At 32.8% G+C, this 121,445-nt stretch overlaps 9 protein-coding genes and 2 long non-coding RNA genes across 17 annotated transcripts in view; 4 read left to right on the forward strand and 7 right to left on the reverse strand.

Moving 5' to 3' along the window:
• The window catches only part of LOC142636783 (uncharacterized), a 4,282-nt gene extending 4,046 nt beyond the window's left edge, over positions 1–236 (reverse strand). Inside the window, exon 1 of the mRNA XM_075811080.1 lies at positions 1–236. This exon is cut by the window's left edge and continues 142 nt beyond it. Within this exon, the coding sequence (XP_075667195.1) occupies positions 1–97 (97 nt within the window). The 5' untranslated portion in view covers positions 98–236.
• A 7,446-nt stretch (positions 237–7,682) lies between these two features.
• On the reverse strand, positions 7,683–12,469 carry LOC142636607 (sm-like protein LSM1B). Its single transcript, XM_075810879.1, has 5 exons — positions 11,861–12,469; positions 10,838–10,906; positions 10,635–10,750; positions 10,487–10,549; positions 7,683–8,056 (listed from the first exon to the last, which is right to left on the reverse strand). Exons 1-5 carry the CDS (start codon positions 11,919–11,921, stop codon positions 7,979–7,981), a joined length of 387 nt encoding a protein of 128 aa, XP_075666994.1. The 5' UTR covers positions 11,922–12,469; the 3' UTR covers positions 7,683–7,978.
• A 4,242-nt stretch (positions 12,470–16,711) lies between these two features.
• Positions 16,712–19,657, reverse strand: LOC142634545 (protein DEEPER ROOTING 1-like). Its single transcript, XM_075808848.1, has 5 exons — positions 19,652–19,657; positions 19,375–19,447; positions 17,331–17,842; positions 16,872–17,037; positions 16,712–16,731 (listed from the first exon to the last, which is right to left on the reverse strand). Exons 1-5 carry the CDS (start codon positions 19,655–19,657, stop codon positions 16,712–16,714), a joined length of 777 nt encoding a protein of 258 aa, XP_075664963.1.
• A 13,838-nt stretch (positions 19,658–33,495) lies between these two features.
• On the reverse strand, positions 33,496–38,555 carry LOC142633326 (uncharacterized). The gene is made up of 3 exons (XR_012843883.1): positions 37,083–38,555; positions 36,228–36,330; positions 33,496–34,456 (listed from the first exon to the last, which is right to left on the reverse strand). It is a non-coding gene; the product is annotated as an uncharacterized LOC142633326 (long non-coding RNA).
• A 186-nt stretch (positions 38,556–38,741) lies between these two features.
• LOC142633325 (UDP-glycosyltransferase 79B7-like) lies at positions 38,742–40,568 on the reverse strand. Its single transcript, XM_075807553.1, has one exon. The coding sequence runs from the start codon at positions 40,351–40,353 to the stop codon at positions 38,971–38,973; it is 1,383 nt and encodes a 460-aa protein (XP_075663668.1). The 5' UTR covers positions 40,354–40,568; the 3' UTR covers positions 38,742–38,970.
• Positions 40,569–44,299: 3,731 nt separating this feature from the next.
• LOC142633881 (uncharacterized) lies at positions 44,300–45,700 on the forward strand. Its single transcript, XR_012843984.1, has 2 exons — positions 44,300–44,595; positions 45,413–45,700. It is a non-coding gene; the product is annotated as an uncharacterized LOC142633881 (long non-coding RNA).
• A 5,278-nt stretch (positions 45,701–50,978) lies between these two features.
• On the reverse strand, positions 50,979–56,602 carry LOC142634179 (putative nucleoside diphosphate kinase 5). Of its 5 annotated transcripts, none has more exons than XM_075808468.1 (7): positions 56,484–56,602; positions 56,077–56,166; positions 54,453–54,677; positions 53,597–53,704; positions 53,285–53,384; positions 51,757–51,788; positions 50,979–51,335 (listed from the first exon to the last, which is right to left on the reverse strand). In XM_075808468.1, exons 1-7 carry the CDS (start codon positions 56,534–56,536, stop codon positions 51,299–51,301), a joined length of 645 nt encoding a protein of 214 aa, XP_075664583.1. In that variant the 5' UTR covers positions 56,537–56,602; the 3' UTR covers positions 50,979–51,298. The 5 variants fall into 5 exon arrangements, with proteins under 5 accessions (XP_075664583.1, XP_075664586.1, XP_075664584.1 ...); XM_075808471.1 differs by having other exon boundaries at positions 50,985–51,335; positions 53,275–53,384; XM_075808469.1 differs by lacking the exon at positions 50,979–51,335 and having other exon boundaries at positions 51,536–51,788.
• Positions 56,603–65,245: 8,643 nt separating this feature from the next.
• On the reverse strand, positions 65,246–73,955 carry LOC142636692 (uncharacterized). 2 transcript variants are annotated; one of them, XM_075810975.1, is made up of 13 exons: positions 73,306–73,955; positions 71,665–71,817; positions 71,375–71,587; positions 71,212–71,301; positions 70,910–71,026; positions 69,974–70,243; positions 69,130–69,286; positions 68,491–68,568; positions 68,072–68,172; positions 67,689–67,859; positions 66,932–67,006; positions 66,323–66,430; positions 65,246–65,690 (listed from the first exon to the last, which is right to left on the reverse strand). In XM_075810975.1, exons 1-13 carry the CDS (start codon positions 73,732–73,734, stop codon positions 65,352–65,354), a joined length of 2,301 nt encoding a protein of 766 aa, XP_075667090.1. In that variant the 5' UTR covers positions 73,735–73,955; the 3' UTR covers positions 65,246–65,351. The 2 variants fall into 2 exon arrangements, with proteins under 2 accessions (XP_075667090.1, XP_075667091.1); XM_075810976.1 differs by lacking the exon at positions 73,306–73,955 and adding an exon at positions 72,119–72,143 and having other exon boundaries at positions 71,665–71,804.
• Positions 73,956–83,912: 9,957 nt separating this feature from the next.
• Positions 83,913–90,785, forward strand: LOC142633280 (proteasome subunit alpha type-6). Its single transcript, XM_075807496.1, has 9 exons — positions 83,913–84,112; positions 85,026–85,120; positions 85,210–85,291; positions 85,874–85,970; positions 88,220–88,278; positions 88,459–88,541; positions 89,749–89,844; positions 90,371–90,430; positions 90,533–90,785. Exons 1-9 carry the CDS (start codon positions 84,037–84,039, stop codon positions 90,623–90,625), a joined length of 741 nt encoding a protein of 246 aa, XP_075663611.1. The 5' UTR covers positions 83,913–84,036; the 3' UTR covers positions 90,626–90,785.
• A 5,549-nt stretch (positions 90,786–96,334) lies between these two features.
• LOC142637123 (uncharacterized) lies at positions 96,335–102,501 on the forward strand. Of its 2 annotated transcripts, none has more exons than XM_075811399.1 (8): positions 96,335–96,517; positions 97,370–97,688; positions 98,198–98,398; positions 98,673–98,945; positions 99,497–99,599; positions 99,772–99,890; positions 100,448–100,624; positions 101,324–102,501. In XM_075811399.1, exons 2-8 carry the CDS (start codon positions 97,383–97,385, stop codon positions 102,155–102,157), a joined length of 2,013 nt encoding a protein of 670 aa, XP_075667514.1. In that variant the 5' UTR covers positions 96,335–96,517; positions 97,370–97,382; the 3' UTR covers positions 102,158–102,501. The 2 variants fall into 2 exon arrangements, with proteins under 2 accessions (XP_075667514.1, XP_075667512.1); XM_075811397.1 differs by lacking the exon at positions 96,335–96,517 and adding an exon at positions 96,522–96,616.
• Positions 102,502–114,243: 11,742 nt separating this feature from the next.
• LOC142637216 (uncharacterized) lies at positions 114,244–115,512 on the forward strand. The gene is made up of 2 exons (XM_075811498.1): positions 114,244–114,385; positions 114,804–115,512. The coding sequence occupies exon 2, from the start codon at positions 114,815–114,817 to the stop codon at positions 115,295–115,297; it is 483 nt and encodes a 160-aa protein (XP_075667613.1). The 5' UTR covers positions 114,244–114,385; positions 114,804–114,814; the 3' UTR covers positions 115,298–115,512.
• Positions 115,513–121,445: the final 5,933 nt, after the last annotated feature.

The raw sequence follows: 121,445 nt of genomic DNA on the forward strand, positions 1-121,445 counted from the left end.
ACGCTTGAACCGTCACGTACTCACTGCACGCAAAGTACAACAGCAACAACAGCAGCGAGGTCAGAACCGTACGGGAGGAACCGGACGGCCACGTCATTTTTTCGATTCAAAAGATTTTGGACACAGAGAAGGTTCTGGATCTGAGATTCTGAAATCTGAATTGAGGTAAGAAGAGTCGGCCTTTTGTTTTTTATGTGTCTGAAAGTGTGAAGTAAGAGACTTTTTGAGTTTTAAGTGAGTGAGTCACAGTGTTTAGAAATTTTATTGTACTTTGGATTTTGCTTTGCTTTCCTTTGCTGTGCTGGCTTACTTTGATTTTTTTGGAGCTTAATAATTAAGGTTTAATTCAAATAAAAAAAAAAAATTAAGGTTTAACTCAGTGAGGTTAGTCCCTAAAAAAAAGAAAAAAAAAAAAAAGAACTCAGTGAGGCTAGTGGTTGCATTAAATGATTGGGAGAGATACTCTATGCTAAAGTGTATAACTAGTTGCATTAAATCAATGTTAAGATCATACTCCTATATTGGATTTTATCACATTCTTATTTAAATAAATGTATTGCTAATGGTGTCATCAGGACAATTGTTAATGAATCTAAATTTTTTGTCTTACTTTTTCTGTTTCACAGTATATTCCACAATGCATTCTATTATTTCAATTGCTTAAATATGATAGGGTATTTATTTATTTATTTATTTTAAGAAATTGAAATAATAGGAGGCATAAATTTAGCATTTAATAAAATAGATGAACATGAGACATGTTTTTATTTGTGGAGTATATAATAGAGTACGAAGAGTTGAACAGAAGATTTGAACTTATTGTTAATAGGATTCAAATTAGGTCCAATACTTCCAGTGCATTGAACCCAGTCAGATGGTGACATATGTTCAAAAATAGACATGTGTCATAATATCAACAGATCCAGTGCCATTGGACACTGGACCTAAACCTCCTCCATGTTAATAAACTATTTTAAGAAAGTTTTGATATAATTTTTATGGGAAATATAAAAAGTTGTCAAAAAAATTAATTACTTTTTTCTTTTCTCATAAAAAGTTTCCAAAAATATTTCTTAAAATAATGCCCTTAGAGTATCCCGTTAACTTTTCCTTCTAAATAAAAAGAAAAAGTTAACTGATGACCTAAAGGCTAAAGCTGTAAAGCATTTGCTTTGAAATATTTTTAGCAAATTTTTGTGAGAAAAGAAAAAAGTAGTTGATTTTTTTTTATAGCTTTTTATATTTCTCGTAAAAGTTGAATAAATTTTTTTTAAAAATAATTTATTAACAAATGTCTTAAGAACACCCTAAAAGAATCCTTAAATAAATATTTACTATCATTATTTTAGTATCTATTTAAATAAATATTAACTAACATTGTTTGATTATCTATTTAAAATTTTGATGACATGACAAAATCTAACTCACTCAATAGAATTTTACAATGTAGTTACCAACGTTTGGTTCGCATAATATTATATTGCATTGTAATGTCAGATTATTGGAACCTTTGATTCGTGTAATCACGTTATAACGGTAAAAGATTATAACAATTAGTTTATTAGTCACATTGCCCTCATAATGCCATGTGTAGTTTGGTCACTTTTGTGGTTAAATGTTCCCATATTGAATTTAACCAAATAAATGCTATTTGTTGGGAATTTTAGTTGGCTTAAATTTATTTTACTTGGATTTGCTCAAAAAATTTATTTATTTTTACTTGGATTGCCATGTCACTTGTGTTTTTTTTTTTTAATTAATTTTATCTTAGATAGAATTCTAGTATAACATCATCTAAGTATATGTGTTTGAAACTCTCCCTCGAAGACTTGAAACTTAACTCTTATGATTTTTTTGATACAAGATAGAATTTCTACTTTAGCCTAATCTAAGTGTATTTGTATGTAAAGTTCTTTCCTGGAGACTTGAACCCTGACTCTTGCTTCTCACACCCCCACAAACACTTATACTCGTAAAGTGACCATCATACCAAAAATGTGCGGTAGGTTGACCCTTATGATTTTATAATTGTTCATCTCTTGTTTTGCCACTTATTCCATTTAAAATTATTATTTAAACCTCAGGAATCATTTTCTTCTCCTCTCCCTTTATTAATTACAAGATACACCTCCCATTACATTGAGAGGGAAGAAGAAGAAGAAGAATGGATACACCTTGCACAAACAATAATCCAAATACTAAGGCTGAGTTTGGATACGGATGAAAAAAGGGGCGTCTGCGTTCAGCGTTTTTTTTTTTTTTTTTTTTTGCCCTTCTGCTTCACGCGTTTCATAGGAGAAGTGGCTACTGTTCATGCTACTGTGCATGAACAGTAGCCGATTTTGTTGACTTTCAGCAAATTTGTGGGTCCCGTGTACTGTTCACGGGACCCACAAACTTCACTTTTCAGATTTTTTAAAATTAAAAATGGGACCCACGGTACTATTCACACATTTAAAAATTATTTTGGTACAGTGTTTTCAGTTTTCAGTTTTCAGTTTTCAGCAATAAGCTGTATCCAAACGGACCCAAGTATAGATTTTGGATCATCCAAAGGAAGTAAGACTAAGATGTTCAAGAAGCACAGTGAAGAGTGTAAAGTTCTTGATAGCATAGTCATAATATATTGGATTACATAGATTTTCTATTGAAATTGATGCGATTCAAATCCAATTTTGTTGGGTTTGCTACAGGTGGGGGCTGGATCTAACTATAATTTTTGGATAATTTAGTTGTAATTGGAGAAGGTGGATGCAAAAGTACTAGATAGTTGATTAGTTCATTTCCCTTTTGCAAATGGGTACTTTGATGGTCTTCTGATTGAAATGTGGTGGATAACAAAGGAATATATAGGAAATATTTATAGTTTTACAACCAGATTTTTTAAAGGATATCTTATATTTCTATAAATAAATAAAAAAAGATTTGAAAATTTTAAAAGTGACACGTGGAATTTATCATTGGACAAAACACCCAATCACTCCTTCAGTTTCAGGGGTTAAAAATGATGCGGGTTCTTGTTCTGGTTCTAGTATTAGCTTAAATTTACCAAATATATTGCAAAGTTATTTAAAACCAGCTCCATTCCTTACTTTGATATTCGAGAAAGAGATGACCCTGCATAAGATTTGGTAACTTTTTTGGAAAGGGCATTCCAAAAAGATGCATAATTATACTTGAACTCTCCCCATTTGAAAGTCTAGAGGCTGATTAGGTCATTTTAGTTTTGAGTGAGTTCATTAATATTTATAATGTTAGATGGATTCTTCAATTTATGACTAATTCCTGGAAATTGAGGGGTGTTAAGGACAAAGAAATTGTTAGAGTTATCATTTTTATGAAGTACTTGATGTAAGAAAAGATATTTTACAAGAAGGTTGGCTAGAAATTTCTTGTAAAAACAAAGAGCTCTCACTGAATGAGCAATTCAATAAGAGGCGCCTGTTGGCATTTCAGACTTCCTTTTCCTTTCAGGGCCTATCCAAAAGAGAATCCAAAACAAACAGGCGAAACTAAGCAGTTTGATCCAAATGAAATTTTGTTTTCACATTCAAATATTGAGGTGTACTTGTTTCATCAATTGATTTTAACCTCAATTTGAAGGTGCTTTAGTTCCACAAAATCATCTAACAACAATTTTTGGGATGACAAAATCAACTAAAACACCATTACATCAATCCCAATCTTCAAAGCTTTCTCAAAAATTTGAAGGTATAATTCAGATCAACAGAAAAAAATATTACTGTAGTTCTTAATCTGACTAATGGGAGTACTTTAAATACTAGTAGGTATTCATCCACTATTAGATATGTGATCCCTAAAAGTATTCAACTGTTAAGTTTAAATTACTCCACTATTGATCTTGACAACTCATATCAATATCAGTTAGTTTAAATTTAAAATTTAAACTTACTTATTAGATAACCATATGGACGATCCATGGGCCATGGTTTATGGGTTGGGTCAAAACCAACCCAATTTCTAACAACAACAAATGTTCAAACATCGTTCTGTGATTAACTTGTTCATTGTTGACAACCACAAACCTATTGCGATTTAAGCTTTTGATTAACAACTTTGTTCTTTAATTTTCTCCAATATCTCAATGCATGTTCTAAATTTATCCATGAATCATCTAACCTGTACCAATAAATTTTTCCATCTAAAATAATTTGTTTGAGCAATTCCACCAACATATTTAAGAGACTTATCATGTTACCGAGAGCCTTATAACTCAACTAGTCGGCATTTTATGGTATTTCCAACAAAGACATTCAAGATTCAAATCCCTCATCTCCTTGTAACTATTGAATTATTTAAATTAAAAAAAGAAAAAGAAAAAGACTCATCATGTTGGTATTATTTGATTGGCATCTAAGCAGTGTGATCCCTTTTAACATGCAAATTGTGTTTTTTTTTTTTTTTCTTGTAATTTAAAGAATGTATTTATTTATGGACAAATTTTGACAATAAACTTGGATGTAGCTTATGGCTTCAACTCCACTCAATATATTTTTATTAGATGTAAAGTTTAACAAATCCACCATTGAATTACATTTTCTTTTTATGTTCTCTATGTTTACAAAATTTTCAAAAAATCAAAGATTAATAGTTATGTCACCAATTTTGTAATCTAAAATTATGCATAAAAAATTAGTTTATAAATCGAATAATAAATAACTTATGATTTACACAAAATTTGATATGTGTGTTAATCATAAACAACATGCAATCTAAGAATTAAATTTTTAAAATATGTAGTCATGTTAATTATTTTAATAGAAATTGTAGTTTTAGACTACAACCAAGTTTGTAGTCAAATTTTGTCATTTATTTATTCTTCAAATCTATAATCATAGCCAAGCATGTTGTTCTTGAGCTACAGGCATTCTAATCAATCTTTCAGCTTAGGTTTGGGACAATATAATGACCAACCCAATATTTCTCTCCAAACTAACAACAACAATAATAATAATAACTCAAAATACATGTTGTACAATGCCCGGGGGCTATCTTTTTGTATTTATGTGTTTTTTTTTTTTAACAAAAGAAAATTTCTTTCAAGTAATAAGCTAAACAATCATAGCTTAATAAAGTAAGAAAAAAGAAACTTTAAATTCTTGACGTGCATATAAAGATAACAAAATACTAGAAATTGCTATTAAGAAATATAAAGAATTACACTTGTTGGCAAATCTAAAGAATGCATAAATACGAATTTCTCAAATTGTATTTAAAATTGGTGGAAGATTTAAATTTTATAAACTTAAAGATGTACGTAAGTGTTACGTAATTTAAAGCATCAAGTATTATAATACTATCAGTTTTAGCTATTATTTAGTGAAATTATATTTTAAATGATATGAAACCCCATACATTTTTCAATACGTTCAAGTTACATACTTACTAAGAAATGAAATAACATCAATCAATTTTTAAATATATAAAAAGAGATATCTATTATGTCGCAGCATTTAATATCTTTTCTTATACCACCAAATTTTAAATGACCATGAACTATGTATAGGTTCTTTATTTTTTTTATTTTTTTAAGAGGTATTATTTATCACTTTAAAAAATTGAATATATCCCTTAAAGAAATTTCGAAAATATCTTTTTATTTTTTATAATCCTTTTGACCCTTAGATATATGAGAACAAAATATTTTCTACACTAAAAAATAGTTTTGACAAAAATGAAAAAAAAAAAAACGGAGACTATTATCATGGCAAAATTTGCCAAATAACATGTTCCTAAAAAAATATTTAGGAAAGTAATACATAGACGAAGTTAATTAGTTAAGTAGACTATTTTTGAAATTCGAGTTTGTCAAACTTAAATTTGAGCAGGAACTTGAGTTTGACAAACTCAAGTTCCAATCAGTATTGATGCATACGACTTGGAACTTGAGTTTATCAAACTTGAATTCTAAAAACAGTTTACTTAACTAATTAACTTCAACAGTATGCTATTCACCAAATTTTTTTCTAAAATGATACTATTCAGCAAATTTTGGCCTATCATCATTCTAGTGAAGTTGGATTATTTGATCAGTCGGATTGGATAGCTTTTGTGTCACGGATGGAGAAATACAAAGGGTCAAAAGTGTAGTCGGGAGCTTCTGAACATTTCTAGTTCTTTATAATTGCTGATTGGCGAAAGTCACTGTCGGTGATTGGCTTGCATTTCCTTTGGTATCTTTTTTTTGAGCAAATCCCTTCTGTATCTTGGAATCTAATTTGTTTTTTCCTACCCTCAATGTCTTGTCATTAGTGTATATATATATATATATATATAAAATAGATTTTACTAGCGAATGCCCTAAAGATTATGGTATATGTTAGTAAACCATTTAAAGAAACTTTTTATCAAGAATTCAAAAAGTTGTCAAATTTTTGTGACAGCTTTTTCAATTCTCCATACACGTATATCAACTAATTCATAATAATTATCTTTTCTCATCAAAGCCAAAACGCTAATTAATTTTTGATATAGATGAATATTGAATACCATATTTTTTATTCGATGATTTACTAATTGAGTTATTTCATGATAATTTCTTTGTATCAAAAGCCAAGACACTAATTGATTTTTAGTGTAAATAAAAGTTGAATACTAAATTTTTTATTCGACAATAAGAGACTTACCGACATAATTGTCTTTAAAACAAAGAAAGAAGAAAGAACTGATACATATTTTTCAACGGATTGGGTATTTGTCTTTGTAATACAACACATTCAAGCCATCATCAACCATTTAAATCACCTAATTTCCCTGTATCGTTGCCTTGAGAAATGCAAAGATAACCAGTTGGCTAATAATTTTGAACCAAATCGTCAATAATTTATTTGCGTGAAACCGTCCATATAATAGTAAAATTAGAAAAAGTCCACAGTTTGGTGAGAAATTATTCAATTATCTTGTATTATATAAATCAAAAGCTGCATTCCAAGACAGAGACCCCATTGATTGACGGGTGGGGAAGTATTCTCATTCAATTATTAAAAGCTTTCATTTACAAAACAATAGAATAAATATTTATACAACAATGATATATAACTAACAGACAAATTTCTAAGCACATCTATGCTACAGCTATGAATAGTTAACATGTAGTACTCAATTGATTTAGACATGTACAATGAATGTTGTACTAACATAGCTTGTGATTATTTTATTTTTATTATATATATTAAACCCATGACCTCACATCCCACCTAAGGCCCATAATGAAAGATGTTGATTGAGCTTAAGCTCATTGGCAAGTACATGGCTAAAATAATTGAACACATTTTATAACTTAAAAAGACTACTTGACTTAGAGGAAGCACTTGTCCTCAAGCTTGCTTGAAATGAAAATGTTTTGCTTAAAGCCTATTGCACCATCCTATTAGACCATACTAACCATTGTAGATTTCAATGACTATGTGAACTCCTTGAAATTAAAGATGGATAAGAAGTAGCCTCTTTTTATTTGTTGGCATGACCACATGGCCAACCTCTTGTTGTTTTGAATAATTTCTCATAATTGAGAGCATTTGTTAACTACACATAAGGATTGCCACCAATTAACAGGAAATTACAAAGCCATCATATTCATAAACATGGAAAATGCTTTCCACTCTTTTTTTTTTTTGGGTTAGACTGTTAGACTTTACAAATTACAAGTGCAAGCATAGCAATGGTCCATAAATTTCAAATCCGAACTAAAGCCATCAATCTTCTAAAGCAAACAAATACTTGTATGGTGTAATCACTGAAACAAATATTACACAGAAGGAATTTGGACAATTCAAACTTCAAATTCTAAATTTCTAATCCCCAAAGATTTGACCATCTAAGATCTAACATAACCCAACCAGCCAAAAGATGGGGAAAAAGAAAGAAAGAACAAATTAAAAAAAGAAATGAAAAGAAAAAAGCCGCTATAATATTTGCGGACCGACATGTGAAGAGCTTCATGAAGTAGCAAACCTCGTTAATCCAAATCAAGGAATTCCATTCTTTTCCTCATGGTACCTTTAAGATCTGAAGCCTCCCTTTCTGCTTTCTGTGCCTGCACAATTATGATGCATGTCAAAAATTTTGAGGAGATCCAGCCAAAAAAGCAGCCTAGTAGTTTATTAGCTATTAGTATTTTAATATTTGGAAGCAAGATTATTTTTTGTAACAATTAGAACTAGGGTTTAGTTTTCCCTATATAAGCAAGCTATTGTGCTCTTTTTGGAGATAATTGATATTTTGATGAATGAAAAGAATAGCTAACTCTTTGTGGTTTTTCCACTTGGTGACACCTAGGTCATATCCATTTATTTTTATGTCTTTCAATTTTACTGTTTGATTGTTCTGGTTGTCCTGCATCATTTTATCTCGACAACAGAGATGCAACTTACAATATGGACATTACAATGTTATTTACTAAAGATGGGAGATATACCATCAATGTATAAGTTGACTTGCCAAATATAAACAGAACCACACTTCAGAACCGCACTATCCACCTAAAACTCTCACTTTGCAACTTTTATTCCTCTAATTTTCTAAGGGTTTACATTTCTTTCTTCGTAAAATAAAAAACATGTTTCTTCCCTTTTCTTGGGAAAGGAGATAGTAGGAAGAGGAAAGAGGGGTTCGAACCATAGACATGGAACACCACAAAAGATGCCATTACATCTGGGCTATCATACGAAACCCTTATTTATTTTTAGATACGTAGATAGTGAGGGAGAGGAGGGGGGTGGGGGTTCGGACCACATTTTTTGAAATCATGCTAAAACAGATTGGCAAGATTCCAAATTTACTACTGTACAGCTTAGAACAGAATGTTGTATCACAGCGATATCCTCTCCCCAATTACACATACCTATTTCTTACTTTGTTCACATTCCTCTTCTTTAAGCAGTTCTCTATCAGGTCTTAATTGTATCCTGCTTTCCTCAATTTCAAAAGTCCCACATGTGGCTTCCATTCATCACTTCTCACCTCACATTTGCACTGGTAACTAAATATGACACACAAGATCACCCATTGAGCACAAAATTTTCAGATGCCATCATCTAGACAATGCCCCGACATATTAGTAGAAACTATTGCGTAAGCTTCTATGGTCTAGCTATACAACCAAGGGCTTTTTGCCACGCATTGATATTGAAGAACTATAGCTTCCACAGATGATTCCACATCTCTTTTGAATAAACTAACTATCAGCGCTCTACATTAATTCTGCATCTCCCTCCCAAACTACCTTCAAGTGCTAGAGTAGAACTCCGCAGTATTGCACTCATATTCTTTTAACATGGAACCTCACCAAGACAGGGCCCTTTGGATCAACCCCTAGGAAGTAAACCACAGATACACAACCCTACCCACCAAAATTGTGTATCAGGTAATCTAGGGAAACTCCTAGGGGGATTGAACCTAGGATGATTGGGTCTACAGCTCATACCAAGCCTCCAACCACTAGGCTGCACCTTGTCTGGGAATTGTACTCATATTTGAACCTTGTAATCTGTATATCCCATCAAATTTCATGGTAGAGAATATGTAAAAAAGAAGCATCGCATAGGTTGTGGCAACTCAGCCAATCAGAAGAGTTTGTTTTGAAGGTAGACCTTCAAAATAACAGAAGCAAGGTTTTTGAAGTTTCATTTAACCTATGTTTGGTGGAAGCAGCTAGTAACAGTTGACTCAAATATGTCATGTGATCCTTTAAGTGACAGGAATGTGAGCATCTGCTAATACTATTGGGCTTTCAGTCTTCACTACTCAATAAAACCTTCTACATTTGTTACTGCATCTATAATTGAAGAAACCTACTCAAATATAAGTACATAGTCTCATATAAATAAAAATTCATTATAGTCCCAAACAGATAAAAGTCATTCTCAAATTGTTCATAAAAAATGAAAAATCTATCCACAGCTCAACCAACTCCCAAGTCCCATCTATACCAACTCAGTAACTTGACATACTTGATGTACCAAGCAGATGCACACCATAAGATTTCCTGCTCAAAAAAATCCCACCGCTGGATGCATGACAAATTTCATGCCAATTGGATATTATTTACTATTCAATCCATAAACTCAAGTTATAAGTATAATTTTAAAATACCAAAATTTAAACATTTATAGATGAGATAATAATTAATCTTAGATTATCTTGAAGTTTTACAAGCAGGGTGGATATAAGAAGAAAAATGTAATCCAATTGTTCATTTGTCAAAATTTGTATCTAATAAAAAAATATCAAGTGGTGTAACAATACTTAAAGTTATACTTGGCTTAACTTGAATCCAACCTTATATATTTAAAGGGGCAAAACTAATATATGAAAGGAAACTATGTAAACAAGGTGAATTGAAAACCCACTACTAGAGCCATGGTTATGTATATCAAAGTATACTTTATTATCTACAATAATTTTTTCTTTTAAACATTAATTCAAGTACTAAAAGAATATCAAGATTCAAGATAATTGAGCTTACCCTTTTAATTTCTGCTGCAGAAACACGAGTCATATGTGGGGGAAGTTCCTCTTTCTCCAAGTCCTAAAAAACAAGAACAATCTTAAGAAAACACAAGGGTGTGTATTACAAAGGAACAGGCATGAAAGGAAATAACAACCCATCATACCAGCTCGCCAATTAGAACAACATTCTCCCCACGAATTATATATAGGCCCAAAGGGATGTCACAATAAAGTTCACCAACAATAACTCTCTCACATGCCTCCTCAAGAACAGCATTGGCTGCAATATGAGGAATATTAATTTTTCAGTCACTAAAGAAATTATAGCTAATGAAACCCTACACAATAAGAGTAGCAAAATTCATACCAAATTGATCAAAAGAACGGAGTATCCCCAAGAGCTTTCGACCATCTCGCAGAAGTACAAGAAGTTTCTCTGCAGCATCATAAGCATAAGACCACAGAAAATAATAACAAGAAGAGACAACTGCTCCAAACAATTTATAAGCCAATTTGAATATACGTCATTTTGATTGTAGTTCCATTGAAAATGCATTGCAGGTGGAAGATGGTGTAAACATAGGAAAAGCAAAGGTCTAAATATGAAAACAAACATGCTAAAATAGAACCATGCAATCAATATCTCACTAGAATATAAAAAATTTCTTTAGTATGAAATTTCCACATTTCCTAACAGAAGAAGTCTGCAAATAACCCAAGCTAGAAACTAAATCTAAACAGAGGGCCCAGAAGGTTGAACCTTGAAATTCAGAGCAACAAGTAAGCATACTACTTGAATTTTCCTGGTTGCTAATAAAACCATATAAAGGGATAAAAAAACAAAATTAGCAAAAACCCAGATGACCCTTTGCATACTAGACCAAAATTCCAACAACCCATTAGCATAGACATGTCAATAAAACTAGCAGTCCATCTCTTTTTCTTGCTTATATCCATGAAAATCTACATCATAGAATCATGCATCATTTAAAAAATCAACACAGGAAAAAAGAAGAAGAAAAAAAAAGATCCAATCTTTAAACTAGTAACATCCAAAACCAACCATATCAAGCAGTTCAAAGGCTTATATATGCATAGGTAAATCACACACTAATAACCCAGATTACACAAAATAAATAAATAAATAAATAAATCTTTAAACCAGTAGCATCCAAAATCAACCATATAGAGGAATTCAAAGGTCAATATATGCATAACCCAGAAAACAAAAATTCAATCTTTAAACTAGTAGCATCCAGAAATAAACCATATAAAGCAATTCAAAGGTCAATACATGCATAACCCAGAAATCAAAATCCAATCTTTGAACCATTAATATCCATAATCAACCATATCAAGCAAGAGAGAGAGAGAAGCAGAGAGAGCATACTGTCAAGATAGCTAGCAAGAGAGGTAGAGAGGTAGATATCTTCAGGGCCTGCCCAAGACATTGATGAGCTCAAAATGAGGCCCTTTCGGTCTCAAAAAAACCACCGAAAAATAATCCTTTCTAAACCAAACCAATAATGGCATTGGCAGCCCCAGATTTCTCTCTGATTTTCCCACCTTACCAAACCCTTCAAAAACCCTAAATTTCTCAGATCCAAAAAAAAAAAAAAAACAAACAAACAAACCCACCCCAGAAATTGAATCACCAAACAACCTGAGGTAATTGGGATTTTTTTTTTCTCTTCCGGATTGATGGGTCTGTAAAAACCCTCAGATCCAATCTCACCGGAAGAGATTCACTATGGAATATTGAGACAGAACTCAAAAAATATATATTGTTTTGAATGGAAAGAGAGAGAAAGTGTGGGAAAACTTTTTAAAGGTGTGATTTTTTTTTTTAATTTTAATTTTTGGGTTTTTTTAATGTTTTGTTTTGTGGATTAATAATGGGTTTGGGTTTGATTAGGGTTTGAAAGAGTAGAACATGGCTGCAGACTTGCAGTGTGGTGGTTTAAGTTGGGTTGTACTATAGGAGTAGTTGGTCGAAGTTAAAAGCTAGTTTTCCATTTGGGTTTAGATTTTATGTGTTTGATTGATAGATGGAAAATTTAGGAGGGTAAAATTTGTGTGTGTGAGTGTGACAATGACATGTGTGATTTGGGTTGATAAAATGGTATGGTAAAAAGTTGGTAATTATATGTTGAAAGTTGGTCAAACGACTTGTAGCACAATTATGGACATTAGAAAACTTTCCTCTTTTTTCTTCTCATGTTGATGTGTTCTCTTCTTTCTTTCTTTCTTTTTCTTTTTCTTTTTTTTTTCTTTCTTTCTTTTCTGGTCTTCTATTTTATTAGGATGTTGCATACCATGATCACTTTCAAAAGAGTAATAGAAAGATCAGAAATATATATTTCTAAGTTTTTATTAATTTATTTATTTTTATAATTTGATATTTGATGATGAGGCATTTGAACCCTATAAATGTATTTGTTAGAAATATAATGAGATACCAGTCGAGTTACAAGGCTCTTGACTTCTAACTTATCTTTTACTTTATTTAAATTGTGAAAATTTTTCTTTTATTAATTTTATCTATACTACTATTTAAGGGGCTTCTCCTGATTAGGATCCTCATTTTTTTTTGTTCAAAAAAACTTCTACACCTTTATGTTTAAGTCAAGATAAAACTAAAGGATAATCTAGTAAAAGTACAATTATAACTCCCACTAAAACATTGCCTAAAAAATGAGTCACTCTCCTGTTAATTTTCAAATTACTTTATCCACTTATAAATTAGATTCTCAAAATAAAAATTATATATATAAAATAAAAATACAGTTTTTTTTTTCTACAAAAAAAGCCTAGTCGCATGCACGAAGCGCGTATGATAAGGCTAGTATATATAGCTGAAATTTTTTTAAAAAAAAATAGAAACTTATACCATTTTATGTAAGAACAAATGGGGAATCAAAAGTGAGTTTCCAATCACTATAGGTTTGCATCACGGATCAACATTAAGTTCATATCTCTTTACACTAGTAATGGGTGAGCTACTAAATCGATCAAAGAAAAAATTCCTTGATGTATGTTTTTTTGTGTGTAGATGATATAGTTTCAAGGGATGAAACTAGAAGTTGATTAATCCCAAGTTAGAAATTTGGTAAGACACTCTAGAATCAAAAGATTTTCTATTAAGTAGACTAAAACAGAGTACATGGAACGTAAGTTCAGTAAAATAATAAAAATAAATGGTGGTAAGACTTGATAGATAAAAGATACCAAAGAGTGACAACTTTCAATATCTTGGATCAACAATTTCTAAAGATTGAGAGATTGAAGATGATGTGAATTACAAGATAAGAGCAAGTTGGATGAAATGGAGAAGCTTATCAAAAGTCATGTGTAATCGTAGAATACCTATAAAAAGTTGAAGGAAAAGTTTTACAAGACTACTATAATATTAGTTATGCTCCATGGTATTGAATGTTGGGTTGTTAAGAAACAATATATTTATAAAATGAGTGTAATTGAAATGAGACTGTTAGGACGAATAAGTAAAAATACATGAAAAGATAAGATTTGAAATGAGAAAATTCGATTAAAGATAGGATTAGCTTCTATTAATGAAAAGATGAGGAAAAGTCAATTGAGATGATTTGATCATGTTCAGAGAAGAGCGACTAATATGCCAATAAGAAATAATGAATTGATCTATGTTAAGGGAACAAAAAGAAAGATAGAGGAGGTTAAAAAATCACATTAGTAGAAGTAATAAAAAGTTTATGTTAATTAAGGAATTAATGGAGAGTATGGTTTTAGATAAAATAAATGGACAAAAAATAATGTATGTGGCCGACCTTAGCTAAATTGTTTGAAAATCTATAGCTGATCCCAAAAACTTTGAGACTAAGTTTTGGTTGTTGGTTGTGTTATATACCCTTAAATTTAAGATTATATTGTATTAAATATTGTTCTTTTAGAAAAAAAAAAAATTGGAAATTTTAAACATGACCAACGTAAAGAGACAATCGTAGGAAAATTTATAGCACACTTTTATGACTAAAAGACTTTTATAGCACAATTTTAATGATTTGTGGTTTTGTGCTAAGCTACATGAATTTCTGGTATTGGTCTTGGGGGTTTATTCAAAAAAAAAATTGCACAGTTAAATTTATCATTTGTTGTCAAAAGTCTTGTGATCCATGGCTTGATGGTTGTATACTATTTTATTTGAGAGATAATATATTATATATTAAATATTAAATATTATTCTTTTAATCTTTTTTTAAATGGCCATCAAAAAGAGACCAGGGTAGTTGCACTTGTATTTGTTTGGTTGGAAAATTTATAGTTCACTTTTATGACTAAAGGACTTTATATGATGAACCTCACTTGCTCAATGATTTGTAGTTTTATGCTAAACCACATGGCATTATGGCAATGGTCTTGGGGTTATTAAAAAAAATTTACAATAAAATTTATTTTTATAGCTGTCAAGAGTCTTATAATCCAGCCAGATATTTTTTAATTATCTCTACTATAAAAAATTTGGATTCAAAGTTCTTTCCCCACCTGTTGGAATCGAAAAAAAGAAGGAAAAAAAGAATGAAAAAGGTTGATCCTCCACGTTGATATGTTTGGTATGCAGACAAAAATCCATCCTTTTTCAACGTACGTACTAATTATAAAAGACTTTCCTTCACAGATGCAACCTTTTCAATAATAATAATAACTGTATATTCATATTATATACTAAAAGACACCTAAAGAAATATTCTTCAAACATGAGAACCTATAGTAATATTCTTCAACCAATTTTTCTTATTAGTACTCGAGAGTAAGCTATAGAGGTGCATCTTCTTTTTTTCTTTAACCTTTTTTTTCTGGACCAATGTGTGAATGTGATTTAGATAAAGGAGATGCTTCCTCTCTTTGCCAAATGCCAATTGCCTTACAGCAATGAAAATTGTAGTTACATTCTGTGGAAGCATGTTAATTCTACATTTTGTGTTTGGCACTTTCAAAACTTTTTATAGACTTCCCTCAGCATTCATTTTGTATAATGGGGATGATGAAGATGATGTGTTGGTTGCACAAATGTGATTTAATAAATTAAGAACTCATAATAATCAATAAGCTCTACTCTGCTCAAAGCCTGCTCTACATTGTTGGGAGTTGGTACTTACATCATCTATTACTATTTTTTTTTCTTTCTAAATGACAGTAATTTGCAGTCAACAGAACTTTATGCTATACACATCAGCTTATTTTGGCGAGGTTACCGCCTTTATAACTTATAAACTGCTTCTTCTTCTTTTTTTTATAATTCAATAATTGAAGGAGGGGATTCTCTCCATTGAAAATATCATCAAATATCACTTAATATACTATTATTGTAACGAAAACTCTCAAATGCATCACAAAAATATATTATCAGACGGCCTTTTCATCTTAAGAAACCCCAAATAATGTTGCCTTTACCACTTCTTTTTGAAATATTAGATTTATTTTTTAAGGTTAAAGAGTCTTTTCTCCATTGAATTTTTTGTTATTTTCAAGTTAAGTGTGATTTATTTTGATAAGCCTAATATCAAACGGCCAAGTTAATTTGATCATTTGGAACATGTTATAATTTTTTCTTTTCCTATTTTCTTTTTCAGTTTAGCTGTAAATAAAAGGTATAGGCAATTTTGCAGCATGTCACCAAATTAAATTGCTCATCTATGGCATCCTGAACTAACCGGAATATAAAACCTGCTTAGCTACAAGAAGCATAAACGCTTCCATGGAAATTAACTTGTCTGAATTAGCTAAGAGTATCTCCATGATTCCATGTCAATCTAATATTATTTCACCTTAAAATATCTTACAAAAGGTGTAGTAAAATAGATTGAAAAATGTAAAATAAATGCTAGCTTTGGCAGTACAGCTACATAAACCATTTTGACGATATTTCATAACATGCATTGTACTGTGTCTATCCACAGAAACAACCATGAAAAAAAGGGGAAGCACCGTCAACTAAAGAAAGAAAACTACATATATGGATCATCCAATTTGCAGTCCTCTCATGAGCCACTACTAAAATGTTTCTTGATGATTTGTAATCCCAACTATCTGAGATCCTTAGAACCCAATGCATAAACATTTGAATCCTGCAAAATTATATTATTATTAGAAAGCATATTCAAAATTATACTCTTAAGAAAGATGAAATTGTTATCTTTGGTGAAGCTCAAAGAGGGGATTCCCTTACCTAGTAAGTGAAGTGATAGTGTAGATCAAAGCAGATTTATATCTCTAGAACAATATCTGCAATCAAAGAACATATCTAATTAATGCCAGATTTTGTGCAATATTCTTTTATTGTTTTTTGAAATCTATGTCTTAATCTATTTGTGTTTGTTATGTATGTGAATTTCATTCCAATTGCAAACCAAGAGTAACGTTACATTCAGAATCTGTCTTGACCCATTTGCATCCATCATTATTTTTGTTCCGCAGTTCATCATCTTTTTCCTTCTTTGGCTTCTGTTTGTCCTCTAGATATCTCTTTGCAGATGATGGCCGAGCATTATTTTGATGGTTCATCTTCTTGTGAAGCATTACCATCAAAAGCTGTAGGCCAATATGACAAAAAACTCTTTTTTAGTACTAAAACAATATGTACAAGTTTTATAAATCTAGCCTGGAAATAGGATGGTAATGTTATAAAAGTTTAGCATATGCACAAAATGATGTTAAAATGTTAGATCCATGTTTGGTGGGCTTTGCCTCAAAATGGAATGCATTTCAATGCCAAGCCAGAGCAGCATAGGCAAGCTCGTGGTGAATTCACACCTTTGCCAACTTGCACACATTTGATATATGTATGTGTGAGCCTGTAGGCTAATACATATTTGTGTGTATACCTTCTCCATTCTTGACTCTTGAAGTGTATCTCTCAAACTGGGTGCTGGTGCAAAGCCACTGCTACAAACAAACATCTTCTTGAGAAGGAAAGAAATTGATTTCTTCCCAATCACTTTCTTGTTTTTGTCTGCACAAATGTCTCTACATTTATCAAGTATGACACTAATTGTCCGGTCGATATCTTCATCTCTTTGGTCCGAATCACTACAAAGAGCATTACTAATTCTTCGATCAACCTCCAAGCTTGATGGGCAATTAAGGAATCTATCCAATGGAAGATCAGCAATTTGCTTCTCCACATTTGGTTTACGTAAGAGCTTTGTCAACTCCTGTTGTAACTTTCCTACTTCTTCTGGAGTAAAATCTACTATTTCTTCAGATGAAGAGGGACCCTCTTGAGTATTTTGGCTTTCAGGATTTTCTTTTAAATCATTGTTTCCAAAGGTTCCAATTGCTAGCAATCCATGGGGCCAATCATTGAATTCTTCACGGGGCTCTTGTTTCACATGATCTACATAATAAAAGGACAGAAATTTTACTCATCTAATAGTTATAATAATATGTGCTCAAGGCTCATTTTAATGAGATAAAATCACTAGATAAATAAAAATAAAACATGGAAAATCTAGCAGATAGAGGTTACATAAGTACCAAATGTTAAGAATTAGAAATATGTAGTTAGCTTTCGCTATAGTTGATATATCCTTTTGTGCTTGGAGCAACATTACCTTCACTTTGGTATGTCACAACTACTTTTATTATGCACTAATCGCAAAAGGTTATATTAGCAATTATGAAAAAAAAAGGTGAAAAATGTTGATCCTATTGAAACTACAAATCCTACAAATTTCTTTTCTTTTCTCTTCTTTTCTTTTTTCGAGGAAAAAAAATTTGTGAAAAATATTATTTGTTACCAACAGGCAACAATACTCGTTCCAATAAGAAATCTGAACAGACAAACGGTCCAAATTGATGAATGCATATGCCAAGCAATTTTTTGGATAGTAGACACAGGTTTTCATTAACTTTTCCACACCTTTGTTATGGGAAAGTGGACTAATAAATAAAAATCAAAGCACTTTGGGATCTGATTTATGACTCACTAGAATTGCAATAAATTATGGTATGGTAAAGAACTCAAAATATTTTCCTAGGAAATGTCATAGATAACCAACAAAAGTATAATATATGTGCACTGTAAATCTAGTGACATTTTTATTTTCCCCATAAACAATGAGCCAAATAAATATTTTTTTTTAATACTAACCTAAACACACTCTAAGTTTGAGGGGAAGTGACAAATAAAATCAAATGTACACTTTACGTCAACATGTTTTGAACTTGTACGGTTATTGAACTTAATCAAAACATTAATTTGACTGGGATTAGGATCCATCCTATTGACTTACATATATCTCTTTTCTAGAATCTTCATCCGACCCATTAACTAAAATCTTTTTATAAGATCCGACCTGTTGACTTAAATTTCTTTGTAAGATCCAATCCGTTGACTAAAATCTTTTTTTTTATAGGATCATGATCTGACTTACTAAATATCATAACTATCTTTTTGTTTTATGATTAAATTAATCTTAACTAGCTTGTACATCCATCTTTTTTTTTTTTTGATACGGTACATCGATCTTTTGACCTAATGATAAAGTAATCAGAGAACGAATATTACTTGTCTAAACCTTAACTATTATAATATAAATAAATAAATAAAATATTTAATCTTAATAAATATAGATATAAATTAAATTCTAATTCTAAAATCGGATCTAGATCCGACCTGTCAAACACACACTTCAATTCCTTCAATGTTGAATTGAACATGAATGTTGATCGTATCAAATTAAAATAAGTACTTCAATTTAACCTCTCTCTCTCTCTCTCTCTCCAACACAATTACTTGAATGTTTATAATCCATCAATATGGATGGCTTGTTGAGAGAGAATTTTGCACGAGGAAGTAATTAAAGAGAGTGAAAACACACCATTGACAACGAAAAAAGCTAATACAGAAGTTAATGGAATACTTACTAGTAGTTGAAGTTGTGTGTGGTTTTTTGTTCCATTGTTTCCCATTAAGCTTATTTTGCATCCAACTAAGAAGCTGCAATCAAAAAATTGGCAACCATCATTTGAGAACCATAAACTTCAATCCATTTTACGTGAGAGTGAATCTCTCTATCTCTCTCACTCACTCACAGAGAGAGAGAGAGAGAGAGAGAGAGAGAGAGAGAGAAAAGCAAGCACAAATAATGTAAACTCTCTACCTCTCTCTCTTTCATACACACACACACACACACATACTAACCTTCATTTTCTCAATAGAATTGAGAGCTCTTTGAAAGGTAGTGGAAGTGGCGGGTTGTGACTGAAATGAGGTGCTTGGAAAACTGAGGTGTACAAAGCAGATCTTAAAAGCCAATGAAAATTGAGCTTTGGGAGTTTAAAATTCAAGATGGGATTTTGCTGAATTTGATGGCCAAGCAAATTGTGAGAGTGATTTTATATTGGTTCAAGTTCCCAAAGACGGCCTTATGGCCCTTCATCCCTCTTTCCCACCTTTATATCTTTGTATTCAAACCTTTCTTCTCTCTAATCTCTCAAACTCATATAAACTAATTATATAAAAATTCATAACCCACTAGCATAAAAGACATTCTCTTCCAATTTATAGTGCATGTGCATGTCTATATAATATATAACTCATGGGCGAGTACACGGGGGTTGATTCTGGAACATAAGCTGCTTATACCTAGGAGACCTCGTGTCACCATTTACATCCACTAGATCATAAATTTACAGATCTTAAGACAACTTTTTCAAGTTAGAAACTTGGAATCAATCTCAATACATTTGTTATCGAATGGTATTTGGGGTGACACGATGGGATCCCAAAGATGTTACAAAAGTGGTTCAATGACCACAAGTTTTTATAAATTTTTTGTACGTTTTCACCTTTTTGCTTTCATGACTCTTCTACAGCCCTTTATAGCATAATTGGCCGTACCATTAGTCACACTATGTTCTTCTACGATGCTACAATTGCGCTTGCAAATTGATCATATGTTGATCACTTGTCAATTTTCATAAATTAGATAGGGAACCATTCAATGAGGGATTGAAGGTTGTTTTGAGGTCGATGGTTTTTACTATATTACCGTGGATGCTAATGATTTAGATCAATTTTTCATTGCATAGTTGGGCAACTTGTCTACATAATGTAGTGATCGAGTAACAACATAAACGATTGATATAAAGCTTGGGTTCAAGTCATACAAAACACGGTAGTTCTGAAGTTGGTAGGGTCATTTAGCACAGGAGTTTAACTTGTCATGATGAAAAGTAACTTACTCTCAAGATTACACGTCATCATTCAAACCAAAAAAAAAGCAAAATTTTACATTGTACGTTATGAGCTTCATAATGAAGCAATCATATTGGCAGATTTGACCTAATCCCTAAACTCTACACAAATACGACACATAGATCATATTCTAATCTTAAAAGATTCAAGCGAATTCATCGAACCGAATAGGCATGATTTCCGATTGGGGTTGACTCACAATAGTTTGCCTAACCCCAATTTTTAAAGACCATTTTTACCATATTACTCATTTTTAAACCCTAGCTATATAACCATTTTTTTTCTCCCTCTCTCATTCATTATTAATATTTAACCTCTTTTGCTTGTTTAGTTAGGAGGAAAAAATGCTTTTGGCAGACAAATGACCTGAGCTATTTGATAATGGGGTAATGGGCAGCATGGGGCAACATCTCAGAAGTAAGAATAAACTAAAGTCCCCCAAAACAAATTAACAAAGTACAAATAAATATAATGAAATAAAGTCAAGGAAGATATGGGTCATATAATAGGAGGAGTACCTAATTAAAGAAACCTAATTTTGGCATGGGAATGTCCCTCACTCACCAGACCAGCTACTGAATCCCACCTGGCCTTTGTTGTGGTGCCCTTTAAATCCTTCTGGACCCTGACTTTGATGTCATGAACTTTGGTCACTAGGGTCAAAAGGAATCTGATGATAACAATGGGTTTAAAAAAAAAAATTTATTTTGGGGGTTTTCCCATCATGTCAATTAAAATATTTAACAATGTCATTTGGAATATTATGAATGGATTTTCTGGTTCAAATGCATCCGAAAAAAAAAAAAAAAAAAAAGGTAAATTGCAAATTACATCCCTAAATTTAGAGGTATTTGGATTTTACATCTTGAAGATTTAGAATTTGGATTTTACCTTCTAAAGTTTGGAGGTATTTGGATTTTACACTCACAAATTCTAAAACTTCAGGTGTAAAATTCAAACACTCCCAAATTTTGGGCAGTAAAATCCAAACACTCTAAATTTTAAGGGATAAAATCCAAATTTTGAAACGTTAAAATGTAAAATCCAAATACTCCCAAATTTCAGGGGGTAAAATTCAAATTCTGAAATTTTAGGATGTAAAATCCAAACACTCTCAAACTTTAAAAGTAATTTGCAATTTACCACCCAAAAAAAAAAAAAAAAAGCAATTTTACTCTTGAAGTAGCCAGATGATCACTTGTCATCTTCACTCATGTCTTGAAATGTCAATTGAGAATTAGGGGAGAGCTGATAATTATGTTTTGGAAGGGAGAGTTTGATGAAGAATTTTTTTTCTTTAGGAAAGAGGACTAATCACTGGAAACTATGTTAACACATGTTGGTTTGATATTGGTTTCTTAATAAATAAAATACGGTCTCGTCCCGAGAGATTGTTCCATGCATAATAATATATATGACCAACGCCATAGAAATCCTAGAAACCCAAAGCTTCTTCGAGCAACAGTGAAAAGATCTCTCTTGACAAGAGAAACGTGATGAACTAACTACGAATCCCCCATGACAAGGGACACACATGTAAGAATTAATAGTTATGGATGAGAAATTGAATTGCTAATTCAGGCTATCTCAGTGTAAATACATATAAGTTGGCATGTTAAACTACAAAAGGTGGCTAGACATATCAAAATTCAAACCCAAAAATAAAGTAAATAAGAATGAAGATATAATAATCCTTTATTCCCACATTAATGAATATGAAGATTAAATTTCACCACATTAATGAATATGCAAGTGCAAGATGCAATCACCATGAAAAATTCCTTATTATATATATATATATATAATTATTTTAACATTTTGAAAATTTAGCCTACAAAAATAGGAGTTGGCCTCCAAATATTTGAGTTAGTTCAATGATGGTCATAAAAAAATAATTGTTCTAGTAGTTATAGTGACAATACTTAATTTTTGTCAATTTTATTTTTTATTATAAAATGTGCTCTTATATCTATTAAATTTTTGATAAAATTTAGCATTAAACATATTTGCATCTATCTTTTTCAACTCATTATGTAGTGATTATATAAGTCATTAACTCATTTTAAAAAAATATTGTAACTAAAATTACATATGAAATGTCTTTTTAGTTGCCACATAATGAGTTAGAATAAGATATATTTGAGTGTCACAATTGAAATATTTTGGATCATTCATGTTTTTTAAATTTTAATTAGTTCAATTGAAATATTTTTTACTCAGTTTGGTATACAATTTGAAACAAACATAATTTTGATGGAAAATACTATACTTTTTTGTATTGACTAATATATTAGTGTTACAATTTAGTTTTTAAACAAAAATTTCTAGCTGTCTTAACGAAATGGTTTCTGATCGTCATGCATGACGCTCGAAGAAATTTCGGTTCCTCGATACTCCCCATCATATTTTTTTAAATTTCCAATAACAAATACTTCAATTTGCCCTTTTGACGGTTTCTTTTACTTGATCGGCTTTATTTTCATTGAGTTAGCAAAGATATTACCATGGGGTAAAAAAAGTGTACCATACTTGGATGGCACGAGCAACCATGCCATGCCATGTGACAGAACTAAAATTCACAGCAGTAAACCGAGTGATGTACTTTCCAATTTGCCATTTACTGATTTACCAGTACCATGTAATATTAAAGTACTCGAACTTTTCAGAAATTCACAAACAGAGATGTACAACTACCACTAAATTTGGCAAGAAAACCAGATAAAATCGTCCTTCACCAATGTAACTCAATCTATGCTAGATATTGTCCTCTTTTCAGCTATCGTCCTTCATGTTTTTTAAAATTTAATTAGTTCAATTAAAATATTTTTTACTCGGTTTTGTATACAATTTGAAACAAACATAATTTTAATGAAAAATACTAAGCTTTTATTGTTTCGACTAATATATTTGTGTCACAACTTGGCCCTTAAATAAAAATTCCTAACTATCTTAGCGGATCGTCATTGATGACGCCTGAAGAAATTTTGGTTCCTCGAATACTCCCCACCATTTTTTTAATTTCCAATAACAATTACTTCAATTGTTCCTTTTGACTGTTAACTGTTTCTTTTATTTGATCGGGTTTATGTTCATTGAGTTTACAAGTACTATGTAATATTAAAGTACTCGAGCTTTTCAGAAACTCACAAACAGAGATGTACAACCACCGCTAAATTTGGCAAGAAAAAAAGATAAAGTCGTCCTTCATTAGTGTAACTCAATGTATGCTAGATATTGTCCTCTTTTTCAATGGTTAATAGTAAGTTTAGTACCATTTGCCACTAAAAACAAGAACATCTCTCAACAATGGAAATATGTACAGTAACATTCCAGCTAATGCAGTAACTTTGATCACTGCTAAACACACAGGTGGGTTAATGCAAAGAAGTCCTTTATGGTATAGACCATTATCAATCACACCCTCTTACTACAAAATTGACCTTTCAAACCTTTTTGATAATTGAAATAACACAATTGGTCCTTCTGTTAGACTTATGTTACATTTGTTGGATGAAAAATGACCGCATAACGTTACATGAACCACAAAACATGTACTCAGTAATCAATTATTGCCTAATACATATGTTAATATGGTCATTTTTCGCCTAATAAAAGTGACAAAAGCCTAACAAAATGATCAATTTATGATTTTGAATAGTACAAAGGTTTAAAAAGTCAATTTTATTACACTAGAAATATATTTGATAATGACCCATATTAGAGGAGGTGTGTTCCACACTACTCTTAAAGTACCATGTTGAGTATGAGAAAATATCTCATATATATATTATGAGGTAAATTATTGGTTAAGCATCAATCCAATCAAATTATGAGATAAATTATTGGTTAAGCCCCAATCCAAAGGGTTTAGTGACAGCAAGAAAGCAAATTCATGTTATACCCTCCCAAGAACTTAATAATACATGGTACTTTCCGAGAAGGAACCTCCAAATTGTCTAGTTGTTGCCTTCAATGTTCATACTTCTTCATAAGATACTAGAAGATATTGCGGGCCCGTTGGGCACCACCCAATCACATGACTGGTTGATCAAGTGGGACCGTGCTATAGCCTATCAGTTTTTTTTATATATGGACACACATTTGTCCACACATTTTAACACAGTTTACACATTTATTAACATATAATTGAATAATATCACTTCCATACAGGTCCATCACTTGAACTTAGTAAAAAAAATTCAATTACCGCTAATCTCGCGTCTAAGTTGTGTTAAAGTGTGTATAAGAGTGTGTTACCCTAAACTTTTTGATAGTCCATATAGCTTACTACATAAATTACCACAATTTTTGCCACAATTATTTTACTGGTAAGATTGTAATTGACTGTCTATCTATTTCACGTAAACTTATCATTTTTTATTCACCACTCACAATTTACCACATAAAACACAAATAGTAAAATTTTATATACTCTTAGAATTTTTCTTGAATGAGGCAACAAAAATGGCAATTGGCTACGTGTCACGACAAAGTAAATCCCATCATCTTAGGTCGTACCTACACGTGTACCAAAGGGGTCGGGTTGACTTCATACATGATCTAAAGTCTCTTTTTCATTAGCCTTAGTGCCACACTTTTTACCCAAGTGCTTATTTCAAGATCTTCGCTTAAACATGATTGGACTTGGCTATTCTAAACAGTATCTAAGGCAAACCATGATAATTAAAATGGGCATAAGCACAATTTACTTGGCTAAATGTTCTGCTTCGTCACTCACTCACATTTCATAATATCATAAATAAAAAGGTCATGTTAACATTTTCCATCTGATTGGTAGACATATAAGTAACTCACTCTCTCTCAATGGACCACACTCTTAAACAACCTACATGCCAAAATGTGCCAGCCTCCAAACAAGGTGCACCACAAAAATATGCTAAACTCTTATGATTTTACATGTAGTTTAGGATTTAAGGACGTTTAAGAATTCCAATGAGCTACGTGTAAAGAATTTCATACAAAGGAACGCCATTAAAACAAGTAGCATTGCTCAAGAACCCTTAAGACCAAATTTAATCAATGAATGAATGAAAATATCTTAAGCATATATCGTCATTCAACCCGTCACTACAATGCATAAAAGTTTCACAAAAAAAAATTTCCTGAATTGAAAACTCCTCGAGATTGCAGGTAAGTGAAAAGAGTTGGTATGAATCACTCCCACCAAGAAACAACTTTTTAACAAAAAAAAATAGAAACCATGTGGTTATCGCATCTACTAGATGTCTAGGGTTTAGGAATCAAAGCTGAATAGAGCATCAATGGAGTAACCTTACCATTTGTGGAATGTTATACACTTACCTCAAAGTAAACTAAGACCTTGTATTATGTGGACCTCTATCCTCCATAAAGGTGGTGGCCATCATTGTTTGACTAGCTCAATTTTCATTGTACTTTGGTAAAATTATTAAATAAAAGTGTCTTGCATTAAGATTAAGCAAATGTTTCATCTTGCAAGAAGATCCCTTCAGACCTCACTAATCAGTATATATTATCTTACTAACATGAAAATAATAAATTATGGCCTCTGTCCCTCAAAACACAAATTGAAAGCCACTATTCTTGGCCACTAATTAGGACCTTGTTGGTATCCTTTCTTTCAGATGGAGGGCAAATCCTGTAGTCAGTAATCTAGCTGTATTTTTAGAAATCTCGGACCTGTGATCATTGTTAGTAGTAACCGGTAGCTTTTGAATAATCACTATACAACTTAAGATTATAAAACAAGCAGCATTAAACTCGTGTCATAGTTTCAATTCTTTGGGCTCTGAAAGAAAATAAAGAAAAAGGTAGTAATCATAGCACCATTTAAGCCCTACATGGTTTTGAGCTTGCAAGTTTACTTTTCTTAAAGAAAAAGGCAGTAACCATAGCACCATTTAAGCCCTCAATTCTAGCCCTAGGTGAAGGATGAGGTCGTGAGTTCAAGACCCACTAGATGCGTGTTTAACTTACCAATCAAAAAAATATTTACAACAACAAAACAGAGCACCATACCATGCCTTACATGCTATACAGACATGACACATCATAGGTCTCTAATTCTAACAAGGTTCTAGTCCCTATTTATTTACTTCAAGCATTCTGACAGTTAAAACTTAAAAAGTGATTTCCAGAAAGCAAGTGGTGCTTGCAACCTGTTAAGAGGTCTTTTTTTAATTAAAAAAAAATGGAAACTGAATATATATATATATATATATATATATGAACTCTATATATATATATATCTCTCTCTCTCTCACGGCCCTTGAACCAAGGAACTTGCCTGAACACATCTGATTTGGACATCTCTCTTTCCCACAAGAATGACTTCAATCACAGGATATCTCATAATACTATTGATGAACAAAGTAGTTCTTATCAGCAACTGTTTACCTTACTCTTCAGACAGTCGTTTAATGCTGTAAGAATGGACCATCCATACAATAAACATCTAGTTCAAGGTGGAAAGACTGAGCTATAAAAAGACCCAAGGTATTGGACATGCCAGAAAGAAGACTATAATGTAGACTGATAAATGGAACAATCTACATAGTAAAATGTACCAAACAAGATGATAATTGGGGTTCCAACCTAAAAATGAAGCTATGAACGGCCATTGAATAAACAGATTGAGATATTAACATCCATGCTAAATTAATGTTTTCTTCCTTCTTCCTCTTTCACATATTTAAGACTATAAATATTTTACTACATTGATGCCTTTTGAGACGTAGACACAATACTTCAACAAAATTTTATTTATCTCTATCATATCAAAAGACATAGAAAAAAAAAAAAAAAAAACAGCTAGATGCATAATAGGAGAAATTGAAAAATTTGTCTATGTATGCTTGTGCCTCAGGTTTAGGAGGATTTATGAATTTATGGTTTAGAACCTTTAGAAGGAAAGGGTTAGGATTCAAGAATGACTAGGGTTTTTATAGGGAAGAGAAAAGAATTGATTTAGGAATGCAAACAAGTAAGAAGAAACAGAAACTGAATCTGCCCACAATCTGCCTCAAAACTAAACCCTCAATGAATTGAACCAAAACCCACACATAAACACCCATAAACTAAATAAAACTTATTAATAAAATACTAGCCTCATCACACGCGCAAAGCGCGTGCGATGAGGCTTTTTTTTTTTAGCGGTTCTATTTTGTAGAAAAAAAAATTGTGTTTTTTTTATTTTATAAATATAATTTTTATTTTGAAAATCGAATTTATAAGTAGATAAAGTAATTTGAAAATTAACAGGAAAGTTATCCAATTTTTTAGGCAATGTTTTAGTGGGAGTTAGAGTTGCACTTTTACCAAATTGTTCTTTAGTTTTGTCTCTACTTAAACATAAGGTTATAAGGGTAATTTTAAACTAAAATAAAAAAAGAGAAATCCAAACAGGGAAAGCCCCTTAAATAATAGTATAGAAAACCCAACGCCCACAGCTATGGAGTCTTTTGGGTAAATATTGGTAAAAATCAAGTTTTTTGGGGTTATAGTCACTGTTCAAAGTTATTTGGGGAAATGAGGAGAGAGAGTGAATTTCGGCAACAGTGTTGCCGAAATTCGAAGAAAAGTATGAGAGAGAAAATGCAATTTGAGGAGAGAGAAATTTTGAGAATTTCGGCAACAGTGTTGCCGAAATTCCTTCTGCCTAGCCTGCCCGCGTGAGTGCTCAAAAGGAAAAAATAAAAACGGTTTGCGGCAATCCCATTGCCGAAAATGGAGGGAAAAGGAAAAAAAAAAAAATGTGGCAATGGTAGTGCCGAAATAGTGGGGGAGAAAAAAAAAAAAAAAAAGAGAAATGTGGCAATGGTAGTGCCGAAATAGTGGGGGAAAAAAAAATGTGGCAATGGTAGTGCCGAAATAGTGGGGAAAAAAAAATGAAATGTGGCAATGGTAGTGCCGAAATAGGGGGAGAGAAAAAAAAAAAAAAAAAAAAAAGGGAAATGTGGCAATGGTATTGCCGAAATAGTGGGGGAGAAAAAAAAAAAAAAAAAAAAGAGAAATGTGGCAATGGTAGTGCCAAAATAGTGGGGGAGAAAAAAAAAAAAAAAAAAAAAAGAGAAATGTGGCAATGGTAGTGCCGAAATAGTGGGGGAGAAAAAAAAATGTGGCAATGGTAGTGCCGAAATAGTGGGAGAGAAAAAAAAAAAAAAAGAAGGAATTGTGGCAATGGTATTGCCAAAATAGGGGGAAAGAGGAGAAAAAAAAAAAGAATTATGGCAATTGGATTGCCGAAATAGGGGAAAGAAAAAAAAAATTGTGGCAATGGTATTGCCGGAAAGGGGGAAAAAAATTGTGGGTATTGTGGCAATGCTATTGCCGAAAATGTGAAAAAAATTATTAAAAAAAAGAGGAAAATCAATTGTGGCAATGACATTGCCGAAATAGAAGGATTCTTATCTACATCTTCAATTTCAAGTACATATATTCTAACACGTGAAAGTTATATAAAAAAAATATTTTGATGTGACAAGACTTGAATAAAACATTGCTGAGATTCTTTGCTAAGAATCAAACAAGACTTGAAGAATAATTTCTGCAAGAGAAATATGATTGATGTAACAAAAAGCCTGGAACTCAGTTAGTCTCCGTGACAAATGAATTTTTTTTGTCTTTTATTTCACATCTTTGTAATAAAAGGCAAGCCTTCCTTTTCACAAAACACTTCTACATCTCTGCTTGAAGTTTTCTCACAAAAGACTTCTATCCCATTGTTCAGTTTTTCTTCAGTTTTGCTTCAGCATACACAATTGTAAGTTTTGGGTTAATGTAAGTTTTTTTTACTTTTTGCTTCAGCGATTATGATTGTTGTTGTTGTTGTTGTCGTTGTTGTTTTTATTCAAATTTTAGATTAATAAATTTTTTATGGTTAGTACTACAAATATTTTTAGTATTGTTGTTATTTTGTGTTTATTTATTATTATCTAATTGTGTTTTTCTTTTTCTTTTTTGCAAGTATCACTCTATAATTCTCACTCTTTCAGTTGGTATCACAATTATCGTAAGTATCTGAACTCTCTATCTAATTAAATTTACGTATATGTTTTGTTAATTTTGAAATTATTTAATATTATTTATTGTTATTATTATTAGTAGTATATGACCACAAAAATTGTAATAAATTGTATTATTGTGATCTTTTTATAGTCAATTTTACTTTGTTATTATCAGTTATTACATCATTACTTGGAAAAAACTATATTGCATAATATGTTTGTTGATTTATAATAAAGATATGTATGTGTATTTTTTTTTTATTTAGTACAATAAATCCTACATTTGTGTTTCGTGGAAAAATTATATGCTTTATGTATGGTTATATTAATGTTATTATATTTTATTGTTGTTCTTTTGTTCTTAGAAGATATTTATGATTATCTGATTATGTTTTTTTTTCTTTCTTTCTTTCTTTTCTTGCAAGCATCACTCTATAATTCTTACATTCCTTCACTTCGTATCACAATTGTAGTAAGCTTCTCAACCCCTAATTTAATTGAAAATTATTTGCTTAGTTTGTAATTTTTTATATAGATGATTTGTAGAAAATGTACTTTCAGATATTGTAATTTTTTAATCTCAGTAGTACAATATATTAAAGATACTGTGAAAACGCATCTTCAGATATGGTTTAACTCATTGTAGCATTTAATGTAGGATATATTTGAAATGGAGCCTGGGTCATTCGATCATTCTCTGCCAACCCAACAACAATATCACATCTCTAATGATGCAATGGAAGGCAATGTACGTTGCAAGAACCAAATTTATTAATATCCTAATAATATCTACAATTATTCAATTTACATGAAAATAATTTCAACATTAGCAATATAACATTGTACATTTTTAAAAAAAATTCAGGTTTCCACGTTACGAGTGCGACCCCAACGGTTTGCACCCCCCGGCAGTTAGGCGAGCGTATCACCCCATATTTGCATCAATGTAGACTATACCGTGTTACCCGCCTACCACATATAGATATTGACTGGAGTCTTATCACTTCTTTGGTGGAGCGGTGGCAATCTGAAACTCATACATTTCACCTACCAAATTGTGAAATGTTGATTTAGGGGCATATACTAACCTTATTTTTTTGGGGGTTTTCTTATAGCATACATGTATATTTTAGGCTAATAAAGTAAGAATTTTTTTAAGAAAAATTTATGTCAATTTTAAAATTTATTTTTGCTATATGAAATTTTAGGCAAGACCCATAATTTAAAACATATCATACAAATCAGTTCTTGTTGCAAAACACATAATACAAAAACAAGATTTCATGAACAAATAATTTAACAAAAACAAAATTTTCATGCTTAGCTATGCCCCTAAAACATATCAACATGAATATTATAAAAAGAAAAGTAACTACTTAAAGAGATGTAACTCACCTTGTAAAATGATAACCACGGATAGGTATTTGCAAGTGTTGTTCCTTATAATTGTTTATAGAATGTATGGCACGCATGAATTGAAAATGGTTGATAGAATTATGAGGGGAATAAGAGTGAAGAAGAAGGCTGATATAATTTTTAGGGGGAAAAGAGTGGAAAATAAGAAACGTGAAAACTAAAGTAATATTGGTCTTTGTTTAAATAAGATGCAAATTTCGTATAAGTTAAATTCTTAGATTTTAAACTGTACTAATAGAAATTGACCAAATACAGCAAGGACCATCTCTGCAAAAAATCTCAAAGTGTCTCTGTTTTTTTGTTGTTTGCACCGTGCACATCAATCATTCTTTCTTCCATAAATTTCTCCCATGCATGGATAAGAATCTGAATAAGAATATCTATGTACTTTAAATTGTACTAATAAAAATTTACCAAATACAACACAGTTCATAAAAAAACAAAAAGTCAAAAAGATGAGGAGACTTGTCACAACACAGTTCATAAAAAAACAAAAAACCAAAAAGATGAGGAGACTTGTTACAGTGAGGAGGAATAAAAAGTAAAAAGAATCTCTGAAACCAAATTTTAGGCGTGATATGGTTTTATTGGGAATGATGAATGGAATCATTTCAGGCAGAAAATAAGAATGAGAGGAAGAGGTGAATATTTTCACAACAAATTATAAGTGTCAGGTTGTTACTAGTTGTTATTGTTAGCGCAAAAAAGTATCTTAGCGTTGGGTTCAAATTTGAACCAACAACAACTAACTACCTATGATTTATTGTAAAAATATTGTAAAAATAAAAATGTTGTGTACGATTTTTTTTCCTTTTATTTTGGCAATGCCACTGCAAAGAATCTACTTGCAAAATTCTCGGCTTTTTTTTTTTTTTGTTGTTTACATCGTGCACATCAATCATTTTTCTTCTATAAATTTCTCTCATGCATGGATTAGAATCTGAATAAGAATATTTATGTACTTTAAATTGTACTAATAAAAATTTACCAAATAAAACACCTTTCATAAAAAAAAAAAAAGCAAAAAATATGATAAGACTTGTCACAAAACCGTTCATAAAAAAACAAAAAGCCAAAAAGATGAAGAGACTTGTTAAAACATAGTTCATAAAAAAACAAAAGCCAAAAAGATGAGGAGACTTGTTACACGGGGAGGAGGGATAAAAAGTAAAAAGAATCTCTCGAAACCAAATTTTAGGCGTGATCTGGTTTTATTGGGAAGGATGAATGGAATCATTTCAAGCAGAAAATAAGACTGAGAGGAAGAGGTGAATATTTTAACAACAAATTAAAATTGTCAAGTTATTACTAGTTGTTATTGTTAAGTGAAAAAATATCTTAGCGTTAGGTTCAAATTTGAACCAACAACAACTAACCACCTATAATTTATTGCAAAAATAAAAATGTTGTTTACGTTTTTTTTTTCCTTTTATTTCGGCAATGTCACTACAAAGAATCTCTACAAAAATCTCAGTTTTTATTTTATTTTTTATTTATAGTACACATCAATCATTTTTTCTCTTCTATAACTTTCTTTCATGTACGTTTTAGAATTTAAGTACTTTGAATAATAATCAAACGGTACTTAAATTTGTTTCAAACAGACGGACAAGACAAGAATCAAACACTCAGCGTACTTGAGTTTGTCGTTTTCCCCTCCGGCAATTCTTTTTTTTTTTTTCTCTTCCACTATTTCGGCACTACCATTGCCACATTTCTCTTTTTTTTTCTTTTTTTTTCCCACTATTTCGGCACTACCATTGCCACATTTCTCTTTTTTTTTTCTTTTTTTCTCCCCCACTATTTCGGCAATACCATTGCCACATTTCTCTTTTTTTTTTTTTTTTTTTTTCTCCCCCACTATTTCGGCACTACCATTGCCACATTTTTTTTTTCCCCACTATTTCGGCACTACCATTGCCACATTTCTCTTCTTTTTTTTTTTTTTTTTTTCTCCCCTACTATTTCGGCACTACCATTGCCACATTTCTCTTTTTTTTTTTTTTCTTCTTTTTTTTTCCTCCCCCACTATTTCGGCACTACCATTGCCACATTTTTTTTTCTTTTCCCTCCATTTTCGGCAATGGGATTGCCGCAAACCTTTTTTATTTTTTCCTTTTGAGCACTCACGCGGGCAGTGGGCGAAGGAATTTCGCAACTCTTGTTGCCGAAATTCTCAAAATTTCTCTCTCCTCAGATTGCATTTTCTCTCTCATACTTTTCTTCGAATTTCGGCAACACTGTTGCCGAAATTCACTCTCTCTCCTCATTTCCCCAAATAACTTTGAACAGTGACTATAACCCCAAAAAACTTGATTTTTACCAATATTTACCCAAAAGACTCCACAGCTATGGCCCCATACCCAAGAATTATAGAATTTACTAAAATACCCTGGACTAGAGAAAAACTAAATAAAATTCTAATAACCTAATTATCTATCATGAACATTTATTCTTGGATTTTGACTTAATCTTAGGTTTCCAAGGAGATTATCGTTTCCTCTAACAACGTTATGGTTGCACCATCACCACATGCATGTGCAATCACATAGATAAATATGATTGATTTTTCCTGGCTTCTAAGATCCTGCATTACTTAAGGCACAAAATAAACCATTGTAAATTTCAATTGAACAAGTTCCAAAATGCAGATTCATTGACTTTACATGTCCATGACCAATCTTACAAAAAATTCATCTGTACGTACCACATTTTCAGTTTATGTTCTAAATAAAAACTGTCAGCATCATATTCCCTGTAGAGAACTAAGCATCGCATCCTCTAATAGAAATAAGATCACTTTTTTCTCAAAATTCACCCTCCTTGATTCAGATTAACTATGGTGTGTACATAAGTAACTAACAATCTCCTCTGTACTTCATGTTGCTTTTCAGTGACCTCACCATAGCCACACTGGATAATAACTTGCAAAAACTAACTCTTATGTAAAAGGGACATCCTACCAGAAAAAAGCAGTAGCAAATAAACAGTTAGGCAATCTCCATTGGCTTGCGCTGACTGAATTTTGATTTTTGAACTGCTTCCCTAAATATAAGTAGAATCTTGCTGACAATTTTGCATGAATCACTAGAATAATATAAGTTTTGTATTATCTGACAAACTATGCCATTGTTTATATATCACAAGAACCTATTTAATTGCACAGGACTTGAAAGGTTTACAGGACAACTTTTAGCAACAAATGGCCTAACCAACATAAAGGAATTGCCAGAGCAGTTATCCAATTTGGAAAATTGTATGAGTAGAAGTGTAAAGGCTAAAGAGACTTGTACCCGTTACAGTTCGTCGTGTTCAGTAACCACTCCTCCTGTCAAAAAAGAAATAAAGCAACCAAAATATATTTCAAGTGTTTCCTTTCAAGCAAGATGTAATTTAGAAGTATAAAGTATTAGATATTTATTCACGTACAAAATGGTTCTTTTTTTCTTGTACAAATCAAGTGCTATATGTCTTGTTTCAGTTCATCTCATTTAACGAGTTGATCCCATTGTATCTTTCCAATGTAAATAAAAGAACACCAAAGCCACAAATCGATGTTTACACCAACACAGTGTACCTTCCTCCCTCTGCTGGTACAAGCAGATCCTCATAATCCTTTTCATTTTTTAGATTGCAGATTAGACTTTGAGATTTGGATTCTTGCAACTATTTGGGTTTGAATGTTAGTTACAAAATTTTAAAATTTTAATTTGCTCTCCTTAATCTTGAACCAACAGAGCTTCAGAAGTAGGCAAAGAAATAAGCTACCAGAGGAAAAAGGAGAGTAACAGACTATTATCATGATTACAATTAATAATTTCAAATACTTGGGTTCATAGTTGGACAAAATATCAGCGTATATACTGCATGAACAAGTTTGAAATACAAACTTGTCACAATCTGATCTCCCATGCTATATCACTTGAGATTTGGATTCTCACATCTATTTGGGTTGGAATGTTAGTTTCAAATTTTTTTATATTTTCAAATTTTAATTTGCTCTCCTTAATCTTCAACAAATAGAGATTCAGAAGTAGGCAAAGAAATGAGCTACCAGAGAAAAAAGGAGAGTAACATATTATTATCATGATTACAATTCATAATTTCAAATATTTTGGTATCACAGTTGGACAAAAGATCAGCGTATATCATTTTGAAACACAAACTTGTCACAATCTGATCTCCCATGCTATATCATTTTTTAAGGCTACTGATGTTACAGAAGCTACTATAGAACAACAGATAATTGTCATTCCCCAATAAAGATTGAACAACAAAGAAGGAAAAAAATTACAAAGAAGAACAAATGTATCCTACAGCAACCCATACCCCAATGAAAAAAGCTCTCTCTCTCTCTCTCTCTCTCTTCCTGTGGAGATATTTATAACTACTTGTTGATGCATATTGCATATATTTAGTGAACATATATCAAGATAAATAAAGATCTCGTGGTATGGTGTTTAATTTTATCACTATGGATGGGAAAGTGAAACTTCCCAAATTATACGATGGCAGATAGCAAATGAGCCAAAAATCAAGAGGTAAAGTATAAATTTTAACCAGCACAGTATCATTTTATCCTTTTTTTGAAAACAAAAAAAAAAAAAAAAAAATTGGTAAGTTACACATGTAGCCAGTGGGTAATGAACCCACGACCTCAACCTGAAGCTCCATCTTGCTCTTACAAGGGGAGGATGTGTCATTTGAGCTAAAGCTCATTATACCCAAGAAAAGCATAAGCTTTAGCATAAAAGAACAAGTCTTTCCATAAAGACTGAAAAAAGACACCTCTTTAAAGAAAAATGAGATCTCTCTTCCTGCTGATTGAGTAGAATCCGAACCATGAACACAATTTTTTCTGAATCTAACCCACACAGTGCTCTTATACTGAAAATAAAACCAAAACTAATAATTATGAAATCCTACAAAGAACTATTTGAGAGATACAATCATGAGATTTTTACTAATTGAATACAAGGATCTAACATTAAAAGACAAAGTGAAAAGGGAGAAGGTAACATATACTTATAAGACAAACGAAAGACAGACAGAAAAAGAGATACAAGCACAAAGAGGATTAAAATGAGAACATAAATCACCTGTGGGGATGACTAATCCTTGTGAGCATCAGTTGGCCCAATTAGAGTGCGCCAATCGGCAACAGCATTTTCCTTCTCCAAAACCAAAACCAACACTGAACCACTGGTAGCACCAGAGTCATACAGAGAGAGAAAACATTTCCAAAGTAATTACTATAGACTATTCAATACCATCATAGAAGTAACCTTAGTACCTTACTATGCAAAGTAATTTCAAGATCATTCAAATTCAATATGATGAGAACTACAACGAAAACCAGTTGACAAGGCCATCAGTTTATGTAATTTATCACTCATTTGTAAAAATAGATAGCCAGAAATTCCAATACAAAGGGTGTGGAAAAGTTTGGGCAGGGCTCATGAGTCACAACAGAGACTTCTACCGGATGACTTCTTCAAAAGAACTCAACACCTCGAACAACAAGGCTCTAATAAGCTCCAAAGAATCATAGTACAGAAATTAATGGTTTCATGCGTTGAGTAAATAAAGCCATCAGTCAACAAATTAGTCAAGGAAATACTTAAAGCATGACTATGCTTTTCATAATTTTAGCATCTCAACCATTTCCATGGGTATTAGATATATATCTTTATAGCATATATCAGCACGATAGTGGTTGCTTGGTAAATTATTTTATGAGCTAGGAAAGATGTGACTTTCTTCAATCCAGCAATTTATCAAAAGGATGCAGACAACTAACATGGAGCTTGCCAAAGAATAAATGCCAACACTAGAACCGCAGGCAATCCACTCAAGAACCAATTTTCATGACCTTAATTTCTCATATTATTATTATTATTATTTTAAAGTAATTAAAAGTAGCATGTGACAAATCACAAAAACATAATAGATACCTCGTCATGTATTTGACAAGGCTAGAAAAGAAGCTCCTCGTACAGTGCTCAGCATAAAAGCTTGCAGCACTGTCCTCATCAAGTTGAACAATCCTCCCCTTGAAAATGATGAAACCAGATTCCAGAATGACATTCTTTATCCTATCAGTGTTCCCAAACAATCCATCTGGTTTTATCATAGCCAATGTTTTCTCATTCCGTATGCTCCCATTGCTTGAAGACCTGTATTCCCCAACCATTAACATAGCAGGCCAATAAGATTTAAAAATAATAATAATAAAATTTTGACAAGACGTCCACATAGAAGTCCCATGACAAAGTTTTCCTCCAAATGGAGACATCTCCTCTAAACTATTACATGGCATTTCAAACAACTGTCAATATGTATTTTAATCACATGACTCATTAAGGCATTAAAACAAACCACATGACCATTAAATAAGTCATGTAATTAAAAGCACACACAGATAGTCATTTGAATTACCATATAGTAGGTTGAAAGAAATTCATGTAAACTAGTTTAGAGGAAATTTTGTTGAAGATTCCACACCAAAAAAAAGTTGAAACGAGAAAAATACATGTCATTCACAAATTTCTTGTCAAAAAAAGGTTCAGATGAAGTTAGAAACAGAATTAGTGGCATCATTAAAACTGGGAGATGACTCCTAAATTTTGTTTCTTTCACCATCTCCTTTTTTAATAAAAAATTTCCTTTTCAAGTAATGCATAGGCATGTAAGCTCACAAAAGGATTTGGACCTCTTTAAATAAAATAAAATAAGACCCTAAATCCCATATAGAATCTCTTTCATGCTTTTTTTTCATTCTACGGATTTCTTAGTGAGTAAAGAAAACAGAAATGCACTTCAATTTCTGTATATTTTCCAACCTTTTTTGGACTCCCTAATATGATAAATGACACCATCTGAGTGCTTATTCTAAAGCTCATGAGCTACAATTCTTCTAGCAACCAAACTGAATACAAAAAATTCAAACAGAGTATTTGTACTCTTCAATGCTCTAAAATTTCCAGAAATTTTCTCAGAAACCAAACAAAGCAATTCAATACAACACTATCTGAGTACCTATTCTTAAGTTTGTGAGCTAAAATTTTCTTAACAAAGCATTTTCAAATACAGAAAATTCAAAACCAGAGAATCCATGCACTATAATACTTTGAATTTCCAAATGTTACTTCTCTTTTCTTTTCCCGAATTTTCTCAGCAGCCAAACAAAGTAATTCAATACGACACTATCTGAGTTCTTATTCTAAAGCTCATGAGTTACAATTCTTTAAGCATCCAAACTGAGCATAAAAGTTCAAACAGAGTATTGGTACACTTCAATGCTCTAAAATTTCCAGAATTTTTCTCAGGAACCAAACAATGCAATTCAATACAACACCATCTGAGTACTTATTCTAAAGCTTGTGAACTAAAATTTTCATAACAAAGCATTTTCAAGTAGAGCAAATTCAAAGCTTTTTTTTTTTTTTTTTTGCTGAATAAAAAAAAATTAATATTATGATGAATACGACTTGCACACTCCAAATCCTTTTTCTTTTTCTTTTTTTTTGATACCATCCAAATCCTATTATTAATTTGGCAACAAACTTTAAATATATTTACAACTTGACATACTTCTATTTGCAAAGCTCAAGTAGTAAAAATTGTATTTTCCTTAGCATTACTGTTATTTTTTTGCTAAAAGAGAAACAAAACACAAGGACAACCCAGAAAAGAAATACAACTGGATATCCAAATAGAACAACATTGACAAAGAAGTAGCATCCCCAAACTATAACACGAGTGAATCCTTCCTCAATTGAAACTGCTACTGCTCTTTTTAGTGCAAAGGATTACGTAATCGGGTTCATATGTAGCACTTAGTCAATCCATAAGACCTTGCAGGTTTTGAATGAAAGTGTCTAAATATCTCTCTTGCATGCCTTCACTAGTAAGTTCCTCCTTCAACTTGGCATGATTATATTTCACCAGCCCAGATATTTCACTGTCCTCGTCCATCACAGAGATAATGGCCTTACTTATGCTTTCCTTGGAAATCCACCCATTATCTTCTCTCTCCACCTCCACCGCAACTTTGAGTTGTTCCACCATTAACCTGGCACCCACAGTTTGATCACCAAGGAATGGAACGCATACTATTTGGCAATCACTCAAGAGAGACTCCCACATGGACCCATATCCACAATGTGTCACAGAACAGCCAATAGATGGGTGCTCCAATATCAATGTTTGTGGCACCCATCCCCCATACACCCATCCTCTCCCTTCAACCCTCTCTTCAAACCCATCTGGAAAAGCTTCTTCAATTGTTGCGCAACCATCTGGAGCACTCAGAGCCACCAAAAATGGTTGCCCACATAACTCAAACCCCAAAAGTAGCTCCTGAAACTGGTCCTTTTGCAGTTTATTTTGACTCCCAAATGCACAATACACCACAGTACCTCGCTTGAAACTGCATAACCAATTAGTCCATTTCTCGTCTAGCTTTGTGGCCGGAGCTTCAGGCAAGACAGGTCCTGTTAGCAGCACAGGTTTAGCATAATGCTGCCTTAAGTAGTCACAGTATGGCCCTTCAAACTCATGATATGTCCTAAGCGCCACGGCATCACTCCGAATCAAGCCATAGGTAATTCGAACATAAAGAGACATCTCTGTTCCATGAGGCTTGGCAAATACTTTTAGTTGCGCAATCTCATAGTCCTTGCACTTCATTCGCACGCACGAAGGAGGATAGCCAGGTGGCAGTTGCATGAAGTCTTGTACAGTCATGTCCTCTGGTTTGTCCTTGGTAGGAACCGTAACTGCTGGCGCTGCTGGGGTTACAATGGTGTAACATATGGCCTTGGAGCCAATTTGGTGAGCTAAGTCTGGCATCCAAGGGCTGAAGTTAAAGAAAACGAAATCAGGGTTGAGACTGGTGAGAATGGTTTGAACTTGGGGTTGGGTTTGGTCAAAGGCAAGAAGAAGATGACCAAGAAGTGGAGGAGGAATATCTGAGGTAGTGTTGGCAGCAGGGGGTAGTGTATGTAGAGTGGGAACAAGAAGGGGATAGAAGGTGATGAGGTTTGGATAGAGGACGAGATGTTGTACCTTTGGTTGTGCTCCTTTGGGGAGTAAGAAAGATACCCTATGGCCTCTCTCTGAAAGCTTGTTTGAGAGGTGCAGGTAGGGAGTGATATGGCCAAAGGCAAACCAAGGAAACATGGCTACATGAAGAAGTTTTGTTGTGCTTCTTGAATTGCTCATCCTTTTGTGGTTTTCAACTTTTGATTTCTCCTCCGGCTTTGGCTTTGGGTTTTTGATCTATGGTTGTAGTGTGTGTGGGTTTCGATCTGTCACTGTGGAAGCCGGAGAACCGATCTCTAGTGATGATGAACGGAGGTGGGGGAGAGGTAATCCATCCCTACGGTGCTGTGGCAAATTTGACAAAAAAAAAAAGTAAGGACTAGAAGTACATGCCAAAATAAAATTATAAATATGCTAATCTTGCATCAACTGTTGCATGTATGCTTGGTAAAATGATTGATGCTTGAATAATCAAGCACAAGTATGGTCCACAAGTTTAATAATGGATGCTTGAAGGTGCCATTATTGTTTTGATAAGATTCGTTGCATTTACACACTCTTGTTCTGATTAGCAAATAATCGAAGCCCTCAATGACCTCTAATTATAAAATGAGTTAATGACACTTCATTAATTATAAAAAAAAAATTAAAACTGACACTTCATTTAAATGGAAGAGAGATTATTTAATTGACTTAGATGAATAATTTTAGAACCATAAATTATTTCATAATTTTTTTACCACAATTCTGATATGACAAATTGTGAGTAGTTAACTATCACTTACACATAAACCTACTATTTTTTATTCACTAATCACACTCTGTCACATCACAATTATGACAAAATTGTGAAAAATTATGTGATCTTAAACTTTTCCTGCTTAGATAATTTGAGAATGAAATGAAACCTCTTTTTTTTCCTACTTTTATTATTATTTTTTTTTCAATATTTGTGAAAATTACTACTTTTGCTTTAAACATAATCTTGTCATATATTTAAACAAATTTAATAAAAAATAAAAGTATGGATTATATTTCAAATAGAGTACTAAGTTCAGTGTGCCAGTGCATTAGATCCCATACAACGCAAACACATCACATATTGGCATCAATTTTTAATTTGTTTTTTGGGAGAATCATGTTGGCATCATTTTGAGTCCTGTGTACTAGAGCATTATTAAGCCCCAGCCTTGTAGTGGTTTACAAGTCCGATGAATCAAAAAAAAAAAAAGGTGGGAAAAAAGGCTTTTAGGAATTAAGGGTCAACAGGCACCTGATGATAACCATCATTGGCTGTGGTGGAAGCGGAAGAGCAAATCCTATAGAAAAGCTATTTTTCGAGTCCAAATCTTCTGTCCCACTTTTCCTGCTCCACTTTATACTCTACCAATAAAAAATTGTCACGTGTTCATCTAATTAATTAAATACTACTATTAATTAATATCGTAGCATTAATAAGTCAATAATGGTAGTATTTATTTAATTAGGTGAATACGTGGCAAGTTTTTATTGGTGGAGTATAGAGTGGAGCAGGAAAAGTGGGACAGAAAATTTAAACTCCTATTTTCCTGGAAGTTGTGCCGAGACAGAACACATGGGTGTGGGGATTTGGTAGCAGTTTCTCTCTCACTCAAATTAAAATAGAGAAAGACAGCACACATGAATGTACGTTTTACACTATATATTACTATATTCTGCATTTAATTTTTTTTTTTTAATAAAGAAAGAGAATGAATAATGATTATGTATTTGAAAAAAAGAAATAATTAACAATATTAATATTTTAAGACAGCATAATGTAAATTAAATAATCTAATGTGATGTGTTTTAAAAATAAATACATAAAAAAAGATTCTTTTATTAAAATAATCATAAATTTTTCAATCTTCTAACCTTTTTTTTTTTTTTTTTTGAAAACAGCCTTACGGGCTAGTGAAAACATTCCAAGAAAATCTATCAATTTTTGTTCCTGTGAATGCATGTATTAAATACTTGATAGATTTTCTCCTCCTTTTGCATGCATTGTCAACAAAAATTGGATCTTGCATAACCCTATGTAGACAATGTGGGTTGAAATATCAAGCCTAGCAATTTAATGCATGCATCACCCTCAATTTGCTTAGAAGGGGTTTTATTTTTTATTTTTTATTTTTTATTTTTTATTTTTAAAGTATTGTTGCCCGAAGATGATCTTGCTTACTGATTTCATTTTCAGGACATAAGGCTCGGACCACGCTTGTTGGGAACAGAACTTTGCTGCAGCAGATGCAAGCATCTGTGAGCATCCCCCTCATCAGCAATTCTGATGATCCTGCATTTGCTAATTTCAACCAGGTAATTTCTGAATCTGCATTATATTTGGGTGAACTGCACTTGCTTAAAATAATGGAGTCCTTGATGGTAGAAATCAGCTACAAACCTGGAAATGAGCTGAACTTAATTGAAAGAGATCGAAACTTATATGCTGGAGCATTTGACCTTTGACTGGAAAAATATAGCCTGGTACCTTTTGGTTGTCACATAAAAATTGAATGGCCCCATTGTATTTAACATTACATTTGGATTGCTATTTTTTATTTATTAGCAATTTAACTCATTGAGGGAAAAGACTATCTCCTGTTTATAATAGTTAGACAAATTGCATTAAGACTTACGTAAAAAGATTTACAAGCAAACGAAAGAGACTCAATGAATACTATAATGGAAGCACTTTTACCAAGTCAATGCAATAAACCACTCAAAGTATTGATCTAATGAAAGATTGGCTTCCACATCTTCAAAAGTGCTATAATTCATTTTCCCCTGGCCTCCACAATGTTCATATTAGGCATAAGGGGGAAAATTTTAGACAATAGGTCAAGTAGCCACTTCAACATCACCCATTGAACCCCCACAATACACAAAAAACAAAGCTCTACAAAGCATGTGCAAGATCACAATGAAACAACAAATGATCTACAATTGCCCCATTGCACTTACACATAGAACACTGATCTACTAGCGTGATTCCTTTCTTCATGATATTATCATCAGTCAAAATCTTCACCCAAGCTGCTGTCCACACAAAGAATGCATTTATGCAACTCGCTTTAAAGCCTTGGCACATCAAATGCTTTTCCATGGAAAATGATTTCAGTTGGGGCTTACAAAATAGCATAGTATGAACAAGCATCAAACTTTCCACTACCAATAATTGGTGCATTGGAGGAAAATGGTTTGAGCCTAGAATCAACCGACTACAATTCCCTGTATTAAAATGTCCCTAATATTTATGACACTATTCATTTTAGGAAATTAATGAAATAAATGAGGCTTTTAGGGACTTTCAAACTTATAAGATTCATGGAATTCTTTGAAGAAGGCCATAATATTAGCTTTAACCACCTGCCAGCAATGTTGAAACTTGAAAGAGGACCATAGTGAAACACTGAAACCATCTGGTCCTAAAGCTTCATCACCTCTCAACTCCTTTAGTGCTTGAATGAGCTTCCGATCAAACTCCCTTTCCAACAACTTTTCATTCTCATCAATTGTAGAAAAATCCAACCCATCCACCATTGTTTGTAGAACCTAACAGCCTGATCTCATGTCCTTGAATCCTCCCTCACAAGACATTCCATCCACCTCCAAAAATCCAATGTGATTAGTATGTCTGAGAATTAGCCAGCTTGTGACAAACTTCTACTATGCAAATTCACCAAATGCCATTATTGTCCAATATGGAAAATTAAAAAACTTCTAGTATTTTTTAATGTTCTGCCACATCCATCATTTGAAATTTAAGTACATTTTACAAAGTAGGGAAATTTGATGTCTATGCAATCTCCAAATATATCTCTTTTTTGTCCTCTTTACTCTAATCCTATGTTGATGCTCTTTTTTGTGTTACAGACTCATCAATAAACTTAAATGCAATTACAAAATTTTTGCTCAATTAAATTACCAACTTGAAAGAAAATCAATGAAAATTCAGTCTCCCTATCTTCACTGCAACCTAATGTTGAATCTTTCTTTTCAACATTAAAGTTGTTAAAGTGTTGACTGTAAGGTTGCACTTATGAACCTCCACCTCCCCCCCCACCCCCCCAAAAAAAAAAAAAACAAAATACCAATCATTTGGATGGTTGTGTATTTTCCATGTGGTGTCTGGAGTGTTTGCACCACTTGCCAGCAAGCAACCAAGGTTGAACACACGGCAAGGCTTTTTATAAGTAGACACCCATGCGAGGATGTTTGGGTAGCTTTCATCATGCTGATAAAGCCTATAGAAATGAGATGAGCCTTGTTACACTCAGCCACTTCTCTTCATTGATACTCAGCTCATCCTTGCACAAAGTGTTGGAATGCAATCTCATCACTCTTTTGATCTTTGTCTTTGGCAGATTGTTGACGAGTGGGCAGTTCAAGTCAGATCAAAGACAGGTAAGGCTTTATAAAACTGCACTTAATTTTAGAATTTCTACAATTTATACTGACGGGAGCTTATGGCTATTTTTTTTAGTGTTGAACTTCATGCTCCGTCATTTGTGATGAAAAGGGTATATTTTTGAGAGAAAAAAGTGCTATTGCATGTGAAAAGTCAAGTATTTAGATGTAAATTTCAGGAAAATAAAAGTATGTTGGGAAGTTTCTTCTTAGCTCTACAAATTACTATTTTGGTGGACTCAAGTAATGAACCGGAAATGTGTCAAATGTCAATAATGGATTGTGCAGGATCTGGGAGTCAAAAGTGATTTGGCTATTCTTTTAATTATATATTTTATCATGCTTGGGTCCTCATTCCTGTCATTTACCTTTTATTCGAGCCAATTTACCTCTAAAATTGAGGCATAAACACGAGCATGGGAAAAAGATGGAGCAGATAGTTTAACCACGAGGGAAGTGGGTGGTTAATGGGTAGGTAGAACTTGTTAATGACCTCTTAAGTTACAAACATATTTGTCTAGAGGCCAGAATTTTACGTTGTGTTTAACATCGTAATCGGATGCTTTTAAATTAGCATGCATTTGAGAGCTAGGGACTGTCAGTCGAGGGTTAAATCTTGCTATTGTGAGCTATTGTTGTGAGAGTTGGATGTAAAAGGCAATGTCTCTGTTAGGAAGATGTGCCTTTTCATTTGGTGCAAAAGCTAATGTCATTTGGTTCAATGAGTTGCTCTTGCTGACGGCACTGCATAACTATCTAGCAAATAAGTGTTTTTAGAGTATATATTGAGAGCGATTTATTGTTATTGATGCAGGTGATGAGAAGCTTGGATCGGATTCTCAGGATATTAATGAATTACTTTTCTCAGCTATAGTTTAAAGCAACGAAACATCCTGAAATAGTTTGGGTGTCAAGCATGGTAGTTCAAACTCCAGATTCCTGAAGATTATAAAATTAGGACACAATAAGTTAGATGTTATGGTGTTCTCAGAACTTTTGTGCACATTAGGTGTTTGGTTTTGTTCAACCGAGTTGTTTTAATGTAAATATTGGATTATTGTATGATAATGTATTGTACTTAAAATATAACTTGTGCTAAAAATATAACATGTCAAGAACCAACTGTTTGAGCGCTGTGGGTTACTGTACATTGCTATTTTCTGAGCAACGCCCGGCCATAACGTCAACTTAATCCAGGCCTTGTTGAAAAAAAAGAATATTCAGGTTATTTATTTATTTTGTCAGCTTAATAAATAAATAAAAAAGACCCACTTTTTCTAGGTGCACTGTATTTTTGTTAACTTACAATAAATAATCAAATAAAAGTTTCAGAAAAAATGATTAAAATGGACATGAAACCTTTTAAAAGACACCACTGATGCGAAGTCTTGGTCTAGGAGCACGAGATACGATCTGACAAATTAAGTTAATGTGAATGTAACTTTGTTGATTGTTGAATGCAGACTATTTTATAAACAAACAAATGTGGAATTAAGAGGTAAAGTGGAAAATGAAAAAATGTTGGTTATGGTTGGAAACTGGGAATAGCTTTAAGCTACGCGCTTTGCGTTTTATAACAGTATATAAGTAGGATATATGGTGGAGGTGTATTTCCTTACAAAACCTCGTCAGTCTTATTGTCATAGAAAATCAGAAAAGGAAAAAACAATCGAGTTGAGACGTTTTTGGTGGTGGTCGGTGGTGCTAGTTTTTGTTCAATTAGGTATGATTGGGTGCTTTGGATGCTGGTAGCAAGAGAGAATTGCTCTCTTGCAATTCAAAGCTTCCACCGTCGATTATGCTAATGAATATTATTTTACATCTTGGGACTCCGGTATCAAAGAGAGTAATTGCTATGAGTGGGAAGGTGTTAAGTGCAACATCACTACTGGCCGTGTAATCCAACTTACTCTTAATTCGATGATGTCCTTGGTTGGTACTTTAACGCCTCTCTGCTTCTTCCCTTTGAAGAGCTCCAATACCTCTACTTGAATTATAATTACATTGCTAGATGGATACCAAATGAAGGTACCAAGTTTATATCCTAAGAAAAGTAGGTAGTATTTGTCGATATTCTAATTTTTTTTCTGTTACTTCTTTTTTTTAATGGTCGGGAAAAAATATATAGTTGCAGACATGCAAATTGAAGCATCTAAATCTAAATCACATGTTTTGAAAGATTCTCTGCGTTGAGCAAGCTGGAGTTGCTTCACTTGGTTGAAAATAATTTCAATAATAGCATTTTGTCATCCCTTAGTGGTATTGCTTCGCTCAAGGAACTAGATTTGAGTTACAACAATTTGAATGGATCAATCCATATAAAAGGTAAAACTCTCATTAATTTGCAAAGGAATATTATTGGAAGAGCGTTTCATGCACGCTTACTGAGCATGTAACACTTTGGTTTTTCTTTTTTTTAGGTGATCACATGGTTTTATGGTTGAACAAACAAGACAAGGGTACCCTAAATTGGGGTCTAGGCTCTCTCTAGTGTGGCTCAAGCTTCTAAGGCTAAAGGGTTAAGTGCAAAAGGCCACTCACAACTAGGTTTGCCATGATTACTATCAAAGGCCAAGTGGGCCCATGGAAGATAGGTAGCAAACCGTTAACATACTCAAAAGCCCATTATAGGCTATTGGCACATATTGTGAGTTAGAGGTATGAACTTCATAGAACATTAGCTCGAGTGGAGCCTCTAGTCTCCCACTCATACACACCAAGTGTTAAGGGGTAAAAGAACCAAGTGCACATGTGTGCAAACAAATTTCAAACAAATCTATTTAAATTAAAATACGAGACACATAAGAGTCAAACTAGTCCCCAGTGGAGTCACCACTGTGGCCGCAACGGAGGGTCGTTGAAGGAGTCGTCAGCTAGTTTTTGCAATGACCTAAAGGCATTCATGTATATTCCATTACTTGAGAAATACAATACATTCATTCAGTATTTCTAATATGGTATCAGAGCCACTGCTCTAACCTTTTCTTATGTCTTGCAGTCTTGTCTTTGTTGGCATTCTCCGCTATCTCAACTTCTCTAGTTAGTAAGCCTTTTGCATCCTCTCCTGGTTGCTCTGCCGCCGTCAGAGGTCCTCAAGGCTGAATCTCCACTGCCAGAAGTACATTTTTAGCCACCAAAGACCATTGCCTTCTCGAATTTGTCCGTTGTGATCTTCGATTACGACACTAGACATATCATCCTATAGACCTTTAAACGATCTACTCATCACCGCCGAAAACATCCGATTCCGACCATTCACACGCCACCATGCGCCGATCAAAGTTTCGGCAAATTACTCCACGTGCCACTAGTTTTGCTCCTATATTGTCGCCGCCGCCACCATCAGAAGCGTCTTTCTCCGATCTACATCATCGGAAAAGAATCGGCCTCATCAAACTCCTCATGCTTGAAGTTTTTGCCCATTCACTTCACGCGGTTCATGCAACGCTGGGTTTACTGTTGACGTCATTTGCTGACGTCATCTGCCACGTCAGCCGATTAAGTCATTTGCCACGTCTTCCGATTCCGTCAACCGCTTATATCATCAAGCCTACGTCAGTCGCCAGTAGTCCGTTGACTTTAACTAGTCGTTGACTTGACTGTTGACTAAGGTTGACTTTGACCAGCTGTTGACTTGACCGTTGACTTTGACCATTGACTTTTTTGCCATAGTTGACTTTTTGCAATTCAAGTGCTCCTTACCCAGTTTCGCGTAGATTTCATTTTTGCATATTTTGCTTCTAAATGAAGAATAAGGATAGGTCTTCTTCTTATTGCAACAATCGTTGCCACCAATCCATCAAACGTTTTTGCAATTTTTGTAAATGTTTTGGCCATAATATTGAAACTTACTATCATCACAAAAAATCAGTTGTTTCTATTTCTACTGCTACTGTTGCTGACATTGAAAGCATCCAACCAATGGCTCCCATCTACACAAAATCCACGTCTTCTGGATCCACTATCACCATTTCCAAAGTATATATGGTATGTCTCCTTCCTCTTGGCTTATGGATTCTGCTTGTTGCAATCACATGACACCTCACTCATCCTTATTTTATAAACTTAAACTTGCACCACACCCTCTTAATATTCGCATAGCAAATAGTTTCACAATGTCTGGTCATAATATAGGTTTCGTCTCGACCTCCAAACTCTCAGTTCCTGGGGTTTTTAATGTTCCTGACCTTTCTTACAATTTATTTTCTGTGGAACAATTAGCTAAATTGAGTTATCGCATTACCTTTGATTATTCTGGGTGTATTGTGCAGGATCCGGGAACGGGACAAGAGCTTGAGACCGGTCCCAGAGTTGGGAGTATGTTTCTTGTGAACAACTTTCGTCTTCCACCTGTTGCTCCTGTTTCTGTTGCTACTGCAACTACTGCAGTTTCTTCTATTCCTTCCCTTGCACTTTGGCATGCTCGACTTGATCACACATCTTCCTCTCGAATACAACAATTAGCTTCTAGAGGTTTGTTAAGTTCAGTGTCCATTGAAAATTTTGATTGTGTTTCATGTCAATTAGTGAATCAATACTATTGAATCAATGTCCACTGATATCTTTGACCTAATTCATTATGATGTCTAAGGGCCTTCTTCTGTCTCTAATTTTGGTGGATCTTGATATTTTGTTGTTTTTGTTGATAATTATTCTCACTATAGCTGAATTTTTCATATGAAACATCGTTTTGAATTATTGCAAGGATATTGCAATTTTGCAAAAATGTTTGAAACTCAGTTTTCCAAATGCATCAAAAATTTTCGATTGATAATGCTCTTGAATACACTCAATATGCTTTCCAAGCTATTTTGCATTCTTATGACACTGTTCATCAACTAACTTGCCCAGGTATCTCAGCAAAATGATAGAGCCGAACGAAAACTCCAAATTGTCTAGGTGTTGCCTTCAATGTTCAAACTTCTTCATAAGATACTAGAAGATATTGCGGGCCCGTTGGGCACCACCCAATCACATGACTGGTTGATCAAGTGGGACCGTGCTATAGCCTATTAGTTTTTTTATTTATGGACACACATTTTAACACAATTTACACATTTGGTAACATATGATTGAATAATATCACTTACATACAGGTCCATCCCTTGAACTTTGTTAAAAAAATCCAATTACCGCTAATCTCATGTCTAAATTGTGTTAAAGTGTGTATAAGAGTGTCGCCCTTAACTTTTTGATAGTCCATATAGCTTACTACAAAAATTACCACAATTTTTGCTACAATTATTTTTGTGCTAAGATTGTAACTGACTGTATGTCTATTTCACTTGAATCTATCACTTTTTCTTCACCACTCATAGTTTACCACGTGGACAATTGTGGCACAAGTCATAACATTTTATATAGTCTTAGAATTTTTCTTGAATAAGGCAACAAAAATGGCAGTTGGCTACATGTCACGACAAAGTAAATCCCATCATTTTATGTCGGACCTACACGCGTGCCAAAGGGGTCGGGTTGACTTCAAACGTGATAAAACTTTTATGAGTTCCACCAAGTCCCTAATAAACACCCAATTTGTAGAACAACCATCTCTCTTAGATTTCAGCATTTAACTTTTTCATTAGCCAGATCTTCGCTTAAAGATGATTGGACTTGGCTATTATAAACAGTATCTAAGGCAAACCATGATAATTAAAATGGGCATAAGCACAATTTACTTGGCTAAATGTTCAGCTTCGTCACTCGCTCACATTTCATAATATCATAAATAAAAAGGTAGCGTTAAAATTTTCCATCTGATTGGTGGACATATAAGTAACTCACTCTCTCTCAATCACTCTTAAACAACCTACATGCCAAAATGTGCCAGCCTCCAAGCAAGGTGCACCACAAAAATATGCTAAACCCTTATGATTTAGGATTTAAGGATGTTTAAAAAACCCCAATGAGCTACGTGTAAAGAATTTCATACAAAGCAACACAATTAAAACAAGCAGCATTGCTCAAAACCCCTTATGATCAATTTTAATCAATGAATGAATGAAAATATCTTAAGCATATATCGTCATTCAACCCGTCACTACAATGCATAAAAGTTTTTTTTTTTTTTTCCTGAATTGGAAACTCCTCGAGATTGCAGGTAAGTGAAAAGAGTTAGAATGAATCACTCCCACAAAGAAACAACTTTTTAACAAAAAGAATAGAAGCCATTTGGTTATCGCATCTACTAGATGTCTAGGGTTTAGGAATCAAAGCTGAATAAAGCATCAAGGGAGTAAACTTACTATTTGTGGAATGTTATACACTTACCCCAAAGTAAACTAAGACCTTGTATGATGTGGACCTCTATCCTCCATAAAGGTGGTGGCCATCATTGTTTGACTAGCTCAATTTTCATTGGACTTTGGTAAAATTATTAAATAAAAGTGTCTTGCATTAAGATTAAGCAAATGTTTCATCTTGCAAGAAAACCCCTTCAGACCTCACTAATCAGCTATTATCTTACTAACATGAAAATAATAAATTATGGCCTCTGTCCCTCAAAACACAAATTGAAAGCCACCACTCTTGGCCACTAATTAGGACCTTGTTGGTATCCTTTCTTTCAGATGGAGGGGCAAATCCTGTAGTCAGTAACCTAGCTGTATCTTTAGAAATCTCGGACCTGTGATCATTGCCAGTAGTAACCGGTAGCTTTTGAATAATCACTATACAACTTAAGATTATAAAACAAGCAGCCTTAAACTCGTGGCATAGTTTCAATTCTTTGGGCTCTGAAAGAAAAGAAAGAATAAGGTAGTAATCATAGCACCATTTAAGCCCTACATGGTTTTGAGCTTGCAAGTTTACTTTTCTTAAAGAAAGAAGCAGTAATCATAGCACCATTTAAGCCCTAAATTCTAGCCCTAGGTGAAGGATGAGGTCGTGAGTTCAAGACCCACTAGATGCGTGTTTAACATCTTGCTGACAATTTTGCTTGAATCACTAGAATAATAGAAGTTTTGTATTATCTGACAGACAAACTGAGCCAGTGTTTATATATCACAAGAACCTATTTAATTGCACAGGACTTGAAAGGTTTACAGGACAACTTTTAGCAACAAATGGCCTAATTAACATAAAGGAATTGCCAGAGCATTTATCCAATTTGGAAAATTGTATGAGTAGAAGTGTAAAGGCTAAAGAGACTTGTACCCATTATAGTTCGTCGTGTTCAGTAACCACTCCTCCTGTCAAAAAAGAAATAAAGCAACCAAAATATATTTCAAGTGTATCCTTTCAAGCAAGATGCAATTTACAAGTATAAAGTATTAGATACTTATTCAGGTACAAAATGGTTCTTTTTTTCTTGTGCAAATCAAGTGCTATATGTCTTGTTTCAGTTCATCTCATTTAATGAGTTGATCCCATTGTATCTTTCCAACGTAAATAAAAGAACACCAAAGCCACAAATTGATGTTAACACCAATACAGTGTACCTTCCTCCCTCTGCTGGTACAAGCAGATCCTCATAATCCTTTACATTTTTTAGATTGCAGATTAGACTTTGAGATTTGGATTCTTGCATCTATTTGGGTTCAAATGTTAGTTACAAAATTTTAAAATTTTAATTTGCTCTCCTTAATCTTGAACAAACAGAGCTTCAGAAGTAGGCAAAGAAATAAGCTACCAGAGGAAAAAGGAGAGTAACAGACTATTATCATGATTACAATTAATAATTTCAAATATTTGGGTTCATAGTTGGACAAAATATCAGTGTATATACTGCATGTACAAGTTTGAAACACAAACTTGTCACAATCTGATCTCCCATGCTATATCACTTGAGATTTGGATTCTCACATCTATTTGGGTTGGAATGTTAGTTACCAAATTTTTTATATTTTCAAATTTTAATTTGCTCTCCTCAATCTTCAACAAATAGAGATTGAGAAGTAGGCAAAGAAATGAGCTACCAGAGGAAAAAGGAGAGTAACATATTGTTATCATGATTACAATTCATAATTTCAAATATTTTGGTTTCACAGTTGGACAAAATATCAGCATATATACTGCATACTCAAGTTTGAAACACAAACTTGTCACGATCTGATCTCCCATGCCATATCATTTTTTAAGGCTACTGATGTTACAGAAGCTACTATAGAACAACAGATAATTGTCATTCCCCAACAAAGATTGAACAACAAAGAAGGAAAAAAAAATTACAAAGAAGAACAAAGGTATCCCACAGCAACCCATACCCCAATGAAAAAAGCTCTCTCTCTCTCTCTCTCTCTCTCTCTCTCTTCCTGTGGAGATATTTATAACTACTTGTTGATGCATATTGCATAAATTTAGTGAACATATATCAAGATAAATAAAGATCCCGTGGTATGGTGTTTAATTTTATCATTGTGGATGGGAAAGTGAAACTTTCCAAATTATACAATGGCAGATAGCAAATGAGCCAAACATCAAGAGGTAAAGTATAAATTTTAACCAGCACAGTATCATTTTATCCTTTTTTTTAAAACAAAAAAAAAAATTTTGGTAAGTTACACGTGTAGCCAGTGGGTAATGAACCCACGACCTCAACCTGAAGCTCCATCTTGCTCTTACAAGGGGAGGATGTGTCATTTGAGCTAGAGCTCATTATACCCAAGAAAAGCATAAGCTTTAGCATAAAAGAACACGTCTTTCCATAATGACTGAAAAAAGAGGATGGGAATTGACCTGTAGACACCTCTTTAAAGAAAAATGAGATCTCTCTTTCTGCTGATTGAGTAGAATCCGAACCATGAACACAATTCTTTTCTGAATCTAACCCACACAGTGCTCTTATACTGAAAATAAAACCAGAACTAATAATTATGAAATCCTACAAAGAACTATTTGACAGATACAATCATGAGATTTTTACTAATTGAATTCAAGGATCTAACATTAAAAGACAAAGTGAAAAGGAAGAACGTACCATATACTTATAAGACAAACGAAAGACAGACAGAAAAAGAGATACAAGCACAAAGAGGATTAAAATGAGAACATAAATCACCTGTGGGGATGACTAATCTTAGCCTTGCAAGCATCAGTTGGCCCAATTAGAGTGCGCCAATCGGCAACAGCATTTTCCTTCTCCAAAACCATAACCAACACTGGACCACTGGTAGCACCAGAGTCATACAGAGAGAGAAAACATTTCCAAAGTAATTACTATAGACTATTCAATACCATCATAGAAGCAACCTTAATACCTTACTATGCAAAGCAATTTCAAGATCATTCAAATTCAATATGATGAGAACTACAACGAAAGCCAGTTGACAAGGCCATCAGTTTATGAAATTTATCACTCGTTTGTAAAAATAGATAGCCAGAAATTCCAATACAAAGGGTATGGAAAAGTTTTGGCAGGGCTCATGAGTCACAACAGAGACTTCTACCGGATGACTTCTCCAAAAGAACTCAACACCTCCAGCAAGAAGGCTCTAATAAGCTCCAAAGAATCATAGTACAGAAATTAATGGTTTCATGCGTTGAGTAAATAAGCCATCAGTCAACAAATTAGTCAAGGAAATACTTAAAGCATGACTATGCTTTTCATAATTTTAGCATCTCAACCATTTCCATGGGTATTAGATATATATCTTTATAGCATATATAAGCACAATAGTGGTTGCTTGGTAAATTATTTTATGAGCTAGGAAAGATGTGACTTTCTTCAATCCAGCAATTAATCAAAAGGATGCAGACAACTAATATGGAGCTTGCCAAAGAATAAATGCCAACACTAGAACAGCAGGCAATCCACTCAAGAACCAATTTTCATGACCTTAATTTCTCATATGATTATTATTATTTTAAAGTAATTGAAAGTAGCATGTGACAAATCACAAAAACATAATAGATACCTCATCATGTATTTGACAAGGCTAGAAAAGAAGCTCCTCGTAGAGTGCTCAGCATAAAAGCTTGCAGCACTGTCCTCATCAAGTTGAACAACGTTCTCCTTGAAAATGATGAAACCAGATTCCAGAATGACATTCTTTATCCTATCAGTGTAGTTCCCAAACAATCCATCTGGTTTTATCATAGCTAATGTTTTCTCATTCCGTATACTCCCATTGCTTGAAGACCTGTATTCCCCAACCATTAACATAGCAGGCCAATAAGATTTAAAAATAATAATAATAAAATTTTGACAAGACATCGACATAGAAGTCCCATGACAAAGTTTTCCTCCAAATGGAGACATTTCCTCTAAACAATTACATGGCATTTCAAACAACTGTCGACATGTATTTTAATCACATGACTCATTAAGGCATTTAAACAAACCACATGACCATTAAATAAGTCATGTAATTAACAGCACACACAGATAGTCATTTGAATTACCATGTAGTAGGTTGAAAGAAATTCACGCAAACTAGTTTAGAGGAAATTTTGTTGAAGCCCCCACACCAAAAAAAAAGTTGAAACGAGAAAAATACAAGTCATTCACAAATTTCTTGTCAAAAAAAAGGTTCAGATGAAGTTAGAAACAGAATTAGTGGCATCATTAAAACTGGGAGATGACTCCTAAATTTTGTTTCTTTCATCATCTCCTTTTTTAATAAAAAATTTCCTTGTCAAGTAATGCATAGGCATGTAAGCTCACAAAAAGATTTGGACCTCTTTAAATAAAATAAAATAAGACCCTAAATCCCATATAGAATCTCTTTCATGCTTTTATTTTATTCTACGGATTTCCTTAGTGAGTAAAGAAAACAGAAATGCACTTCAATTTCTGTATATTTTCCAACCTTTTTTGGACTCCCTAATATGATAAATGACACCATCTGAATACTTATTCTAAAGCTCATGAGCTACAATTCTTCTAGCAACCAAACTGAATATAAAAAATTCAAACAGAGTATTTGTACTCTTCAATGCTCTAAAATTTCCAGAAATTTTCTCAGAAACCACACAAAGCAATTCAATACAACACTATCTGAGTACCTATTCTTAAGCTTGTGAGCTAAAATTTTCGTAACAAAGCATTTTCAAATACCGCAAATTCAAAACCAGAGAATCCATGCACTATAATACTTTGGATTTCCAAATGTTACTTCTCTTATCTTTTCCCAAATTTTCTCAGCAGCCAAACAAAGCAATTCAATACGACACTATCTGAGTACTTATTCTAAAGCTCATGAGCTACAATTCTTTAAGCATCCAAACTGAGCATAAAAGTTCAAACAGAGTATTGGTACACTTCAATGCTCTAAAATTTCCAGAATTTTTCTCAGGAACCAAACAAAGCAATTCAATACAACACCATCTGAGTACTTATTCTAAAGCTTGTGAACTAAAATTTTCATAACAAAGCATTTTCAAGTAGAGCAAATTCAAAACCAGAGTAGATACAGTATAACAGCTTGAATTTCAAAACGTTACTTCTCTTTTCTTTTCCCCACTTTTCTCAGCAGCCAAACAAAGCAATTACTAATTATCAAAAATTCATATGTATAATGAAACCCTAACTTTGTTTACCAGCAAGGGAAAGGCACAGAGACCAGAAGGAAGAAGAATAGAAATTTCGCGAGGAACGGAATGATTCGAAGCGTCATGTGAAGATGAACACTGCAAAAAAATAATAATAATAAATTCCTCAAATTCAATTAAAACACAAAACAACGATAATAACAATTCGGGAAAAATACAAAGAAGAAATGGAAAGTACGCAATGGATCTTTTTTTTTTTTGAGTTTCCTGATTTCAAAGCTGTGTTTGGTTGCTAAGAAAATGGAGGAAAAGAAAAGAAAAGAAAAGAAAGAAGAAATTATGAAATGGCGTTACTAAGTCTAAGACAATAGATTAGGCAGAGGTGTTTAGTTTGTAAAAGAAAATTGATAATAATAATATAAGAAGCTTAGAGTTTTGTTGTGTGATTAAAGTACCTGTAATTGTGAGGAAGAATAACCACAAGGAAGAGAATGAAAGATCTTGCCATTGAATATGAGAGAGAGAGAGAGAGAGAGAGAGAGAGAGAAGTGGGCGGGAAAATGGAAAGAGGAAAAGATTTTTGGTGAGAGAGATTGGATTTATCAATTGAGTAAAGAGTGGCTACTTAGAGCATCCACAGCAGTGGAGTTAAAAATTTAGCAATTTAGTTTCACCAAAAGTTAATTTATCTATTTTACCTACACACATGCTGCAGCAGTGGATCTATTTTAGCTTTCAACACAATAAAATAATATAAACATCACAATAAAATAATATATCCACCACAATAAAATAATACATCTCACTACAATAAAAACACCATAATAAAAAGGTAATGTGAACACAAATAAAAAATTAATTTTTTTTAGCTCTCATGAACAGTGCACATCTATCTATAGCAATGAGCTAAAAAAATGTAGCAATGAGCTAAAAAAATATAGATTTAGCTATACTGCTGCATGCTTCTTTTTGGTGTTTTGGTAGAGTTAAAATAGCTATATAGCTATTTAGCTCCACTGCTACAAGTGCTCTTACAGCATTCTTATAAGAGTGCTATAAATGCTAAAATGTTATTTTTAGCATTTATAACCATAAAAATCTACTGCATCAAATATGTTATATGCTAAAAAATTTGACATCTTACTATTATGAGAGCTTTCATTTTTTAGAGCACACTGTACTAAAATGTTATAATTTTTAAATTTTTTTAATTCTCTCTCTTTCCTTAGACTTAGACTCACTCTCTCCTCTTTCTCACTCTCACTCTCTATCTTTCTCTCTGCCTCCCGTCTCCCTCTTTCTCACTGAGTTAGTATCTGACTTTGGTCTCTCTCCATTTCCCTATTTCTCATTGAGCTATAGTTTGACTTCAACAACCAGTGTGGATAGTGGTTCGGGGAAACCAGTGAAGAAGATGAGGTCGAGTTTGTGGTTTGTGGGTCACTGTTGTTAATCGAGGTAGCTAGGTTGCGGTGGTTCGATGAGCGTGGTTGGGTTTCGACAGGTTTGGGTGGGTTTTGTGATTTGATTTTGGGTGAGAAATTTCAAAAACATGCTCTTTCTAATTTTGGGTCTGTGATTTCTAACATGAGTTTGTGATTTGTGGTGGTACTGGGTTTGATTGGTGGTTTTGATGTTGGTTTGTTGAGTTTTTGATTTGGTTTTGGGTGGTGGGAATCCCGATTTGTAGATGTTGTGGCCACCGGTGATGGTGGCTATGGCTGTGCTGTGGTGGTTTGTGTGGTGGGTTTGTGGGTGATGGGTTTGTGGTGATTGTTTGTAGTTTTTGAGTTTTGGGCATGGAAGCTATTGGTAGTGTAATGGTTGTTGGCTGTTGGATGAGGTGGCTATTGGCTGTTGGGTGTGGTGGCTGTTGGGTTTTGTTATACCAGTGGTGGTGGCTAGCAAGATTGTTGGGTTGAGAGAGAGAGAGAGAATAAAAAAAAATAAAGAAGAAATATAAATAATGTGGTAAAAAAAATAGAAGTTTTGATATTAGGTATATTATAATGTGAAATGTTAAAAGAGATAAAGTAAGTTTTTGAGATGTTAAATGCTAAAATTTTTAAGACTCTTGATAAGAATGCTCTTAATTCTACCACATAAATTGCTACAGTTATTTTACCGTACTGTGACTGGCTACTTATCACTATAATATGGACTCACCACTTTTTATTGACTATTCACAATCTGTTACCTAGACAGTTATGACACAAGCTGTACTATTTTATGTGGTTTTTGATACTTTTCTTGCGTAAAGTACAATCAAACATAAAGTTTAGCTAATGCCAACATTTCAAAACAGACTAATTTGACCCCTAATTGTCATGACAAAAAGTAAAAAGATGACAACGATTTAGGGACCAAATTAGTTAGTTTTGAATATATTCGATTTGACTAACTGTTATTAGCCCAAGCCTCAAAAGTGTTAACTGTATTTTATCCATTATCACAAAGGCAAATAGACAAACAAGGGTAAAACGTGTCAACTAGGATGATCTTATAAATAAATAAATAAATATATTTTTTTTTTCAGTTCTTTGATGGTTTCGATTTTAAAACCATGATCATTTGTGGGAGTTTTTTTTTTTTTTTTCTTTAAATCTAAGGCAAAGTAAAATTGTCAAACATTGTCACACTACCCTTGTTTTAACTTTTGATTTGTTGTGGGTCTAAGCACAATTTTTATTTTACTCTTTTTATATATTATTTTAGAAAATTTATTTTATTTTTCACATATAGTGGGTTGACAACTTAACTTATTGTGAGGTTTAGAATTTTCAATATGTCTGTAAAAGAACATTTTTTAAAATAGAGTTATTTGAAAAAATTGTAGCTAAAAAACTAAAACAATAAATAAAGTACACTTTTAGTCTTAATAATTCGGGGCTGTATTTATTTTAGCACTTTATGTTTTAAATTTTTGACAAAAATGCAAAACTGACCTCTAACTTTTAGCAGTTTTCATTTCAGTCCTTTAACTTGTCATTTCAGTCCTCTAACTTTCAATTTCTGTCAATTCGGTATTTCATTAGACGTCAGTTATCCACTGCCGTTAAGTGAGCCAAAATGACATCGTTTTGACTTTTTTTTTTTAATTAAAAAAATTAAGAAAACTGTTATTAAAAAAAACTTCATTTTTTTCCTCATTTTCTCTCCCATCGAGCTCTCTCTCGCTTTCTCATTCTCCATCTCTCTGTCTCACAGTGTCATGGTGCAAGGCCTCACCACTGTCGCTGGCCTCCACCCACAACCTTCTTGCCACCACCGGCCTCCACCTCTCCATCTCTCTCTTCGTCACTCACTCCACCAAAATCTGAAACCCAAAGTCTCACACCCCCTCTCCACCAAAATCTAAAAGCAAAGAAAATAATCTCACACCCTTTCCCCCATAATCTCAAACCCAAACTTCATACCCAAAATCCCATGATCATCTCCTTCACAATCTAGGTAGTACTAACCACAGCCCTAAACTGCAAATTTTGGGGGAAGAAGGGAGAGTCCGTCTGGTCGGCAGCGGCAAGAAGAGTGAGAAGAAAGAGAGAGAAAATAAATCAAGAAGAGATGGCATGGCACAATAGGCGATGGGTTTAGGCGTTTTCTTGACCTCGACGAGGCATATGCAGCAGTTTTCGGCGATGGAGAGGCGACTGTGGTAGCAAAATCGAGGGATATCGACGCTAGCGATTTCGCAGGCTTGAAGGACCGTCATGCCCTTTGGGGCTTTCATGGAGTATCCATCGACAAACACTTCAATCGCGTCTTTCGGGTTGAAGAAATGGACTCGGGCTCCGGCCATAGGGGACCGGGGCAACGGAGGAGGGGGATCTGGAGTCAAGGGACCGGGGCAACAGATTTAGAGGACCGAGGCGACGGATTTAGAGGGTCGATTTTAGAGGGTCTTTCTATGTTTTTTTTAGAGGCCGGCCTGGAGGTTGTGGGTGGAGGCCGGCGGCGGCGGTGAGGCCTTGCACCACGGCACTGTGAGACAGAGAGATAGAGAATGAGAAAGCGAAAGAGAAAATGAGAAGAAAAAAAAATTAAATGTTTTTTTTTAATAACAGGTCTCTTAATTTTTTTTAATTAAAAAAAATATTCAAAATGACGTTGTTTTGGCTCACTTAACGGCTGTAGATAACTGAGGTCTAATGGAGTACCGAATTGACAACAATTGAAAGTTAGAAGACTGAAATGACAAAACTGAAAATTATAGGACTGAAATGAAAAATGCTGAAAGTAAAATGGTTAGTTTTGCATTTTTGCCTTTATTTTGACCTTCAAATTCGATTTTGTTTTCATTTGCATATCAAAATTGATCATTTGCTTTGGACCTATATGAAAATAGGAAGAAAAAAAATTTGGAAGTGTAAAAGGCCAAACAAAAAATTAAATTAAACATGGCCCAAAATGAATATTTTGAAACAAAAATAGCCAAAATGAAAAGAACCTCAATCTTTAAAGGCCAAAAAGTATACTTTATTAATAAAAAGATTAAAAAGTTAAGTTTTAAAAAAATTGTACTCTTAATAAGTACTAGCCTCTGAACACGAGCTCACGCGCATACTCAGAGACATTTCTATTTTTTTTGGAAACTGTTAATAATTTGCATCTATTATAATTTGAGATAACTACACTTTCCAATCACAAAAATACCTAAGGGTATGAAGAATGTTATGCGTTTTGGATTAAATAGATTTTTCATCACGCCCCGAGGTATTTTTGTGATTGAAAAATGTGGTAATCTTCTATTATATAGATGCAAATTATTAACATTTATCAAAAAAATTGAAGAGCCTTAGAGGTTAGTGTGAGGATACTTCCCCAATTAATCGGATTTATCCGCTTTGGGGAGCCAGTCCCTCACGGTTTATTGGCTCAAGCGACATAGGAGCGTACGGATTTTCACCCTCTGGGGGCTTTACACCGCAGTCCCACATCGGCAAGAGTTCCCTCCCACACATGTGTAGTAGTGGTACACACATGGTCGCTCTAGAAGCTTATAAACCATGTGTGGGAGGGAACTCTTGCCGATGTGGGACTGCGGTGTAAAGCCCCCAGAGGGTGAAGATCCGTACACTCCTATGTCGCTTGAGCCGATAAACCGTGAAGGACTGGCTCCCCAAAGCAGATAAATCCGATTAATTGGGGAAGTATCCTCATATTAAAAGGGCCTGGGGGTTTTACACCGCAGTCCCACATCGGCAAGAGTTCCCTCCCACTCATGGTTTATAAGCTTCTAGAGCGACCATGAGTGTACCACTACTACACATGTATTGTAGTGGTACACTCATGGTCGCTCCAGAAGCTTATAAACCATGAGTGGGAGGGAACTCTTGCCGATGTGGGACTGCGGTGTAAAGCCCCCAGAGGGTGAAGATCCGTACGCTCCTATGTCGCTTGAGCCGATAAACCGTGAGGGACTGGCTCCCCAAAGCGGATAAATCCGATTAATTGGGGAAGTATCCTCACACCATACAAAAGGGAAAAAAAAGAAGAAGATAATCTCAAGTGGGTAATGTGTCAAATTTCAAATGGTAGGCAAATTAAATTTCAACCAAACCATAGATGGGTAAATTGTAATTCACCCTATTTTAAATTTGAATTTATTAAAAAATATATAAATCTCAATCTCGTATCAAATTATATTAAATTTTAGCAATTTACTCTCAAATTTGTTTCACATATATTTATTAACGAATCCAAACTCATTTCAAACTCAACTTTTTTATATATTTTATTTTTCTTAAAAAGAGATAACTTATCGAATTGTTAAGTTGTAAAATACTATTATATCACATTCAAATCTTAGAGTGACTATGTTTAAGAGTAATATGTATTAATCTATAAATATTTGTTGAAGATTCTATAATTATGTAGGCTAAATACTAATTATTAACTTAAATATTTATAATCCAATTAATAATATTAAATTTACAAAAGAAAAAAAATACCTAGTATTTTATTTTCTTAAAGTAAAGTACAATACAAAAAAAAAAAAAAGATAGAAATAACCACAGGCGGGTAAAGTGTCAAATTTCAAATCACAAGTAAGTAATTTTAGGTAATTTTTATCTTATCTTAAATTTCTAGGAATTATTGTAGTTTCCCTGGACTTATTGTTGCATTATGAAGAGCAAAAGGTTCTCCATTTTTGTTGAAATAATAGTAGTTTTTCAGTACATTATACATATCATATGTAATGAATGCCCGCCGGTGCTCATATAATATGCTATTCTGTGGCCTTTTAACATTAGCACTGGTGAATTGTTAGGGGGATTGGGAAGTGATGCAGAGGCTAAGGTAAGAATCAATAAATCTAATGGCACAATTTTTTTCACATTTGTTGAAGTAGCATTGTGTTGGAGTGATTAGTGGTATTAAAAGTAGTGTCAATAAAAAGCTCTTGTGAATGTGATGCTACTCTAATCATAACTTGGCAAGTCAATAATTGTGGAAAAACTTGTTAGTTTATTTGTGTCCTTAGCATTAGTCGGTAAGAATATATAGGCTTCTACTGCTCAAACGCTTTTTTTTTTTTTTCCTAAATTGAGTGTACAAAAACCAATTATAGCTGAATTTTTTTATATATAAATACTAATTTTATTTCAACTCCATATATAGTGAATTGTTCTAAATGGAACAAAGTGGACAGAATATAACCGAATAGGAACAAGGTGGACGAATAGGACCTAATAAGAACGAATGGACCAAAGTGGATAGAATGGATCAAATGGAACTAAATATGATCAAATAGGACCAAAGTGGATCAAATAGGACTAATATGGACTGAAAATGAACAAAGTGGACAGAATAGACTTTTTTTTTGTTTTGTTGAGAATGGACAGAATAGAACCAAAGTGGACAAAAAGGACTGAATAGGACCAAAGTGGACTGAATGGCCCGAATTGCATTGAAGTGGATCAAAGTGGACATAATAGACTGAATAAGACCAAATAGAACCAAAGTAGACATAATGGACTAAATAGGACCTAATAGGGCCTAATTGGACCGAAGAATACTGAAGTGTACTGAAGTGGACTGAATGGACTAAATAGGACCGAATAGTATGCATGGACCAAATTGGACCGATTAGGACAGAGTGAACCAAATAGAACCAATGTGGACCAAATAAGACTTGAATATTTATCATTTTTATTGCATTTTTAGGGCTCATATTTCTAATTTCTAATGTCTATTTTAATATTTTCTTTGTATATTTTAACTCAAAACTAAAGAGTTTAGCCTAAGTATAATAAAATTTCATACTTTTCAACCCAAAAATTAAGAAAAAAAAAGAAATTTTGAGTTAAACTTGAAAAGAAATCTTACAAAAAGAATCACTTTAAGGTGCAATTAGTCTAAAATTGACTAAAGGGGGACTGAAATTGATCGAGTGGACCAAATTGGAGCAAGTAGACCAAATTGGACAGAAGTAGACTTAATTGGACTGTATAGAAATTATTTAGTTTTTATGGAGAGTAAAATATCTTTAAAAAAATTTAGAGAAAAAATTGTACATTATATTACAATACAAAATAATTATTTATTTCCACACATCTCTTGGGTCTGCAACTAGTTAGAGATAAAAATAGGAAGTAAGGCTTTTCAGGAATATTCTTTTCATTTTGTTGCTAAGAATTTCATATTAGCAGCTCATGTTTTAGCTGTTGATGCTCAATCTATAACTGCAACGACAATATGGCTTAAGGAGTTCCCTTTCATATTTTATTACCCTATGCACAAACTGTATAGTTTTTCTATTTGAATGAGCCGTCAAATATTTTTATTCTTTAATTAATATAAGACTCACACCATAATTATTATTGGTTGATGTTTGAAACGTCCTAAGCATTTCTTTTTCTTTCTTAGATTATCGCATCCACTTACGAGTAATGGCAGAAAGTTTTATAATTTTGATTGCAATTAATCAAATGCTATAATGGATACCAATGACTCACTCTAATGGTCCGTTTGGTTTGGGAGGAGTAGAGTAGAATTTATCCAAAATTAGTATATTTTTAGCCAACTTTACTTTACTCTCTTTTCCTTCCTCCTTAATTTAAACGGACCCTAAGTCAGTACGATAGTAAAGACACTTCAAAGAATTCCTGAAGTTCTTTTAAATAGTAAAACATATGAAAATTATCAGGCACATAACATAAGTTGATTGCTTTTTTTAAAAAATAAAATAAAATAAAAGGCAAAACCTTGATAATTACCAGCAGTAAACAAATGCACGCACATTTATTAACTTATATTAACTTGTTTTCTTTTGCTAATTTATCAAAAAGAAAGGAAAAAAAATTGACTTGAAAGTGTAAGTTAAGAGACTTGTAGCTCAATTGACACTAACTCATATTTCCAATAAAGACTTTTAGGACCATATAAATATAGTTGTTTATTTTCTTTTGGTAATTTATCACAAAGGGGATAAAAAAAAAAATTAGACTTAAAAGTGTACATTTATTATCCTTTCTATCAAGACATCAAATATTCAAATCTTCATCCTCTGTTGTGTAACTATCAATTTATCAACAACAAAAAAAAGTTTGATTCTCATAATATATATATATATATTTTGTGATGAAATGAGCCCAAATTCTGAGCCATGGATTTCTTTCGCTCTTCTCAAGGAAAGTTGGATTTCTTTCGCTCTTCTCAAGAAAAGTTACGAACGATGGCCACTGGGCTAGGCCTTGGCATACAGAAACAACATTTCACACAAATGATGCTATACTTCCACACTGGTGGAATTGTTAAATGACCGATTACCTCAAAATGTTAAATTATTAGGGTATGATAAGTTTAATCATTTAACTATATACTTCTAACACTCCCCTTCACGTGTAAGTTCAGAATTCCTTTTAATAAGCCAAACCCAATACGTGATTTTAAATGAGAGATAAAATGGAGAAGACAAAGATCAAACTTAGAACCTCCTGCTCTAATACTATGTTAAATTACATATTGTCCCAAAAGTTTAAATTATTGAAATATAATAAATTTAATCATTACACCAAATACTTCTAACAAGAACAACATTCATCGATCATTGTTAGTCGTCATAGGTCCTGAAATCAAGGGCACAAAATTTCCCTAAAATTTTTGGGTAGATGAAATATGAGTCCAGTCAGAAACACAGTGACAACAAAAAATGGAAAACAAATAAAAAAATCAATTGACCATTCAATGACAATGCTGCTGCTAGCTTGGTATATTTTCACACACAAAGCCTATGTACATATTTTTATATTTTTTGTAATGGAGCAATACACAGGAACTTGTTCTTGTACATTTTTCTTTGACTACCTTTACATTGTTTATTAGAAACATGAACAGAGCTCAAAACAGCAATTGATACACCCAACACAGGAAAGGGCAGCGCAGAGTTGGGTTAAAGTAACTGCACATTGGTTATTCACATATGAACAAGCCTGGATGCAACACAAGCAACAAAAACGATCAGCTAGTTGGCTACAACAGTTGGAAGCAGCCTTAGCCAACAGGTCTGCAGGATCAGATGACTTTGCTTTTTCGACTCCTGGTGGAAGATTCTTTGCTGTTGCAGTCAAGTTACCAAAACCAACGCCTAATTTTCCCAAAAATATGTTCTTAAGGCCCTCCGACTCCACCATCTTTTGCAGTTTTAGTTTCTTGTATACCTGTTTTAGTGGAATTTAAGGAAATCAGTAATTGTGCATGCTTACCATAATATAAATAAATTTCTTGTGGAGTAATGTCTTCGTATAAAATAGGCAAAGCCGCAAAAGAACATTAGTGTACATATAAATTCTCATTTAATACTAATTATTCCACAGAAACTTTCATCAATTTGGATTTACTTTCTGAAGTGATTCATCTGAATTGTTTTTCTATTTTCATAAAACATGATTGACATCCTCAACTTCTCCAAATTCATACCTTCATGTTCTTATGGTTTGTTCTATCAGATATGTGACATTCCAAATAGGACAATCCACATAAAATTACAACAGAAAACTTCAAGAGCATAAAAAACTAATGCACGTAAACAAATCAAACTGTGTTTTTATTTAATGGATCGTATAGGAAAAATAATAATATATAGGCAATTTACAGTTATGCGAGCTCGATAGTAAAGTCGGATGAAATTGGGAAATAACTTGAATAATCATTTATGTATGCTTCTATTATACATCATTTCCCCATATAAGAAGAATGACAGAATCAAGACAAGCAACTCAGGGCATGTTAAAATTTGGCTAGAAACTTACATGCAGGAGCAACTAGTGATATAAACCAGGCAAACACATACCTCTTGCAACAAAACAGGATCGGGTGCTTTCGTCCCTTTATCAGTTTGAACCAAAATCATGCGGGTATACTCACATGGTACCCCAGTTTGTATGCTTATTTTGGCAACCTAAAACAAACAGCTAGGAATTATTGACTTTAAAACAAATATGTAAATTAGGATTACATAAAGAGAAAGAACAAATATCCCTTTTTATATTATTGGCACTTGTATATACCAAGACTGCCATAACATCCAGTAGTCAGGAAGGTATGGCAGATCTTAGGTAAGTTTTTTGTATGGTTGAAATGATCAAACCAAGCTGATGCAACTTCTTAGGTGGGACTTTGAACTTCAGCAAGTCTATAATCATCACACCTTGCCACTGGAAGTTTGTCTTAATTCTTAAACATTCTCCTCTCTCAAACATTTCCCTGCCTCCCTAACATTGCTAATATCTTTTCTTTTTCCGAACTCTTTGTAGATTACTGTCATATTTAGAGCTGAATGTTCATTCATAAATAGAGTGTTCATATTTGATTGCTCTAAATGTTCATTCATAAATATAAAGTAACTTTGTTATTTTATTATGATTAATCCAATATGTAACAAATTCCATGGACAACAAACCTTCTCTTCCAGTTCTTTAGTTCCTAACAACCATGCTTTAGCTGTGAGCATATCAATATGTCTCCTCGCAAGTACCTGCTGACATTAACAATACTTAGAGAAGAAAATGCAGTTGTAGCCGGAAATACAAATAGGTACATTATGGTGGTAATGCACCTCAACAACTTTACATTACTCTTCATTCAGAGGATGTGTGTTATAGAAGCAATGACAAATTAATAACAAGTCCATAATTTAGAACTACTTTAGAAACTAGGTGAATGACGTGATTTTTTATTGGATGTCTAAGCTGCTCTAAGCCTAATAGTGAAATCTAGCTTGAGGAATGTTAGAAACACCTTGTGTGGAGGGAAGCAAACATCATAGGGAATTAAATATCTGATTTTAGGGCAGATCATCACAATAAAATAGTTTGAAGATGCAACTTTATTTCTGGAAAACATATATAAATTTCTTCCCAACGCAAAACTCAACTAAGGAATAAGAATAGAATCAGAGAATAAAGACTCCACAACATTGCTTCAATACGGAACCTAAAATTTGGAAAGTGGATATATCTTCTTGAGAAGGTCAAATTTCACCTTGCTTCAAGTAACAAATTTATAAGAAAATATTTTACTTCTTTATTTTTCTTTTCTAGTTATCATCGGCTATTAACTATTATTGAGCGAACTTAACTATGAATTAAAATTAACTTGTCTCTCATAAAAGGGACAATGTCAATAATTATAATGCATGCAAAAGGTTAAAACATTACTCTTTCAAGTGGAACATCCTTAGCTCTTTGCACCTTCAGTTCTATTTCAAAATTGCTCATATCTGCCAAGGTACCACTAATTTTAACTTTGTCCGGAAAACCTCCATCATATCTTCCTGATACAATCATTGGACTTTGAGAAGAAAGGTCTGGAATATGAGACGGAAATAACTGCAATGAGATATAGGAAGGATTATTGTTGGTCACTTTGCAGTCAAAGATCTCCAAGTAGACAATTATAGGAAGATTCCCTCCTAGTAACAATAATATACATGATCTATAAGTAAAATAGACACATGATATTTTGAATCCTCAAAAAGACAAGCTGAATAGTTCAACCCAGGATGAGCATAAACAAAGATTTCCAGTTAGGACAAGTGTACCTCAAGTGAATCAAGATCTACCATTGTGTCCATCTTTATGTCGGCAAGAATGACAGATGAAGCACTAGCAAATAATCTTTGCATTCGAAAGTTAATTGTATCTAGAAAAAGAAAAAAGTAACATAAGATTGTAAAATATATCCATACAATTATTAAATTACAAAAACTGATATATTCAGGAGAAGGGGGGGAATTTGTGTCTTCCCTAAGATGCCAGCTACATCATTGATAAATGACCAGGTAGTTTTAGGTTTTTTTAACAATAGTTGCTAGTGTATTGCAGGAGTAGAGAATCACACTTCTAGGGAAAAGTATAGCAAATAATATTCTTTAAAAAAAAAAATTGCAATGCTGCTAAAACTCTTTTTATTATTATTAAATTTTTTTTTATCATACTACTGATAAAGAAGAAAACCTACCTGCATCATATGCAGCATCATAGTGACCCCTTCCAATGTGTGCTAACTTTTGCAAGAAGTAATGGTTACAATATGAACCTGGAAAGTTATTCCATTCAATACCTTAATTGACAATATTCAAAAAAAAAAAAAAAAAAACGCATGGTGCATCACATAAATAAACTTGGATTAGTAAACATCAAAAGGAATTCATGGAATGCTATTATACAAATTAATAAATATGTGGCAGCATCATAGGGAACTGGATGAGAGATCAGCTAAATTGGTTTTATTATGCACAGTGAAGAAAAACAATGCATTGCACTAATGCAGAAAGATCAAGTTAAAGGTGTTGCAGAGACTGAAGGACCAGTAGCATATTGTCAGAGAGTTCAAACATATCACCTAAGATTTAGTGTAGACAGGGCAATTCCAAACAGCTGGGAATGGAAATTAGTTGAGTAGATTACATAGAACAACAGGAAATTCATAGCAAGCAGAAATGGATTTGCAGACAGATGATGTGGTTTTGGACTGGGTGATTTGCAGTTGAAATGATTTATACTGCTGGCATGGCAAAGATAGATCATTGAACCAAAAACATCAAGATTAGAAAGAGTAAGTTGACAATAAGTGAGACTCCAAAATCAAAAAGCTCACCTATGCCAAAAGTACTAATGCGAGGACAAATTGATTGATCGCTTTTGAGATAGTCTATCATATTATTACAAATCTGCTTTTCATCTTCAACAGCCCCATCAGTGACGAGGAAAATGAGAGGAATTGAATCAATCGTCTTGGCCAACAACTTCATTGCCTAAATAAAGCAGATCACAGTGAAAATTTTGTATTAAATTTCCATCTACAAAGAAAGGCAAGAGTGGTTAATTAAAAAATTTATGTGAAGTATGCCATAAATAAGTAGTAATAAAATTGCAGAGGTATTCATATCATCAAAGCCATCAAACTTCTGGAGAACTTCTTGCTTTAAAGACAAATGTTTCTTGATAGTTGTTATTATACAATCTATTTACAACATAGCTGTTCCATACATGTATGAGATGTACAAAGTGTTAACCACTAAAAGATGACAAGAGGCTAGGTATGATGTTGTCGCAAAACACCTTTTACAGATTCTTCTAGACATATATGCAGCTAGGTGGACCAAAATAGTAAATAAGAGCTGCACTAGTCATCTACTTGTTTTGTAACATATGATTTTTCATATAGGATGGATCATGAAGTAAGCAAGGTTTAAACAGAAGTCAATTGGCAGATTGTTTGACTTTCCTCTCTCTCTCTCTCTCTCTCTCTCTCTCTCTCTCTCTATATATATATATATATATATATATGTATGTATGTATGTATGTATGTATTTCAAGCAACAAGTTATGTAGTTCAAAACTGGATGAAATCTCAATTAATGAAAAAATGTGAACTTGATGAGCTTAATAATTAGAGTACATTTGAATGTAACTTGGAACATGTTCCAAACTAGGTTTACCTCATTTAATGGAAGCAAAATGTTTGTACTACCATTCCCAATCAAAGTAGGTCCAACCCACTCTATAGCATTGGAAATAGCATCCTTCGTTGCCAGCTTCATTGTTGACGAGAATAAGTGTACCTCTTGATTAAAACCTATTATGTTAAAATTATCTTCAGGATTGAGCTTGGAGAGTGATGCCACCAATGCATTCTTTGTAAATTCAAGAGGATCTCCCTTCATGCTTTCACTTATATCAATAAGAAACACAACCTCCTTTTTGAAAACCTATCAAATTCACTAAATAGAGTAAAAAGTATTGCAATGCATTTAAAAAAAAAAGTCTGTACGGTACAATAAGGTGTGGGACTCTCAGTCCTTGAGGACCCTAACAGAAAAAAAAAAAGCAAGGATGGCTAGAGTTCCATTAGCAGAAAATCTGTCCTCTGAACTAATATATACATTAATTCTTTTCTAGTTGACTAATTTCCCTCAAATTTAGCCTTTAAAGGAAATCTTGTCCTTCTCTCAGGCTTTAATGTTGTAACCATTACTATCTATAAAAAAATTATTTAAAAAAAAAAAAAAAAAAACCCAAGCATTTTTACGATCATTCTTCAAACACCAAAAAGAACAATCACATTAGAATTTATTTGACTGTGAAAAGTCAAGAAAATATATTTCTTTAAAGGATATCTTGTTCTTCTCTCTATTCTTTTTATTGTGATCATAATTATCTATTGATTTAAGAAGTTAAACTATGACCAAAAACAAAACAAATCTAGCATTTTTGCCATCCCCCTTTAAACACAATAGAACCCTTACATTAGAATTTATCAGGAAGTGAGAAGTCAAAAAGAAAATAAACTCCCAGAAATGGAGACATCTTTAAAATTAATAAAAAATAAAATAAAAAAGTGAAAAGAAGAAAGTAGTAGGTCAATGCTAACAAACCTTCCTACTCTGAATATTTCCAGGGAAAAGATAGAAGCAAAACATCTCTCTTTGATCAAAATCACGCAGAAATGGAGATTGCAGGAGCACACCACCAAAGAAGTCAATTGAGGTAAACTGTGAAAACAATAGCCCATATGAGAAAAATCATTCTAGCACATGGTATGTTACCAATTTGTGACCATTAACAATCTAAACTCAACCCTCTCATAGTGATGCATCTATTCACTCACAAAACAACCAATTCATGTAATGCACATTAGGAAATATTCATTCACAAGACAAATAGTTAAGAGTCTTACAGTGTATGAGAAAGTGAAGTCCGAACTTGACCATGTTGGTACTTGAGCTTCATATAAGAAGCTTAATTTACCATCTTGACACTTTAGCTCCTAAGAAGTCATAAAAATCAAGTTACTTGAAGTGTATTTAGAGGCTTGAACAAAATTTATGACAAAAACTTACCTTAAGAGGATGGCTGGCATTTGTCCATAAAACTTCTCTACCAGTACCAGGGTTCACTTTCAATGAAATCTTCTCTCTTTTAGAAATTTTCTTCCCAACAGGATTGACATATGCTGGAAAACTAAATGGTACATTGAGGCAAAACTGGCCATCATTGTATGCTAATTTCTGAGACCAATTGATCTTAACTGAGAGTGTGGAGCCTCCTTCAACCTAAGATATTAACATAATAAAATTTTAAATCATTGATTCCAAACTTCAATTAAGCATTGCGTGCACTAAATAGTAACCTTTGGAACTTTTAGAGTGTATATCTGGCCTTTGAGAAAGCGTCCATCTTCAACTTTAGGCACTTTTTCCATGTCTTCCATATCTTCCATTGTAACCAACTGGGCTTGATAAGATCTTCCATCAACTTCTACCTCGACACCTAGAAGTGAACCCTGTTAGCCACATCATGTTATTTTTATGAGAATTTAAAATAAAGTATTAAGGAGAAAGACTAGTCTGCAGGTATGTCAAACAAGTTAATAACATGTCATCAACATATGATCACACAAAATATACAAGTTCAGATCAACAACAACAACAACTAAGTCAGTGTCCCAAAATTATAATGTCAGCTATGAATCTCAATAGACTAATCCAGATAATTCATATTTATTTTTCTCCATCAATCTATCTAACTTATTTGAAAACCATATTCTCTATTGCCTTCTTAATTACCTCCACTTGTGTCATTACCTAGTATCATTTTTTGTTCACAGCCAATGCAAGTTCAAGACAAGGAAGGTTATTGTATGTTTACAACCAACATTAAACTCTAGTGGACAAGGTTTGGCTCCAAACACCAATAGGAAGATGGCATGTGTTCTATTATATGCAATACATATAACTCACTTTGTTGGGTTAATTATATTATGACTTATATGCATTACACATAACAAAGACTAATGTCATCTTTCTATTGGTGGTTGGAATCGAACCTTATCCAAATTTAGTCTTTTCTTGTGAATAAAATTTAGGGTAAACTACGTAATTGATCAATTTAGTCCCTATTATTATCTCTTGGATGGAAATTATTGAGATGATAAACGGCCAAAATAAAAAATTAGTTTCCGTTGATGTGGTAATAAACTAATTTTTTATTTTGATCATTTGTCACGTCAGCAATTTTCATCCAAAAGATAATAAAATGAACTAAATTGACATGGCAATGAAAGATTAAAGACCTAATACATAATTTACCCTAAAATTTAATAATAATATTAAAAAAATATCAACTAGTTTAATGTTTAAAGTCAGGCATTCCATTATTTCTAACAAAATGTAATGATAGGGTCAAGCATTCCATAATTTCTCTCCCTAGGCCTCTAGATTATGATAAAAAGCAATATATACATTGGATAGAAAAAAGTAAAACAGTTACTGCCGTCCCCAGTTGCCACCTATCTCAAAATGACTAAAGTCAATAAACAGCTAGACTCATGTCATGCAAACACTTTACAAAAGAATTCGCATTGTTTGGTGTCAGATCATTCGTACACTAGCGTATATCCTGAGACTATACAAAAAACGCCATTTAATTACCACTGTATAAAAAGTTCAGAGAAGAAAACCAAATTTCAACGACAAAATGTAATCTTTCCGCAATAACAACAACATAAATTCAATCACCATGCTAAATTTTATTTGGACGAAAATCAATAAGATTTTATTGAAACAGCAGAAACCGTATAAATTACACTAAAAACTTGAGGAGCAGAGGCTAAAACAAAAGAACTAGCCAGCTTATTCAATAAAGACCAAGTTGCTACCAACCAAACGTATTTTTACACACTTTTTTATTTGGACGCGTCATTTTGAAATGTTTATTTTTTAAGAAAAACCAAAAAAGAAAAAGTGGTGACTTTTTTTGTTTTTTGCTTTACCTGCTCTCCCATGGGGACAGCAATGCGACAATCGCAGCGCTGGCCAGCCATCACGCAATGCACGCGCCACGTGCCGCTCACGGCGACGAACGCCGTGTCCAGTACGCTCTCGATCTCCATCGCCACGCCGTGCATGTGCAGCGGTATCAGCGCCGGCGGCACGCACCGGCCGTACACGTAAGGCTGGTAGCTCGGTACGTCCGGATTGTCCACCACCTCCGGATCCGGCACCACCGCGTACACCATCGGCGCAGTCGGCAAATACGTCGCCGTATCCACCACCACCACCTCCTCCTTCTCCGAAACTGACGAAGCCGACCTCGTCATCGACGGCACCTCCACCGGCGGAGCCGGCATATCCTTGCCGTAGTATATCCGCTTCGAGAGCTTCAGCCCGTAGCTCACGCTGTTAGAGAACTCCAAAGCCATTTTGCTCTCTTTCTTTCTCCGGTGAAGTTCGTTACTTTTACCGTTATTTTCCGTACAGATAACAAAACGGTTTTTTTTTTTTAAATATATATAAATATTATGTGAAGAGGGAAAAAAAAATGAAAGACTTTTTGAGTTTTGAGAAAGAGAGATGAAAGTCACGGAATTGGTTTTTTGTTTTGAAATGCAGTTGAAGAGAGTGAAGAGTGAAGAAGAAGAGGATGATGGTGTTTGGTACTTTGTGGAGGGAAATTAATTATTTTAATTGATGACAACTTTTGATTGTGCTCTTTTTTTGTTTTTGTTTCCTAAATGGAAAATTCTAAAACTACACGTCTATTTTACACATTTTTGTTATAAAATAATGCAGTGAATAATTATTGTCTTATTGATAAATAATATGAGATGATAGTGATATGTCCAGATAAAAAATCAGTGAAAATTTGTTATATAAAAAATTTGCAAAAGTATTATAAAATGATTGTGTATATAGTGTTATATTTTTTTTTAAAAAAATTTTGGGTTATTCTAAAGGTAATCTTTGAGTTCGTTTTTCATGATTAATTTTGCCAATTTATTTTACTATTTAACTTATTTTTACTACTATTTATGAGTTCCACGGCACTTTTTAGTATTATTTATGGATTTCACTATACTATTTTAGTTAATTTTTTTACTTTAATTTACAATATTTTTAGCAAATTTTTTTTAATTTCAGCAAAATAAGCAGATCCCAAAAAAACTCTTAGTAAAATTGTTATTAAAAAAAATTTGACATCATTTTTATAAAAAATATAAAAACTCTTAATAAAATTAATTACTTTATCATTTTTTTATAAATTATTTTTAAAAATAGTTTTTAAACCAATGTTTTAAGGCATTTTTTAACATTTTCGATTTTTTTTTAAGAAATAATTACAACATGCTACTAACCCTACAGCTCGAACCCTTTTCCTTAGACTCTCAAGTATTTTGTATATGAGGTGGTGCCAATTCGATTATAAGGCCATTGGCTTAACCTTTCCGAATTAAACCAGGGGTATCCAATGTTTTTTTTTTTTTTTTTTTTAATTATGGGTAACCAATAAGAATTGGTCATGTGGTTGTTGGATCATGGATGTGATGGTGGACTGTATTGGTATTCTATAGAGCTGGGGTTTTCATTAGAACGTTAGGCGAATAGCTAGTAGACAAGTATTGTACTTTTTTTTTTTTGTGGCAGTGCTCTTCTGTGTTGTACCAGTCAATAATGCTAAGCCATAAATTTACTTACATTTATTAAGTTTTTTTTTTGTTGGGTGTGAACATGCGTGAGAGTGGAAAAAACTTAGGTGTTTCGAAGCAATATTTTCTCCTCTTATATGAAGAGTAGACTTTATAGTGAGACTCACATGTGGAGCGTTACTTTCAAAGTATGTAAGAATTACCCGCGTGAGAAGATGTGTGGCCATAGAAAAACTGATAAAATGGTATATTAAGGAAAAAATGAGTAGTACTATAATGAATTTTGTAAAAATCAATAATAATTTGCCATAATTATGAAAACAGTTGTAAAACTATTAATCTATAGCATTAGCATTACTCATACGTCAATATACAGTTGAAATTGATGGTATAAAGTAAAAATAAGTCAAGTCATCTTATCAACAAAAAAATAAAAGTCATGTCAAGTAAACATCATAATCACACCTAAGAATTAGTCCCAGAATTTTAGAATTATCCATGTACTAAATTGTTTTACTCCCTCTCAAGTTTATGCTAATAATTAATAATTAAATTGTAGTAAAAAATTATGATATTTGAGTTAATTAGATAGAATTATTTTTCATTTATAAACTTATAAAAATTAGACTCATCAACCTTATATTGTTAATATTATAAAATGGAATATTAGATTGAAATATTTTTAAAGTTTCATATTTCATGCATCATATGTGTATGTAACGCTTTCAACAACAGACAAGGAAGAATACAAAATTAATGCATTTTTAAAAAATTCTTAGCCAAAATCAGTCTAATAGCAATAAACAATAAAATCTAAGGACATATACTTTGTACAACTTTATTTCATAGCTCGTTTGAGTGTCAATTTGTAATTATATTAGTTTTAGCTAAATACCCATGGTTGGCGCATTTACAAGTGATATGAGAGCATTTGTATTAATTCATGTAAAAACTTTTATTTATTTTAGTATAAGAACCTACCTTTTTTTATTTTATATACTCATTTTTCAAAATATCTGATATCAGATTATCTATTTTACACTACATTTCATTAAAATATCAATTTTCTTGTTTTTTTTAATTGTTTCTCTTTCTTTATATACAACAGCTACCATCTTGTATCTTCCCTCATCTTTGAGATATGTAAAAAATGAATAAATAACTAAATGTAAAATGAACAGTGTCAATGTAAATTTACATAATTATTGTAACAAATTTGTAAATTTATATAATTATATATAGACTAATATGGTCTTATTGGGTCATTATATTTTTAGGCAAAACTATATAAATTTTATATATTTTTCTATTATATATGGACCGTTATGAATGCTCTCATTCATATCATAAGTTAACATCTAAGCAATATATTGGCAAAAATTATGATATTGTTCATAATAAACTTTATAACAAAATAAACTTAAATCAGATCTTAGTAAGTAAAGTATATTTCAGTTAAACATTTTTGTTATACTTCACCATGAGAAAGCAAATAAAAAAATGGCATGGGAAAAGGAATCTGATTATTTTAAGGCAACCTAATTATCTATCCCTTTCTTCATCCTTTTTCTCAATGAGGTTCACGTGATAATATTGTTTATGGCCTGGATAAAGCATCTAATCTTGATTATTACACTTTAATAAATTAAGTTAAAGTAATCAAGTGACAGTCCCACCAATCATTTTTTTTTTTTTTTACTGCTTTAATTTACTTACCTGCTTTTTTTCTTTTTTTAACATAAGAAAAAATTGAAATGATCCTAATGAAACACTTGTATCTAAAGTGGAGGTATGATTAAGGTTCCCTTGTGGGGGATTTATGTTTAGTCACTTTTTGCTTTGCGTTGGACGGACGGAATATTTGGACTTTGGAGAAAAGTTTCTTTCAATTTAATATGTGACAATATAAATATTTCCATGTTACCCAACAGGACGGCTCCACGATGAAAGCAGGATGGTCGCATGATTACCTTGACTTAGAAAAAACAAAATATTACATATAAATTTAAAAATGTTTATGAATTGTCTACTTTAAATAATAAAAAAATTGTCACCACCCTAAATATTTTTAGGCCCAACAAAATTAAAATTTGGATTCCTCTTTTTTTTTTTTTTTTTTATAATATCAAATTGGTTTTCCTTTTAATAATATATTAGATCATTTCAAACATAAAACAAAAAAGCCTAAGAAAAATTTTAATGAACTAAAATTGAAAGAAATGTAACTTGCACAATTAATAATAAGACTACTATGCAACGATTTTAAAATATAAAAGTAGACTGTAAAACTTTATGTATTTGTGAGTGTATTTTTTATTATTACATTTTTTATAATTTAATTTTCTTAATGACCACTTCGGGAAAAAAATTCTTGGAGCTACCACTGTTGTCAAGAACATTGTAACTCAAATGACATTTCTTAGTGTTTTAAATGGAAACATCTGCATGATTCAAAATTTAAATCTCTCACTCTCAACTACTAATGCATCAAATAAAATTAATGCATTCATAATGTATGTTTGGCATCAGTTTAAGCTTTTAGTTTTTACATAGAATTTTTTAAAATATCACTTTTTCAATGTACAAATATATTTTAATACACTTTTAGCAAAAAGTTAAATAAGCTAATGTCAAATGCATATTTTGTAAAATTGTCAAATTTTACGTGAGCATTTTTTTTTTTTTTTGAAGAGAGCTTATTGAACAAATATGATCTGTTTTTGTTCAGTTAATGGGTATAATTATTTTTTAAAAAATTTAATATCATTTTCATAAAAAAATATAAAAAATTGTCAAAACAATTAATTACTTTTTTATTTCTCTTAAAATATTTCTATAAATATTTTCGAAACCAATGTTTTTAGAGCCTCTATTAACTTTTTCATTTATTTAAAAAAAAAACACTAAGGAAACTTATAATTTTCAAACTATTTTTCAATTCCTTTATAGATTATTTTTCATTTACTAAACTAATATCACTTTCATAACTAAAAACTATTGTGAAAAAAAAAATTGTGAATTTCGTATCCCCTTAATTCATGACAATCAAGTGTGAACTTGTGGTGGGAACAAGAACAACCGGAAGCAAGTACAGTCTTAGAAAGAAGAAAGAAAGATACTGTCTAGTGACAACGCAGATCATATTGGTCAGTGATGTTCTTCTTACTAGCAATCAATTCGAGGGACTAAAATGACTGTCTCTTCAGTCTTACCCTACTGCCCTTTATTAATTTTCCTTGTGAAATGAAAGGAGAAATAAATGCCCCCCATTGTTTATCTGGTACACTGATTCTGGACCGCATTCATCTTTCTTTGTGGTCCTGTTTATTGGTTGGTGGTTGATTGATGTATGATGTATCACAATTTTGTGGAAACATGCACGTACTTTTTATATGGCCAACATATACCTTTTTAAATTTGGATAAAACCTTTTTTTTTTCTTAAAGAAATTAGGGTAAAACTTATGAACACTGTTTTGGACAAATTATACCTTATTTTTCTTGTAATTTGACAAATTTTAAATTGTCTACTTATAGTTTGATATTTAATATTTTACCTACATGCGGTTAGTTTAGTTAAAGTTTCGTAACATACTTTTGTTAAAAACGTAGCTAAATATGTAATTTTACTTTACTTTTATGTCTTTTTCTTAAAAAACACAAAAACATAAAAATACAAAATCAAATAAGATAAAAAAAATATAGATTCTAGCAAAATACTTTTATTATGAGATTTTAAATTTTAAATTTCAAACCATATATAGACAACTTAAATTTCAGTCAAATCACAAATAGGTAAGTTGTAATTTGCCCTTAATTTTTTATTTAAAATTAATATATTTTATTAGTTAATATTATTATGGGCAAGGATTGTTACAACCTTGTTTCCAGCAATTACTACATAAATCATTGTATTTATTTTGTTTTAAAGAAAATCAATCGTAGAGATCAGATCTAATAAAGTAAAAGTGAAACCTACATAAATAATTTGTTACTTATTTATACTTGTTGCTTATTTTACCTGAGATAAAGCCCAAACAACGGAGCACTTTGTAATTGGACACTATAATAACAAATTTAGTATTTACTCAATTTATCTCTATCGCATTGATCCATCCCATGAATTTGGAATGCCTAGTACACAATATCCAAACTTAAAGTATTGAAACATGTAATACAACTTTAAAGGAATGGGTACGTAGTTTTTGAGGTCTCGTGATATTCATGAGATTCTAAGTATGAAACTTCTTACTAATAACTTGAGGTTACTCTTGAAATTTTCTTATATAATAATTTGGTGTGTGTTAGCGTGTAAGACGGAAGAACTACATACATCGGACAAAAAAAAGAAAAAAGTGAAATACTCAAACACAATAATTCAAGAGAATCTTTCCAAGCATATAATCAACTTATATCTTCTGTGAGTTATGAAAACACTTAATAAATTATTAAAGTCAACCAATCAAATCGTATGTAGGTCCTGCCATTCTACATTTGTTCATTTCTTTATTTTTAATTAAGTTGGTTTTATTGCTGTAAGCAAAGGATATGTCATGAATAGTTTAAATACTACTTTCCCCCAAAGGAATGATAAGTATCCTTTGTTGATTTTTCTTGTTGAGTAGGCTATTTGTGAATCAATTAAACAAAATGATTAAAAAAAACAATACGAATGAGTGTGGATTGTGAGGTTGTAGATGAAAACTTTATTGGGTACGTATGTAAGTTCCCAAAAATAGGAAAAAAGAAAATCAAAACAAAGCTCCAAGCCTCCCCAAATGGTTTATCTATTATGCTGTTGAATGTTGTTCACTTTATAGCCAATAAACACAATTAGTTAACAACATTCTTAATATCAGTTTCTTTGTTTGAAAATCAATGTCCCTTTACCCCTTTACTTTCTAGGGCTTTAAGTTAGAAAAAAGAAGCTTTGAAAACTTGTAAGATGTGACTTGTGAGTTATATATAGCCTTTCATTTTAAATATAACACATTAATAATTAATTGCAGAACAAAATCCTAAACCAAATGCTAGTATGCACTACAACAAAAGTAGGCTATGATGATGAAACTTTTCGTCACAATATGTCCTTATTTCGTTACTGAAGACATATGGTAACGAAACCACACTCGTCACTTAAGCCCTATTAATGAATGTTCTGATGACGAAAATTTTTCATCACCAATAAAAAAATAATAGGTGATGAAACCCTTAAAAAGAACGCTATCATTTTAAAGATGGAAAAGTTTAGAACCTTGACGCACATTATCACACTTACATCTTAGAGTGAGTTTAATTTAGTTTTTTGAAGTTGTGTTTTTTTAAAAACATAAATATTTTATTGTTGCAACCCACTTAGTTTAATGCAAAAAAGGCAGAAAAAAGTCACCTTATAAATTTTACTAAACGTGTTAAATTACTTTTTAAAATAGCAAACATATATTTATTTTTTGTCCACAACAGGATAACCAATCTGTCATTTAGGGAACAAAACTAGTTTGATTATCACAATAAATAAGATGCTACCCATTGACAGGAAAAGTTAAAGGCAATCTTTATCTTTTTTCATATTTTCTATGATAGAAAGAAAAAAAGATTAGAAAGTTAAGTCCTTAACGGCACGATTAGATATAAGTGGGGAAGGTAATATCTGTCATCCAAAGCTTTGATTAAACGACGAAATTTCTATCAACACCCTAAGATCTAGGGTGGACCCGAATCATTGTCCTATGGTGGTCCTGGCTCTACAATTCGGCTTGTGGTTCCAACAATTTCCACCGTCAGATTCTCTTTGAAATTGACTAGGATGACTAAGTGTTCGATGATGATACCCAATTAAACATAAGGAACCCGTAGACCACATGTTTCATGTTTCAAGGGTCACATCATATCTTTCAAAAGACTTTTTTCTGTTTGGTGTAGATTCATACAAGAATTTTAGCACCGTGTAAAAGGAAAAAAAAAAAAAAAACCCACAAATTTTTTTCCTAATATCTTATGTAACAATTATAGACCGTGAGTTACGGTCTATATATATATATATATATATATATAAAGAATTTTAATTTTTAACGTTCGCATATGATAATAATTATTTATCATTAGATCAAGATACTAATCGATTATTAAAAGTCTTATAGTTGAATTGACACTTCCTCATGCATAAAGTGTCTGGGGGTTTAGAGAAAATTGGTTTGAGCTGCGGGGTTAGCAGCATGCTGTAATTATTTCTCAAAAAAAAAAAGACACTAATCGATTTTTTAGTGTAGGCAATGATTGAATCTTAAATCTCTTATTCAACCGTAAGAGACTTTACCGGTTGAACTAACTAGAACCCACAATCAGAGTCTATTTCGTACAATAATTATGATAAAAATTGTGACTTTTTATGTGGTACTAAAAATATAATTACTCAATTTATGTAATTGTTTTTAATAATTAAAATAAAATAGAATAAACCTTCAATTTTATCACTTGAATATAAAAATTTTAAAAATAAAAAGGTGAAAAGTAAAAAAAAGAAAAATAAAAGAAGTCAAATATTGTCGGGGAAAGGAATAGAATAATCGCACATGGTATTGCATATGATGTGAATCCACTTGGAGGTATACATGATTGATTAACTCTTTTTGTTTCTATTTAATTGGTGGTCCTTATAATTATATCCATGCGTAGTAGCTAGCTGTCTTTGCTACCGAAATTTGACCATTTATGTTCGTCACAAAAAAAAGGTTCACACTTCACAAAAAATGTGTGAAACGAGACTAATTATAAAAAGGAGTAGAAGACAAAAAGTATCCACAATTCAACTATTTGATTGGTACCAAAATTGACAATTGGTGTGATGTGAATGGCAATTAGTGTAAGGTTAATTATAAATGTCTTGCTATTCAGCAAAAAAAAAAAAAAAAAATTATAAATGTCTTGCTCAATTGGTAGGCCATGATGGAATCTTGCTCAAGTAGTCCTTTTTGAACCTAGTTTTTGGGTCTTTTGATGTTGGTTTCGGCCCTCCTTGTTTTGAGAGTATTATTATGGATGAAGCTCTTGTTTCCTCTTTGTAGTTCTTTTTTGTTTTGTGAATAAAATTTCTGGTTCATCAAAAAAATGATGGAATCTTGAACTGTACCTAACGCTACTTCATGTACTTGAATTTTTTAGCAAAATTGTTATATTTGCAAAAGCTTGGATTAGAAATGATTTTGGAGATGGAGTAGGAAGGAAATGAAATTGAATTGAAGTTTTTCATTGTTTGGGGATAAATAAGGTTTCCATTCTTATCCGTTGATTTTAATCCTCTAAAATGTGAGGAGCAAAGTAGGATAAGATAGAATAAATGATACCAAATACACTAATATAGACAATATAGTACTAATAATGAAAAAACGTGTGATGTAACAAATTTGCCAATATTTTCCAATTAAAATATAAAATAATTTTATATAACAAAAATAACAACAAAACCTTAATTCCGAAACTTAAACATCAACCATAAATTCTCAAGAGACTAATCATAATCTACTAAATATATTTTTATCTCTTATTTTTTCATATTCAAAATTTCATGCAATCTTGAGTCCTTTAGCTAATAAATCTCTTTTGGGGCATATATATGAAGACATTCGTAGCTATTTTGATGGGCTGCACTCGGCTTCCATTAGCTAGGTTAGAAGGGGGAGAAATATGGTAGCACATTCATTAGCTCAATATCTTAGGAATATCTTTGATGAAATGTATTGGTTGGAGGAGTTACCACCACCTGCTGTGGTTGCATTGTACCAAGATTCTTTACATTTTAATGAATGAATGGATTATTCACTTAAAAAAAAAAACATTTTCTCACTTTTTTTAATAATAAGATTTTTTTATTTATACTAATATTATTTTAGATTTTTCTCTACATTTTATTGTTGTCTTATACTTTTCTTTTCTTTTCTTTTGAGAATCAATCAAAACACTCATCCTCATATTATGATGTTAATATTTTAGTTTGCACAACTTTCTGAACCAAATGACCAAATGGAGGGTTGCCTACGGCCTACAAGGTTCTAATCCAATTCCACAATAGAGGTCCTCTCTAATTCTTCTGATTCCGGCCCAGTTTGGAGCTTTGGGCTGACTGCTTCTCATGAAATGAAGACCCCATTAAGCCACATTGGCGTTTGTACCTGGCACCAACTATTTGTGTTCTAAACATCAACTCTTACCCATGTATGTTCTCTGGCCCAATGTTGGTTCCCTTTCATGGATTTAATCAAAGCCCAATTTTGGTTTCCTAAAAAAAAGATCCACAAAAATGTTAATCTAAAGCTACTTAAAGGGAAGTTGCATGACACATCTAACTAGACAAAACAGAGGGTATAGCTGAAGAAAGCCTATGTGATAACAAAAAGAAGCATCAAGGCTTAAAAAAATTAAAAAGAGGTGTTATTTAAAAATTACAAAGTTTTCCTATCGAGCACATCTTTATTTGGCTAAAACATCTGCACATTTATTCACTTCACGATAAATATGGTCGACTCTAATTTGGTGAAACCTGTTGAGCAAAGACCTATTAGTATCAGATCTAGAGTTAACCAAATCAATGACAACTTTCGCATCAAGTAACAGACCATCGTGAAGGGCCCAAAATTCAGCTATCACACTTGTAAAGACCTCAATGGCTCTAGAAAAACCCTTCACCCAATTCCGAAAAAGAGTCTCTAATTAAACCCCCATCCACCCGCTTTGCTCGGATTACCAAAAGAGAATAATTTACAAACAATACCATGCGCCCGACGCATATAAGATTTTTTTCTTAGCCTACTGCCTACCTTAGAAAAAAACAAAATTGTTATGTAATTTGGGCTTTTTTTTTTCACCATTTAAACTTGGGCTTTTTCACCATTGAGCTTGGGCTTTCTACGCCAAGACCCGTCCAATTTTATATTCTCACACAATCAGAGCCTTCGTGTGTAGAAAGAAACCTCTTTGCCTTATATCTTTCACTTTTCTCTTTTACTCTCTCTGATCTCTCACACTCACAGTTCCAAAAAAAAAAAACCCACAAAACCCTCTAAATTCGAAGCTAATCGAAACGATGAGTCGTGGAAGTGGAGGTGGCTATGACCGTCACATCACGATTTTCTCACCCGAAGGTCGTCTCTTTCAAGTGGGTATGTGTTTCTAATTCAAATCTCCTTTCTGGGTATTGTCAAAGATTCAATATTTTTAGTAAAAATTGGATTTTTAGGATCGTTTATGAGAAACCCAGATTGAATTTTTTGATGGGTTTTGTTTGATTCTATGTTTGGTTTGATCTGTGTTTAGTTAAATTTGCTTTGGTTAATGTTTTGTTTTTGGGGGGCAAGAATTAATGCCAGCTAAATGTCTTTACTAGGTATGACTTTGATGCTAAATGTTTTGAGTAGAGTATTGAATATAGGCATACATTGTTAAAGATTCAATGCTGTAAATATTGGAATCGTCTATGACAAACCCAGATAGACTTTTTCGAGGGTTTTGTTTGGTTCTATGTTTGGTTTGATCTGTGTTGAGTTTAACACCAATTTTTTAAGGTTTAGTTAAATTGCGGTTACTGTTTTTTTTTTTTGGGCTAGAATTAATGCCAGCTAAATGTTTATACTCGGTATGACTTTGATGCTAATTGTAAATTGCTATAATTTTCAAGATCCTATGCTTGGTACAGCTTGTTAATGCTAGTTTTGAGTTGAGTAATTGAATATAGGCATACATTGTAGCTATTCAGTCCAGGCTTTGTATTGAAAAAATTAAGGACACGATTATTGTAGCTCAAACAAAGTCATTGAACATAAAAATTGACCCCTTGAAAAAGGAAAAGATCTTTAGTCTCATTTGGTTACACACACATGAGAAGTTGGATTCCAGTAATTCAAAATAGTAGCATTAGTCTTTAGAGGTATGAATGTATGTGTTGTCTTGGTTCCAAAAGTTTCATCTAAATTTTTGTACTTTGGAGCTGCAGGTCTTGTAAGAGTAAATTGAATGCGCCTGTTTGTTGTTTTGGTTGCTAATATTCTAATAATTTGCTTGGGTTTGAATGAGTAGAGTATGCTTTCAAGGCTGTCAAGGCTGCTGGAATCACCTCGATTGGTGTACGAGGAAAGGATTCAGTCTGTGTTGTAACTCAAAAGAAGGTCCCGGTGAGTATCAGTTTTTCATCATACTGAAAATTCGTTTTAGTTAGAGTTTGAATTGAAGTGGGTATTATAAATTATGAAAATTGATACAGGACAAGCTTTTGGATCAAACAAGTGTCACACATCTTTTTCCCATCACCAAGTATCTTGGGTTGTTGGCAACTGGCATGACAGGTGGGGCAGCAAGTTTCTATCTAAGCCGTTTTAGTTATATGAAACCCAAAACATGTCTTTATTGAAAATGCAAATTTCGTTACTGAGAAATTCAATGTGTTGACATGTCTGGTTAGATATTTTGCTGTTATCAAGTATATGTCACACACTACTCTCTGATTGTGCATTTTATGAATTTAATTTGTTATTATTAAAAATGAAAAATGTGAATGATTAGTGAGATTCGAAGGCATTCCATTTATGTCTTTTGATGCCAGGGTACTTTGTGCCTTATAAAATGAATAATGTGTTGTCACATGGCAAAGTAATGGAATTTTTTTGTTATCTTACATTCTCTTTTTCAAATGAAGAAGATCCATATGTAGATTTGGCAAGAGCATCTGAACTATATTTTAATATGATAACATCTTTTACACAAATGCATTGCTGATTGTCATTGTCAAGGGGGTATAATCCATATTGTTGTTGGCCCAAAGTTCACATATGCTTTTTCCTCCTTTGTTACAGAATGAGGATGTGAGTTCTATTTATTGCTCTTTTGAATGAGTTGAACTTTAATATTTTTGTCATGCCATTTTCCAGCTGACGCAAGAACTTTGGTTCAACAAGCAAGAAATGAAGCAGCTGAGTTTCGCTTTAGATATGGATATGAGATGCCTGTAGATGTGTTGTCTAAATGGTATTCATACTATCTATCTGCTATTCTTTAATTGTTTGACTTGTGATATATGTGTAGTATATCAACTACTTGACTACATCTGCAATTTGTTTTGAGTTAGAAACTTTAATAGAAACTCTAATTTAACCCATTTCCACAATAGACTGCATTTCTTGAGTGAAGCAATTCAAATAGTTGCTTTTCCTTCAGATAGATTTGTTTTTTGATAAGTCTTTTCCTTCAAATAGATAAGTAGTACTCAAAATGAACTAAAAAATGGTGCATCTCACTCAAAAAGAGGAGCATGACTCTCTCTCTCATATATATATATATATATATATATTAAATGAATAAGAGATTGTTACAAAGATGAAGTATTTCTATTGATTGGTCAGTCTTATAGGCTCGAGTTGGACATCTAATTGCCTTGATTTGAATCCAAATAGATGAATAGGGTCCCAAATAATGAGAGAAATGTTAAAAGTAGGTCAGATCATCAATAATCAAAAGAGAGGACAAGTTACAATACAAGCAGCAATGCTGCAAACTCCTACACGCACAAATCATCAGCTTAACCAAGATACAAACATCAAAAACTTTAGCTATCTATTATACAACAAGATCAAATGTCCTACTATACATCAAAATATGGATGCTGGTAACCTCTTGAGACCACACAAAACTCTCTTTCTAGCCAACAATCTGCATCTGACATCATGCGTAATAGACTTCAAAGTATCAACTTCACTCTTGGCATCAGTGTCCATCCATAAGTGGTGAAGTGTTCCAGACCAAGCTAGCCTGTATATTAGACTCCTGAAACCCCTTACTTTTAGCTTGGTCGTAGCCCGATTTTACTTGTCATCACAGCTGCCAATATGCCTCACAATCAAGCATCTCCGTAGCACTTCCTTCCATATCCTTTTAGTAAAGGAGCAATATAAGAAAATGGTCTTCCATGCAACCCCATTTTACTAGCCTTTCTGTTACTGTAGTTCTGTCCTTCGTGACCAGCTAGCATATAAATGCATGCTTGGGAATATGACCTGTGAACCAAATTAGCTTGCACAAAAACTAATAGCTTGTTGGTTGGTTCTTTTTGTTTTGTTTTGTTTTGTTTTTTTGATAAGAGCTTTTTTTTCGTTTTAACCTTGTCCCAAGTGGCCGTACAACTGAATCTACCATTTCCAGAAGGAATCCATATGATCATATCTTCTTCCCCACTAATTTGCACCCGTGATAACTTGCTCTGGATAAGTACCAAGTACCAACTCATTGTATCTAGCAGGAGGCCAAACCATTCTCCATCGTGAATTACACTTGATAACTTTGCTTATGAATCCTTTCTTATCACTTCTTATGTGCAGTTCTGTAAAAAATTGTTTTTATTGCTTCCTCCTCTTCTCTCTCTCTCTCTCTCTCTCTCTCATATTATGGGATGTGCAGTTTATTAGTGGGTTGAAATAAATATGCAATATATTATCTTGCTCAGCAGATATCTCCAACTAAGAAAAAAGAAAAAAGAAATCTGGATTGTGCAATAATGTTGTGTTTGATTTTCAGGTTGAATTTGATATGTAGGTTGTTGTCTTACCTAGAAGATGTAGTCTTGTTATGTAGGTCTAAATTAATGTGGACCACCTTGATGCACACAGTTGGGTCAAATAAGATATAAGAAGTAAAAGACAGTGATGATGTGTTAAGGATTACAATGGGCATGACACATAATGCTCTGTTTTATGACTCATTGCTGAATTCATGAATCTTGATGTTGGGGAACGTTAGCATTTCAGTAGTCATGAATTTTTTTTCTCTCTGATTGTCTAATAAACAAGAAAGCATTCTTAATTATTGTATGAATACAATACACTTGAAGTTGCTTATTTTTTGGAGTCAATAAGTGTCATCTCCTTCACTTAAGAAAATGCTAGTTTGCTAGAATGTTAGACTGGGAGTTTATTACTTGAGAATTTGAGGAAGATATACTCAAGAGTAATCATAGCAAATCTAGCAGTAGTTCATGGTTAGTTTTTCCTACTTGACTCCTAATTCTTCATTTATGACAAGCTGCCAGATGATAAATAGTTCTGTTTGTTAAATATGTCAATACTTATGCTTCTTCAAATTGTTATATGTAAACTCTTGTGTTCTTGCAAATTTTCTCTTAGTGAATATTGCTTATGTTCATAAAATTACAATCAAAAGATTGTGTCATTACATGTTAGTTCAAAATGATATATTAACTAATGATTGTAATTGTTGTTTGTCAGGATTGCTGACAAATCACAAGTCTATACTCAACATGCATATATGAGACCTCTTGGAGTAGGTTTGTTTCTGGCCTTCTCTATAGTTGTCAACAATGCTCCTCTTGTGCTGTTACGTGTTAAACTTAGTATTCCTTTTTATTTTATTTTTTTAATACTCCCTTATTGATTTGTTAAATGTACATGGCTTTATTACTGATATATTTTCCCTTCCATGATTTCCTGTCTTTGCTTTTTCAAAGTTGCTATGGTTTTGGGTATTGATGATGAATATGGTCCTAGACTCTACAAATGTGATCCAGCAGGCCATTTCTTTGGTCACAAGGTATTGCCAAGTCTTATCCTAGAATCTCTCTCTCTCTCTCTCTCTCTCTCTCTGCAGATGGTTTGTTTCTGTTTGCTTAACATGAGAACAAATAATGCCAAAGATTAATTGAACACTAGTGTAACTTTCTGGCAGTTTGTCTATGTTTTACACCAGCTATCACCTTGAGTACTTGTTTACAACTTCCTTTATTAGGCTAAATCTAACAGACATTATTAACTTCGGCATAACATTCTTTGCATACTAATACAATTTTTACGGCGCAAGAACTATCTCTAAGCTGACAACTGTAACATATACCTCTCTTATTTACCTATCTAAATAAGATAATGGGAAGGATCAAAATTTGTATGCAGTTTACAGCTGTATGCTAATTATGGACTATTTTATTGGGGATTGATATTCTGTCATTTTTTTTCTGCTGCTTTCATCAAATCCATTCATCTTTGTTATATTTATATTTATTGAAGTTGCATTATACACTAATAACGTAATGTTTCATTGACTGTGATGACTTATATGATGGTTATGGTCATAAAAAGCATTATTAGAGTTTAGTAAGTAGAGAACTTGCTAAATTGCATAATCTTTTCAATCGTAATTCCAATTTATTGTAATTTTTTTTTTTTTAAATCCAAGCCAATGCCCTCTAGCACAAATGGAACCTCCTACCTGTGTAAGTATTAGGCTAAGGGTGAGGTCATGGGTTCAAGACTCATTGGGTACATGTGTAATTTACCAATAAAAAAAAAATCTTGTGTACACAGGATTTTTTTGTAATTCTTTAGCTTATCTTATGTACACAGGACCACATCCTGTGTACATGAGGTGGTCCGGTTCATCAAATAAAATTTTTTACTCATAAAAAAAATCGTATCCTTTTATCTGGTGTTGAAATATATAGATCAACTTATACTTATATCTTAGATTATTTTATAATTAAGCTGACTGTGAAAGATTGAAGAGTGTTGATCTTGCAATGTTCACTTGTATTTATTGTGAACTTTTATGAATGTTCTGTTTTCAAAGGGCTGAAAATATGAATAACTTTTCTTGCTTTTCTGCACATTGTTATATGCGACTTTGTGGGGTCAAATTATATTGCTAGATTATAGTGTTTCAGTGGGATTAACAAGTCATTTCTTCCATGTTCATTACTATTTTATGAGTTCATTCCTGTGAGTTCCTCATGATATACGTTATTTAGGCCACAAGTGCTGGATTGAAAGAGCAGGAGGCAATTAATTTCTTGGAGAAGAAAATGAAGAATGATCCTGCATTTACTTACGAGGAAACAGTGCAGGTAGATGTTACATCTTTTTAATGATAGAACTTCTGAATCATAAGATGGCAAACAATATTCACATGTTTATATCTCCTTTCCTCCTATTTCGAGAGTCAAACTGGGTATAAGAAATCTTTCTGTTCATGGATCTATAATAGAATCCATTTACTGTTAATAGTCACTGGGTTTTGATATCAAGTCAGTAATGACATGAATTACCCATTGGTGCAATTTATCTGATTAGTAGCTGCACTATCACAAGTTGATTGGGGAGTCCACAGTTTAGTTCTTCATAAGAAACTTTCCTCTATACAGATTTGATTGTTAACCTTTAGATGAGTAAATGTTCTCTCTTTATGATGTAACAGTTTTGTGAAAAATGTTCTCCCATGATGATTCAGACAATTCTTTCCTAGATATTTTCATGGGCTGTCAAAGCTAATATATTAAGATTTTATGATCCTTTGGTGAAAAGGGGCATGTTAATGTGTAAATGAACGATTCTTTTTCTGTGTCTAATGTCTTCAATTGTTTTCATTTATAGACTGCGATTTCTGCCCTGCAATCAGTTCTACAAGAGGATTTCAAACCCAATGAGATTGAGGTACTGAATATCCCCACTACTGTTGTATTCCCGTTTGTAGTTAGATACAACTTTCTAGAGAGAATGACAATGATTTTGAATTAACCCTCTTATTTCTTGCAGGTTGGAGTAGTGAGGACAGACAACCCAGTCTTTAGAGTGTTGTCCACAGAGGAGATTGACGAGCACTTGACTGCCATAAGTGAACGCGACTGAGATTTGATGCAATGTTGAATGCTTTTTAGTATTTATCCCTCATTCAGTGTTATTTGAATCATCAAACATTTGCTTAAAGAATTCTTCCTGATCTTGTAACTTGTATAACTAATGTTGGATATGTCATTATGCATTTCTAAACTGAAAATGCTTTCTTTAATTGTACTTGTATCAAGTAGTCTATCAAATTTGTCCTCTAAGAGAGCGTTTGGAATGGAACGATGGCGATGGCGATGGCACGTTAACCTGTCAGGTCTAGTTAGGTGCTGACAGTACGTGTGAGAAAGATTGGCATCTGATAGATTGGGGTTGCGTTTGGTTTAGTTTATCAGTTTGAGGTCAAAGGCCTAATTCTTATGGTTAACTTAATATTCTTTCTTTTCCTTTTTCTGATGCTGATAATAGCTAAAGGAAGGTAAATGAGAGAGATGGCCTCTAATAATAGGTTGTGGTTGCTTTTGGTGCAACTCTTGTGGGTGTAGAGTTTTAGGGGCCGTTTGATATAGTTGTTTGAGCAACGCTTTTCAATTTTTAAACAACATTATATTTATTTCTTAAACAATATTATATTTATTTTTATCGCTTTTTTATTTATACATATTTTAAAAAATACAAATAATGTTACTAGAACAAAGTTAGTTAGCCAAGGGCTACTTAATTTTGAAAAAACAGAATGACTAAAAAACAAAAAGACTATGAAAGATATGTGACCTTACGTTGCCACTCAAAAATATAAGAAGCTGATTAGATGTCTGATAAGTTTAGCGGAAAAATGGTCCTGTCTTATTATAGGAGAGAGCCACGTAGAAAAGAAAAGAAAAAATCAAAACAATTTAGACCTTGAGCCTTGAGGTGTCAAATTATAATTAGTGAACCCGTGAATTTACTTTTTTTTTATTTAATTTAATTTTTATGAACATGAATTTAATGTTACTATACCAACAATTATAGATTTAATGTTTTTTTGGTTATCTTAAAAAGTTGTGAAAAAATGTGTAAAATGTGAAATATGTTGAGTACAACAGTATATTAAGAAAAAAAAAAGTGTACTTTCATCCTATGAAAAATAAAGTACATAGCAAAATCTTAAGAGGGGAGGCTAAAGAACAGCATCTAAATACTTTACCTTGATTGATAAAAATGGACTGCTTTTCTTCAAATCAATCACTTAAAATTTATCTACTTCTCTTTATCTAAAACTTGCTTATTAATCTTAATTAAATAATAACAATAATTGCTTAAAAGTATCAACTTTTCTTTAGATTTCTTTCCAAAGCAAGTTTGCTAAATTAGTGGGTGTGAGAAGAAGCAAAGTCCATATAAAATTGGGCTACGTTAAACGGACGCAAACTCATTGTTCCTACATCTTATGGCTTCAACCTAACTATTAAAGGAGAAATTAAATAAGTACAATAAAATTAAGGCTTGTGTGGGTTTTTTTGCAAGTGTTGGGTTGGGCCGCCTGCTGCTACACTAGGCCTAAAATTTTCTTCTGGATTGAGGAGTTGGGACTGGTCCGAGAGCAAACCTTTCAGGTCCGGCTTGTGCGCAAATAATGCACTTTGGCAATCAGATCTTCACTGCAGGCAGAACTATCACGTTAACTACAGCAGACAAATATAATAAAAATAATAAGAATTTAAGCAAAATAGTCAGTGGGCCTTGATGAATGGTGGCCATTTTACACTTTGGTATCAAAATAATAAGTGTTAGATAGAGAGTAATGAACGTATTAAAGAAAACAAATGTCAGCCTGCCGCTACAAGTTATTCCGTGGAGTTTGCGTCAGGAAGGGGAACCACTCCTTCAACGCGACTAATTTCTCTAATGAGGAAATTAGCTGCTTTGAAGGCACGGGCCTAAGTGACTTGGGTTGAATGAAGTTTTCTCCCTTTTGTTACCAGAGAGCTTGGGTTGGAAGGGGAGAGGAGGATTAACCCATTTGGTGCATGCCGATAACTCTATTAGCTTCGTTTCCTATTTCTCTCTCCCTCTGTTTCTTTTTAATCTTTTTCTTTCTTTGTTTTTTGGTTACCCTATTTTTCGTGATTCTAGCCACTTTCTCCTAGAAGTTGTCGTCCCCCTAGCCATGCACTGTAGGCCTTCTTATATAGGGCTAGTCGTGCTTCGCTCTTTACCATTTTAGCCTTTAACCGTTTTTGTCTGGCATGGGTTCCTTTGCCGACCATCACTGACTGGTCAGTCATCCAGCTAGTGCCGTTCCACCTCAGTCAGAGAAGGCTTTTTCATTTTGTTTGCTCCTTCTGGCATTCTTACCTGCCATAGTGTGAATAATCTCCTTCCCTCTATCTCTTACGGCATGCATCTAGTGATTCCCACTCAACTTTGCCTTTTTAGGTCGTATACCTTCCCAGCAGGACATTGCTTCCAAAAGGGCTTGAGCAGGAAACACGAAAATGAGTTTTTTCCCCCTCCCCACTGCCAGACCATGCCCCCTTACCTCTGACCCATGTCCTCACCATTTCCTGTATTGGCTAGGTACAGGCTGGTGGTGCTTGGGCCTTGCGCGTGCCTTACCTCCATGCTTATTCAAATTCCGCCTACTGCTCATCTGTCTGCAGCGGTCTAAATGTTAAACCGCCCAGTCTGCTGCTCGTTTTTGACTTCTTTTGGCGTGGGCTGTTTCGCCTGACTCATCATTTATGGCTTGCATCTTCTAAGGGTTGGGCCATGCCTGTTCGTTGGTCGTTCCAAACCTTTATTCCTAGCCCCTGTTACTTGCTTTCTGCCACCCAATTCTGTTATGTCTGTCATGAGGCCTACTTGACCCAAGCCTGTTGGGCCACTTTAAACATTTTCTGTTTATTCTTTCTCTGAGGGCCCAATGATCTCACTGGGCCCTTTGCTACTTGCGGGCTCCCATTGTCCCGCCTACTTCCACTTGGGCGTCCTCGGCCCGCTTACTCTCTTGGGCGTCCTTGGCCCTTTTTCAATTCTTTGTTTTCCATGGGCTTTTACTAACTTCTTGAGCTTCCTCGGCCCAAGTATTTCTCGCATTTCCCTTGGGGCTCATGGGTTTTCCATGGTCTTTTACTTTCTTTACTTGCGCTACTTTGGGCCTGCTGTAGCAGCCATGACCCCTTCTCACTTTTTCCACATCCATACAGCCCATGGGTTTGTTGTTACTTTCTTCCGGACATTTCCAGGCCCACTTACTTCCTTAGGATCCATTTATCTGCTCCTTAGACCCACTATCCGTTATTCCTGCCACTTGCTTAAATGGCATTTTCACAATAGTTTCTTTTGCCCATGACTTTAGGCCTTTCTTCCTGCTAGGCTCGCAAAAAAAAAAAGAGCATCTACAAGGCTAATGTTTGAATTTTACACCATGAAGTTTTAGAATTTGAATTTTACCTTCTGAAGTTTAGAGGTGTTTAAATTTTGCACATTAAAATTTCAAAATTTGGATTTTACTGCCTTAAGTTTATGAGTGTTTAGATTTTATACCTCAAATTTTAAAACTTTAGAGTTTAAAATTCAAACACTACCAAAATTTAGAAGATAAAATTTAAATTAAAAAATATCATGGTGTAAAATTTAAACAATTTCAAATTTCAGAAGATAAAAAAATTTAAATTATTAAATTTCATGGCCTAAAGTTCAAATACCATAGTTTGCTACTAGCCTGATAAACCTGAAATGGGTGTCCCAAGGTCCCACCTAGTCCAATCCTGTGCACAGTTCATGCACTAATGTCTAATGTACTCCTATTCCAAACATGTCCCCTCCTACAATTCTTTTTTCGGTAAAAGTCTTCCCACAATTCTAAAGAAGGCCATCATGAGTTTCCTAATCGTACTCGGCAAAGATTCTAGCTGTATTAATGGTTTGTTTATTTATTTATTTTTTTGGGATTTTTGGCGCAGTTTTTTCGAAACTTTTAATTAGAAACTAATTACTATTTACGACGAGTGAGTCTATAGCGGGTAAATTGCTGACTTAAAGAGTTTTTTTAAAGTGCTGATGCCCGAACTTGAACTAGAAAACTCCTAATCAAACCTAAGACAACCACTTTGAAACCAAAAGCTCAACCACTTGACCAACCCCACTGGGTTGTATTAATGGTTTATCACTGCTTTGTATTTTATTCCCATATTCACATTTAATTTACTACATTAGTAGTATTCTACATTGGCATTAATTACATTTTTTCAACCGATACAATTTTTGCAACAACTTGTTAGAAATGTTGACAGTAGCTAATTACTTTGACATGAACTCATTAAATTTTTCCGCTACTCATATTGATCATTTTTACTAGTTGTGGTAGAAATTGTATTCTTAGCATTTTTCGTTAATTTAATACTTTTTTAAAGTTAGTTCTATATTAATAATGTAGTAAAAATTAGACCATTTTATGAATCTTAAGCCTTCCATTAGTATAGTTTTATTTTATATCCTCTAATTTATTTATTTATTTTGAAAAATAACTAATTAAGGAAAGTAAGGCTTTTTTTTCTTAGTGGTGAAGGTACTGAAAAGTAAGTTTGACTAGCGGTTTTTGAGTGGTTTTTCCATACCCACGACAACAAATGCTATCTCTCTCTCTTCTTCTTCTTTATTTATTTATTTTTTTAACAGACAACAAATGCTATCTCAAAAGTTAAAAAAAAGGACAACGAAAATAACTATTTGGTTAGTAAAAAAATTCATGAAAGATTGCATTAAAATTTTTATTTCCTTCTATATAATTGTTGGATAAAGTGACTTAAAATACTGTAAAAAGTTTATGGATAAAATTTTTCACAATTCGCAGAGAGTTGACACCATGCATTGCGGTTAGTAGAATATAAAAATAGTATTGCACTAATCATAATTCACTAGCTCAAGCTGTGAAATTAGTTATATTTAGTATTGTAGTACGAAAGATGTTAAGAATTGTAGGATAACGTTAACATTACTTAAAATAATAAAAAGTTTATAGATAAAAAATTTCGCAATTTGCAGAGAGTTAAAGCAATGCATTGAAATGAATTTGATACACAAATATAAAAATAGTGTTAGCACTAAACAAAATTCACTAGCTCAAGCTGTGCAATAAGATATATTTAGTATTGATGCGAAAATATGACCATATGGTGAATAAAAATGGTATCGATCTAAAAAAAAAAAAAATTTAAAAATGGTATAAAAGAATCTTATCATATCAACAAAATCATAAAATTAGTTATATCCATCCAAAATCAAAGTTGTTAAAACAATCTTAACTTCTTAGGGCCTGTTTGGCAGGTATGTTATAACATATTTCTACACATTTTAAACAATATTACACATATTTTCATACGCTTTTTTACCCACATATATATAAAAAACACCCAAAGGTCTCAAACAACAATTCAAATTACTCTTTCAAACACCCTCTTAATTATCAAAAACTAGAACAACCTCCTAATGCCAAACCAAACAAACGTCGCAGTTTTATTTTTATAAATACGACAGAATTCCAATCTATAGTGTTAGTTTTCGTGTAAGCAAAATCTAATTTTTGAATCACAAATTTTTTTTATCTATTGAACTAACTGGAACTCGAGATATCCAAAAAAAAAAAAAAAAAAAATAACAGTGAGTCTTTTTCAAAGTCTCAACCTCGAATCTTCAAACCAGTCGTGTAACATTCATCTTCTGCCACGTGTCACAACCCACAAACAAAAAATATATAAAAAGGTAACAAAAAGTTTGCGTTTAGTTTGCTTAATCCGAAATCAAAAAAAGAACATAACTGTCCTAAAAGCAAAATCCAAACCCACAATCAAAAGAGAATAGTTATTAGATTCTGTAGTATTATACTCTTGGTTTGTTTTTTTGATACCTTTGAAACAAAGACAACACTTATAAATTCTTAATCTCTCAGATTTTCTAAAAGCTCTTCAGGTTTGTTCCATCTATATGTATCTCTGTCTGAATTTGTTTTTTTTTTTTTTTTCCCTTTTAGGGTTTTTATGTTCAACAACATTCCATCATGTTTTTCAGGTTACTTTCATGTCTTTTTTAAGGATGGTGCAGTTTCAGTTTCTTAAACTTTGTTTGTGTTTGGGTAATCCGAGGTTTAATTTGTTTGGTTTCTGAGAGAGAAAAAAAAAATGTTGGGTAACTGAAATGTGCGTTTTTTTCGTTAATTTATGAAAGTTTTTAGATTTTTTGTTTCTGGGAAAGCAAAGTTTTGTTGAAATTAAGGTGCAAAATTGTAAAGTTGTAATTTTTTTTTGGCCTTTTGGGTTTTCTATGCAACCAAGCAGAGAATCAGATTCCTTAAAAGTGGGGTTTTTTTTTTGTTTTCTGTTTTTGCTTTTTGTGTGTTTGGATGGAACTGTTGCATTGTTAGATATTGCATGAAGTTTAGAAATTTGGGTTTTGCAAGTCATTGAAGTTGAAGAGGCTTCGTATAATATAAGTCATTGACTAGTATGTTTGGTGTTGATTTGGTAGTTTAAGTTGATTATGTACCTTATATTTTAATCACATAAAGCTTCCATTAGTTTTGATTTAGGAATATGATAGTGTAGAATTTGTCAACTTTTAATTTGATAGTCTAATTTGATTATATAGCTTAAGTAATTAGGTTTTTTTTTTTGAATTTTTATTTGTTTAAGTCATATATAAAACACCCGTTAGTTTTGAATTAGGATTTAAGTAGTATACAATTTAGCAGATTTGATTTGATAGTGTAAGTTGATTATATAGCTTGATTTACTTTTTTTTTTATTTTTAATAAATTTATTATAGGGATCGAATAGTCATGGCAACTGCAACTATGGCCACAGCAGCAGGAGCAGCTGCTCTTTTGTACTACACATTGAACCGTAAATTACAGTCTGGTAGGTCTCATGGAGATAATGATGATGATGAAAATGGTAGTGATGCACCCAATGACATACCTGTAGGTGTTGAACGCATTTCACATAGGCTAATTCAAGCCCCAGCAACGTGGGTTGAGACAATTTCGACGTTGTCAGAGACTCTTAGGTTTACATACTCTGAGACTCTGGGGAAATGGCCCATCGGGGATTTGGCATTTGGGATCAACTTTCTTCTAAAGAGGCAGGTAAGAAAGTTGATGGCTTTAGCAATTTAGCTATTGAATTGTGATATACTTGCGTATGTATTTTGTGTGATTTTTGTTCATCATTGAAAGAATAGGTCTGTTCTCATAACTTAAATCTGTTCATAAATAGCTGCATTCTGGCTTTGACTAAGTACTGAAAATACGATGCAAAATATTTTTGCACATATATAATCATAACTATAAGACAGCAGGATTTATGCGTAGTCAATTTGCAGTTTTTTAGTTAGTTTCTATATACGGGCACTGATATTTTCCAAAATTATGCACTGAATATTTGATGTAACAGATTTTCTCTTTTACATTATCAGTTTTTGTTGTTGTTGTTGTTGTTGTTGTTGTTGTTGAGCTCATGTCATGTTTATAAGGAACAATAGCCTTTTTATTTTTTTATTTTTATTTTTATGGCAGAGTGGCTTTGAATAAAATGTTTTCGCTGACACTCGCAGTTTATCAGGCCTAGCTTCTGACTGCTTTAGCGTACTTTGCAGGGACAATTACATGTTGGCAGTGTATATGGTGGTAAAGACAGTTTACGGCTTGAAGGAGGTCCAGATATAACTGCTGAACTCAGATGCCACTTAAAGTTGTTGACACTATGTTGGCATTTTTCAAAAAAGCCATTTCCTGTGTTTTTAAAGGAGACTGGTTATTCTGCAGAGAATGTTCTCCTTCAGGAACCCAAAGCAGGAGTAAGTCATTTTTGAACTTGAATCCTGCTATATTTCTATTGACTATATGCAAACGATTTATTTTTTTGGTTGGGGGTGGGGTGGAGAGATCACATTGAGTAGTAGAGTCATCAACTCTTTACAATGGTATACATAGGGTGATTTTTGGGATTGATAAGTATTTCTTACATGGAAGATCAACAGCTATTGGCTGGGGCATAGTTAATTTTGAAGCACAATTTATGTTGCTTACAGACTGTGACCTGAATTTTCTCTGTTTTCTTTTGTTCTGCAGATTTTAAAGCCAGCGTTTACAATTCTAGTTGACCACAACATGAAATGTTTTATCTTAGTGATTCGTGGGACACATAGTATCAAGGATACTTTGACGGCGGCAACTGGAGCTGTCGTACCATTCCATCACAGTGTTGTGTATGAGGGAGGAGTCAGCAATTTGGTTTTAGGATATGCGCATTGTGGAATGGTTGCAGCCGCTAGATGGATTGCAAAGCTTGCTACTCCTTGTCTTATTAAAGCGCTTGGGGAATATCCTGGTTATAAAATTCAGGTAAAAGTAATAATGCATAATTGTTCTTATACCTGCTCATCTGTTAATAATTTAGTGAGCATTGTCCATAGATAAACTAAATTGTTATTTTAGGTTTTGGTTTTTGAAATGGACGGGCTTGCATTCTCCTTCTATATCTACTGAAGGAGCTAATGATATTGTTTGATACTATGGCTTTTAGAAAGAATATGGTTTCTTTGGGAACTCTGTAGCTTCTGGTATTCCTGTTCAATCATTGTTTTTTCATCTATCACACATTTTCTATAGACAGTTCCCACAAAAATTTCTTGCTTGACTCTATAAATAAGTAGCGAATGAGTATTTTTATTATTTTTCTCCATATTCTGCACATGCTAGCAATATCAGCTTAGTATTTATGCTCCTAAAGTATTAACACGGTGAGTGGTCTTCTTGGAACATACAAGGAACTTAGACGCATTTAAAGTAAATTCAATTAAAATATGTTGTTTAGATATCTTTGTTTCCCTTGTTTGTGGCGTTTACCAGTAACAGGGATAGTTATCTAAAGGTATCCTTTTGGGTTCTGACAGATTGTAGGGCACTCTTTAGGTGGAGGCACTGCAGCACTTTTAACATACATACTGCGAGAGCAGAAAGAATTGTCAACAACCACCTGTGTTTCATTTGGCCCAGGTTTGAGTTTGTTATACACCATATTCTGATATAATTACTTCAAGGTCTTCAGACTATCATCTCTTTATGTTCAGCTGACAAGAATGTTTGGGTCTAATGCTTGTCAAATCAGATTGCTATTTAAAAAAAAAATTAGCATTGCTAGATCACTGACCATGAATATCACATGCAGCTGCTTGTATGACATGGGAATTGGCAGAATCGGGCATTAATTTTGTTACATCTGTTATTAATGGAGCTGACTTAGTGCCTACATTCTCAGCTGCTTCGGTGGATGATTTGCGTGCTGAGGTCTGCTCTTGAGCTCTGTAATTTGTCATTATACTCGTATCTTTAAAATATATTATATTTGAAGAGTTGATGGGTAGACTGCCCTTCTAACTTGTTGGTTTGAATTTTGTTGGTTGTGGCAATTTGGTTCTAACTTTTAAATCTGTGAATCATTCTTACCTTGGTGATATGGACTTGTCTGAGACAGGTTATATTACTTGGATTTTTACTTATAGAGGATGAATTAGTACTTGTCTAAAATTTCTTGTGCCAAAAAAGGTTGTATATTAATTATGTTGGAATCTCCATTAGTTTTTACTTGTGATCTAGACTTCATCCCTCATTCTGGTCAGAGTATCACTATGGACCTAAATTTTGAAACTAAACATCACTCCTGTAGCTCTTTCTGGCCTCATCTTATTTTATCAATTTTAGTGAAATGATAATGATGCATTACTAATATGGTTGGTGTGGTTGTCACTTACTGATACATTTGTTATGCTTTTGGTTCTTATTGTCACATTCTTTATTGCTTGCTGTGTTTATATACATTTGAAGAAAGATATATTCTTTGACAGGTGACAGCGTCTGCTTGGTTAAATGATCTGAGGAATCAGATTGAGCATACAAGAATTTTGAGTACCGTCTATCGTTCTGCTTCAGCACTGGGTTCTCGTCTCCCGTCTATTGCGAGTGCTAGAGCAAAAGTTGCTGGGGCAGGGGCAATTCTTCGTCCTGTTTCCAATGGTACACAGGTAAGTCCTTTCTATTAAACCAAATCAATGTCCATCTGCATTTGTATTATTGTCTACGACGTGCTTCCTCTTCTATCAATTGGCTCATACAACAATAACCAAGCCTTAGTCTTAAAATTTTTGGGTCAACCGGCACATAATTGAAAGTTTATAGTGAGAACATGACAATAAATATTTAACAGCGTTTCTGTAAGTTGATGCAGCACTGATTGTTATTGTTATTATTATTTATTTTGGGGTGGGGGGGGGGGGGCTGGGCTGAACAGAAAGAGGGGAATGGGGCTAAACCTAAGCTTCACCACCTTATGCTTATTGGAATCACCACCAAGCTTAGAGAAAAATCTCACTCAATATTCATCAAATTCAACATTACTGGAGCCCTTTTTTTAAAGATGGCTTCTTGAGTTACATCAACAAGGAAAAGAAAATTCCCATATTTATGACAAATAAATCCCGTAATCGTCAATCAAAAAAAAAATCATTCACAAAATAATCAGCGAAATATCTGGTGTCCACACCGTAGGTTATGCAACTCTTCGGTAAGCAGATAGATACTTTTGGTCATGCAATATAACTTAAACCTACATTTTTTTTGTAAAGAAGTTAGAGCACCTGCATTATACTTGTTTTATTTTTATATCAACTTTAATTTGCACTTGATTCCATTTAACCAGTTGATTGTGTTTCTGATTGCTACAGGTTGTGATGAAGAGAGCTCAGAGCATGGCTCAGGCAGCATGGACACGTCCTGGCCTTAGCGTTTCTTCTTGGTCATGCATGGGTCCCCGTCGCCGGGCCACAGCTGCGCATACAAAAGAGGAGGAAAGCTCTCTTGAATCTTCTGCTGCCAATGCAGAAACTTCTGAGCATCTTCTTTCATCCCCAAATAAAACTGCAACCACAACTGTTATTGAAGGCATTGACCTTCCTGTAGCTTCATCTGTAGGAATGGAATGGACTTCAGAAATTGAGTGTTCTTATTCTGATGAAATTGGTCCAGATGCTAATGGGGATGCTGATGTGAATGATGTTGAGGATCTCATTAGCCATAATAGTCATGAAGACCAAATGACCGAAGTTGAGTTATGGCAACAACTTGAGCATGAGCTTTATGATAGGATGGAAGGTGAGGAGGCTGATGTGGCAAAGGAAATAAGGGAAGAAGAAGCGGCAGCCATTGCAGAGGTAGGTGAGGATCATCCAGAGAGCTCTACACAAGAGGGAAAGGAAGTGCACAGATTTTTCCCTGCTGGGAAGATTATGCATATCATTACCTTTTATTCAGACGGGGCAGAAAGTGGAAGTGATGGTAGCCCCCCTACCACAAGTGGCTTAGACAATGGCCAGCTAGAAGACACGACGGTTGGGATTTTCCTCACTCCGAGATCGCAGTATAGCAAACTCAGGTTGTCACAAACCATGATTAGTGATCATTTTATGCCGGTCTATAGAAGGCAGATTGAGAGACTAATAAAAGATTTTGAGACTGAACAAGGCGTCGGTGACCATAAAACTGGAGAGGTAGTGTTATAGAAAATGCGGATTTTTAAGCCAACATTTGTTAATAAACATAATACCAAAAGGAACTGTAGTTGTTTACCTTTTTTATTTTGAAGCCATTGCTTTCATCCCGAGTTAATGGCTACCTAGAAAGAATGGTCCATTGCTTTGCTGCAATGGGAAAGCATGGTGGTGGAAGCAACCACAGTTAATGGTCTGACTGGTGAACTAAGGAACATAATTGGTTCTCATTTTTGGCTGCTCTGTTTGTTAGGGAAAGGTGTTAAGGTGGTGTCAATTATGTAAACAGTATCCAAATCCTAGTCTTGTGTAAATTAGTATTTTTGAGTTAAAATTTTTGATTCATTTTGTTCCCAGTTGATTGAGTTGACCAGCTGTTTCTGGCGTTTTTCATTTGGTTCTATTGTGAAGCGAACTAGTTATGCAGGCAACTTTTTTTTTAATATTTTGATGTCTGCATGTACGAGGTTTTGTTGTTGTGCCTAGTTGGATTTGATGGGTCATGACTATTGTAGGCAATACATGTGGAGTTCTAGAGTCTTTTGGTTTATATCATCATCATCATCATCATCATCATCATACTTGTCATCTAAAATTCTAAATCTTTCTTCAACATGAATGCAGCTTTCTAAAGGTTTTGATTCTTGTGATAGAATGGACTTTAGTTGTCAGCTTTTCACTAAAAGTTTTCTTTTCATTTTAAATGAATTTATTTTATTTTAGATTAACCTTACAAATTAAAGGTGAATCATCGTAGACATGCATATAAGGGAAATTTTAGGACCCTTTTATTACCGTTTAAAGTTTAAAAAACAGTTTTCAGTGTTTAAACAACATTGCACGTATTTTTACATATTTTTTCATCCATACGTATTTTCAAAAAATATAAACAAATATTACCAAATAGGCTTTTAATTTTTTTAACAGTGAAATTGATGTTTTACTTTAAATGAAATGGAGTATCCTATTTGTATAAATTAAAACACTAATGATATAAATTAAAACACTAATGATTTTGTATAAAACTTATTAATGTTTTAACTTTTAAGGTTATACTAACCAATTGTCGTATATTTTAACAGTATTCTTTTCTCCTTTGAAAGGAACAGTATTCTTTTCTCCTTTGAAAGGAAGAAATTTGGGCTTCTCTAGAAAAGATTTGACCCTTAAGTACTTAATCATATCGTTTTACCATGAATGTGTAATCATATGTTCTAATGTATAAGCAAGGCCGGCTCAATACAATATGAGACCTTAGGCTAAAGCTGTATTGAGCCCATACAATATGAGAACTTAGGTTAAAACTTTAAGGGGCCCTTTTTAATATTCACATATCACTTAAATAATATTTAATTTATTAACCATCAATTGAATTAATGTATTATATTATAATTTTTATTATTATTTTGAATTCATTATTTTTACTTTTTAGTATGGCTAATTTATTTAAGCGATGCTAAGGATACGACAAATTTTACTACATAGTTCATACAAACTAATGTGTCACTAATTAGGGAAAAATTGATTCAAATGTTAACTATATTGTGTAAGTGGCGATAATCATATTCTTGCTATATCATTTGTAATATTTTTTTATATTAAAATTTAAAGTAATTTTAGCATTTTTTATTCACTTCATGATAATTTAGATGGATTTCTATTGATCTTTTTTTTTTTTGGTTGGAAAATACTAAAATGATTACAAATTTTACAGCAAAAAATTTACAAACTAATGTAAAAATTAATATGATTGGTGACACAATAATATCAAAGACCTATATAATAAAATTTATAATGTTTTTAGCATCATTTAATCTTTTTGACTTTCCTAAAAGTGAGGAAACAAAAAAAATACACCTCACTATTTTTTAAAATAAAAAGAAATCAAGGGCCAATTTGGTAATATTGTTCTAATAACATTGTTTAAGTGTTGTGGTAATATGTGTATATGAAAAAATGTTTAAACAACACAACCAAATAAACAAACATGTCCCAATTATTAGCCCCGATTTGGAGATCTATTAAGGGGCCTATCCTAGGCCAGGCCTAGGGCTGGCCAGTCTAGATAGATATTTGATTTTAAGGGACTATGAGTGCAGAGGAAGAAGAAGAATAATAAAGAAAACTTAAGAATAAACAAAAAGAATGGGGTACTAGCACTCTTATGATATTAGTAAATAATGGCTCCGGTCACCTTGGGGGTGTTTGTGATGGTCTTTGAAGACAAAGACTTGTCCTAAATTTTAATGGAAGATATTCTAAAACCTACCCACTTGTGTTTAAGTTTAATAGTACATTGATTGTAGTAATTGGAGTGGCTTCTTAAGGAATGTAAAACTTTTTATTCATGATTTGGACTTGGGTAATTATAATATTTAGTTTGATAGTATCTACCAAAAAAGTCACCAATTCAATCATACGCAATATTTTAGTACTGATTTCATCTTGTTATCTAAAAAGACCTCCATTAATGAATGACTACATGATGGGTCACAAAGCATAGCCCACACATCAGCCAAAGATTCTTAAACATCCATCCAACATTTTAACAATATTTTGCTTTCTAAAGTTAAATGCTTTTTATTTTAATAAAGAGTTTCAAAAAAAAAAAAAAAAAACTTATGGCGTTTGTTTTTTATGGTTGTTCTTTATTATCAGATCAAAAGTTTATTTGGGATCTACTTATTTTGCTGAAAGTACTGTAAATAAAGTTAAAAGTTAGCTAAAATAATACAGTATGACCCATAAATAGTACCCAAAAGTACAGTGGGACCATAAATAGTAGCAAAAATAAGTTGAATAGTAAGATAAATTAACTTCTTAATTTGGAGCAAAACACATACTCAATTGATATTTAGTGTAGGTAATGATTGAATCCCAAATTTTTTATTTGATAACAAAAAATTTTACCAGCTGAACTGATTAGAATCCACAAATACTCCTGTAAGTGCACAATTGCACCTGGACCCAAAGATAACTACGGGCTCAGGCCCAATGAGCCTTAGACAATAAAATTTGTAGAGTGTGGGCTTGTAACCTAGATTAGAAGTGCTGGGAACTTAATAATGGGCTAAGAATTACCAACACATGTAGATAACAAAAGATAACTGAAAAGAGGCCTCCTCGGACGTAAGCCGAGGACCACTTCTGTATTATTGATATTTCTTTCTTTAGAAGTTACAATTCTTAGTTTTTCTCTTTGTTGTTGATCCCCCCCCCCCCCTCTCCTTCTGACCTCCACCCCCTTAAATATTTCCTTCCCTGATACATTTGGGACAGTGACTAGAAGTTTCAACCTTACTGTTCAGGGGTCACTTCCCCATTAATGTGGCCAGGGAGGTAGGTGCAGAGCCTTTAATGCGGAGGTGGCAACCTTTGCACTTGATATTTTCTTTAACACTGGGGCATCTAGAAGGTTCAGGGTGTCCCCCTTTAACCATCAGTCCTTCCAGAGTTATGCCTTGACCTTCGTAATGAAGTTTTGAGTTATCTTGGATTTGTCCGAGGAGAAGCTCGTTCTCGGCTGTACCCTCGGATCCTCGGCGTATGGGCCAATTTGTAGAGTTTAATTCTGGAGCAAGTCGGCCCTCCCTGCTACAGTCCAAAGGCTCATATGCCCACTTGGGTCCTTTTACCCCCCACAACTCCTGTCTCTATAAAAAGCAAGAGTGATAATACCTTCACCAGTTATCACTGACTGTTCTACTTTTCTAAATGGAGTCTCAAACCCACTAATCTAAAATGTGCTGACGTGGCTGAATGGAAATCTTACTGTTAATGTTGTTTTAATAAATGCATTAATTGGTTCAGGTATAGTAGCTGTTAAGAGAAAAATGACGTTTTGCTAATGTCAACAGCAATAATGGTTCTAGTGTGTTATGCCCAATAAGATTGAAGTTTTAGATTGCAACTCTACCACTAGCTTATTTATTTATTTTAAGAAAAAATTTTAATATATGACATCCTCTCCTGATGATAGTTCTTTATTATCAGACCAAGACACCAATTAGTTTTTGGTGTATGCAGGGATTGAACCCTAAATTTCTTATTTAGCTATTAGAGATTTTATCAGTTACGCTAGCTGGAACCCACTACCACTAGCTTCTTTACATCACAAATTAAGTTGGTTGTTTTGAATATTCAATTTCAGTGTTGAAAAGATAAATCTTTGGTCCACAAATCTTTGGCCCAATTGCTACATAATTGATAGTATTAATTTGCATATCTAACTAATCAAAAGCGATTTTTCTAGTAAAAGCCAAGAGCTTTCTAATGACATGCACCTCCCGATGGTTCTTACAAAAATGTTTAGGGTTTAAATCTCTCATCTCTCATTAATGCAATTATCAAATTAACCAAAAAAAAAAATCTAGAAAGAATAAAAGAAAACAAAAATAGCATTAATAATAATAAAAGACATGTTAATTAATTAAACAAGTGATAGAATAGAATGACAAATTAGCATACATATGAATGTCTCAATTAGTTTATTGAGGATCCATTATCAATCTTTTTGGGATTAAGGCTTTGTAGATGTTATTATAATCTCCTTGACAAATCAATTCTTAGTCATGCAGATTTGGAGTTCCGTATCAAAAGCAAATCTCTGCAGGCAAACATCAACTTACATCATAAAAATAAAAATAAAATTTTGTTAATTGATGCCATAAGGGCATTTGTTAAAAAATACTCTTAAAATTTATTTATTTTTATTTGATAGAAGATATAAATTATGCTCTAGCCTAATCTAAGTGTATATGTGTGTGAAGTTTATTCCTAAATATTTAAACCCTGACCCTTACCCCCCACACTCTACAAGTACTTATGCTTGTAGAGTGACCATCGCGTCAAGGATGTGTAGTGATTTAAAATTTATTTATAAAAATGAAAATAAAACAATTTATTTTTTTGACAGTTTTATTATATTTCTAATAAAAGTAGTATCAAAATTTTCTTAAAATAATTCATGTCCTAAGGATACCCGTTACTCAAAAAAATATGTAATAATTTTAATATTGTGTTATACAACAGGCCACTTCCATCAAATCTGTTTGACTACACACAATCAACGTAACTACCATTAAATCGAGTAATTAATGATAATAAAATCTTGATTTGGAGAGGCAGACTATAACATTTTTTCTATTTTTATTTGGAAGAGAGGAAAACCCTAGTGTGGTTTGGAATCAAAGTCATATGTGGGACAGACTTAACATTTATTAATTTAGAAATGTTTCATATACATATCACTTTTAAATTAAATAAGAGCTAATATGTCCAAAAAATGAGATGATGATAGTTACCAACACGTTAGCATCAAAATTTTTATTTTTTTTGTCTTTTAGTTTATTGATCTAATCAAATAACTACTTTGATGGATCATGTCTCGAGTAAGGAAAATTCTTAAATACTTTCAGAATATGAAGAAATTGTTTTCCATTCTCTCACATTCATAGTGAACCATACTTTAAATTTAATAAGTGAATCTGATTATGAATGTGAGAGAAGAAAACACCATTCTTCATATTTCGAGAATACCTAAGAATTACTCATCTAGCTAGCACGCTGTACCATTTTCATCTTCAAGACTTGTCATTATGATATTTCTTCTTCATTTATTACAACTTAAACATAAGAAATGAAAGTTTATAGTATGTGGTCACCGGTGTCTTGTACAAGATATGCTTGACAGTTTTGGGTATCTTGTTGAATAGGAACTTAGGTTATAATAATAATAATAATAATAATAATAATAATAATAATAATAATAATATTATTATTATTATTATTATTATTATTATTATTATTTTTGAGAATCAAACCACATCAGCAATCATTAAACAAAAAAGAACAAAAAAACTAGCAATAATCGGCCAAAAGTACAGAAGTCATATGGGGAGGGACCTCCTCTATCCAAATCACTAAATCGCTAACATGTCTAGCATACCTAGACATTGTGAAATTAAACTTGTTAACTCATTAGGGAAAAAAGTAATGATATGATTTATAACCCATTTTAGTTGGATCCCCTTTTTACCCATACCAGATTTTGACTCAACTTGATCATCTTAAATTCAGACCTAACTCGACAATATTTGCCAAGTCTCTATTATAACATTTAAAATGTAATTGACCCATTTTCAATATATATAAATAAATTTATTTATTTATTTGTATGCTAAAGTTATACTCTATATATTGCAGATGTAAATTTTAATCACACAACCCATCAATTTAAAATGCAATTCTCAAATTTAAATATTTTTAATGTTGAATTTATTAATAATATTGAGATTTTTTTTGTTAAGTTATTTATAAATTTTCTCCCTAAGTATTTACTATGTTTTTTATTTACCTAGTATGTTATTTTATTTTTAAATTTTTTTATATAGTTATTTTATAGGAGATTTAAATTTTCGTGTTTTATTTATAACAAGTGAAAGTGTTTTCTTTTCTTCTTTTGTGAAATTATTAGATTAATCAACTATTAAAATTAATTATCAGACTATAAATTTAGGAATTTATGTATTATTTGGCTTTTATTTTTGAGAATTTTTTTGTTCTTTTATTTATCTCCGTTTGTTTCAATGAAAAACCTAGTGTATAGATAGTTTTCCTTGTTTTCCAGTATTTGGTAGCATAAAAAAAGATGAGTCAAAGGAAAATTATCTTTGGTCAATATAAAAAGTATGACTTATTTTTAGAGATTGTTTTCCATTAAATTTTTTTAGAAAACAACTATATCTCACAGTAAGCTAAATAAGGGAAGTTAGGAGGTTGTTTTTCAACTCATTTAAAGTTGCTACCAAACATTGGCAAATGAGATAGTTTCATAGAAAATGCTTTTAAGAAAATAACTCATTTTCTAGAAAATATTATTGTTAAAACAAACAGAACATAAATGAAAAATGAAAAAAGATGTTAAGACGTATGTTTAAATTTCTTTCTTTGTTTTTCTTCTTTTTCTTCTCCTTGTTATTATTATTATTTTCCTCTACACGAGGAAAACTAAGATTTATATTGGGTCAAACTGAACCATTAAAATCTAGGTAAGGGTCATATCAAAAAACAACCCGATCATTTTAACATGACCCGTATTTTATCAGGTAAAATCCAAACCTTCTTGATTCGATCTCTTTACTAGTTCTATCATATGGTCAACCACTTTCAATTATGATCTGTGAGATTTTTTTTTATAGTGTTTTTCCCCTCATTTAAATATTAAAATTAGTGTCCACTAATTGCCTAAGTATTATTTTGGGTGTACACATCTATGCCACCTGTCTCTCTATATAAACAAAGACCCATATGCTTGTAAACATTTTCGAAAAATTAACATTTTAATCATATGGATAGGGTTTTTACATTATCTTATTATTTTTTTATAAAGGGGAATAAAAATTGAACACTTAAACTAAAAATTATCAATAGATTAATTTAATTACTAGACTAGAACTAGTATAAAATAATTATACATTTTCCATGAGTATCATTAAATATGGTTTTACGTGTTAAACACAATGATACTACCCTTTAACAACAACATTGAGAAGAAGAAGAAAAAACATGTACACACATGACTAAATAGACAAAGCACATGCATATATCAAGTTCTAGACTTGGTCACACAAAAAAATGCAAAAAAAGAAAGAAAGAGAAAATTTCACACATAGCCAAGAAAGAAAGAAAGAAAAAAAAAACTTTTAGACTAAGACCTTTGTAAAAGGATAACTATGTCTCCTAGTGGCTATAAGCAATTGTAAGAAGTTTCTCGAGAATCATAAAAAGTCCACAATATATCAAACAAAATTTTTCATTTAGTGAAGTGTCATTCTAATTTTCATTTCATTATTCATCATTACCTCCCAACCACTTGTTCTTTAATTTTTTGGTACAATCTATTTTTCCTTTTGAATCCACTACTACGGTGGACCAAATTGCCTTTGGAAGAGGAAAAAAAAAAGCCGAAAAATTGAAGAAAAAAACAAAAGAAATTTTTTAAAACATGAATAAGAAGTTACTTTGTAACATATTTAGCTAAAAAAAAAAATGAAACTTTGAAACATTGAAAACCCACTCTTTTTAACACAACGTAAGCAATCATAGACATGGAAAAGCACAAACAAAACAATTAATAATTATTTATAACCACTTGGTTAATTATTGACATAATTAGTGCCTGCCACATATGCCACAATTATTATATTGCCGTGTCAAATACATTTTTGATTTAATTTATCATGAACTTTCTTAAGCAATCCTCATTTCCCATTGAACATGTAGGAATGCCAATTGGGTTTCGTTGACCTAAGCTAAGGGTGACCACTTAAAAATTAAAATATGCATCACGTTTCACTATAGAAAATATGTGTTCACAATCTAAAAAGCCAAAGGGAAAGTTTTTATCAAAAAAGAAAAAAAAAACAATTAATGTTTTGACAGCTTTTTTCATTTCTCATAAAAGTGGTGTTAAAACTTTCTTGAAATGAATTATTAATCATTGCTCTAAGGGCACACGTTAGCATGACCCAAAAAGAGACAAAAACCAAAAAGAAAAAACAAATTTGAGGAAGAAAAAGGATATTATATTTTGGGGAATTAAGGTGTTCATATTGGGCTTAACAAGATTCAATTCTTTGAATGTTCAATCTATTTCCTAGTGGTGTATATATGTCCCACATTTTTCAATGCAAAAAATTGACAGTATAATGTCCTAGTCCTAAACGTGCACGATAAACATGAATGAATGAATGTGAAATTTGGACCATTAGCATGTGAATTGTTGTTCATGTTTCCAAAGGTCAATTAAGGCCTTAGGTATAGCAACCTATGCAACCTCTCTTTTTTTGATGCAAAAATTATATGTGGAGGAAGATATGAACAATATTCATTGGTGGGTTGTCCTTTTATCTAATCTAGCAAAGAGAGAGAGAGAGAGAGAGAGTTGGCAAGTGGGGGTCCCTTTCATAATCAGTGTTTATGTGCAATAATTTCACTCTCTTTGGCTAGGCAATGCTTGACCCTTTCATACTCCCCAAAAAACAAAAGCTTGGTCCATTCATTGTTTATTTCAAAGTTTCTGATATATTCATTAATTAATGATATGTCCATGACATTTTTACAATAAATTTTAAATGGTAAATTGTTACTGGTTCTAAATTGGACTCATTGCCAATATCACTTTTTTGCTAATCAATAACAACTTGCCACTTAAAATTTGTTGTAAAAATGTTGATAACGCAGCATTACTCTTATATATTTGACTGTGACTAGTTGGTTTTTGATCATTAAATCAGATCCATGAGGAATCGCCAATTAAGGATATCCTTCCTCGTGCTTGAAAAAAACATAATGGAGGGTGTGGTGGTGAAAGGGTTTGCGTAGGTTGCAATGCTTTGCAACATCAAGCTCCATAATGAAAGGCGTGATAAAGCAACTTGTTTTCTTCCTTCCCCATTTACAAGTCACCTCCCTTAGCTAGAAATGTAGCAGGACTCATGAGTGATGAGAACAGTTTGTATCAATAAATATATGTTTCCAACATGAATACGGTATTGGTTTAATATAAATCTAAATCATGAGTTATTTTACGACCATGGCAAAATCTCACAAACATGTTTATAACAAGTTAAAATATCAGCTTATCATAAAAAAAAAAAAAACTCGAATCCATCACAACTCAAAAATGAATTTATTTTGAAACCGTTGTGAGATTTTGTTGTGTTTATAGATTTTCTCTTAAACCATATGACTTAACATGACTATCATGTATAAATCTTATATTTCATAGATTCAAATTAGCTTGACTAATAAAATCTTTTTTATTGTTGAATAAGAGACTTAGGTTCAAATTCTGCTTAAAAAAAAATTATAAGTGTCTTGGCCTCAAAGTGAATAGTAATATCCTATCTTATCTAAAAAACCTATATGTCCATATAAGTTAAATGTAAAGATTTGGCTTTGCTATCTAGACAATTCCTTAAAAAGAGCTTTATAAAGATTTGCAAAGATTTGGAATAATTTGAATAGTAGTAGATCACTTAATTTAAGGAAACAAGTCTCATAAAAATAGGGGAAACAATTTAAAATTTTAAAAATTAACAAACTGAAAAAGAATAAAGTCTTCTTAAAAAAGAACCAAGTCTTGATTAATACTTGATAGGATTCAAATAGAATCAAGTCCTGATGGTGAGATTCAAATTTATCTCTCCGAAAGGTTGTTGTTGGCTTGATGAGTGACTACAGTTTAATTGAGTTGCTGATTACGTGGGATTTTGTTAGGTCAAATAGTAAAGTTTATTGTCGTTGTATGAAGGGTTTGAGTTTGAATTATACTTACACCAAAACCAATTAATATCTTAATTTGATAATAAAGAGCAATTTTTATAGAATATATATCATAGATTTATATCTTATCATATCTATATTAAAAAGAAAAAAAAAAAGATTGAGTGATTATAGTTTTTGAAACAAACCAAAGCTTCATTAAATCTAAATTAGACATCATAGGCATTCTAAAATTTCTCTTAGAGTTTATACCTAATATGAGTAACATGTTTTAATATTTTATCCAAAAAAAAAAGGTAATGTGAACAATTTGTACAAATCGAATTTACCTACGTAGTGTTATATTTATTATTTGAACGAAAGTTAAAAGTCAATCTAATTAGGCATCATAGACACGTTGTCTATATTTGACACCATGTGAACTGATCTTGGCAACCAATGTTAGTAATTTGCCTAAAAATTAAACAAAAGACGTGGAATTTTGCAATATTGATTTCATTAATTTTTCCATTGAATAGTGTAACCTTTTTTAAAAACCAACTATTTTAGGTGGAAATTCAATGCTTGATCCCTTTCAACACCCTATTTAAAGGCATGTTACAGATGTGCTAAAATGACTACATCTCTTTGAAGTTTTCACCACTTGAAAATCAGTTATAACAAATACTAGCTAGTTTCATAGTTCTTCTATGGAGTTGTAGTAATTACACACACCATTTCTTTTTTAGTGGCATTCAATGCATTACTTCTCATGGTAGTTTAAAAACCTGAACCACCCAAAAAACTGTAACCAAACTAACTAGACCATTGAAGCCATAAATAGTACTAATCACTCAGTCAACTATATATAAAACAAGAATTAGTTTCAACATTAATACGAAAAATTTCGTGAAGTTTCACAACCGTTAACACAATATGGTATGATTAGTGTACGATAAAGACGATATTGGTAGTACTGCTGGTTAGTCTTTACGAAAATAGCGTTAGTAGTTAGTTCAGTTATGAAATTTTGTATGACGGTTATATTGCTGTTGAGAGTAATGTTAGGAACATAGCCAAATCTACACCCTACTTATGCATTATCTTTTAATTGGATTTTGATACTTTCACATAAGCTTACTATCGTGTACTTAAAAAAAAACTGAAATCCAATAAAAAATTAATACATAAGCAAAGTATAAATTTGGGTGTAGGTTCAAAACTGTACCTTACACGTTTTGTGGGATACACGTGGCAACCAAAGAGTGCTCCATAAAGTAACCAAGAAAAAACTTGGAAAAGAAAGGCCTAATGAGAACAGCACAGCACAGATTGGCTAAGAATAGTTTCACAATCTGATAATGCTTAGCTGGCAATCCAAAGATCAACGGTCAGAATTCACCGACAGCAAATTGTTGCTTACGTGGATTATACCATAGTCCACCCCTTAAAGTTTCAATCATTGGATTTCTCTCTCCCAAAAAAAAAAAAAAAAATTCTCTCTATCTCAAAGTTTCTCTTTCTTTCTCTCTTATAGCCTATGCTATTCATATCATTCAATATATAGTTTGAGTGGAGGATTTTGTGGAGGAGAAACAAAAAGCAATCTATTTGTTTTCTTATATAAGATTTGGGTTTCTTAGAAAGTTAACTAAAAAACCAAAGAAAAAAGAAGAGAGAGAGAGAGAGAGAGAGAGAGAGAGAAAGAAAAGAAAAGATATGAGCTTGAGTTCTTAAGGCGATCATTGAAGAAAATAAAATTTTGAGTTTTGTTGGGATTGTAAAGTTTTATTTTTGAAATGGTTTTGATGTGTGAGATTGTGTTTGAGGAAGAAAAGGTTGAAGAAGGAGAGTGGGAAAAAGAGAGATAACACACATACAAAGCCAGCCAGAGTAGCAGAAGTAGAGAGACAGAGAGACAAAAAAGGAAAAAAAAAAGAATTTCTGGGGGTTCATTTTGATCTGCTTCTGCTGGTAATTCTTATCAAAGCTCTTATCTTTCTCTGCCTGTTTTTAAATATTGGGTTCTTATGAATTCGGTGAATAGAGAATTGTTTTTAGTTTTGTTCTTTGTTCTGTCTTTTTTTTTTTTGCTTTGTGCGATTATGTTGTAAAGTATATGTTCATTGTTTTAAGCTTCATTTGTAAAAGAAATTTGAAGAATAAAAAACATTTCTCTCAGAAAACAAGCTGTCTAAACATGAATAGTTGAGTTATTGGTTTTGTGAAACCATACAAACAGTACCAAAACAATTTTTCACTTTCTTCCATTCCTCTGTTTTCTCATATGCCAAACATACAGCAGAACAAAATTGTAAGAAGAAAAAGAATTGTTTTGCATCTGAAAGAAGTGAAAATGTGTATATATTTACAGTTTGGTATTGTTTTACAGGGTTATTGGCAATGTCTGCAACTATAATAAGCGATCCAATGGTTCTTTCAACCCCAGAAACACAAACAGCAGCAGCTACAAAACTCATTTCCCAACTTGAAGCTGAATTCGTCATATGTGACTGCTGTGGACTAACCGAGGAGTGCACGCCAGCCTACATAGCACACGTCCGGGAGCTTTACTATGGCAAATGGATATGCGGCCTATGCGGCGAGGCCATAAAAGACGAGATCATAAGGTCTGAAAGGCTACTTAGCACTGAAGAAGCAATGAATAAGCACATAAACTTTCGTAAAAAATTTAAGTCCTCTGTGCCGCCTCCAGATCCTACAGTGCATTTGATTGCAGCCATGAGACAGATTCTAAGGCGCAGTTTGGATTCGCCGAGGGCGATGAGGTCTACGCCGAGTAGTCCGTTGAATGGTGATCGGAAAATTAGTAGTTCAGGGCTTACTAGGTCTGAGAGTTGTTTTCCTAGTCTGTCTGGTCCATGAAAGGTATGAGATGGAATTGGAACAGAACAGAGATGAACATGGGAAATATACATTTCATTTGCTGCAAAATAAGAAAACCCAAAAAGAAAAAAAAAATGGTCAAATGATTATTGTAGTTAGCTTGTTATTATCAAGTATAGAACTTTCTCTGTTGTTAAAAATCTCTTTCTTTCAATTTTCATTTCAAGTACATATATATTACTTTGTCTTCTCTATTTGTGTCCAAATTACAAGTGCCTTAAACCATGGTTTTAAATTTTGCTAACTAGCGTGGGTTCTATCTAGCTCAACTGGTAAAGTCTCTGATGCTTGTATAAAAAATTTGAGGTTCAATCCTCGTCAACACTAAAAACTGATTGGTGTCTTGATCTGATGATAAATAAGAACTATTATTAGAAGTAAACGTCATAAGTTAAAACTCTCTGAAAAAAAAAAAAATGTTTGCTAACGAGCTGTGATTACTAACTCTAAACATATGATTTTTGTAAATACTTGTAAAAAGTATGGATTTTACTTAAATTGGTGCTAATATTGGATTAATATAGTTCAAAATTTTCTTTAAATTTGGTGAAAATCTAAACTAAGAAAGAAAATTTATAATTTGACTGGCCAAATAGCCTGTTCTAGATGCTGGTGCCGTTAAGTGCAATGAGCTATAGCTCAATTGCTGGATTCCCGGATCTCTGGAGATTGTGTATAATGACATTTCATACATGGCTTTATTTAGCATTGATTTTTCTAATGCTGGACACCAACTTTGATTCTCTTTGTAATTTCCATGAGATTGACTAAATATAGAATTGTGTCACGGGTGCTAAATGTTGCACAAACTATTCCAGTGCCAAATATGACAAATTGATTGAGCTGTCCTCTAGTTAATAATGTGCTTGACTAATTCTAAAGAAGATTATTCAATATTTTTGGCAGTAGTAAATAGCTCGTCAGTTTTCAACTAAGTGGAAAATTTTGTATAATTGTTCACGTTTAGAGTATAATAACAAAGAAGTGGATACCATATATTGGGTCTGGTAGCGCACATGAAATTTATTGAGACCAACCAAATTCAAAAGGAAGAATGGGATTTTCTAAACTTCAATTTTACCTCAATTTGGTGTGCTTGGCCTTTCAAATTATGGTACATCAGCTGATTCTAGGTGATATATGACAACATGTTGCAGTTTATCAGAATCTGGATGTAGCTGTCTCTAGGAAAAGTAAGTGGTGACTAGAAAAGGTAGGAGTACCCCAAAAAAAAAAAATGATGAATGAGGTGTGCCAACAGAGATGGAAGATTTGCAATCTCTCATTATTTTTGAGATTCTGATGAAAGCTTTCATAAGATCTTAGTGGCACTCCACACGAGTGCAAGGACAGTTAGGATTGCAGCATTAGAATCAGTGCCAGACAGCACTTCTCTTAAGCCTGTCAATTCGTTTTCAAAAAAAGAAGGTTCTGGAATGAGATCCTGTGCCCGCATGGCCAAAAAAAATGCAATGAACCAAGTGGTCCGGGGCTTGTATTGGGGCAATAATTGTCCCATACGTGTGTGTATATATCTTCTCTCTAACAGTGTGTGAATCACATGTAACAAAATTACACTCTTGTAAGAAAAAAAAATGCATTTTTCCGACGTATAAGATACCTTCTCTTCTTCTCGTGACGACCACGAAAATGACAATTATAATAAGACTTGGAGCTGGATCCCACCAGTTTCATAATTGAGTTAGCCTTCATACTTACTTGACTAATTATTAATTACCTGGAAAACTCCTTTGTGGTCCGTGAACAAGCTTCATCAAATTTCCAAGATTATGACATATTTGAACTCAGGCTTTTCAGATGTCCAGAATCATTATTTTCTATTTATTTTTAGTAAAAATTAAACCTTTGCAGTTTGCACAATTAAAAGCTTGAAGCAAATATACATTTAGTTCATGAAGTTTTAACTTGACAGCATGATCAAGCTTCAGATTTTTTGGCAAACATATTCTAATAACTAAAATCCACTTCTCAAACATTCCTCAGGCAGGCATGGTTTGGATCTAAGTAGTCTAGTCTTTTTGACAAGTCCCATATTCCATTACCCTCTCCAGAATTAACAAATGATTTTTCTTGAATAGCAAATTAAGAAGGTAAAGGAGCAAATAAGTGAGGACTCCCAAGCCACAAACCAGTAAAAAATTTCAACAATTCTAGAGACACATCCAATTGCATACCTTGGTCGACATTTTCTGTCCACTACTAACTTATATGACCCTCCATTTTTTTTTTTTTCGACTAATCACAATCGCACAAGTCAATAAATTATGAAATTGGCTGCGTGAATTGATGTGTCTCTATCCCATAGTATTGTTGAAAAATTTAGCTCTTACAATTGAGGAATCAAAGCCACAACATAAGGGAATTGATTCAGCCATTCACTGCACTAATGCTTGCTATGCCAACTCAGATCAATACATGAATCGTGGAAAGCTCTTAAAAAGGACAGATCTTGACAAATTCCCTTCCAAGAGTAAACCACCTGGTTGACTAAGTATTTACTGTATATTAAAAACTTTCAATAGTGCATTTGGATCCATTTTTTTTCTCACTTTCTATTAGTATATTTGTTTATGTTAAACTTTTCAGTCGGACACAAAAAAATTGACACTTGTTGATGTGGCAAATTGTGTACTAGGTAGTAAATTTAGATGAGAACTATTAAAATTTTACCAACTTCACAGGTGTGAAAAATATTGTCAATTTTTTTTGTTGGTATGTAATATTAATCAACTTTTTAAGTCTCATTTTTTTTTTCTAGGTATAAGTCTATTGTTACCATTCAGAAAACTATATATTTTCAACAAATAATTTCACCAAAAAGCCAATTCAAATGCATGCTTTTGTACAAATATGTATACATGCATCACACACGATTGACCTCTCTTGGAATTCAAGAGAGAAACACCAAAAAACCAAATAGTATCCCACATGGATCTGATTGCAAAAGGAGGATAGGATTGGATATTATCACCAGCTAGGCTGACAGAAAATATAATGTCAGGGAAATTTAACTGTCTTTATCTTTGTCTTTGAAAATGGTGGTTATTTTCCTGGAGAACTAAGTAGAAACCGCCCTTTACAAGCATTCCACACCCTTCTACCAATTATATGGCTTCTTTTTCCCACCTTTCCTGAATAGTAGTTTACCAAATCCTCGAATAAGATAACATCTTTCACATTTGTCCAAAGTCATAGTTAATCATGATCTAATTAATTTATATAGACTAATTGACCTGATGAGTCATTCTTTTTTGTCTTCTTCTAAGTAATGTTGGTCATATTTTTTAATTGATCAAAGCCAAGTGGGATAAGCAATCATTGATTGGAGCCTCTATTAAGTTATTCTAACATGCTATTCTTGTTGCCATATGTAGTTGTCTACCAAATATTCCCAGAGAGGAGAAATTTGAAGGTCTAAAAGTAACCCATTTGAGGCATAATTTTTTGTTGAATGTGAATTTTTATTGTGACCATCTCATGTCTTTATAAAAAAAAAAAAAAATCATGACGCATATGATAAAAAGAAGTTTATGCATATATGATTAATTGTTTATTTTTTTTTCCCCTTTGTTTTGAAGGTTTGGAAGTTTTTTATGGGAAAATTGATCGTCCACTACTTGTAATTTATCATTTCAATAAATTATAAAAACAGTTACAAAAAAAAGTTGTGTCATTTGACTTCTTTAAAGTTTAAAGTCCAAACCTAAAATTAGAGAGATCTTTCTTGTCCCTAATAAACACTAGGTGCATATATTTTTCTTGGTATCTAGTATTGGATGATTGATAAGATGTTCTAAATAAATAAAAAGTTTCAATTCTCTTCAGAGATGAGTGCTAATTAAAGAATAATATCTTACATGCATTTCTTAGAGAGAGAGAGAGCAAAGAATAAGTTTTTTTAATTAAAGAATAAACTCTTAATGCGCATCTTTTTTTTCTTTTTTTTGGTTTCCCACAGTGTTTCCTCAAAATTTTCAACCAGAAACTAATCACTATTCGCGTCAGGTGGGCCCACGGAAGGGTAAAGCGCTGACCCAAGAAATTCTTTTCAAAGTGTAGGTAGCAGGACTCGAACTAGGGAGCACACCCAGCCCAATACAAGCTTGAGACAAAGCCCAACCAACTCAGCCAACCCCTGGGTTTCTTAATGTGCATCTGTGACTTATAGGAAGAGGCATTTTGCATGTCAAATAAACCATGTGAGATTGAACGATATTGATACACACTAGAAATGCTATATCCTTCATGTTTCAACAATGACGAATTCAACAAAGTAAATTCGATTTGTCCACACGCTTATCATGTATTTTAACTGATTCACATAAGAAAAATTTAACCAGATTCACTTTTCTTTGTCTCCTGAGTATATAATAATGCTTTAATCATTAAGGCCAAGTGGGTTAAACATTTATTTGATGGCACTTCTTTGAGTTGGTCCAATGTCTCTCCTGTTTCAGGATAAACATTTGGCTACCAAAATACTAGATTGAACTTATATGACTCAGATTAAATGATGGGACTTGAAAGAAGAAAAGTTTGGAGGTGCCAGCTGAACCGCTTTGAATCATGAAGTTTTGAGTGATTATAATTTGTTTGGACATCTGAGCAGTTCATAATTCTTTTCATAATTTTTTGTATAGTATGATTTGATTGGTGCATAATAACAACAGTATCAATAGTTGATCAATACATTTTTTTTTTTTTGGGGGTTAAGAATGCAAAGGTAATGTTGCTCTTTAACATTGCTCAGGGTTTTGTAGACATGGGAAGGATATAACTCCATTATTTAGAAGATTGTCAATTTCTGATTGACAAAAAAACAAGCATGGAAAGAAAGAAATATGGGCTTCAGTAATGTTGCTTGATCTATGGGCCAAGTTTTTACTCACAGCATGTACAATAGCAACTTTGACTCATTTTGATGGAGATTTTTGACCATTTGTTGCTGTGAAAAAGGTTGTCCTTTTGTTTTCAAAAAAGTCTCTTGATTTGCTTCCAATGTATGGGAACTGGGAAAAGGTTAAGCCGTATAGGATAAAAAAACCTTTGCTAAACGATAAACAAGCCAAATCTCCAACCATGCATGACAAAAAAGAATTGATAATCTAATGAACTTGCAGCAAAAAAAAAAAAAAAACTGTCAAAATTTGTTTTCTTGTTAGTTGAGAAACTTTTTGACACTGTATTTCTCTAGTATTCACTATAAATTCTTCCCATTTCAAATAAATTCATTCTACAGTTTGGATTAAAGATGTATTTAATGCTATATTATTAAAATTCTAATTGATGTAAATAGATAGAAACAATAAAATCATACTCATGAAAAGGATGCTGCCAAAATTGCTGAACTTAATTAATGTATTTCCATTTTCATAGTTGGATGACTTCAACTTGGATTTGAAGTTAGGCCCTGCCGACGATTGAGTAAGCAATTTGTATCTCTCCGACAAGAGTCATTGTTTGTGTAATATCAACCGATCATGTCATGTTGTTTCAGAAACATGAAATTGCAGGTATTGGACTACTTGAAGAAATAATTGGAAGCTTTCCCTATTGGGGCCAAATTTTATTGATTCTAGCCGTTAAAGTATATATTGCACTCCCATAATGTTAGGCTTGTTTAGTGGAAAATTCATTTTTCTCATTTTTTAAGATCTCAATTCCTGTACGCCCTCAAAAAAAGGATCTCATTTCTAATACATATATGCACCTCGGATTAACTGTATATGCCAATAAGATAGAAGCTATAACCCAGGGTGATATGTTATTGTCCTTTCTTCCGTTAAAAAAATATGATGCATATATCAACATCATTGTAAATTTTTCCCAAGGCAAGAGGGTAGTCTAATGCAGTTGGCATACAAAATTGGTTGAAGCATAGGCTAAGAATTGGTTATCACAGAATCATCTACACAATCTTGTTGTATATATAAGTATATACATGGATAGGTTGTAATAATAATATAAGGTTAAAGAGTATTCATTTGTAAAATGAATAAAGAGAAAATTCGAATTCTGAATTTTTTTGTTGTTGTAAAAATTCAAGTTCCAGGAATTTTGATTGGTCGAGACTTCTGTTCGATCGATCGAAATGTTGAAGAAAATA

The sequence above is a fragment of the Castanea sativa genome, chromosome 5 (genome assembly GCF_040712315.1).
Source record: "Castanea sativa cultivar Marrone di Chiusa Pesio chromosome 5, ASM4071231v1".
Lineage (NCBI taxonomy): Eukaryota > Viridiplantae > Streptophyta > Magnoliopsida > Fagales > Fagaceae > Castanea > Castanea sativa.

Coding starts and splice junctions, on each gene's coding strand:
- LOC142636607 (XM_075810879.1), bottom strand. CDS start 11,921: ATGTCTTGGGCAGGCCCTGAAGATATCTACCTCTCTACCTCTCTTGCT. Junction 10,907..11,860: donor TCTTGCTAGCTATCTTGACA/GTATGCTCTCTC, acceptor ATGATGCTGCAG/AGAAACTTCTTGTACTTCTG. Junction 10,550..10,634: donor TTGTTCTAATTGGCGAGCTG/GTATGATGGGTT, acceptor CTTGTTTTTTAG/GACTTGGAGAAAGAGGAACT.
- LOC142634545 (XM_075808848.1), bottom strand. Junction 17,038..17,330: donor AAGAGTCAAGAATGGAGAAG/GTATACACACAA, acceptor ATTGGCCTACAG/CTTTTGATGGTAATGCTTCA. Junction 16,732..16,871: donor GGTCAAGACAGATTCTGAAT/GTAACGTTACTC, acceptor CTTTGATTGCAG/ATATTGTTCTAGAGATATAA.
- LOC142633325 (XM_075807553.1), bottom strand. CDS start 40,353: ATGAGCAATTCAAGAAGCACAACAAAACTTCTTCATGTAGCCATGTTT.
- LOC142634179 (XM_075808472.1), bottom strand. CDS start 56,536: ATGGCAAGATCTTTCATTCTCTTCCTTGTGGTTATTCTTCCTCACAAT. Junction 56,167..56,483: donor ATTCTTCCTCACAATTACAG/GTACTTTAATCA, acceptor ATTTTTTTGCAG/TGTTCATCTTCACATGACGC. Junction 54,678..56,076: donor TCTGTGCCTTTCCCTTGCTG/GTAAACAAAGTT, acceptor TGGGGAATACAG/GTCTTCAAGCAATGGGAGTA.
- LOC142636692 (XM_075810975.1), bottom strand. CDS start 73,734: ATGGCTTTGGAGTTCTCTAACAGCGTGAGCTACGGGCTGAAGCTCTCG. Junction 68,173..68,490: donor TGATGCTGCATATGATGCAG/GTAGGTTTTCTT, acceptor TTCTTTTTCTAG/ATACAATTAACTTTCGAATG. Junction 66,431..66,931: donor CTAAAGAACTGGAAGAGAAG/GTTTGTTGTCCA, acceptor TGTTTGTTTTAG/GTTGCCAAAATAAGCATACA.
- LOC142633280 (XM_075807496.1), top strand. CDS start 84,037: ATGAGTCGTGGAAGTGGAGGTGGCTATGACCGTCACATCACGATTTTC. Junction 85,292..85,873: donor GTTGGCAACTGGCATGACAG/GTGGGGCAGCAA, acceptor GCCATTTTCCAG/CTGACGCAAGAACTTTGGTT. Junction 89,845..90,370: donor CTTACGAGGAAACAGTGCAG/GTAGATGTTACA, acceptor TTTCATTTATAG/ACTGCGATTTCTGCCCTGCA.
- LOC142637123 (XM_075811397.1), top strand. Junction 98,399..98,672: donor TTCAGGAACCCAAAGCAGGA/GTAAGTCATTTT, acceptor TTTGTTCTGCAG/ATTTTAAAGCCAGCGTTTAC. Junction 100,625..101,323: donor CTGTTTCCAATGGTACACAG/GTAAGTCCTTTC, acceptor TGATTGCTACAG/GTTGTGATGAAGAGAGCTCA.
- LOC142637216 (XM_075811498.1), top strand. CDS start 114,815: ATGTCTGCAACTATAATAAGCGATCCAATGGTTCTTTCAACCCCAGAA.